A 141,939-nucleotide genomic window follows, 5' to 3' on the forward strand; every position below is an offset into this window, starting at 1 on the left:
AAAGCATGGGAGCAGCATCCCAAATAGCACCCAGACCCGGCGCATGGCCCTGGCTGGACCTGGATCTAAGATGGGAATTAGAGAAAGTGGAGACATAACCTAAATCAGGGCGTTTAGAGGCAAAGAACCCTCAGTCTTTGGGATGTGTTTGAGCTCCTGGTTGTTTCCCTTGTAATACCAAACTATTCAAACCTTCATTTTCCTATGGAGGGTGCATGTTGCGTCGGGTTTATTGTGTTTCTCCCTTGGCCATGCAGGATCATCAGCCTTTTCCCAGGAAGCTTTCCCACCCCCCTCAGCAGTTGGGTTGGGTTGTTTGGGACTTTATTTTCCTTCTTCCTTTAAATCTCCCTTATTCAAATTGTCACAGCTTGAGCGGCTTGTGCCAGGAACACACTGTCATCCTGAAACTCATATCTTTAATTCCTTCCCTCTGGTGCTAATAACACCTTAAGATGATTAAGACTGAGGATAAAAAATCTTTGTGTCTTGTTTTCCTGCCATCGGTGATGCTGGTCGCTGGCTCTTGGTGCTTCATTCATCCCGGGGAGTAAAATTAGAGCCGTCACCCCCCTCCAACCGGGGTGTTTCTGCTTGGGTTTAGTTTCTGGCTCTTCGTTGCTGAGTATCGATGCCACCAGGCTCTGTGCTCTCCAAATGCTTTTCTTTTGCCATTTCTTCTGCTGCAAGCCCCCTCCTGCAGCATCCCTTGGCTGGGGGCCACCCTGCAGCATCCCCAGCCCCCATTTGGGAACGGCGCGGGCAGCATTCCCGCTGCTGGCCATTGCTGGGCACACAGCAGCGAGCAGCCGGGCTGCAGGGACACGGATTCCTGTCAACATGAGGTTATCTATTTGCTTTTAAAGATGTTTTCGGGCTGGGACATGCCCAGAGCGTGTTTCAGCTTCCCCGTACCATGGGGCATCGCTTACCCTGTGCGCGATGGTGCCAGCCCAGCTGATGCTTCCCTGCGGGGTGGTCACTGGCTGGCTTTGGCAGCAGCTTCAACAGCGTCTTGCTCATCCAGCAAACAAGGTACTGGATAAAACGCTGTACTGAGCACTCTGGGGTGCCCGTGAACCCTGCTGTGGAGCTTTGTCTTGGTGCTTGCGAGGGCAGGACTCTGTGCATGAAGCAGGTTGAGGAAAGCGCCTCTTGCTCTCAGCTTAGGTCCTGTGTGGTGCTGGGTTGGTGGGTGCTGTGTCTGACCAGCGGCTTGAGGTGGTGGGGTGTTGGGTTTGGTTTTTAGGGGGTGTTTGGATAGTGAGTGGAGCAAATGGGAGCTGCATCGCTCGCAGGGCCCCACGTGCTGCGGCTCTCACAGGCCTTTAGATTGGGTTTTCACATCCAGCCGTGCCTCAGTTTCTCCAGCCAGCAGGAAACTTCCCTTTCCCTTTCCCTTTCCCTTTCCCTTTCCCTTTCCCTTTCCCTTTCCCTTTCCCTTTCCCTTTCCCTTTCCCTTTCCCTTCCCCTTTCCCTTTCCCTTTTCCCTTTTCTCTTTTCTTTCCCTTTCCCTTTCCCTTTCCCTTTCCCTTTCCCTTTCCCTTTCCCTTTCCCTTTCCCTTTCCCTTTCCCCTTTTCCCTTTTCTCTTTTCCCTTTTCTCTTTTCTCTTTTCCCTTTCCCTTTCCCTTTCCCTTTTCTCTATTCCCTTTTCTCTTTTCTCTTTTCTTTCCCTTTCCCTTTCCCTTTCCCTTTCCCTTTCCCTTTCCCTTTCCCTTTCCCTTTCCCTTTCCCTTTCCCTTTCCCTTTCCCCTTTTCCCTTTTCTCTTTTCCCTTTCCCTTTCCCTTTCCCTTTTCTCTATTCCCTTTTCTCTTTTCTCTTTTCTCTTTTCTTTCCCTTTCCCTTTCCCTCTCCCTTTCCCTTTCCCTTTCCCTTTCCCTTTCCCTTCCCTTCCCGACACTGATGCACAGCACCCTTTTGTGTCATTATGGTCCCCACACTCCCAGCATCCCCCTGCTTCCCATGTTCCTAGCATTCCCATACTCCTGGCACCCCCATGCTCCCATATCCTCCCCATTCTCCCAGCATCCCTGTGCTCCCCATGCTCCCATCATCCCGGGCACACAGAGCCCCAGTGATGCCTCTTCACCTTTTTCTCCTCCCCACGGCAGGAGGAGCGGCCGAGCCGGACACGATGACCGCCGAGAGCACCGAGAGCAACGGGCCCATGCGGGAGCCGGAGCTGGGGGGCACGAGGTCCCCGGTGCCCCCAGTGCCCCCCGCCCCACCGCGGCGCCGGGGACACCGGCTGCGACGGCGCAAGTCCCCGACGGAGGTGCCGGTGAAGGGGCAGCTCCGAATGCGCTCGCCATCGGGAGCCTTCGTCATGGTGGGCATCTCCGTGGTCCTGGTGGGCATGACCATCGCCGTGGTGGGCTACTGGCCCCACCGTGGAGCTGGGGTCGCTGGTGCTGCCAACGTCACAGGGGACATGAGGAGGGAGGTGGCGGCCGCGCGCCACGTGCCCCACAGCGAGAAGCTCAAGTTGATCGGCCCCGTCATCATGGGCATCGGGCTCTTCATCTTCATCTGCGCCAACACCATGCTGTACGAGAACAGGGACATGGAGACCCGCAGGCTCATGCAGAAGGGCCTTTACTGCATGGTGACGGGTCTGCCTGAGGGGACCAGCCCTGAGGACGGGCACTGCCAGCGCGGGGACAACCAGCCTGTCCCCAAGGCCAACACTGAGTGCGTGGAGGGCTGCTACCACGTGGACCTCTCCAGCCAGCCCTGCCCCGGCCCCGGCGCCAAGTGGTCCAACTGCTATGGCTCCAACAGGCTCCAGACCACGGCCGAGTTCCTGCAGCACCCGGTGGCATCTCCCGCTGCCTCCCTGCTCAGCGTCCGCTCCGGTGCCTCCGCCGAGGCCAACCTCGGCCTCTCCTGCCGCGCCGGGGCCGAGTCCCTCCTCTCCTCGGCTGTCGGCGCCTTGGCGCTGCCCGTCATCAAGCTCAACAACTGCCTGTTGGATGCAGCAGCGCGAGGGGCTGGCGAGAGGCTGGAAGGGGGCCCTATTGAGCCCCACCGTGAAGCACCGCAGCTCTCCCAGCCTCCACTCGCTGGCGGCAGCAGCAGCATCACGCCCCATGGCCACGGCTGTGCTGGTGGTGGCCACATCGTGATCAACGTGGATGGTGACGTGGAGCCGGTGGTGGTGGAGCTCGGCCCCGATGCGCAGCTCCACACCCCGGGACACTCCAAGTCGCTGGACCTCGGGCAGCCCGGGGTGCTGCTGGTGGCCCCCATCAAGGACCGTAAGAACCGGAGCTGGCCCCGGCTGGACCACATCAGCCTGGTGGGTTACACCAAACTGGAGAGTACCAGCGAGTCCTCGGACCGGCTGCTGGAGCCCAGCGAGCCCCGGCCCAGCTCCTGGGCGGTGGGGATGGAGCAGGGAACGCGGGTCTGACACCCCCAGTCCCTCACCCTGGTGCCCAGCACCCACCAGCGACCCCAGACCCCATGTCCAGGAGGGGTTCAGGGGTGCTGTTCTGAAGCAGGTGCCAAGAGCGAGGTCTTGACCTGCTGCTGCTGCGGGAGGACTCGCCTGGGGTGGGATGTCCTCTCAATGTCTTCCCAGTGGATGCCCTTGGCCTTACAAGCTGTTCTCCTGGTGGCTTTTCCAGAGGAGCCCTTGCTTTGAGACCCGACACAAACTGCAGGATGGGGACGTCGGGTGGGTGAAGCCCCACCAGCCCCTGCAGCACTTTATTGCACTGGAGTGGGGGGATGTTTTGGGGAGGTTGTTCCCTTGCCCAGCCTCAACCCACTGGAAGGTTTGCTTGACCAGAGCACGTAAACCCAATGGGGCTATTAAATATTATCTCGATGCCATGTGGTCCCACCTCGTCTTGCCTGCAGGATGCTCGGGGTGGGCAGCGGGTCCCAAAGGGTGTCCAAGACCTGCTGCCCCCCCAGGCTCAGAGTGAGGATGTTCTATAACCAGCTGATGTGTATTTGCAGAATGAGGTGAGAAGCTCGAGGGTTGGAGGGGTTTTTAGCAGAGTAGGGATGCAGAAGGAGCCATGAGGAGGTGCAGGCGGCGGCGGTTCCCAAATCCCATCTACGGGTCAGGGATTGTTTGTGCTGTGTTCTGGGGGGGTGAAGGTTGTGGGTTGTGGGAGGAGGGATGTGATGGGCAGGAAGGGAAGGGTGAGTGTTTGGTGCTGGTTTTGCCAAGCCCTGTTGGATGCTGTCTTGTTATTTGGTGTCCTCTGGATGCAGAACAGGAGCTGCGTGGAATGAGGCCAGAGATCCAGTCTTGGCTCTCGGGTGGTGTGATCCCCACGGGGGGTAGCACAGAAACAAAACCCTCCAAAAAGGAAGTTAGAGCAGAAAAACTATAGGAAGTTATATTATAAAAGGAAGTTCTAGCAGTAGGAAAATGTGGATAAAATGCAAAATGAAGTGGAGGAGCAGGTCTGCTCCGTCGGGTGAGGCTGTGCTGCGGGATGCAGCTCGGATCCCATCCCCAGCCTGGAGCAGGGAAGCGCCGCTGCCTCTTTCCTTCCAAAGAAGCAGTTTTGCCTCTGGCATTTCTCTCCTGATCCTTTCCCAGGGTCTTTGCCATGTTTCTACCTGGGGAAGGTGCTGGCTGGTCCCTGCTGTGGTGCTCAGCCTGGTTGATTCCCACCAGCACGTGGCTGCGGTGTCCCTGCGATGTCCCATCGGATGGGGTGAACCCATCCAGGAGGGTCGTGGGGATGGGGACAGGGGGTGCAGAGGTGACAGGTCCCACCAGCCATGGCATGGCCACAAAGCAGCAATGATTCAAATATACAGGAACTGGAGGAACATCCTTCTTCACCTTTGTATTCTTAAGGCCGGACTGTCCCAGCTGTGCCACCAGCTCAGGCAAACACTGGGACAAACCTCGGCCCAATGCCAGGGTCAGACCTGGTCCTTCTTCCCAAAAAAAGCCTGTTGTTTAACATGAAACCCATCTCTGGCTCTGGTGGAGGCCCAAGAGCTGGGGGTGGTTGGGCACAGCCATGGTGAGAGCATCCCCATAGCGAGGTACCACTTGGGCAGGTGGCTGCATCTTTCCCAATCATCTTTTTCCCTCTTTGCCTGTTGATTTTCCCTTATCTCTACCAAAAAAAAAAAGGGTTTTTTTTGCAGCAGCTTTGCCTTGTTGAAGAATCCGGCCCCAGCATCTTGCCAGGCATCCAAAACCCACCCCCGATCCTGCCCTCCCCATTGATCAGACCAGAGCCTGCTGTGGTGCTAAAATGGCCAAAATATGTTTTATATCTGTATGGAATGGGTTTGGGTTTCTTTATTCCTGTCTCTGCTTCTCCTCTCTCTGGTCTGAAGTGAGCTCAGAGCCTCGGAGCTTGCAGACCTCAGAGCAGCTCCAGTGCCTAAAGGGGCTCCAGGAAACCTGGAGAGGGGCTTTGGACAAGGGCCTGGAGGGACAGGCCAAGGGGAATGGCTTTAACCTGCCAGAGGGGAGATTGAGATGAGCTCTGAGGCAGAAGCTCTTCCCTGTGAGGGTGCTGAGGCACTGGCACAGGGTGCCCAGAGAAGCTGTGGCTGCCCCATCCCTGGCAGTGTTCAAGGCCAGGTTGGACACAGGGGCTTGGAGCAACCTGCTCTAGTGGAAGGTGTCCCATTGGGCCGGGAAGCAGTGATGGGGCCGAGGCCGTGCTCTGGGAGTCAGCCTCATCCCTGAGGATTCGCTGGGAGCGACACCAGCCCCGAGCTCTTTATTTGGCTGCTTCATCTCAGAGTTCTTCAGGCACCGGCTCAAGGCAATGAGCAGCCACAAGAGCAGTGACGGGGGGGGGGGGGGTGAGCAGCGCCCGGGGCCATGCCAGGGGGTTGTTTTCATCTGAAAATAACTCTCCTTTGGGCTTAAGCAGCTGCAGCCGGAGCCAAGGCCGGGCCCTGGCAAGGGGCAGTGAGGAACCGGAGCCCTGAAGCCCGTGAGGAGCTGCACAGGGCTGAGGGCCTTTGGTGTCATTTTGCCCTTCGTTTTGTGGCTGAGGCTCAATCAGCTGCAACCCAATGATGGGCAATGAGAGGGGAACCTGCCTGTGGCATCTCCTGCCTGCACCATGTCTCCTGCCTGCACCATGTGCCTGTTCCAGCATCCTCCTGCCCAACTCAGCATCCTTCAGGATGGGATTCTTGAGCCTCATAGGGATCATTTCAAAGTGCAAAGCTGCTGGATTGCTGTATGTGGCAGGGTGAGAAGACCTGTGCTGTCTCCAGGGAGAGCATCATCTGCACATCCCTCACCTTCAGCTCTGCCCGTGGATGTGATTTCAGGAGTGTCTGTGGGATTTTACCAGTGCTGGTTTCAGTGGATGGATGCTGCAGATCTCTCACCCCCATGCTGTCCCTGTGATGTGCTGGGAATGGATTTGGGGATGAATGGATCTGGGATAAGAAGACAAATTAAAAATAAAGCAAAATAATCCAATGTGGATCCCTCTGTTGACGCTGCTTGGATGCAGAGCTGTGAAGTTCATCCATCTGGGAAGCACTGGAGGTCTCACTGTGGATTAACTATCCAGCCATTACCACCCATCGGCATATCCCCACCTCAGGAGGAGATTCCTACCAAGAGAAGGGGGATTTCACCCAAAACACCAGCAGAAGATAATAGTGGGGTTGTCCCAACCGTGACACATCCAGGACTGACCATGGGGCATCCCTTGGGCCACCATGGTCCAGGGTGGAGGCAGGAAAGGCAACGGGCCCTGTTAGTTGCAATTACCCCTCCACCACTGAGAGACCTTGAGGCTGGTCTGTGGCTATGGCAAAGCCATCATTTGGGCTAAAACCAGGCAAAATGTGGCAAATGAGTTGGGGGAAGCGCTGCCTGTGGTGGTTGTGTGTGGGGAGGGCACAGACCCCACCAGCGGCTCTAAGAGGGTCTCCCATGCCCAGCGCCACCCTGGGCAGTGCTGGTGGGGCTGCAGGGTCACTGCTGGGACATCGTCATCCCCAGGGCATGGTGCGGGGGGTGATAACAGCCCCTTGACCAGGGCACCTACATGGAGCTGGAGCCGAGGACTGTGCAGGGCTGGAGCTGGGGCAAAGAGGGAGGGATGGAGAGAGCAGCAGATCCCCAGCGCAAAGGATCCAGACCCAACCCTTGGAGCACAACAGCTCCAGCTACATCAGCCGCAGGTGAGGGCGATCACTCCCACCCCACACCTGATGTGCTCAGCCCCACAGCTCCCACCACACCCTTCCTCCTTCCCCTTTCTCCTTTCCCCTTTCCCCTTTTTTCTCCCTTTTTTCTCTCTTTTTTCTCCTTTTTTCCTCCTTTTTTTCTCCTTTTTTCCCTTTTGTTCCCCTTTTTCCCCCTTTTCTTCCCCTTTTTTTGCCTTTCTTTCCCCTTGTTCCCCCCTTTTTTTCCCCTTTTCCCTCCCCTTTTCCCTCCCCTTTTCCCCTTCTCTTCCCCTTTTCCCCTTCTCCCCTTTTCCCCCTTTTTTCCCTTTTCCCCTTCTCCTTCTCCTTCTCCTCCTTCTTTTCCTCCTCTTCCTCCTCCTCTCCCTGCAGCGAGGGAGGTCACAGCCATGAGTCCACTTGGCCGGTAAGTCCTTCCTTAAGACCTCAGGTCTGTGTGAGGGGAAGCAGACGTGCACTTGTGGTGCAGGCAGGGGATGAGGTGCTGGTGCATGATTTAGGGCTGCTATAAATCTCCTTGCTGGGGTGCTGGGGAGACGAAGTGTTGGTTTTTGTGTGCCCGTTGTCGTGTGTGATGAGTGATTCTGTGGCACTTTGTGTTTGAAGGCGAGGATCCCTATGCGGGGTGCTGGGGTGTGGATGTGCCCCCCGGTGCTGTAACACCTCTTTAGGGAGGTGTTTGGGTGCTGCTTTTGGAGGCTTCATTTAAAGAAGGGAAATAAGTGCCATGCAAAGTGCTTCTGTGCATTCATGAGCTGTCATTGAGCCAAAGACACTTCTCAGCAGCCAGTGGAGCCGGGATGGGGCTGGAGCTGGGCTGGGGTTTGGGGGTAGTTGCTTGATGTATGTTTTTGCTGTGTTTCTCTGGTCTCATGGGGTTGGGGGGTCCTGCACAGGCTTGTGGGCACCTCCAGCTCTGCACATTGCTCCTGTTGCAGAAATGGGGCAAGTGATGTGGGGCTGATCCCCCAGAGCTGGTTGTGGGTCCCCCATCAGTTGTTATCAGCATCCCTGCGATGTGCTGACCCAACAGCCCAGCGCTGGAGCCCAGATCTCCAGGGCTTTGGCTTAGAGCCTGTTGAGGACACTGCCTGTACTGAGAGGACACTGCGGGAAGGAGAGGATAATGTGGCATGTCTGGAGTGCAAGGGGTTAACTGCGGCTTGGGGCAGTTAAGGAAGGGCTGGGAATCTGGGCTTTGGGAGTCAGTTCCAGGGAAAACTCTCTTATCTGGAGAAGCTTGGTGGGATGTGCTGGGAGAAGCCTGTGCCTTGGAGTTCACTGCTATGGAGCAGAGCAGCTCTAGGAGTATCCCAGAGTCCCTGCATGCAGCTCCCTGGGAATCACTGGGTGCGGGTTTGCACCACACAACTGGAGCTGCTGCCTCGGATCCTCAGTTCCCTGGCACATCCCAAGGGCAGCCGGATGTATCCAGCTGCTGTGTCCCTCTCCATGGGGTGATGGAGGGGCCGGGCTCTGGCCGCTGCCCCGCTTGGGGGGTTTGGAGGGATGTGGTGATGGAGCGGGATGGAGGGATGGTGCTGCAGGATGGAGCTGACCCCGCTGCCTGCCCGGCTCCTGCAGCGGTTCCCTCCGGAGCCCTGGGAGCAGCCCTGACCCCGGGGCCTGGCACTGATCCGCCGGGAACACGATTGGCTGCCCTGACCCCGGCCCGGGAGGAACAACCTAAAAATAGCCCAGGCTGGAACGAGCTGGTGCTTGAATGGGAACGTTCTCCTTGTGCGGTGATGGAGGCTGCTCCTCCCGGTCGGGGTCCGGGATGGAGACCCCAGGAAGGACCAGGGATGGGTGATGAAGGGAAATGGCTCTTGTGGCTCCTTCCTAAGGGATGGGACTGCAAGATGGAGACTTTAATGTGGGATCCAGGGGCTGGAGCTGGCGTGAGGCCACCCAGGAGCCCAGGCTGGGCCCCCAGGGAGCTGTGGGCTGCTGCTGCCTTCTGCTGGTGGTGGGACAAGGGGTTTGCTTTGGGTTCTGTTGTGTTTATTTGCCTCTCTGGGCATTGCCATGGTGTTTGTTTACCCAATATTTTCCCTTCCTTGTAGCCAAGGCAAAACCCCTCCACACACAAACCCTCCTCCCTGGTCCCGCCTGGGATGTGGTCTGGACCCGCTCTAGTGGAAGGTGTCCCTGCCCATGGCAGGGGGTTGGGACTGGATGAGCTTTAAGGTCCCTTCCAAGCCAAACCATTCCATGATTGTCTTTGGCTGAGCAGGCTCTGACACCCCAAAGTGCAGCTGAGCAGATGAATTCAACTATTCCTTGGTTGGTTGCCCCGTAACACGATGTCTTTGGAGCTGCAGCTCCCGCCTGGCTGTGGCTCATCACCCCAATGTGTTAGCTGAAGGCTCTGGGCCCTCCCCAAGCCCCAGCTCCCCAGGACAGGGTTATTTAAGCATCACTTGCTGTGACCCTAATTGGGTTGGACAAGGCGAGGAGCCCGGAGCTGCCACAGCCCATGCTGGCTGCAGGGAATAACGTGATGTTCCACTCGGCCTCCTTGTTGGAAGTGATTCAAGTTGCTGTGACATGTGACGGAACAGCAGCTCCAGTGGTGGCCGGTCCCCGATGATCCCAGGCTGATCTCTGTGGCTCTTTGGGTTCAGATTGAAGACTTGGAGCTGCTTGGAAGCAAAGTAGCCAAGGACAAGGTGCAGCTTGACTTCATGTTGCTTTTAGCATGTGAATATAGACATGGGACAGCATGGGGTTGTGTAGCCCTTCCCCTTCTGTCTGTTGGAGAAACTGAGGCACAGGGGTGGTACCACAGCCAGCCCAGGGCTGCCTCTGCCATAGGGATGCTCTTCCCACCCAGTTCCCCATCTCCAGCTGTCCTAACGGGGCCAACTGGCTTTTGTTCTCTATAGGGCCGGTGGCCAAAATGCCCCATCAGCTTTCTGCTGAGTATCCCTGTCCCTCCCAAAGCTGCTGCGGCCACAAGAATGAGGTGGAACAAACAGAGAAGAGGATGGGTTGGACACCATCTCCCTGCCTCCAGCTCAAACTCATCAGCTTAAAGGGAGGTTTGACATCGAGTGATGATGCTTTAGGGAAACCTTGGACTCTGGGGCTCCTGTTTGGCTCTTTCTGGGGGTCTTGGTCCCACATGTGGTCCCCCCGGAGCTGATTAAGGGTCTGAAAGCACCGGGAGTGCAGGAAAACACAGCACAGGGCTGGGGGAGCTCTGGGTATCGCTGCACACAGCAGCAGATGTGGTTCAGAGGCAAATTGCCACGAAGCCAGGCTGGGAGAGAGACCTGGAGGAGGGGGAGGAGAAGGGAAAAAGGCTTCGGGGTCAGAGGACAGTTTTGTTTGAAAATTTATTGGAAAATGCAGTACAAGAAGCAATACTGAACACTTGGGTCGCTCTAAACGCTACAGCAACTTTCCCTTTGATTCCCTATGGGAGTCCAAAAGAACAGCTCCAGCACTAGTGCATCTATAAAGATTTGCCCATTGAAAAGTTCCTATTTGTAGAAAGAAGTGTAAACAGCTAGCCTAGACAATCCACCATCGCCTTGAAGAGTGTTACAAAGCTCCTTCATCTGCTCAACTAAGTTCTTCCGTTCCTTTACAAGTTTCCTCTCTAAGGCTGGGACACGACCACCTCTGAAGGGAATGGTACAATCAGGAAAATCAGCAAACCACAGTTTATTAAAAGCAGAAATCAGTCAGTATTTGCTAACACATCTGTGCTGGTCAGAGATTGCTGTTTGGCAACCAGAGCTGCCATTCCAGTTTAATGGAGGAGGGAGAACACGAGCTCCTTGCCTTCCTTGTCTATAAAAACATTCATTCATATATAAATAGCTTCCATATAATGTATATTATACAATCAAGACAGTCTCTGGGTGAATTTGTGGAGTGGGAAGAGCTGGGAACATTCATATAAATAGACCTTACTTAGCTGGTTTGTCCCTAGAAATGACACAGCACGCCAAGAGCCAAGGACTTGCCAATCCCATTGGAGGTGGAAGAGGTGTGGGCAGCACCGCTGAGGATGGAAGAAGCTGCTTCTGCTCTGAGCTCTTATCTTCTTCCCGGGCTGCTGCTGCTCCTGTCCAGCTCCTGGCTCGGGCGCTGCATGGAGGAGGCTGTGGTGGTTGGAGAGGGTCAGCAGGGCTGGACATCCCACTGGGCTCAGAGCAGGGTGATGGCAGAGGGCAGACGAGGCAATAACTTGGTTAAAATACTCAAGGAGAAACAAGAACTTAGAAGGGGGAAGTGTGAGAATGAACAGCCTGGAAACAGCCACCCGCAATCCAGGAGGAAAAAAGTTATTCTGGTCTATGAGTCCTTAAAAAAAGGGATGTACAAAGCCATGGTGAGCAAATCCTTTTGGAGAGGAACCACCTCTTGTGCCAGCACCCTAGAAATCCCTGCTCAGGGTGTTCTGTCCCACTCTTTATGCTCAGGACACCCGAAGTTGAACACCCCAGACCAAGCTTCAGCCTCACACCACATTTCCCTAACTTCTCGTGCCAGGCACGTGTCTTTAAGTGCTATGGACAAACGGGATTTATCCCACTGGCTTTGTCTGGCAAAGCTCAGCAATCCTCCTACTGACTCCTCAGTGTGTCTGCCTGCTCCTCAGGTAGCTGCTACAGGGTGAGAAGGAAGGGCTGAGAGGCAAAGGGACGTTCTCAGAGGGATGCTCAGCATGATGGGTGCTTAAGGCAAGTGCTACCCAACTACGTTGAGGGCAGCAGGGACACAGACCTGTTCAAGGATCTGCAGGATAAGGAAGGAAAGGGCTGTTCAGCCATAGATAGGAAGACTTCATCTCTACACTACAGCTGTGGAGCCCAGGATTTCCTAAATCCCAGTGTAGGATGCCTGGTTCCCAGCGGAAGGTGGAGTATCCCAGGAGGGAACCATGCACCCGGAGCAGCCCAGGAAGCAGCTACCAGCATGGGAATGCTGGAGGCTGAGGGTGACCCACACCAGCAAAACTGCAAGGAAGCAAAATCCTGGAGCTCCAGCATCTTCAGCACAGTCTCCAATCAACACCGAGAGCTGCATTCAAGTTGTACCTGACTCTGAGTAGCTACACCAGGCCCAGGGGAGTTGAAGGCTGTTTGCAGCCAACCAGCAAGTCCTCACAGCCTGAACTGAAGCACTCCTGAAACACATGATCCAAATTTAAAACAGCAGAGAGCTTGCTTTATTGCCATTTTCTTCCCATCCTCACCTGAGGAGCAGCAGCAGAGCACTCCATGCCCTCAGCTACCAATGTGCCACGCTAGAGAGAGAGATATATATATATTTAAAAATCACAACCTCAATGTGTACTAAAGTGTTCACAAGCATCTGGGCAGACTCTTTACAAAGCCTGGATTTAAGTTTAAAAGCTGCAAGGAGAAACCAGGGCATGATTAGAACATTTCCACAAAGCTCAGGACGCAGCAGCAGGAGCTCAGTCCCCAGTGCCACGGAGGGAAGTGCATCCAGCCCCCAAAATGATGTTTTCTGGTCATCACCATGCCCCAGCGGTCTTTAAGCTCAGCCTAAAGCTGATACTAACCCTGGTATGTCATTCCAGCAAGGTGGTCACGAAGCCATACAAAGTCCAGACCCTTAAGCCAGCGTGGAAGAGGAGGTGGAAGCACTTTCTACATGGTTTGGCTCTATCCTGACCAGCAAACACCTGATACCTCCTAAGATTCCTTGTTCAGCCTCTCCAACTACAGCTTGCAGGCCTAAGAAGGATTGTCTAAAGGGTTTTAAATGAAATGACAGTAGGATACATGCCCTGGTATGTGGGTAATGTGTTTAGCTTTAAACAGCACTGTGAGGGGAGGCAGAAAACCCAACCCATGACTTACAAAATACCCAAGTTAAAAATCCTGAACACAAACAAGTGAAAAACTATGACACTGAAAAACCCCCCGTTGCTGTGAATGCTGCCTAAGCCTACCTTAATAGCATTCCGAGTCCAAACACCTTAAACACACACTTCTAAAGGGCTTTTTAATTTAATGGCATCTAGAAAACACAAACAGGTAGGTAGCACTCGGCAGAGACACACAGGAGGAAGGCGAGATGCTATCACAGTCCTCTTAAAGCTCTAAAATTCACAGTATAAGATACTTGAAGCAACTTCCAGTAGTCCTTAAAATCTAGTCAACTATGGAGATGTGTGCATAGGCTACACCACAAAACCCTACTGTGTTCACACATCGGGGGCCTGAAACCCAACGGGGAGGAACCTCCTCTGCATGTGGCTGTGGAGCCTCAAGCTCCCCTCGAGCTAAGAAAGAGAAAGAATAAATCAAGAGGCAATCAGAAACGCTGCACAAAAGTCTGACTTCTCTTCAACTGACTCTCCCAGCAGAAAGAGCCATGGCTTTATGAAGGCGTGTATGGATCCCGCACTGGGAATCTGCATGGATGTGGCTTATCTCCTTTATCCCTGACGAGGTGGAGGGACTAGGACTTAAACCAGAGACCCTTTGAGCCCTGTGAGGTGTGCCTGGGTTGGTATTGGAAGAGGCTCTGAGTGAGAGGGAATGCAAAATTGAAAACCTGTAAAAAAGATTCAGTCCAGTTAGAAATATGGCAATATACTTTTGTCACTATATATATATATAAAAAAAACCCCAAACCCTATATCCAAGGGGATCCAGTGGAGTCTGGAAAATCCCAAGTAAAATGTCAAAGCGCAACTCCTAATAAATGATATGAATGTCTCTGAGTGTCAAGTCTTGTAAATCCGAGGTCTTTGTGCTCCAGGTAGGTTCTTGGTAGTTTTGCTGGGTTTCTTTTTTCCTGGTGTTGGGTCTGGCAGGAACGCTTCCTGGAAAGAGTGAAACATGGGAAATCAGAGCCACCAACTGTGTCCTGGGAACGAGAGGGCCCTGTTCCCTGAATTGGGTAGAGAACTGAAAGCAGGAGGTGAGTCACCATCACTGGCAGATTCAGAACCACCACCAGGCTCCTGGCACAAACTACACCCTGCTCCCATGCCTGAAGGACTGTAGTTTAAGAGCTGCGAGTCCAGGAACCCTTAGGAAACCTGTGCTGGTTTTATTTAGGTTTGGAGAGTTAAAAAGCTCAACCACAACTGTCTGTTAAACCACGATCTCTGCTCTCAGCTCATTTGTTCTTGCTCCACCTCCCAAATCTCTGCAAGTCCCATCTTTGTTGGGATGAGGCAGGACACAAGCACTGACTGGGGCAACACAAACATCACCAGTGTGCAGCAGGATGGGCCTTACAGCACTGATGCACAGGCAGAGCTCCTGGATCTTTCCCAAAATCATCAAAACTGCAGAGAAGGGAACTTTCCAGGCCAGCCAGGAGCTTGGGGTCCATGATATAGGCAGGGGTCTATGTGAAACCTATAGCTCAGCACGCTGCTGGTGCACTGAAGGTGTTTGGTAAGGCAAAGCAGCCTCATCACAGGAGCCATGCAGCTTGTTTTAGACAATTCTGGCTCACTTCCACAGCAGGATTAGTCTGTGCCTGCTTCATCAGCCTTAAATGATTTCACAGAACAGCCTGAGCAGGACTCATCAGCTAACAATAATAACTGATTTTAAACTTTGACCATATTTAGCCAAACCTCGCTTGCACGCATCACTCACTGTCTGTGGTCTCCATACTTACACAGCCTTGCTACTCCTCTGCGATCTCCGTCTCCTGGTGCACAACCACTTTGGTCACTGACATGTCTGGGTGCTGCTCCTTTGCTGCTTTGATGGCCTGTGCTAGGACCTGAAAGAGACCACATTTCAGAGCATGCCACCAACAGTCCTCAGGGGCAGAAGAGACTATTTCTAACTCTGGGGAGAGAAAAAGAAAAGTGCCTCCACTTCAGCTGCACAGTTTGTTGGTGGCATTAAAAGACCTCTGAAAGGAAAAGCTGTTTTCCAAGAACACACCACATCTCTCCACTGCCCCATGGTAGAAGATGGCTGAGAGCAATTAAGCAAACCCTGTTTATTCAGCCAGCAAGCGTGATGAGCGCATTTCAGGCACCTTCTCACACATCTCTTGGAATTAATAAACTAGCTCTTGTTGTACAGATGTTCTCCTGCCTCATGATACTTGCCACTAAAATCAAATTCAAAGTATAATCCTCTGATGACAAAATCATCACTTCCAACACACGCTTCAGGCCAATGAGCCTGACTCATCAGAAAGGTTTCATATAAAGCTGATGAGATTTAACGCAGGTGCTGAAGTGCTATGAAATGACTTCTGGCACTACACAGCAGCAATAATGCTTCAAAGGTATCAGCAAATTCATGCAGATCTCAAGGAAAAACTGTATTTCACCTTTTTTGTGGACTTTTTTTGTCCAAAATTGCATTTGTCCAGAACAATTCTGGAATCAAAACTTGGCTGCCAACAGCAGCTTTGGAACAGAATTGAGCTTTGCTGGCCCAGCTCTACTGCTGCAAACTGTCAGGAAGGGATTTAGTACTGAAATCCATTTTGAAGCTTTATTTCTACCCCAGTAAAATTCCCCTCGGTTGTTTCCTGGTGAAGCTGTCTTCAGCAAGGCAGCCTGAGTGTCTTATTCGTGCCAGATCTCAGAAGCTCTTCTGGACCACATCCAAACTCCTACCTGGTCATGGTCTACATCTGCATCTCCTGTGATGACAATCCTCTTTTCAATCCGCGTCTCCGAAATGCCACCTTTTACAGTCTAGTACAAAAGGGAAAACTGCTGTTAGTCTAGGAAGCAAAAGGAACTGGAGTGCACGGGGGCTGCCTGCCTAAAGACAGGGTGCAAAAATAGCATTTCCAAACCCTGCCGTCATACCACGGCACCAGCACCATGGGGGAAACTGCCACTGCTCGAAGGAAAACTGTCAAAGAGTCATTTTCTTCTAAGTGAGGCAGGGAAGAGCTTTGGCTGACGGTAGAGTTCTTCCTTGTGGTCCCACAGGAAGCTGACACAGAGCCCGTGTCCACAGTCTGCACTGCAACTAGTGCATTGCCTACAGTCTTAATTGGGCACAGGCAAACCTGGGACCTTTGTGCTTTGTTTTTGGTATTAATCCCGTTTTGTGAAAGGATCTTTCAAAACTTTTATTTTTCTATCATTCAACTCTGCCCATCTCTCTGTCATGTTGTTGTTTTAGTTGGTGGTGGGGTTACACTGTGTTCCTGTGCTGTTACCTTTGTGATCTGCGTGGTGGTGGTGCTGCTGGTGGTCTCCGAAGTGATGGTCTGAGCAGTCAGCAGGATGCCAGGGTCTAAATCTCCATTGCCACCATCTGTCTGTGGGACAGAAGAACAGGCCGTCAGTCTCTGTGGGCTACACGGGCTGCAGCAGGGGCTCCACATCAACAGAGCAATGCAATCTGAGGACAGAAACTCCTCTCCATCGTGGACCACAGGACAGAGCGAGCCGAGCTGCACAAGGACCATGCAGGTCTCTGAAGGCTCAGCACAGCCCCTGGGCTTTAAGGCTGGAAAAGCACAGACCCACAGAATCACCCAGAGGACCTCTGACAGTGAAAGTCCAGATAATTGTTGAACTGGGCACATCTATAGCTGGTCACTTGGTTCCCATCCGGCACGACTCGACCTGTCAAGGTCTGCTGAAAAACCTAAGGCTCATCCTTGCCAACTCATCCTGGCTGTGTCCCCACTACGGAACGCTGGGCAGCATCCCCAGGATGGCAGTGGGACGATATCTGGAATTACCACAAGGTGGGACCATTTCCCACAGACTGGAAGGAATCTCACGGCACATCACAAGCCGGAATTCTCCCTGGAGACTCGCTTTTCCTTTTCATTTCCTTGTTAGAAATGGTTAAGAGCAGTAACAGAGCAAAACTCCTCTATTCCCCTAGTGACTCGCTGAGAAACAGGGTGATGCTCACCAGCAGCCAGTGCAGGCATGTCTGAACACCCCTTGTGCTCCTGCAACAGGGAGGATGCTGAGCAGCCACGGGATTCCTTGGGAGTCCCAAATTATAAAGCATGGTCCATGGAATACCTGCACCTGAACCTACATCCCACAGTCACTACGTTCCAACAGCAGAACATGGGCTGGTTCTAACAAGACAAAGCGTATCTTGCAGAATAAAGACCATCTCAGAGGTAAATCTACACCCCAAAGACACCAGAGGCTGAAGATAAATTCTGTTCAGGAACATCCTGAAAAACTAATTACTCTTCAGGGGTAGTAAAACCACTGCTGCTCTAGAAACACCACATGCACCTGGAAATGGTGTCCACAGCACTGCTTAACATCTGTGCTGTGATTCAGATGCTTGGAGAAAGGCAGGTGCTGCTGCCTCATTCCCAGGATTTGGAAACAAAAGGCTCACTTGAGTTTAATTATAGAATTATACAATCACAGAATCAACCAGGTTGGAAAAGACCTTCAAGATCATCAAGTCCAACCGTTCCCCAGCACTGCCAAGGCCACCACTAACCCATGGCACTGAGGCCTCATCTACACAGTGTGAACACTTGCAGGGCCGGTGACTCCAGCACTGCCCTGGGCAGCCTGTTCCAATGCCTGAGCACCCTTTGGGGAAGGAATTGTTCCTCAGCTCCATCTAAACCTGCCCTGGCGCAGCTCGAGGCCGTTTCCTCTTGTCCCATCCCTTGTTCCTTGGGAGCAGAGACCAGCCCCCTCCTGGCTCCATCCTCCTGTCAGGCAGTTGCAGAGAGCGATAAGGTTCCCCCTGAGCCTTCTCTTCTCCAGACTAAACCCCCCCAGGTCCCTCAGCCGTTCCTCATCACCCTTGTGCTCCAGGCCCTGCACCAGCTCCGGTGCCCTTCTCTGGCCCCGCTCCAGCACCTCAATGTCTCTCTTGGAGCGAGGGGCCCAGAACTGATACAGGATTCGAGGTGCAGCCTCACCAGTGCCCAGCGCAGGGGGACAATCCCTGCCCTGGCCCTGCTGCCACACTGGTGCTGAGCCAGGCCAGGATGCTGGGGGCTTCTCGGCTGCTGGGGCACACTGGAATTAAGCCCCTGGAAAATGAATCAGAACACACCTTACCTGTGCAGCTTCGTAGGTGATGGTCTTGGTCTCTGTGTGGACGATGGGGACTTCTTTTGTGGGAATTTCGCTTTTGGCAGCGCTGGACACGTCGGAGATGGTGACAGTCTGTGTCTTCACTAGCGGTGGCTGTGAGACAGGGTTAAAAACATCTCCATGAAGACCCAGTTAAGCATTTCCACACCGTGACAGTGCTCCTGGCAAATGTTCTGACACTGATCTGATAAAAGCACTGTGGGAAGCAAGGTGAGCCTGGAAATCTTTGGGTTTAAGTCTCTAGGACAACACACTGCTCAGAGGGCAGAGATCGTGTGTGAGGATTAAACACAGAAACCCTCCAGACCTTCTCCAACACCCTCAGGTCAGCCCAAGCAAGGCATGAAGGGTTTAACCAGTGTGTCACAACACCACAAAGAAACTGTCTCCACTGATGACCCTCATCTACTGATGACAATGTCAACATTAACACAACCCTTGGGCAAATAAGAGACTTGCTCGCAGCTGAGAAGCTTCATCCTGACTGCAAGTGAAACACTGTATTAGCAAAATTCCTCATCAGATCCTAGGTCTTGAACTTTTATTAAATCAATGTCAGACAACACAGAAACGGGATGTCTCGAAAGAGAAATGGGGGGGGGGGAAGAGAAATCAGTTGTTCCACCACCTGATAATCATCCAGAAGACGACAGGGTTAGTTCAGACCCACAGTGTTTTCCCAGAGGGCTCCATTTCTGCTCACCATTCCCAAACCTGACAGATGCCCCTGTGGTTGTTAGCAGGGGAAGTGGGCACCTATTTAACCAGAAGCAATTCATACCAACACTGAAGCAGGCAAAAACACCTCCCGTGGTGGGGAGCAGGAAGGGGACATCAAAGCCCAAGTTCATGATGTAAAAGTGTGTTTGACAGTGCCTCAAATTTGCTCTGCTGTGCTAAGGCTCAGCCTCTGCTACAGCAGGAGATGGCAAAAACCTGAAGGAACTAAAATTACATGCCTTTGGAGCCTAAATATTTCCCTTTTTGGGGATGGAACAGGATGCTTTGAGCAAAGAAAGGCAAAGGGCGTTGCGCCACGACAATTTCATGTGAAGACAAATTGAGAGGGGCTTGTGTGCGCTGGCTCTGGGAGGTTAACCGGCTGATTAGCTCCAAGCACGAGGCCAAGCCAACACAATTCCTCTCTGGATCCATGGCATCTGCTTGCTGCAGTGTTTGGGTCCCACTCCAAAGGGGGTGCAGGGGAGCAGGCGCTGGGCTCACTACCTGGAAGCAGCGAATGACTGCGGGCAGCCCGGTATTAGCATCCGAGTTGTGACACTCGCCATTTAGCTCTCTAAAGGCAAATCTGTCTTCACCTTCCTCTGCCACCTCCTCCTCTCCTGCCCAGGGCTGCTGGGGGGGTGCAGGGCTGGTGGGGGGCTCCAGCTCTGAGAGCTCCGAGTCCTTCTCCACATCCGCACAAAGCCCCTTTGCACATCTCAGGTCCTCCTCGCTTGCAGGGAGGCTGGGAGCCACCTCCTCCTCCTCGCTGCTTAGGGAGGAAGCACCAAAGTCCTGGCTGGGAGAAGGCTCTGAGGCGGGTGGCACCGGGGTCTCACTACAAGCTACCGACCGCTTTGAGCCCTCCCATGCCACGCCAGTGTTAACACTGCTCCTCTCTGGCACTGCAGCCACATCCTCTCTGGAGACAAAGTCACTCATTGTCTAAAAGGAAATGAATACACAAAAAAAGGCCAGGGAGAGAAAGAGAAAGAGCGTTAGGGAGAACAGGAGGTCATGAAGCATAAAGGCAAAACATCAGTTTCTTATATATCACATCTCCAGTAAGGCATGCAACAGCAGTGGGTTTGGACACTGGAAAGCCTGAAGGCCTTTGTGCTATGCGGTGTATCCATGGCATTTACTGACACGGTTTCCTGGTACATGAATAATCCACTTTCCTGAAGTTTCAGGAATTAATGACTCTGCACCTACAGGAAGAACCACTGCTGAACACTTCTTACCCAGTTTGGAAACAGGAATGATTTCAGTGTAGCAAGTGGAGACTTGTGCACATCCAAAACCCACACATGCCACAACCATACTACACCAAAACCAGACCCCAGTTCTGCTTTTAACTCCCTGAAATACTTCATGTTGTGTTTTAAGTTAAAAGGAGGAGGTTAGAAGAATAAGCCCGGAGTAACTGTGGAGGATAATGTGCCTGTGCCCTCTGGTGATGCAGTCTGGTCATCTGAAGGAATCTGTATGATTTCCTCAAGACAAACCAGTTCAAGTCACTCAGCACAAACACTTTCAGCTGAGGACTAAAGAAATGTGGCTGTAAGCTGGAAAGCCAGACGTTCACCCTGATGTGTACTGACCCATGGCCACCTCGCCACCGTTTACAGCCCAACAACCTGCACTTTACTATTTATTTGGCACTACTGACACCATTGTAACATACTTTATGCCAAAAGCAGCTGGCACACGGGCTCCTTTGCAGCAGCTAAACCTCCTGGAAGGCCAACATAACTGGCATTTGTGATGGAGAGCAGGCACGTAATGAAGCAAGTCAGCTCTCCCAGAAGCAAGGAGCGTGTCCAGAGCACCTGAGATGTTTGGGAAGAGCGTGCCAAGGCAGTTTAATGAAGGCTGGTGCTCTCCTGCTCTCTGTTCAGCTTGTTAGCAAGGTCTCAACTAGGTCTTCTCACATCTCTAGCCAGGAGGGAAGCAACAGTGGCAGAGGAAAAGAGTTAAAACATGAACACGACAGAAAGGTTTAGCAAAAACTGGCTGTTTGCCCCAATACACAAGTGATAAATATTTCACATTTCAGATTTCAGAGAGCAGCAGCATTTCAGTCACCTGCAGGGAGTGATGGCTACAGCCCTGCCCTGGGCTAGAAACTGTGCTTCTCTCATTACTGACACGGAAAGTTGCCTTCAAAGAAGGCAGAATAAGCAATTATGAGCACCTACAATATTACACGTCTTGAAGTTGTCACATCATGCAGCATCAGGGAATAAGGAGTTAAAAACCCACTTAGGATACTGCTTAATCAATGCCATTAATATTTCTTTTTGATTATTAACCTCAGCGTTGATTTCTGGTAACTCTGTATAGAAATAACCACATCTCTGTTCATCCAGAAAACAGTGATTCAATTTTCACCAAAGCATGGCAAGTCCATTTTGTCAACCGGGATTCTAATTCTGGTGGTGGGATAAAGAGGAACAGAGGCTGTTGCCTCACTTTGTACTAAGAGTCGTCTCTGGGCAACCAAAACCCTGTAATTTGTGCTTAAAATGGGAGGTCTGAAGCCTGTGGGTTACCCAGTACAATGTATTTTCTGTATACCAGAGGCTTTCACCCTGATTGACCTCATCTAATGGCCCAGTTCAACAGTGTGTTAAAGAATAGGAGCTGCTTTGGAGAGGAACAAATAGATGCTTATTTTAGTATCATTTCAAGAAATTACTCTTTCCACCATCCCTCCTGGGTATTTTTCAGTTCCCTGCTGCTTTATATTGCAGAGAGATTACCTGTAAGATTTCTATCCATTAGGATTTCCAGCCTCTTGGGCTTCTCTTAAGTTCTTGGGATATTGCTTAGGAAAATGCATTTAATAGGAGCATAGGGAGAGCAATGAGCACTGTGATGGTCAGGTCAGACTGCACACATAGGGAAGTGTTATTTCTGATCAAAACCACTTCCATATGTGCTCTGCCAAAGGTATACCCAGATCCCATCCTCATTTTGCTTAATACAAGATAGTACACTGCAGTATTTCACAAAACAGGAGTGGAGGTGATTGGCTTTGAACACTCATGTCTTAATCTTCTTTTAAAACCTGAATTTATAGACTGATTTTTCCTTAGGCTAACTCTTGCAAAATCACCATGGGGTCTTGAGAAGACACAGAACATCTTCTGGGGTTTAATGGGAACTGCCTTTAGGAGCAAGATGTCCTCATGTGACAGCCGGGGCACGACTCCACCAAGAGGAAGAATCACGGATAGAACAAAGCAGATTAGGCAGCTACACAAAGGCAGATCTAGTTAAGAGACAAACATTGGTATAGTCAGAACAACTTCCCAGAGGAAAAATAATGTGCATTTTAGAAGTATCTTGTGTGGTAAAAGCATAAAGGAAGGGAAAAGCTTAAATGAAGCCTAGAGCATACATATATAGAGTGGGATCAGTAGAGCAAAGTGCAGCAATAAACATGCAGGCTGTGAAGCCAGGATGAAATCCTGATAAGATCAACTGATCAGAAGCACTTTTTTGCTTGCTTTGCTATTCCACCAGCAAGAAGAAGGACTCATTGGAAGGTGTTTGTTTCCATATGAAGTTATCTATTGACACGCATTTCTTCTTTTAAAGAATACAACTGTGTTTGGTCCTGTATTTAAAATAGGCCTGAACGTAGGCTAGAAATGTTATATTTTAATACAAAATACAAAATAACACACACCCCCCCCCCAGGAATTTGAACATCCGTTCCAACTTCTGATCTTATCATGATTTATTTTCCTTTGCAAACGCAAAAGCATTCCTATTTGGAGGGCTCAGCTTTGCAGAGTTCCAAGCTCTCCTTGAGACCCTCAGAGTTCCTGGGCTGCAAAACTTCCCACTTCCAGAGCTCCAAACCCAAACCAGCGACGCCTCCATCCAGCACAAGCCATACACAGGGTCAAGAAAATACAGGACAGGATGTGATGCCCCCTGATGAAACACATGGAACCGGACAGGAATGCAGCTGAAACATCCCCCTGCTAAATGCAAACCTTTGTGCACCTGATGCTGCCAAATGCTGAGGATACAGCTTAAGCATTGCAGTGTAATAAGTGACACACAATAATTCAGACTGGGGATAAATTAATAACAGGCTTAATGGCTTGGCTGGTACCAGTGAGCAAAAAAGGATTTGTTTTTCTTAAAAAGTGATTTGGTATCAATTTCTTTCCCTTGGTATTTTGTCTGGTTTGGATCAGGATCTATTCCCATGAACCAGCTGTGCTGCCAGATGAATGCCTGTTTTCTGCAGCTCATGCAGGCATGATGCTGCCTCTCCCCCTGAAATATCCCCTTCTCCTCATCCCAAACCAGACTCCTACCCTGCAGGAAACTTAAGGAGTGCTAAAACAATGTCAAGCTGCCAGTCACCAAGGATTTGTGCTAAAACCTGATTAAAAATGACATTACAGTGCACTCTCCCTACAACTACCATATGAAATGGTAGAAATAGTGACATGGGTGAGCGGTGGCCCTGGCAGTGCTGGAGTGAAGGTTGGGCTTGATGTTCTTAAAGGTCTTTTCCAAGCTGGTTGATCCTATGATTCTATGAAATTCCAGCTGGTTAGTACCTCCCAGTCCCCTTCTTTTCCAGTCATCAACATTGCCACGTGTTATTAGGTTATCCCCAAAACGTACCACAGAAGCTAACAGGCTCGGCATGACCGTCTACAGATGCACACGTAGATGATGTCCACACTCACCAGTGAGAACTCCCAGCTCAACTGAGGCTGTCAAAGCACTTGGGTAAAAAGTATTATAAAGCAGAAAACAAGAGAGCCTTAATTTTACAGTACGTGCCATGCCTTATAGAACTGCTTTGCCTTAAAGATAGAAGTTCAAGAGTTTAGAAACCATTCAACAACCCCTGGCCTTTGAAAATGATGGCCTTACCTATGGATTCACATGTGTGGATGGTGTTTTAATTGCCATTGATCTGATCCCAACAGCCTGACCAGGCTAGTCAGGCAACAGAAGGATAAACCAGAATTTGGCCAAAGTTAAGAGTAAGAAACTAGAAAATACTCAGCGTGTTACAAGCTTACAAAGATTAACTTGCTGCCATGAACAAGAATCCCAGGATACTACATGATACACAGCAGCGACCTGCAATGCACTGCATCAACTACTTGGCAACATGGAACAACCTCAAGATCGATACTTAAATCATTAAAATAAGGTTGATGAGCAATAGGATTCCTCTCCCCATCCACCCTGATCCCCTTTCCATTCTGTCTGTGGGGCAGGTATCCTCGGATGAAAAGCTTCTTATTCCAGATTCCCTCTGCAGAGGAAGAACTGCTAATGGCATTGCAAAACCACCTCTGGCTTGGTGTAGCAGCAGGTAAAAGGAGTGGGGACACCATCAGGGTTCACAACTGACACCACTCTTGTGCTGCTGCATTGCATAACTAAGGTTACAGCTCCACTCCGGTGCCAGGCTCATTGTGTTTGGGTTGGAAGGAGCTTAAAGCTCATCCAATTCCAACCCCTGCCACGGGCAGGGACACCTTCCACTAGAGCAGGTTGCTCCAAGCCCCTGTGTCCAACCTGGCCTTGAACACTGCCAGGGATGGGGCAGCCACAGCTTCTCTGGGCACCCTGTGCCAGCGCCTCAGCACCCTCACAGGGAAGAGCTTCTGCCTCAGAGCTCATCTCAATCTCCCCTCTGGCAGGTTAAAGCCATTCCCCTTGTGCTGTCCCTCCAGGCCCTTGTCCAAAGCCCCTCTCCAGGTTTCCTGAAGCCCCTTTAGGCACTGGAGCTGCTTTAAGGTAACACAGTGCTACAGTCAGATTATTCTGGCCAGTTTGAGAGCACGCACTGCTTACAGCTGCAGCCTGGTGTGTCCCCTCTCCCACAACAGAGAGCATCCAGCAGCCCCAGCACCCTGAAAGCCACCAGTAATGACTTGAGGTCTTACAGCTGCTGGTTTGGGAAAGCAATACTGAGGGGTTGTCCAAGGAAGTCGTTAGTGCAGGTTGTATATAGCAGTTTTGTTAATAAGCAATGGAAAGAAGAATCTGATTTGCAATAACATTTATTAAGGATAAATGTACATATTTACAAAGAAAAAATCTGAGAAAAAATACAAAACCGAAGAAGTGTTCCAAAAGAGCATTTTAGGTAAAAAAGAAAGTGTTTTTAGTCCCCACAAACCGATCCAACACGACCACGGACCACCACTAGAAGATCCCAAAGTGACACAACCCGAGGCTGGTCCCTTCTCTCCAGCTTCACAAACCAAGATAGAAGCAAACAGGGACACAAGAGAACCCACCACTGCTGGGTTCTCCAGTGCCAGCCACTAGTAAGTACAGACCAAAGAGTTCCTAAATGAGTCTTTAAGCCTTCTTTGGGCTAATTTTTTCCGGGGAGCATCCTCCCTCATTCTGTGGGTCAGAACAGGCGCCATCAACTCATGACCAGGAAAAAAGAAAACCCAATAAACCAGTGGAATAATTCTCAGAGTGACAAATTACTGACCTTTATGTGAAGTAAAAGATACCTGCCCATAACCTTCTCGAGGAGCCCCACAACCTTCTCGAGGAGCCCCATAACCTTCTCGAGGTTGGGCAAGGCCAGCCCAACCTCCTTCCTGAAAACACAAACTACTCCCTTGCTGCCACACTGAGGAAATCCCCCTCTCCTCATTATTCCAGGATAGGAGGCACATACTGAATACCTGCTCTTTATCATCACTAGTTTCTGCAGAAACCGCAAGGGAGGAGAGCTGGTCTTAGCTTAACTCCACACCCCAACCTGAGCTGCCCATAGAGAGTCCTCAGCTCATCTTCTGTTGACCCACCAGGCAAAGCAGCATCGTGCAGGACATGCAGCCAATACCCTCCTTTATCTGTTCACTTTTAGCAACAGCAAAGGAAAAAGGGATGTTGTTTTATGCACACCTCGAGTATCACCAATGATCATCACCTGCATCGCGAGACCTAACTCAGCCTCAGAGCTGAACCCGAGTTTCAAGCCATCAGCTCTGGCACACTTGCTGCTTCAAAATACTAACATCCACCTCTTCCTAAAGCATGAAAGCACAAGATACTCTGTGTTTTATGTGGTATTTGGAAGAGATGATATCAGGGTAGGAAGGTTCAGAAAGTGAGCACGGAGCCAACACCAACTTTATGATGGAAAACGATGAAGCCTCGACAGCCACTAACTGGATCCACATGTGAGCACCAAAGAGCCTCACTGCAGCCGAGTGACCACACCACAGAACACTGGGAAGCTTCATCAACATCAGAACTGCTGGAAAAGTCTGACCAACATCAGAACACTGGAGTCTTACCGTAGCTACATTACTGGCATGCCACAGTCACTGAAACATCATTTTCTGCAGCAGGTCACATGGAAAATCAGGATTTCTTATGCGAACCTGGATGAGGTTACATGCTGTGGACACTTCCAGCTTCCCTTGGAAGGGATAATTCAGTTCTGCATCACCCACAGATGGACACTGCACTGGCCACATCCGAACGCTGCCCCAGGGTCAGTGATGGTGTCAGGGCAGGCGGCCGGGGACTGCGGGGGCTTTGCAGCAGGTTTGTTCCTGAGGCAAAAGGGAGCTAAGAACACGTGTTGGTTCTTTTACCAACACCCTGAGAGCTCTGCCCTTAAACAAAACTACAGCAAATCACCTCGTCTGTACAACACAGGCATCCTGAAATCCCTTCTTTCAGCACCACATCCTGCGCAGGCATCCAGGGAAAGGGGTGAAACCAGGAATGAACCAGCACAGCACTGACATGTATGAGATACACAATGAAAGAAAGCAGAGGAGTGACAAGCAAAGGGGCTGGAGCACAACGGGCACATCACTGTGGTGTCAACCAGATGAGGTTTCTGCTCCTGACAAGCTGTGGGTTCTCTCTGTCAGAAGAGATAATATCCACCCAGATGAATGTCGATAACTGGCCTCTAAACTGCCATAGAAATATAAAGCATTTGTTCAGTTTCTTTATACTCTGCAGTGATAATTGTTCTATAAATCCCAAAAATGTTCCTGAGCATTCTCAGAGTGTAAAGTTTCAAAGGTTTTTTGCTGATGACAACCAGCCTTATCTCAAGATTTAAATAAGAAAAAGAGAAAGAGAGACCATCTTAATAAAGAAGTTGAAGAATTGAGTTTAAGCAACAGAGCGCATCTCTCACCACTCCGGGATAACATACCCTGAGCATTCTGTTTAAATATTGCTCTGGGCAAAGATATTTAGACTTCAGGTCCTGGGAGAGCTACAGAAATCATGGCTTTGCAAAAGCCACGGGTATGGCTTCAAAGTACTTGTCATCGGATCAGAACGACAGCATGCAGCAACCTAACAGTGCTCAAAGCAGCCTCACGGCAGCTAACCCGAGCAATGGCTTTGAAAAGGAGCAGGAGTGTGTTTAAGCTGCCCTTCTCCAAGAAATACGGACAGAAAACAGACAGAGAGAGATCCAACCAACTCCTGTCCCTTCCCTCTCCACGCCAGGTTGGGGAGAAGGAACACTCCCTGGTTTTCATCATGTCTGTTCCAATTTGGGGAAGGAGGCTGAGGCAGGGAATTCCAGCCAGAAGCATCCCCCTTGGCTTCTTCCAACCTGCATCTTCTGCACCTCAGCATCTTTCCCCTCCTCTCCCACCTTTCTCAAGACAGTCACACCGAGCTTGCCGGAGCCCAAGAGCACTCTAAGGATGCAGCACCATCCATCCACTGCCTGCAGAACGACCCAGTGACTCCTACACTTCCCACTGCTGAAAGAGGAAGACTCTGTATTATAAAGGCAGTGTATTAAAAAGAGAATAGTTTCCAAGGAAAAATCAGCATCCTCACAAAACAAAGTCCTAAAGGCACAAACCGGTGAACTCATCGGAGCAGGTTACAAGAGTAATTGGGAGGATTCCTGTGAGAGATTACAACAAAGGGGTGCACGAGCAACCTAAAGTTTCTGAGACAGCATTTAGAGAGCCTCAACCTGTATGTAAGAGAAGAGAGAGGCGGCTCACGTGGTTCGTGATGCACCACGGTCCTCCAGACCAGACAGCACATGCTGTATTTGCCTTATGTCTTTTTCCTGCAAGCATATCTGCCAGCTTCTTAAATAACACTGTTCACATGGATACAGATCTAGAAAGGGTTAGAAATACATGTATTTATATATATTCACACATTTTAGTCCCTGTAGTAAACATCTACTCTTTTCTCTTCAGTGCTGCTGGAGCAGCTGCCAACACTGATGGCACTGGTGGCTGTTCTCAGAAGTAATTGTGTCTACAACAACCCTCCGGAGTAGGCAAGAGAAAGCAGATTACTACAAAAGGAGAAGCACTTGGCTCAGCTCAGTCCCATAATTACTATATACAGAAAAGAAACCCCTTAGACACAAAGTCCCATCTTCCCTCCAGCTCGCAAAGCAGTGCTGCTCAGCCCAGCTCAACTCATCTTGGAGCCTACGCAGCTCAACCAGGGTAAAGCATCATCCAGACGTTTACATTTGTAGGCAATAAACAAGCAGCATGCAACGGTTTCGTTAAGAGAAGTCAAAACAATCAATGGCTGTAACATTAGAAGTGTGTCCTGATGTGGTTAAAGTCATGCTAACAGAGGAGACGTACCTAAGAGCAGGTTACTCCACTCCTGTGACCTAAGCAAACATGCGGCAGTTAGTTCACACAAATGAAATAAAACACATCTGGAGTGCACCGAGACCACCAGCTTCAGAAAAATGAGTTATCTCTTTACAATAAATATTTCCTTGCAATGGGTTTTTTCCTATAACATGATATATTTCCTTGGAAATGAGAATAGGAGGATGAGGGGGGAGCTGTGGTGCTTTGCAAAAGGCTTCCCCCACCAGGAAAATGAGAAGCTGCCTGTCCCTGTCTCTAAGTTAACACTAACAGCAGCATTGAGAATCAACACTTCTTATTTAAACACCAGTCTTAGTTGCCTAGGAAAGGAGTGGTTATGGATTAGATTCAGCAGATTGCTGTAAAGCTGCTTTTGGACCAGTATCAAACATCCTTCTTGTGAACATCTTACATTGAAACCTTAAAAGCAAGTTTTCAGCAATGCCTACATGGAATCTACAGGGGCTGAAGCAGCAAACGTCTCCTGGCACGTATTTACACTCCCTGTCTGGCCTCTTACAGCAATGGGGAGCACATTGTACAACTGTACAGCAGGAAACTTCCCAATGGACCTGGCAATCCATGACCACTCCTGCCAGGTCCCGGATCACAGCTACAAACGACACACAGCGGGATTAACACAACGCTCCTGGGGTGTCCCCTTCCCGGGACAGTGAACTACAGAGAGCAAAGACCAGGACAAGGAAGATGCAGCAGAGGCTATGGCCAAGAAATTCAGGAGCTTTGGTCTTGAGGTTTCAACACGAGCCTGTTGCCACTCAGACAAAGAGCAGCCACCAAACAGTCAGTGCTATGACCAGGAGAAAGGACATCATAAAGGGAATACGCGGAGAAGGAAAAATGCTAGAGTACAGCTGACACTTTTTGAGTGCTTTCTGCTCTTCAGGGATTGGAATAGAAACCTTTGGAAGAGTTTCTTCACTTGCTTGCCGGGCAAAGGCTGTCTCAGTAGGTATCTCCTGCTTTTTTAGTTTGTCTTCATCCTGTACTAACAGAGGACGTTCCCGTGTCTGCTTTCGTGGTAGAAGATCAAGAGAGACAGAGAGAGATGAACAAAAATGACAGATGGAAAGTGCCCAAAAGGATACTTGGAGGTGTGCAAAGCATTAGGACAGCCTTCTCAAAGTAAAAATGAACTGCCCTGGACAGCAGAGCCGCTGGTGGCTTGGGTTGCACCAGCCTCAGAGCTACAAAGCCTAGTCCTCTCCGCAGAGCTCATGAACATCTGGATCAGGATCATGCATGTTTTGTCACGAACATCTGGACCATGATCATGATTTACACCTGCCCTCCCAGAAAAGCGTGTGCTTGAAACCAACTGAAGTGTTTTGGAATTGAAATGGTTGAGAAAAAACCTGTGAGGCGTTAGAAATAGAAGTGGTGGAGCACAAAACGTGGTCTCTGACAGCCACCTATTCTACAGGGCCCTTAAAAACCAGCCTTTGTTCAATGTCACTGAGCATCCAGACTGCAGTGCAGGTACAAAAAAAGCTTTGCCAAACTTCTAGTGAGAGTATCAAAACACCAATCCGTTTGAAAACCCTACTGCAACAAGTGGAAAAGTGTTCAGCTTAGAAACGCCGAGCGAGGAGCTGCAGGATGGCAGTGGGAGCCCTGCAACCTCCTTCCAGTTTGCTCTCTTGCACTTCAGTTTCTAAAGAATGTAAAAGCCCAGGCTGAGTAAATCATCACAGCATCAAGCAAGGGCTCTAGTGCTTCCATTGAAGACAGGAAAGATTGTGGGAAACGCAGCTTTTTAGGAACTCTCCATCCCTTTAGTTTGCCAGAGCTGGTCAGACCCAAGCGCACCTAGGAGAGGAAGAACTTGGCTCTAAGCTCTCTGAGCTGAGCCAACCTCCTTTGATCAGGGCGGTATTTGGGGACTGGTTCTTTGCACACCCCTAAGTGATGAGTATTAGGGAGAAAGTAGCTGGGAGACTGGGCAGCAAAAGAAAATATAAAATGCAAGAGTAACATGATCATTAAAACAAAAGAAGAACAGAAAGAAAGACAACATAAAAAGAACAGGGTACAGTTAAACTTTCATCATTGCTTTGCTCGCCGAGTACACGGTTATATCTTTCATGCAGCTTGTTTTTCCAACCAGCCATGCACCAAAAGAAGCAGAATTGAAAGCTGCAAAAGCTGCAGCAGTGCAAAAGTCCTCTCGGTGTGAGTTATGAAACTACTTCATGTAGCCAAAAGAAAGAAAGTGTTATCCAGCAGCTGCTGTTGAGTTTTTGCTTTGGTGCCATCGCAATAGCAAAAGTCTGGTTCAGAAGCACATATCAGAACAGCAGCTTTACCTCAAGCCCACCAACCTGTCTCTCAGAAGATAGGACAGTGACTTTCTTGACCTGGACACACAAAGCGTGTTAAGATTCAGTTGTTGTACAATAAAACATCTAGGAACAGCAGAAAAGCAGCCCCTGGCAGAATAACCCTTGGTCACTATTGCAGGGGGAAGGTACCACCACGACCAGGAGAAACAGGATTGCTTTGCATCATCATTTCCCATCCTTAAACATGTGCAGGGGAAGGAAAACCCCCACCCCAGCAGCTGCCTGGTGAAGATGCATTTCTGGATGCTCACAGCAGAACGTGTCCACCTCCACCTCAGAGCAAGCCCACTTCAGAGAGGATCAGATTAAGAGGGCAGTTCCAGAAATGCAAATCCAAGGCTGTCACTGATACTTGCATTGCTGTGGACCTCAGATGGGGAAGGCCCACACCATCCAGTTATCGTGAAGAGCAGCCCCCCAGGACCTCACAGTGTGGTCACCTTGGAAGAAATTCTTCATAATATCCAAGAACATCATTCTTGAAGTGCAGTTGTGGAGCTTGAGAGCCCCTGCTCTGTCCCACCTGCACATCCCTACACCAAACAGCAGCTCTGCAGCACTCTGCTGCCCATGTTCCTGCAGAATTCACCCTGATGCTCAACAACCAAAGAGGAAAATCCATCCATGCGCTAAACTGGGTAATTCCAAGGGTAATGATCAACCCTGAGTAGTTCCTTTTGGGGGGGGAGGTTGTTCTGCTAGCAGGGGGCAAAAAGCCCTGTAATTATCATGGCTTTTCTCTGTGCTTTGAGGAGCCTGTAGTAAATTGGCCATTAAAACCTTGTCTCTCCATCCACTGCAAGACTATTTCTGTGTAGAAAGTATCTCCCTTGCAATGGTTTGAAGATTAAACACCAGCTCATCTGCAGTGCTGTGGGCAGGAAGGGGAAAAGCTGGGCTTAAACCAGGAAAGCCCACGACTGCCACACAGCCAGGGTGCAGTTCTTCAGTTGTAGTGAAAAATCACATCTACTATTTAAGAGACTGATTACCACGGGTGCTAACTAGAGTTTTACTCACAAGCTGAGCTAGATAACACCAATATTAAACAGAGAATCTGTCTGTCCTCCAAGAAACCAGCTGCACACAGATCTCTGCTGCTCCAACTTGGTTTCTTTGAAAAATTACCTTTTTTAAGGGAATTAGCAGAGAAACTGAATGTGTGCAGCTACTACAGGCCCTGCTCCTGCAAGCAGAAAGATTTCCATCACGTATGAACAGCCCCGCTGTAGCCACCTGAGGAGTCTTCTTGAAGCCTCTGCAGCAGATCAGCACCTGCAGATCCTAATGCAAGACTAAACCCAATGATATACGGGATTATAACTGGAGAATAGAGTGAGTTTGGAAAATGGGATAGCATCCCAGTGCTTCCCCACTGGCTTATCTGCAGCATTATGTCTGAAGTAATAATTCTCTTTAGTTTGGGTTCTGGGGGGGGTGGGTGGGTATACATTTTGGGGAGATGCATTCCCTGACACCAGGAATAAGCCGGTCCCCAAAACAGCCCTGGGGCAACACTAGCATCATGGATGACAACAGTAGGAAAAGCAGGATCAAAACCAGGTGAAGAATTCCTATGTTCTTTCCTACCAAAAAAATCCCATTTTTATGATCCTAATACTACAGCATCAATTGTCTCAGAGACCATCAGACATGTTGAAAGTCAGGATTAACCATTAGAACTCAACATAACCAAAACCTAAGGGGAGCTGAGGCTGAACCCTGCAAAGCTGTCCCCTGGAACACGGCAGAGCCCCGAGACCCGCGCGCCGCGGCGGTACTCACTCCATCCGCTCCCGTGGGAATCTGCCCGTTGACGTTGAGGGTTCGGAACGGGGAGTGAGTGGACAAACGTTTGTCCCATTCACTCGGCCGAGGCTCCGGGACGGACTCCATAAAGTTCTTCTTCAACTCACTGATGTTGGCGTGATGCTTCTTTATTTCTTCTTGGGTCTTATCTAGATCCTATTAGTGAGAGGACAGGATAGATGAAGAGACACGGAGGTGACACCAGCGCTCGCCTAAGCTGCCGCTTAGCAAAGCTGCGCTCAGCAGAGGTACTGCCGACTTCCAGCAGTTGTGCTCACACTGCAAACACACAAAGAGAGCATCCTCCCTCCTCCTTCCTTTTGTATTAACTGGGATAAACTCAATCCTGGAGCAGGGGCTCCTCCAGGAGTAGGATGTGCCATCAGTTCAACTCAAGCTACACCAAACCCGATGGCAGTTAAGGTGTAACCTCGTGGGTTTTCCCCATATGGGATTGGTTTTAAGTCGTAAGACTATGTTTGGGTTATTTAATTTAATGCCTTTAAATTAGGTGGGTTTGCTTCCTTTTCCCTCTGCTAGCCTGAATATTCACAGCTATAAATACAATTGATGCTTAAACAAAACATTTTCCCAATTTTCCTTATTCCCTTCATACCTATTTCTCTTCCATCCTACCAGGAATTACCTTTGGATCCAGAATACCCTCATTACCTTTCCACCCCCCTCTCATCTCATCCCTCCAGGAGCTACCATAGGAGGTTTTAGACTTGTGACATGAAGATGAGATGATGGCCCTTTGCAAATCAATCTGAGAATCTACTTTATGCTGCATCAATTGAGAAACTCCTCCTAAAACTCTTCACCTGGAAAAAGCCAGCTTTCTGCTCTGTGATGCCAGTTTACAGCATAAATGCATAGGCTTTAAGGCAAGTCAGCTCTCTTCCACTTGTTTAAAAACAGCTTTTTCCTTGCAAGCAAACCAGAGGTTGTTGAAAGCGAAGCTTTCGCAGAAAATAGGCAGAAGCCAAACAACAACTTTTCTGGACAGTGCTGAAAAGCAGCTTAGAAAGGGAGAAATTAAGGTCAGTAAAAGCATCACTGGGGAATTTCATTACTTTTCTGCTTTCAGTTGTTACTCAGCCCATGGAGTTTAGAAGATGGGAGAGTAAATGCATCCCTCAAGGAGGGTTTCCCCACCAAATACCTGCAGCTTGCCCAGGACTCACTGCCCTCCCTCCGCAGGGCTATGGCCCCAAATGCCACATGGACATTTGCTCTTTTTGGTGTGGTTCTGGGGGATAAAAAACCAGCCTGGGCATCCATCCTGGCTCAAAGCACAGGGCAAGTGCCTGCTGGTTAGCAAAAATGAAAAGAAAAGGCAGAAATAACACTGCTGAGGACTCCAGGGTAAAGCCCTGCCCAGGTCCAAGAGCCCTACAGCCAACCCTGCTTTAGAGAAGAAGGACCACCTTGGCCATCCACCACTGCACAAGAGGTGGTCCTGGGAGGGTTTGCTGAGGAGCTGAAGCCATGAGGAGCTACGTGGAGCCACAAGGGGTCTTGAAAGCATCTTGAGGAACGAGCTCGGGAAGCGTTACTGCTTTCCCTCCCGTTCTGTAAGAACATGGGCTATCGAGCAATGAGCTTTCAATAAAAACAAGTGGCAGCTTTGGGAGGATAACGTCTGCTGGAAAAACATCTCCTCTGCCCAATGCATGGAGTAAAAAGAACCCAAGGAATAAAGGGGCGAGCTGCTGGGGTCAGCCCTTGTCTAGGGAGGGCTGGAGCACCTGCACCAGAACCGATGGGAAGGGCAGTGGAGAGGGAACAGGCTGGATGCCAGCACCAAGTATTGCAGTGACAGGAAAAAGGGGTTTGGTAGGAATGAAAAAGCTCTGAGGCTGGGAAGAGGGAGCTGTTTGAGTTGGGTGGAAGAAAGTGACAGGCACAGCATTGAGAACGTTCCAGTGCCCATTGTGCTGCAGCCCCTTTGCTCGTGGCCAAAAATTCTTCAGTTGCAGCAGTCAAAAAACAAAAGAAAAACTATAAAAAACCCCCAAAATCCCACCCAAAAGCTGCAAAACTTTCCAAATTGGGGTTAGGAGAAGGCATTAGTACACTTCTCTTTCAGGAGATACCAACGGGGAAACCCTACTAGCTGGTGGTGCTGCAAGTTGGAGTAGAAACATGTAACATGGAAACAGAGTATCAGAAGCCACAAAACATCTCCCATAACACGGTGTATTAAAGAAAAGAAAATATATGATTGGCCTGGTCTGTTCTGGGACCGTGCTTGGGTGAAACCAAAGGTGAAGGGCTCCCAAAGAGAAGGGAAGAGCTGTCTGAGGAGGGATGAGGGCTCCCAAAGTGAAGAGCTGTGCATGGAAGGACAAAACAGCATCTCGCCTGCTCACAGGGTACTCACAGGTACACTGAGCCCCTGTGTCAGCTCCAAGGGGATGTGATGCTGATGCAGGATGGGGCCCAAAGGAGTGTTGAGATGCCACAAGGCAAGGTAGTGCTGGGAGAAGGGTTGCAATGCCAGCAGCAATGCCCAAAGGGAGGACTCGCTCCGGTCTGAAGTGACATGAACATCACGATGGCCTGAACACCACAGAGGTGACAAATTCCCCTCCAGCTTATCCTGAGGTTTGTATTTTCACAGATTGTCTTTTCCCCCTGGAAAATCATTTATTCCAAGCAAGGAGAAACTTGTCCATGAGCCACCCACCCCAGGATTGATGCCACTGTGAGCACCCAGCGGGTCCAAGAGCAGACCTGAGCGCGCAGCTCTGCCAATCATATATTTTGGGTAAGTATGAGAGAATGAAAGTCAGAAGAGGTAGAAGGCAGAACGCCTGCACAGCGGCAGGTTTACTGTCACCATGCAAAAGCATCTTTCAAAACAACCCCAAAAGGTCTTTCATGCAAGAGCATGCAAAAAGAAAGGCAGCAGCAGAAGAGGAAGAAACAGTTCAGCGCAGATGCAGGTCTAGGCAAACGCAACTGAAAAAAGCTTCAAGTTCATACAAACCTCCAACATTAAATTGCTATGCCTGATATAAATGTTTTCACCATCTAGCCTCTTTGATCTCTTCTGTGAAAATGAAAGAAAAGGGGGAAACAAAACAAACAAACAAAAAGCACAACAAATTAAAACGTTGTTCTGGCGGGATCGCTAAATCGGCAACTTAAAACGTGAACTGAAGGTGGGGAGCGCAGCGCGGAGCGTGGGGGCACCTCCACCAGCAACGGGGGGGCCTGCTCATGGACAATGGGGACATGGAATGAGTCTGTTAAAGAGACAGCTCCCAGGGGTCTCTTGGCTTTCGCCTTCGTTTGTAGTGCTCACCACAAAGGGACAGGTCCCAGGTTTGCTGGGGGAGCCTCACACGCAGTCACAACTCCACAGCCCTCAGAGCGCTGAATGCCCACCCCGGTGTACGAGGAGGCTGTACTACCTGGTGTAACCTTTACATGGCCTCAATGTGTAAAGCAACTACGCCTTAACCACCTTTCCCATCTTGGGTATGTCCCTTATTACTTAACCAATATAAAAAAGAGCATTACACCTTTTTTATTGCAGTTCCTGGAATGCACGCTTACAGTTTCTTTGGTTTCTACTTGAATTTGTTACAGAGAAGGTAAATTTTATCAATCAACCCAAGAGTGCTTCTCTTGAACGTTCAACATGCATCATTTTAGCAATCAGACTGTCAATGGGACAAAAAGCTATTGATTTTAAAATCAAATATTTGATTCAAGCTTGGACACAGGGGCTTGGAGCAACCTGCTCTAGTGGAAGGTGTCCCTGCCCGTGGCAGGGGGTTGGAACTGGAGGAGCTTTAAGGTTCCTTCCAACCCAACCCATTCCATGATTCCATGATAGTTGCAGTTTAATAAAACAACAACTAAACCCCACCCCAAAGCTCACGAAGAAAGTGGAGCACTGTCTTTTTAAACAGGTTACGGATGCATGAATGAGATGGCAAATTTGTTTGGTGAGAGGGTAGAACTGCTAACCTTCCTCATTCTTATCAGCTCTTCCTCCTTCTCTGCAGGCTGCTGCTGGTGGGCAGTGATAAAGAAGGAAAGAGAAAAAAAAAAGAGTTGTTGGTTCATTTAACTATGTTGAACCTCACTGTTTAACCTCAAAAAACATACGTGAGCAACCTAACTGAGTTCTTAGCACAAACCTGGGGCTGGTCACCATTCGTGGTGGGTACTGTGACCTCAGTGTGTGTTTTCCTCACCTACATTTGAGAAATAAATCGGTAAAAACATTCCTTGTTAGTTGACTTGTTTCAAGAGCCCCTTTAGTTTCAAACCACAGCTGCATGAAGTTGGTTTTGAAACTGGTGAACATGCAAAAACCACCATGCAGCTCTCCAGAAAGAGTTAATGACACCACAGCTCTGTTAGTTACCAGCACATCTACAGCAATTCCTATTTGCATTGGAAACCAGTGCTTCCCAAGAAGGGCTTCCCACTTGCATGACAGCTTTGCCAGGCAATGTTTTCCAATTTCATTTGCAGCTGGATCTCCCAGTGGAATCCACACCAAAAGCAACATGCTCGAGTCAACACAGAGCTTCTCAAAACCAGAGCGTTATTTGTTACGCACAGGTTATTATGTTCACAGAGTCACTCAGAAAAGACTATGGACAAAATCAAGCCTAATGTCACAAATTCAGCTCTTTCTGGGCCATAAGGAGAGAGCCAAGTGTCTTAACACTTTAAGGGAAGTGTTTTAGGGAAGCTGGATTGCCAAATACTCTGCAGGCAAAAGCAGAGTAACATCGGTGGGTGTTAAAAGTGATGCAGCTACTTTGAGAAACGGGGTAAGTTTGGCACGTTCAAATCCACAATTTCCTCCCACATCTCCATTTCAAGAAAAAATAAACCCAGTGTTTGAGTATTTAGGGGAAAAACCCTCTAATAAGTGAGGTGGGATGAATAAAAGAAAATATACTTGCTCTGTTTCATACAGGGAGGTGAGCAGCAGCATAGGAATAGCACTGCAGGACGTGCCACGAGGCACACTCGCAGTGCCAGCCTGGAGATCCCTTCAGCATTTCCATTGAAGAATCACTGGTCACACAGGCCATGCCATTTTTGGAAGCAACTGTCCTTTCTACACCTCCATCTCCTTAATTAATAGTGATTAATCACCTTAATCAACAGTGATTCCCCCTGGAGTACATGATGCAAGACCCACTGTGGGACGGGTTATAGCAAACTGTGGCTCCAGTAGTGCTAAATATGGGAATATTGTATCCCAAGGTGTCCACCTCTGCTGCAACCCTGGAAGGTCTCAGTCAATCAGATTAGTGGAATATCAAGGATACTGTAATAGGAACAATAATTTGGCATATTCTTTTGACTTTGGAGAACACCACACATGGATCAACCCCAGCAGAGGACTCGGACAGTTGTAGAAAGATCAAATAGTGTTTAAATAAATGTACTTTAAACAATAAACCCCGCCAAGGCCTCAAGAGTGCCATTCACAAGGGAAGTTTTAGTTCAGTTTGCAGGAAAGAATTAACAGCTCTCCCAGAGAAAGCCTATCAATGTGAAAAACATTTGCACTCAGACACTGGGCTGCGACCAGATCCATATCAGCCATTTCACTGGAATTGCCTCCTGCTGTCATACCAGGAATCAGAGAGAACTTGGCGAGGGGTGAGCCCTAAACTCAAGTCCCAGGTACTTGCATGCAATTCTTGCCAGCTTTTTTTAAAGCCACTTGCATTTAGTTTGCCTGCAACCACCAAAACCCAGCTGCCCTGGACCTCCTCCTTCCTGGCACCCTTAGGGTCAGGGCTGGGATTTCTCTGGGATCCAGATCCCTGTCCCTCATTCCCACTCAATGCCTGGGTGAGGGATAAACCCCTCACCAGTGGGGACGGGAAGGTGGGCAGAGCTGCTGCTCTGGGGTGGCTTCTAGAGCCAATGCTCCATCCCAGCGCTAGTGCAGCCTCTTCTAAGCAGGCTCTGGTGTGACCTACCTTTGATGCATCAGCTGGCTCTGGCTTGGCTTTCTCTGCTGGGATTTCTTCACGTCTCACATCAGGTTTTGCTGTTTCTTTCTCTACTTTATAGGCAGCAGCCACGTCCTTCACGTCGGGCTTCGCTGGGACTGGCTCTGCAGCGTGGCTCTGAGCGATGGCCGGGGCAGAGGTGGGACGGGGACTCCTCTCAGGGGTTATCACAGCTGCTGCTGAGGACGTGGAGAGACAGACAGGGATGAAGTTCAGACCAGGAAACGATTCCAACATGAAGGCAAAGTCTTTCCAAATTACAGTGCTGATGTTTAAAAAGAAAGGGAGGAGGAGGAGGAAGAAGGAAAAAGAAATCAAGATGTTGAGCAAAGCAGCTTGTGCATTTAGTATGGCAAAAGTTGAGATCATTTTCCTTATGGTTTAAATCAAATCAAATCCCACAGCAGATGGTTTCCAAAAAGCAAGCTTGCACTCTGCAGAGAAGCCACACCAGAAAGGTGAATCTATTTGTGACACTGTGCCATCGGTTTCTGGGTCCTTCACACACCACTGACACAGAAATCCACCCCAGTGCAACCATGAAAATGGAACCACTTCGAGCTGTGGTGAGTTCTTGACTCATTGGCATCTCCTCGAGCAGGAAGGGATGGTTTCTGGAAGGGCAACACAGGCTTTCCCCCATCTTCCCAATCTTTTCAGCAATTCAAAGGGAAAAAACAATCAAGGATTGCTCTGTAAAACTTCACAGCAGCTTCCAGGTGGGTTTCAAAGCAGGCTGGGGCTGCGTGTCCGAGATGGATATCTCCTGCTGCAGCCCAGAGCGAGAAGATATCCATCATCTCCAGATCAGTGACAGTGCAGAAATGGAGAGCATGCTGCCAAAACTCATCTTCCCACAGGATGAGAGTCTTCAATACAAGCACTTGGTACACACAAAATCAACTGCCTTCTCCTTTCCTTCCATTCCTGATTTCCCAGTTAGTTCCCAACCCCTGAAAAGTCCAACACCTCCAAAATACTCAAGCCTGTGTGACCAAGCAAGCCCCAACTACTTCACTGTGCATACCTATAGATACAATAAGCCTATTTAGTTCTCCTGATTTTGGTTTTCATGGCCATTCCACTAAAAATACACCTTAGTCACCTGCATTCATTTCATAGAACCACGGAGTGGTTTGGGTTGGGAAAAAAAACCCCAAACCACTGCTGCCATCTCCGTTTTCTCCCCTGCTTTTCAGCACAGCAGCTCATTTCTGTGAGCCAGACACTGTGTTATCCTTTCAGAAGCACAACTGGTGCTGTGTCCTGGTGTATTTATGCCATGGAAGCGGTGACAGCCGCTGGGGAGGTTGTATGGAGGGTCGCTGAGGCGGCAGGGACAGTTGGGACAACGAGGATGCTGGGTGTGCAAAGCCATCACGGTGGTACCTGACTCCTTTGGGACCAGCTCTAGTTCTCTCATCACCAGCATTTTTTCTTCTTCCTCCTCTTCAATTGGGCTTATCTCAACATTGCCAAGAGCACGCTTGGCTAAAAGAGTTATGGATGTGTTAGAAAGCCACCTCAAAGGTGAAGCAGCAAAGGCAATGCTGCCACCAGTAAATCCACACAGCCACCTCTCCTGCTTCTCTCACAGTGCTCGGAAGCATGAAGACACACAGGAAAGACACCCACAGGTACCAAGCTTTTCATTTGCCATCCGGTGATGAGTTCTGTGCTGTCCACAACTGTGTTACTGTAGTTACATTTTGGCTATTTTGACACATAACAATTCAAACATACTGCTCCAAAACACGAGATATAAAATATCAACCATCATCATCCTGGCCAAGAAAATGGTCCCTACTGGGAACAAAAGTGTCAAGAGGAGGAAGAAGAGCTGGAGGTGAACGCGAGGCAGGGGCAGCTGCAGTAGGAGAAGCCTGGATGTGCTCAGGTCTGACACTGGCTGATGCCTGCTCTGCTGCAGCCCGTCCCATGGAATAGCCTCCAGGCGAAGCACAGGGGCTGGGTTTGTGGTTTTCATAATCAAATGAAGAGGTAAAGTTCCCAGTTAGTCCCTCCATGGCTTCAGTCTCCTCTTCCTACAATGACTAATCAACTCTGTTTAATTACGATGAGGGTGGATCTGTCTGCAGCAGTAAAGCTGCTCTGAAACCCCATCCTGAGCAGGGAAGAAGCAGGTTCCCTAGCAAAGAAATAAAGCAGAGTGTAGGTGACATCCAGCATCCTGGAGCACACAACCTGATGTTCAGGCACTTCACGTTCCTATAGCTCAGAGGAATGAACCTTCCCAGAAGGGACAGTAACAGAGGAATGTTAAGAAGCCACTGCACACTCAACTCAGCACACAGGCACACAGCCAAGCCAGGGCACAGCACCTCGGGCACACCCCGATAAAGCAGCACTCATGTATTACAGCACACTTGCAAAGCTGGGTGTGATTTTAATGGCAATGAACACCACCACAAACAAGGTAACCTCCATCCTACAGCACTGCATCACATCAACCCAGCAGGTCACAGCACGGGCAGCACCGTGCTGCTGAATGCCACTGCGGCTGTACCTGACCACGTCCGCAACGGCTCTGGTGACTTTGGCTTGGCCACAGGAACCTTAACCACCTCTACCTTGTCCTCCTTCTCCTCTTCCTCTGCAATGGGTTTCATTTGGAAAGTTTCAAGCACATGTTTGGCTAGAAAGAGGTTTGCATGTGTTAGCGGAGCAGTTGGAGAACTGCACAGGCACACGACAGGCACCACCAACAGCGGAAAGAGCAAGAGGAGATCCTGCTCCAAGGCAGCAGCAGAGAACAGCAAAGAGGTTTCTTAACCAGGCAACTCAGTAGTTATTTTCCACCACACAATTGCTATCAATCCTTCTAGTGCTGGCAGACACAGGCCCAAGATCTTGGATGAGAGGGGAAAAGAACAACACTTTGTTGTAAGCTTTGCAGGCTTCCTGCCCAGGCAGAGGTATGTGGGGACACGCAATGGCTCTTGAGTGTTGTGCTAGGATGGGCTCTGCCTGCAGAGTGCTGCAGTGGGGAGATGCAGGTGCTGGTTGGTGACAGAGAATCATAAAATCCCAGACTGGTTTGTGTGGAAGGGACCTTAAAGCTCCTCCAGTCCCAACCCCCTGCCACGGGCAGGGACACCTTCCACTAGAGCAGGTTGCTCCAAGCCCCTGTGTCCAGCCTGGCCTTGAACACTGCCAGGGATGGGGCAGCCACAGCTTCTCTGGGCACCCTGTGCCAGCGCCTCAGCACCCTCACAGGGAAGAGCTTCTGCCTCAGAGCTCATCTCAATCTCCCCTCTGGCAGGTTAAAGCCATTCCCCTTGGCCTGTCCCTACAGGCCCTTGGCCAAAGCCCCTCTCCAGGTTTCCTGGAGCCCCTTTAGGCACTGGAGCTGCTCTAAGGTCTCCCCTTCAGGAGCCTTCTCTTCTCCAGGCTGCCCCAGCCCAGCTCTTTCAGCCTGGCTCCAGAGAAGAGCTGCTCCAGCCCTCGCAGCAGCTCCGAGGCCTCCTCTGGCCTCACTCTAACACACCCAGGCTCCTCTAGATAAAAACCTATACAAAAACTAGCAGCTTTAACTAAATGTACTTGAGTGATCAACTTCAAATCTAAACATTAGGAACACAGAGCCATCTTCCCATGTGCAGAATTATCTCCAGCCCTCATGCACCACAGGCTTTTGCTATTTAAGTGATGAAGACTGCGAGTATTTGACAACACCGCTGCTGTGATACACTTATTAGTAGTCAAATATGCTGTTGTACCTACATGCCTCTTCAGAGCATTAATATTTATCAACAGTACTTATCTTAAGAGAAATATAAGCTCCAGGTAGCAAAATGGGTGGCATTTCTCAAACCCCAAAGAAAACCCATTAAAAAATGGCAAGCTGGTCCCGGGATGAAGGATTTCAGAAGCTTTACAAGAAGTTTCAAGATCAAACTTTCAAGTTTTCTAATCCACATTTACAAAACCACCCAAATTTAACAAGGAGACAGTCCTCAAGTGCCAGCACGTCCTCAACTTTTCCCCACCTCCCCATAGAATTATAGTCTAATGAGGTGCAAGGCAGAGATTTCATGAGTCTCCAGAGCCGGGGCTCTGCTGGGCTGTCTGTCCTCTGACTGCAAAACTCTTCTTGCAAAGGAATGGAAAAAGAAAGCCACCAGGTTTGGTGAAACTTTGAGTTGTCAGGAACAAGCATGTAAAGGATAGGAAAGGTGCTGCAGAGAGTTGTAGCCACCACCACCACAGCTATACCTGGCTTCTCTCGGATCTGATCCACAGGTTTTGGTTCAGGAACCTCAACCACCACCACCTCCTCCTGCTTCTCTTCCTCTATGGCTCTGAACTCAACTTTTTGAGTCGCACGTTTAGCTGAAGAAATGGGGCACATGTTAAGGACTGCCCACACAGCAGATGCAAACAGGCTGCAGACTTCAACGGGGACACAAGCGTGACATTCACAGGCTGCTATTTGCCAAGCTCTGACATTCGGGGGGGGGACTGCTGCATGGATTCCTCTATGCATCTGGGGTTGTAAAGGTCTACAGGGCATGGCCAAGGGGCAACCAACACTGCTGGTCCTTTTGCCTCCGTGCACCATGCTTGGGTAACCTCACACCCCCAGACTGCAACAAGCTGGCATCTTGCTTTGCTGAGGTACGGAGCTCAAACCAAGCAGCCCTCCCCTCCCGGCCCCAAGGCATGAAGCCCAGGCTTGGGTGTCACTGAGCCCTGTAAACCCATGTCAGGAGCAGGGGCAGCCTGGCTGGTGCTGGCCACAGCGTGCTGGGGCAGCCCTGCTCCCTCCCAGGCTGCAGCACGACCTCAGGGCTCAAAGCAATGCTGTTCCTGCTCTGGCAGGTGCCCTTGGGGCAAAGGGATGCTCCCCTTTTCCTGGATCCTAATTTTACAAGCACCCCATGATCCAGATCAAGGGGAGCAAACTTAGGAACTCCCCTTCTGTGCCTCACCTCCACTGGCCTGTTGCTATCTGGCTATTTTAAAAACATCAGGGATGAGCCCACCTTACTGATAGGCCACAAGCTTCAACATGGGCATCGTTTAACAGTGAAAAAGTTTCAAACAGTTGTGGCAAGAAAAACTGTGTAATTTGAGCAGCTGAACAAATCCTAGAACAGCTCAATTCCTGATTTGCTAAAAGGAAAACGCATTGAGATGGAATGAGGAAATATCTTTACAAGCAGAACTTTGCCATGAGCCTTCAGCACCCACCTACATCCTTTTTGTCAGCCAGTTCTCACTGGTACTACTATCAGTTTGCGTTTTACACCCAGGTCTTGTAGTAAAGCGAGAAGTTACGCTTTGGGTTTTCTTTAAAGCGGGGAATTTGGGTGGTATTTCAGGAGTGTTTCAGCACCCTACTGAATCCAGGCATGGAGGGGGAAGAGCAGCACACTCACCTCCATCCAGGCTCCTGGACGCTCGCTTACTTGCCGTGCGCTCGAACTGGGGCGCGGGGCGGTCGATGAGGGCACTCGCCTGCCTCGTCTGCGCCTGCGTCCGCCCGCTGTAGCGGAACTTGGAGCCCAGCGCCAGGAACCTGCTCTTTGGGATGGCCTCGGTGGAAGTCAGCCTGAAACCCAAGCACACGGGTTAGAAACCAAACCTGCAGGTGCAGGAAGCAGCAGGTGAAGAGAAGTTCAAATACAAATTAGTTTCCTGCATACACCTGACTAACAAAACAACGAGCGGTGGCAATAACCCCGCATCTACATAAGATGGAAGACCTTTGCCTTATCACAGATTCATAGAATGGCTTGGGCTGGAAGGGACCTTAAGAACATCCAGTTCTAGCCCTTGCCACGGGCAGGGACACCTTCCACTTGAGCAGGTTGCTCCAAGCCCTTGTGTCCAACCTGGCCTTGAACACTGCCAGGGATGGGGCAGCCACAGCTTCTCTGGGCACCCTGTGCCAGCGCCTCAGCACCCTCACAGGGAAGAGCTTCTGCCTCAGAGCTCATCTCAATCTCCCCTCTGGCAGGTTAAAGCCATTCCCCTTGTGCTGTCCCTCCAGGCCCTTGTCCAAAGCCCCTCTCCAGGTTTCTTGTAACCCCTTTAGGTACTGGGAGCTGCTCTAAGATCTCCCTGGAGCCACCTCTTCTCCAGGCAGCCCAGGACACAGTTATTCTTACACATTTTATGAAGTGGAAGCTGCCTAGAAATCCATTGCAATGTATGTATTTAATGTCTCTGCAAGCACTGAACTCTGAAGGAATGCTCATTTTCAGTAGCTAATCTAAAGCATTAGCTGGTGAAGGTGAACCCACCACTCCGAAAACCCACCTGAAAAACGTGTGATGTTCAACACAGACTTTCCACAGCTTCTTCGCTGCCCGGTAACTTGGGAGCTTGAACCCGATTGTACTTTCATACTGTTCTTGCTGCAGAAAATATCAATATTAGCACGAAATAAACATGGCAGGAGTCCAGTCCCCAGCCCATCACACCATTGTGCTGCAGCACAAACTGCTGGTCTAGCCCAAGAGCAGCTGAACTCACTCCACAACGTGCGGGAGGAGCTCAGGTGTGACAGAAGAGCACAAGCTTGGCCTCAAGCCTCAGCATCTCTCCTGATGCACAGGGATTTGCAGAGCCATGTGCTGTGGGTTTTGCAGTCATTTAGACTCATTTAACCCCTGTTACACTGCCCAGCTGCAGGATGGGGTTGAACAATGACCTCCCTGCAAGGCTGGGTCATGGCAGCTGAAGCAGGAGGAGGAAGAAGAGAAGGAAAGAGGCAGAAATCCCATTGCAGCCTCTTTCTCCACCGTGTTTCCAGCGACCAGGCTGTTCCAATGATCTCCTCATTGATAAGAGGCAGCACCAGGGCAGCCTCCCCCTGCCTGCTGCAGGCTAAGTGCAAAGTATGGCTCTGTATTTGTAATTATCCTTTTAGTTTTAAACGAAATGAGACAAAGAGCCTCTGTCTCGCCCCGTTTCCAAGGAAGGAGTTAGTCCTCTCCCGATCTCAACTATGAACTTCCCACCGCTTTCCTCGGGATGCTGGGAATACCACGCGGGGCCAGGAGGTGGTGCTGGATGACACGTTGTTTAAACTGTCGCCCGCTGGCTTAGAGCTTCAGCGAGGTCAGTGGGTTCTACCCGAACTTAACACCGAGCCAAGATCAGAAACCCGATAGAGCCCGAAAATGCGCATTCAGAGGAAGGCTCCCTCCCTCCCCCGCGGTGGTTCAGTGCAGCACACACGCTGGGGGTAACCACAAGGCATTTAAAGAAGACCCGAGCACCAGGAAGTGAGAACTTGCCTCCCCTGGGCGAATCTTGATGAAGAAGCTGCTGCGCTTGTAGGAAATCTTCAGGACTTTGGGCCACGGGAAGCGGTTGATTCTCAGTTTGTCTTTGTAAACAAGAAGGCCACTGGAACAGACTCCCAGAGTGATGTCCACTCCTTCCAAGTCCTGGGGAAGCAGATGAAGTTTAAGCGGTGTCAGGGTTACAAGTTTCAGGCCAATATCTGCCTTTAAGTGACCCCTTTGGTCTTCTGAATCCACTTCCCACCACCCCGACCTCAGCTTCCAGCTCCCTTGCTCTTCCTTCACATTTCTCCTTCCAACCTCCTCCCTTCTGCTCTCTCCTGATGCTGTTTGCTCAAAGGGTTCATCTTGAACCTGTCCTGCATTTCCCTGAGCACAGTGGCTCACGTTGCAGAGCCAGAGCTGTATATTCTAAGGTCCTCAGAGCAAGGACCTGTCTACACCAGGAGCTTTGTAAAGCTTCCTGTAATAGCTAAGTAATAAGCAATCAGGAAGCATCACTTCAAGAGGGCTTGAGGCACTTGTGTTGTGTGTCAGTGTTTCCCTACTTCCTCTGGCTTTCAAAAGGAGCCTCCTGAAACAGGCAAACTTGCTCCTGCAAGGGGAGGATAAGTCTAGTTACAGACTCCACAGGCAGGTGCACACATGCTCATTCTCACCTTGGCTTGGTGAAGGTCGACTCCGTACATAGACAGCTTTTTTGCATTCTCAAGGAACTCCAGGTCTGCTTGGGCTGGAGTCATGGATCTGGGGAAAGAATGAAAGAAAGGGCTTGGTACTCCCCTACCTGTGGCTTTTAGCAGGGGACAGATCAGACTTCATAAAACCATCCATTCGTTGCATCTTCTTTTGCTGTCAATACAAACTTGGGCCCAGCTGTAGATGTATAAATATAGGGATTTATGTCTAGATTTAGGCCAGGTTGGACACAGGGGCTTGGAGCAACCTGCTCTAGTGGAAGGTGTCCCTGCCCGTGGCAGGGGGTTGGAACTGGAGGAGCTTTAAGGTCCCTTCAACACAAACCAGGCTGGGATTCTGTGATGAATTATTGAACTACTGTGAGTGCACAAATTTCTGCTTTGAGCCACCCTCTTAAACCAGATGCACTTTATTCCTGTGGGGCTGCACAGACACTGGACAAGAAAGGGAGGAAGTGCAGTAAGGGGCACAAAACTTGATCCAGTGGAAGAAAAGACCGCAGGCAAAGGGTGATGGGTACGATGGGTACCATCCTCCCAGCCCTCCTGCATCCAGAGCTCCCAAACCCAGCTATTGTTCTCCAAACCCACGGCCAGGACAGCTGAGACCCCTCGGCAGCGATTCCTATGGGGCAGAGCAGATGAATGAGCAGTTTCTGGGAGCAGATGGTGCCCTGTCGCCAGGAAAAGCAACACAACTTCACTTAACAGCAGCATCCTGCTAATGGAGGATTAGCAATGTTCTTGAAGTGCCCTTGTCAATAAGTTTCTGGGGTGCAAGGTACATCCAGCAGCAAAGCTGGGAGAGAATTCAGCTGCATCCACTTCATTTTGTTCCCTGCTTTGATGTCTCCCTTACTGAGCACTCACATACATCTTGTGTGTGACATAAAGAGAGGTTTTAGTGCTGGGAGACAGGGCAGACAAAGACAAATGTGAGGACAATCCTCTAGGAAAGACGTGGAGCAGTTGCCTGACACGTGCCTTGTGCTTTGCAGATAAAGCAGCAAGAGATGGAGCATGCTTTAGCAGAGTTTCCCCACTGAAAACCCTCTGACAGTTTAATGTCTATAGAAAACAGACCAGAAATTACACAGGGTACATGTTGCTTCCCCCTACACACTCTAGCAGATTAAATATAACTCCATCCTATACCTTCAAGTATCCTCCTAATGAAGCCATGAATAATTCAGCAATGAGATCTGCCACTTCTAGCACAGCTAATGGCCTTTGACTCCAAGTCATGAAGCTTGTCAGCAGCCCAGGACTTATTTTCCCTCATTTCCTCTCCTCTCAGTGCAAATGGAGGGGAATCAATTGAAAGTATTGATCTGTGGGGTTGAGCAAGGTGTTAATTGTAGCTTTGGTCACAGCTGGAGGCACACGTCCACCCTTCCCTACAGCACCTGGGTTATTAGTTCCCATCTGCCTGTGAGCAGGTCTCATCTTTGCTCTGTTCTTGTTACTAGTGCATCAACCAGCAGCTTTTCACAGGTCAAGAGGCTGCTGGTCGAAGGCCTCGATATCACCAAGTGGTTTTATGGGCTTTTTTTCCCCCCTAAAACCCAAATGTGTCTCTGGGAGGGTGCAGAAGCTGCTGCCCGGCGACTCTGCACAGCAGCCCTGTGCGCTTCTGCAACCCAAGCACTTGAGAGCATCTATGAAAATCAGCTCAAAATAAGATGAGGAAGAGGTTTGGTTATTGTCACCTTTTAATCTGGTATCAGGGGGACTCCCAGGAGACCTTCAACCCTCCCTGAACACGACACATCTGCCCGGGTCATGGCCATGAAGGCAAACACTCTGAGGACAAGCTTAACCACAGGTTTCTGCCTCCTGCATCACCTGGAATACTTCCATATTACAGAAGTTTTACTCATTAAATGTGGCAGCAGAAAACCTCAAACACGCTGTAGGCTACAGAGTAGACACACAAAGAGATGAGGTCTGCTCCAACCAAACTGCAACCCCAAAACCTACAAAAATCCCAAAGCACATATTAAAAATAAAAGACAAAGGGAAGGTAAAACCAACCAAACTGTATTTTCACATGAAATAAAACCATCTTTCATGGCTTACACTGTTGAAGAAGAGCACCTTACCTGTAGGTTTTATGAAGCTCCACAACCTTCTCCTCGAGCTCTTTTGTCTGGTTTGGGGCCAGTTTGAACTCAGTGATGTAATCTGGGCCGTGCAGGTCGGGATCGTAGTCTCCCAGCTCAGACTGGACCGTGTAGGAACCCAGCAGAGCCAGAGTGGCAAAGGAACAGGGCAGCCGCCCCGTGAGGATGTCTTGTCTGAGCTGAAGACACAAGTAATACCTGGGGGGGAAAGCAAAATACCATGTACAGAGAACAGGGAAACTTGAGGATCAAACAGAGTCCAACCTGGCCTTGAACACTGCCAGGGATGGGGCAGCCACAGCTTCTCTGGGAAAAGTCTGTGCCAGCGCCTCAGCACCCTCACAGGGAAGAGCTTCTGCCTCAGAGCTCATCTCAATCTCCCCTCTGGCAGGTTAAAGCCATTCCCCTTGGCCTGTCCCTACAGGCCCTTGTCCAAAGCCCCTCTCCAGGTTTCCTGGAGCCCCTTTAGGCACTGGAGCTGCTCTAAGGTCTCCCCTTCAGGAGCCTTCTCTTCTCCAGGCTGCCCCAGCCCAGCTCTCTCAGCCTGGCTCCAGAGCAGAGCTGCTCCAGCCCTCGCAGCAGCTCCGGGGCCTCCTCTGGCCTCGCTCCAGCAGCTCCACGTCCCTCTTGTGCTGTTGCCCCAAAGCTGGATCAGGACTGCAGGGGGGGTCTCACAGAGCGCAGCAGAGGGGCAGGATCCCCTCCCTGAGCTGCTGCTCACACTCTGGGGGTGCAGCCCAACATACAAGCAAAACCTTGGTTTTCAATAAAAATTGACTTTTCTATACAAACCCCTGCATGCCAGGACTATAAATGATGCTGCTTTATACATGTGGACCTCAGCGGAGAGCAGGAGCATCCCACACATCCACTCAAAACAAACCAACCCCTCCAAACTAAGAAGACAACGGATCTCCTTGCTGAAGGATGGGAAAGCACCCAAATGTTAACACTTTCTACCCAATATTCAGTGCTTTGTTGAGGGCACTTACCTGGTTATGTCCTCTGTCAGCTGCGCAGGGTCCGGGGGGTAAAACTTGACATTGAAGGTAAAATCCGAGGGGCCTCCTGCCATTACAAAGAAGAGCTTGAGAAGAATAAACACCCCACAACACCTTCGTGACAGTCAGGTTAAACTCAGCACAACACAAGAATCAATCTCTGGATGAAACCAACACCAAGACAGGAAGAGCTTTACAAGTCTAGACCTAAATGTTTTAATACAGCAAATCTTGTACAAGCACTAACTGGAGCAAGGATCCCCATAATCCCTCCTAGAAGTGGCATTATAAGTGGTATGGACAGTCCAGGTGACTGGAAATCCTCTCATTTTCTGGAAAAGAAACCCATTTACCCACTGAAAATAGCCCTGACCCATGAAGCACTCAGAGTAATTCCCCCAGTTACAACTCCCCCCTTTAACACTTGCCAACGTGATGTCTCTGTCAGCAAGAGGAGACATCCCTGTGCTTGACGTGCTCAGAGACTGATCCCAATCTCAACCAGGGAAGAGGGGGGATGTAGCACTCATGTATTTAGAGCTTATGCAACGCCACAACAGGGATTAAACACAAGGCATGTTATTTTCATCACACACAGCTCTAACCAAGTTATTCCAAGAAGACATCTTAGGTAGCAGAGGTTACCTAAACCAGCAGACGTTGGTGTACACATATGCATACATACATTCAACATATACTGAACGTATGTATTTGCCATTTAACCCATCTCAGGGGACCAGATTCCACAGGGAACTGGTTGCTCATTACACTTACTAACTGAATCCTACCTGCCCAGCACAGCCAGAGCAGCTCTTGCCCTTTGGGTGCTATCAACTCAAAGAGAAGTTGATGGGAGCAGGAGCTTTCCCTGCTCCACAGCCCTGCAGCACTTCCCCCCTCATCTGTACTTAAGGACACGCTTTGTTCTGCACCCCCCCAAAAGCACACATCTAACAGTATTGTGCTGTCGTAAACCAGTATTCTACTTCCATAAAGCAGTATTTCACTTTCCTAAAACAACATTTTACTTTCATAAACCAGTATTTTACTTCCAAAGGAGTCAGGTTTGCTCCTGAGAGAACACAAAAGCCTTTGTAATTTATTTAACTGTGACACTACCCTCATCTTGAACCAATTCAGTGCTAGCAGACCTTAAAATACAGCTTTGGAGAGCATCTGGTGTTTGCCCTGATACTACTCAAGCTATTTATCATTCCAGTGCTCCTATTTGGACCCCAAAACAGTCTCAGAGTCCATCAAACCTTACTACAGACACAGCTTTCCTCAGGCTCTCCCAAGCTCCTTTGAGATGTGCACTGTTGCCACTGGCACCTCTTTTCCCATCCTCCAAGAAGGAGCAGATCTCCTGTTCCAGCATCCCATGGCAGCAAGGACACTGTGGGTTTGCATAGGGGGAACACACCCCAAGCTGTTTTTTCCCAAGGAAATGACATCTTTTCCTAAATCTAGAGCATCACTAAGTACTTAGGAAGGAGGGAAAGGATGCACACATTGCTTGAACATGTGCTGATCCCTGCCAGACACCCTCACTTGAATTATCACCCCTCTTTAAGCCCCCGGGATGGCCCCCAAAGCCACACTTGTTTAGGGAAGAAGGGAGGAACCACACACATCCACACGATCCATTCCATCTACTTACCATGAACCTGCTTCTTTATTTCTTTGGCAGGATCCAGCCATGTCTGCAAGAGGATAAAAACATTCCCAGTTTAACAGAGGTTCCAGAGACACCACAGAAACCTGAAAATCCCTAAAAATACAGCAATGGGACACAAAGACAGCCATGGAAACTGGAGATGGGGTGATTCTCACAGCTTAACCTCCAGTCTGTGGTCTTGGTGGGTGCATTTCCCACCTTTCATCGACCAAGTACTCATAGGGGGAGGCAAGAGGAACAGGAGAAAATAAATAGAGCAGCATCTCATAGAATGGTTTGGGTTGGAAAGGACCTGCCAACCCCCTGCCATGGGCAGGGACACCTCACCCTAGACCATGTCACCCAAGGCTCTGTCCAACCTGGCCTTGAACACTGCCAGGGATGGGGCAGCCACAGCTTCTCTGGGCACCCTGTGCCAGCGCCTCAGCACCCTCACAGGGAAGAACTTCTGCCTTGTATCTAACCTGAACTTCCCCTGTTTCAGTTTGAACCCATCACCCCTTGTCCTATCGCTCCAGTCCCTGATGAACAGTCCCTCTCTGCATCCTTGTAGCCCCCTTCAGACACTGGAAGCTGCTCTGAGGTCTCCACGCAGCTTCTCTTCTCCAGGCTGAACAGCCCCAATGTTCTCAGCCTGTCTCCATACGGGAGCTGCTCCAGCCCCTGATCATCCTCGTGGCCTCCTCTGGGCTTGCTCCAACAGCTCCATGTCCTTATGCTGAGGACCCCAGCCCTGCACACAGTGCTGCAAGTGGGGTCCCACAGAGCAGAGCAGACGGGCAGGATCCCCCCCCTTGACCTGCTGCTCACGCTCCTGTTGATGCAGCCCAGGACACGGTTGGTTACAAGCACCCAGCAGCAGGTCGCAGCCACACACGAGGGGCACTTCCACAATATTGTGTTGGGGTTTTTCTCCAGAACCTTTCAAAATAGGCAAAGGGGATGTTTGCATTCATTTTAGGCAGCCTCTCCCCACACTTACCCCTTCAGAACAAGGATTGCCGAGACCTTGTATCATTAGCCATGGTTTTTAACTGAAATACAAGTGAAAACAGCCAATTGCTGGGCAAGGCTGGATTCTCTTCCAGGAATGTGACATAAACTCAGTCCCTTTTAAGTATGACTCAAGTTTCTAGTAATTATCTCAGCTACAAACTTTAGAAATACATCCTTTTTCCTCCCATCTCTGTCATTTGGAGCTTTGGAGGATGGTGGTGCCTACCCTGCAGGAGGTCAGGGCCTGCCTGCACAAGGAGAGAGCACGGTGCTAACAGCCCTCCTGGAGAGGCTACATTAAACCACTCTCTTCATTTTCACAAGCCCTGAGCAGGATTTGGACATCCAGGTCTCCCGAGGTGAAGGAATTAACTCACTGAATCCCCCAAGCTAATCTGTTTTGAGCAGAAGGACGTGTAACTTCACGGCAGGGACACTGCAATACTTATATTTAATCTTATCTTTTTACGTGCTTGCCCCTCTAACCTACAAAAATGGGGATAGAAAATCCATTTCAAAGGCAGAGATGCCACTTGCTGTGTTTTAAGGGCCACTGTTTTAGGCAGACCATCTCCGTGTCCAGGACTGCTCGTCACTGCCCAGGGTGCAGTCGTGCATCCCCAGCACTCATCCTGCCCGAGCCAGCAGACAATGGAGGGCACAGCAATTAGCAGCACTTTCATCCACGCTGAGAAATGAAGGGTTGGAAACAATCCTCCCTTTCAGAGCAGGAAGAGCATCAAGCTCCTTTGGTGCTGAGCAGCTGCTCTATCCGCTGTCCCACTCTCCTGTTCCCACTGGCACCCTCTGCTAGTCCCATGGGAGAAAATTCCCATCCCCAGAAAGGTTTATTCCATGAAAATCCAAGTGGAAATGCTGCATTCAACCTTTCCCTGTCCAGGAATACACACAAGCATCTCTGGTCTGCTCCACACAGCCGTGGGGACAGAAGTTCATCTGTTGGTTTCATATTAAGATCATTTTATAATCTTTTATAAGATTATAGCCTAGTGGAAGGTGTCCCTGCCCATGGCAGGGGGTTGGAACTGGAGGAGCTTTAAGGTCCCTTCCAACATAAACCACTCTTGGATTCTATGATCACTTCTACCTGTGAATCAGTAACTCACTGCCAGGTCTTATTTGAAGTTAAGGCAGGAGAGAGATGGAGCTTCAGGTTTCAAATGGTGCTTTCCCCCATCAGAGCAAACCAGATTTCCAGCAAGCAGCTTCCTCTGCCCTGGAGCTAAACCCACTCCCAGCAGCTTCACCTCCTCAGCTCCTGGGTGAGGGGGAGCCAGTGCACAGCACAAGTGGGAGAAGTTGAGCTGCTCCAACTCTTTCTCTCTCAATTGGGTCTAAAAGTGCACCTCTGCCTCCCCCTGCAAGCACATCAAACTGCCAGAGGGCAAAAGTCCAGGTTATACACATGGAAGGAAATTTGACGTACAAGAAAACAGTCAGACACCAGAGACAGTAAAACCAAACCCAAGACAGAGCTCTGCCTGCCTCAAATAGTGATAGGGTGTTATTCTGCCTCTTTATTAACAATTCACACTTATATTTATGAAGTCTTTAATGCTAAATGTCTGTCAGCCACAGTAACCTGGCCCAGAAGTGATTCTGCAGGTGAAGCATGGGTACAGTCAGATCATGGACAACCTATCTGGTCTAAAGGACATAAAAGGGTCCCTTGATTTCAGTTCAGTACACTGTTGGCTTCTGGAAACAGAGCTTGAGTAATTGCTTGAGTTAAAGCATAACCAAGGGTTTAAAAGATAAGACACTGCTTGAGTCTAACCAAACAAAGCCCTTACACTGAAACCATATGAGTAAGAGTTCTGGTATGGAGTCACACACGGTGCTTTGCAGGGCAAAGCCTTGACTCCAATCTGCTCTGGGTGGCTCTGACCAAACCTTACCCATGCTGACAGCAGTGCCAGGGCAGCCTGGCTCCTGGGCTGCAGCTTTACAAAGCAACAGCATCATTCTGCAGTTAACTCATAGATAAGGAATGTTCTCCAGGTGCCAATCCAGGCTCACGCCACTTTTGAACTCAAATCCACGCTCCTCTAGCCATTCATTCACAATTTCTACCTCTGGGATAACCCTTTTTGAGGGGGACACCAAAAGGAGCTTTAAGAAGAGCTTAAGTTCCTCTCCCAGGGGACAGGATCCTGCGAAGGAGCTGAACGCACCCGGGCACACAGCACCATGCACCAGCAGCTGCTTACCCTGGAGGTTGGTGTGTCCCATATGGCCAAACCAAAGTAGTCTTCTTCCAGGAGATTGAGGTGGTCACAGACTTCCTTAAGGAGATCCTGCCCCTTGGCATGTTTCTGCAAACAGAGAGAAGACATTCTGTAGGAGGTGCTGGTTTCTTCATGGGTGAGGGGAGAGAGGGAATGTCACCAAACCACACTGTGCACTCTCAAGAAAGGAAAAGAGTCCTGAGTAGCTCAAAATCAGATCTCCTGGTGGCTTCTGAGCCAGGACCCCTTATAGGAAAGAGCATCAGGCATAAAAACTGACACCAGAGAAGCAATGAGAACTGCAGTGGGTCTCTGCTACCACCAGCTCCATGTCCCAAAGCTGAGCTTCTCAACACAACCCAAAAACACCAAGGATTTGTATGGTTTTACCCTTCCCAGGTACATCTACTGCACTGATACCCCCGAGGTCCAGGCTATCAACGAGATGTTGATCAAAAGATGATCAACGTGGGGTATGAAACCGCTGCTACATCCCACTGCTGGAGTCTCCCGTTTTGGGGGCAACCTGATGTATGAGGTTCAGAGAAGAAAACAGCAGCTCAGAACCAAAGACCATCATTTCCATAGCCTTTTCATCAAGCCCATCTGCTGCTGCTGACACTCAAGCTTCTCCACTTCTGCCTTATGCACCGCACGCTGCTCACACACAGGTTCTTGCCTCCAGAAATAAACTCCGAGCATTCCGAGCTCCTCTTTTCTTCTTTCCAAACCCTGCAGAAAGGAGCTGGCCCTCGGAACAGACACGTTTTTAGTCCAAAAGCATGAAGGGAAGCACCCCTGAGGCACAAAGCTACAGGAACCAGGAGCAGCTCATTCTGTTGAAGGTTTTGCTGGGAAGAAAGTGCAGTTCCAGTGACGCAAAACGAGATTTACTAACGCTCCACTTGTGCCCACAGCTCTCCTGTTAGTCCTGTTTGCACAGCAACTGATCCAAGACCACAGCCTTGTTTTACTGCAGTCCTGTAAGGTCCTTAGTGCGTATGTTGTGACTCCATAGGTAACACAGTGCATGTGTTAGCCTGCGTATTTCCCAAGGAACTGGCACTTAAAGACATGTAGGAATTAAAACCCTTCCAGAGCTGTCAACTGGAAAGGATGCCTGAAAGCACTTATTGCTATGGGGAGCCCCCCCTGCAGTCCTGATCCAGCTCTGGGGCAACAGCACAAGAGGGACGTGGAGCTGCTGGAGCGAGGCCAGAGGAGGCCCCGGAGCTGCTGCGAGGGCTGGAGCAGCTCTGCTCTGGAGCCAGGCTGAGAGAGCTGCGCTGGGGCAGCCTGGAGAAGAGAAGGCTCCTGAAGGGGAGACCTTAGAGCAGCTCCAGTGCCTAAAGGGGCTCCAGGAAACCTGGAGAGGGGCTTTGGACAAGGGCCTGTAGGGACAGGACAAGGGGAATGGCTTTAACCTGCCAGAGGGGAGATTGAGACGAGCTCTGAGGCAGAAGTTCCTCCCTGTGAGGGTGCTGAGGCGCTGGCACAGGGTGCCCAGAGAAGCTGTGGCTGCCCCATCCCTGGCAGTGTTCAAGGCCAGGTTGGACACAGGGGCTTGGAGCAACCTGCTCTAGTGGAAGGTGTCCCTGCCCGTGGCAGGGGTTGGAACTGGATGAGCTTTAAGGTCCCTTCCAACCCAAACCAGTCTGGGATTCTATGGTTCTTGGATACAGGCATTTGTGCTGGTCTTTGCCTACACTGTTCCAATTCCTCCCTGATTAAGTCTTAGTAAATTCTCAAAATACTGGAGTAGGATTCTGTTTGTGTTAAAGCTGAGGGTACTTGTCAAGGCAACAGTGTCCCACCGAGAGCAGCTCCTCTTAATCCCCACCACGACTCTCTCAACCTACAGAAAGAGACTTAAACCTCCTGCTCGAATCAGGACCAACCACCCCACCACCATCCCTGCCGCCTGCCAGGATGAACAGGCAGCAAACACACACACAAAGCCCCAGCGAGCTGCCACCAGCGCTTCAGGGAACACTTTCCTGCCAGGGGCTGCACACACAATTCCTGCCAATGGGAAGGGGATCGGGACAGCAACGCTCCGAGTGGATCCCAGGCAGCACCAGCAGCGGCGCCGCTACACAAAGGGCCAGCACTGACCTACTTGCCCAGGACCAGCCAAGGTAACATCCCTGTGCCCACATCCCCTCTCCTGGCCCATTGAGCCAGCAGGATTGGGGAAAAACAAGCTGATGGAGTGTGCCTGAATGGGAAGAACTGGATTATTAATATTCCAGACAAGTACTTTAATACTGAAATGGGGATTTCTGCTGGCTTTTTATTGCCCTGGCAGCAAGACAGCCCTGGGAGAGAACGCACAAAATAAAGCAGAAGAAAAGCTCTCAGCTGAAGGGGTTTGCAGTGCTGTAAGTCACCATAATCACTTTAAATTGTTTACTGTTGTAAACAACTTAGACAACAACATAATCACTTCAAATTGTTTTATTCAAGTGCAGGCTAAACACTGCATGTTGTTCTGCACATCCAAGCTCCTGGAGCTATGTCAGCCAGCAGCCTGATAAGCAAAGGTACCTTGGGTGAACAGGAAAGCATAAATCCAGCTGCCAACCCATTTCATTCAAAGGAAAGGGGCACAAGGTATTCGGATAAGCCCAACCTAACATAAAAACCTAAACTCTAGCCTGGGATACAAATGAAAGATGAAGAGCAAATTAAGATAATGTGTCCCCCCCACACCTTTACACAGCAAGGCACCCTGGAAATGGTAGAATAATGAAAGCAGGATTCCTGGGCACTAGAGAGTTTTACAACACTAATAAGTTGTTCCAGCTCACAGCAAGATTGTTCTGCAGTAAAACCTGTCATGTAATTCACTGGCAGCAAATTAGGCTCCTATTAAATCATGGTTGTGGTGATTTTTCTAGGGGAGAAGAAGGGAGAGGGAAAAGAGGAGAAGCAGAAACAAGCCCCTACAGTACTTACATCCATGGCACACTCAAAAAGGGTGTCATCCAGCAAGACGACTTTGCAGTACATGTTTCTGTGTCTTTTTACTGCTTTCTGGGCAGCTTTCAAATCCTTGTCTGCTTTGGGCTCCGGAGTCTCTTGCTTGGGCTCTGGCTTGGCGCTCTCTTCCTTTCCTTCACCTCCTTCCTTGCCCCCGAGGTCTCTGGGGTCCAGCTCCTGGTCGTCCCTCCTCTCCTCCTGTGCAGGCTGAAACCCCACATCACCCAAGTTGCAAATGAGAAGCGTCAAACAAAAAGAACATCACATGAAATAAGCATTGCAAAGGTGCACTGCAGGGCTGGGATCTCACCCCACCATGAGTTATCTGACTTCAGTGTGTGAGCTGGGACCTGGAGCAGCAGCTTGGCTGGGCAAGGGAATGCTATTCATTTTTAAAGCTTTTCAAGTCATTCTCAAGTCTTCACTTAAGAAAGGATGTAATAAAACAGAAAAAGGGGATGATTAGAGGAATCGAGGCAGATTACATCATGCAAATCTTAACAGCAGCACCTTTTGGCTAGTTCTTCCCTGTGAGGGTGCTGAGGCGCTGGCACAGGGTGCCCAGAGAAGCTGTGGCTGCCCCATCCCTGGCAGTGTTCAAGGCCAGGTTGGACACAGGGGCTTGGAGCAACCTGCTCTAGTGGAAGGTGTCCCTGCCCGTGGCAGGGGTTGGACCTGGATGAGCCTTAAGGTCCCTTCAACCCAAACCAGTCTGGGATTCTATGATCTGAGCTGACTGAGCAGCTCTTTGCTACCAAAAAGGGAAGGCAGCCTTCGTGCCACCCTCCCTTTGCCTAACAAAGCACATTGTGAGTCAGTTTAATTCACGAAAATAGCAGCAAGAGCTGCAGTTTGGGGGCAGGAGGAGGAAGGAAGCTGCTTGGGGTTTTTCACTGCCATTTCAGCAGGTTAAATGAGTTCACAGCAGCTCTGACAAGTGCTGGAAGTGACTCGTTGCAGCAGGAGCACGCAGCCGTGGCCGAGCAAGAGCAGAACCGTGTCTTTTCAGCCCATCGCATCTCATGAAATCAAACCCAGGCACAACTGTACTGAGGTATTTAAAACCTAAATAATGGCCACAAGCTGCTGACTTCTGTCCCAGCAGGGCTGGGACAATCGGGAGCAGGGAATCAGTCAAAGCCACTGTAATGCCCCTGGGTCAGCATTTATCAAACAGGCAGCACCTCTCCAAATGCTGTCACAGCACAAATATCTGCCGAGTGTCACGGTTCAAACAGCCCCTGACGTTGAGCTGAAATAAGAGCTAAAAGAAAAAGCACAAATGCTTCGCCTGAAGCGAACAGCCCGTGGTGAAGGAAGGCTGTGGTGCACGCTCCCATGCGGAAAATCCAAGTTAAAGAGAGAAAGAAATCAGGGATTTCCTCTTAAAACACAATTCTGGGCTGATATTGCCTGAAAATCTCCAGCTCCTGCCCCTTGTGCTAATGCCACCCAACTCAGAGGTACAAAACATGAGCAGAGCCCGTGGTTCTCCCAGCCTCAGAGATTTGGGCAAAGAAAGAGAAAGGTGTTACTTGCTACTTCCCCTCCAGCTTTGTCATGTTAAGGAGGTGGATTTACAACTACTCCTGCAGTTGGCAGTGCTCTAACTTGTCAAGTACTGCTCCAAAAGTTTGCAGGTACGGTTGGATGTGGCTCTGGGCAACCTGGTCTAGTGAAACGATGTCCCTGCTCACTGCAGGGGGTTGGATGAGATGAGCTTGGAAGGTCCCTTCCAACCCAAACTGTTCCATGATTCTGTGTAACACCTCTCTGGAGCCTGTTCAGAACTTAAGGGTAAATAATCCACATTTCACCACCAACGGGCCAGGACTCTCACAGAGGTTGGTTGGGTGTGAGGAGAAGGGGCACCCACCTTTCTCCAACTCCAGGCAACCACTAGTAACAGCAGAGCTGAAACTCCCTATGGAGTAAGAGAGGACGTGCAACACCTCCAGCTCAATACCAGCTGCACTTGGTGAGTGTCTCTGGGTGGCTCTGCCTCAGGTTCTACCATGCTTTAAAGACTTCACATAGAATGAGCCTGGCTGTAAAGAGCAGCCACCAGACAGCTCGGAGGAGCTGGGCTCAGCCCACGTGCTCTGCGGAAATCCCTATGTGATGCATAAGCAGAAAATATTGGTATTTGGCAGGCTCAGCACCAGCCTGGATTGAGCAGATGACCAAGTCATCATCCACACCGTGCTTGTAGTCCTTGAAGCTGCAGAAATCCTTTCCTAAATCCATGTCCTCTTGCAATCACCCCTCATGCCACGGACCTGCCTCTCCTCTGCACCACCAAGGACATCCCAATGAGCAAGCTCTGTCATGAATTATGAACTTGAACCCTAGTTCTGATGGGACTTCCCACCCCTCAGCAGAGTGGAGGCGGCACGGGGCATTTTGAGTTATGCTGTGAAGTGTGAGCACAATTTCAGGAGCAGGACAGGCTGACACAGGAATGCAAGAGCGGGAAGCACACGATGCAATGCGGACAAGAGCCTTTCTAGCATCTCATGAGCTTTTCTCATCAAGCTTTCCATCCTAGGACACAAAGTTTTTACAGCTTTGGCTAAAAAGACACATTTTGCAGCACAGGAGGGAGCACACCACACAGAGCAGGGTATTTACCTGTGTTTCTGCACTGCTTAAGGAATGGAGATCTAGCGATGGATCGGTTTTGAGCTCAGGCTCAGGAGCTGCAATTGGGGCTTTCACCAGGATGTCTTCATCAGGGCTGGCTCCTAATCCTGGGTCTTTCTGGTCACCTCCTGCCTCTTTAGGAGCATCACTGTCTTTGTCCTCTTCGGACACCTGAGACTTGGGTCTCCTGAGCAAGGATGAGAAGAGGCGGGAGAGGCCCCGGCCCTCGGAGGAGCGGCGCTCCTTCTTGCTCTGCTCCTCGGGTGCTGGTGTGTCGCTGTTGGAGGCCTTCTGCTTCAGCCCCACCACAGGCTGTCCCCCCGACGTCTGCCGAGCCCCTTCCTCTAGGGCAGCCTCTTGCTTTTGTGTTTCAGCAGCTCCTTCCTCCTCCTTGGCTTGCTGCTGCTCCGAGCTGTCGGCCTCCGCCGCTAGGCTCTTCTCTGTTGTCATGATGATGCTGTAAGAGAGGTGCAAAGGTCTCAGTCAAGAGCTTTCTGGTATTAGGTCTGCATTAAGCTGTTCAAGGCAAGCCACAAGCACAGACACACCGTGTTCACCAGTCACACCACCCTGTCCTGCCAACTGCAGCCTACAAAGTCATTAAGAGCAAAACCACTCTTTCTGCTAAGGTTTGCTTTGATAGAAACATCTCTATTGACGTCTGACCACGCATCTTCCACCACAACTGACTCCAAACTGTCACATATCCTGGCACCAGGTCTGCTGCCTGATGAGAGCAGATGATTAAAAACGGGAACAAGATGAGGGGAAGGGAGGAGATGGCTGAAGGTCTTGCTCCACAGGGCTGTTCTGAGGTCCCCTCTTCCTCCACGTCCCCGTTCCCCTCCGGCAGCACTGACTGTGAGCAGAGCAGATGAGGACATGCACATGACCAGGCAACCTTCCTCCTACCACGCCATGCCAAAACCCCAGACGGCCCATGATGGCTTGTGGTGTCACAGTGTCCTTCACCCCTGCAGCTGGAAGGAGAAATGTGCTGCTGGAGAGAAAACTCACACAGTCAAAGGGAGCCCAAAACTGTGTGGCCATGAATTGTAAGAGCTGCTCACTTCTGAATGTGCCTGAAAGAGGCCACAGATCCTCACCATGAACTACAAATGGGGATACCTAAATGTGATGAACCACACTGCTGCTCTGCCTGCACAGTGCTCATCAGTGCTGATCAACTCCATTGACCTGCACAGGACAGGTCCAGCGGAGCTGAGCAGGCTTCAGGATTCACAAGGTCTTCCAGTGCCTAAAGGGGCTCCAGGAAACCTGGAGAGGGGCTTTGGACAAGGGCCTGAAGGGACAGGCCAAGGGGAATGGCTTTAACCTGCCAGAGGGGAGATTGAGATGAGCTCTGAGGCAGAAGCTCTTCCCTGTGAGGGTGCTGAGGCGCTGGCACAGGGTGCCCAGAGAAGCTGTGGCTGCCCCACCCCTGGCAGTGTTCAAGGCCAGGTTGGACACAGGGGTTTGGAGCAACCTGCTCTAGTGGAAGGTGTCCCTGCCCGTGGCAGGGGTTGGAGCTGGATGAGCTTTAAGGTCCCTTCCAACACAAACCAGGCTGGGAATCTATGATACGATTCTATGCTGCCTGCCTTGCACACTGGAACGATGCAAAATGAAAAGGCTCCAAAGCATCTCCATAACAGGGAGCAGATTTCCTCAGAGCTGTTCAGCTGATGCAATGTTTATTTCAACTTTAGCCTGGGCTGTTGACACAGAAAGATGGAAATCACATGGGAAGAATATTTCGGGTATAAAGAGGACCTAAAATAATCACACTTTAGAGAGGACAGGACTAACCTTCGCGTGTTGCATCACATGCATCTACAGCAATAAAGTGCCACTGCCCACACAGAACAAAGAGCACCTAATCCAACACATGCCTTTGAATCCTCCAGCCCAAGCCCCACCAAACAATTGCTCCAAACATGCTGAAAAGGAGCATTCCAAGGTGTCACCCTGCTCCATATCACTGCATTCAGCCCTGATTTAACTCCTCCCCATTGCCAAACCACCCGAGTGCCTGAAAGAGAAAAGCCCTCTGAGCTTTCCAAAGTGCTCCTCCCTCGTGTTTAAGGCAAAAGCTTAATGTTGCTCCTAAGGCTGTGGTTAAAACAAAGCAGCACGAGAGACCTTCACTCCATTTGTTTCTCCAGCAATACACATTTCCTAATTTATGAGGTTTGGATCTTGCTTTTTCTCTTGTTTGCAAGGAGAGCTATTGGAAAAGCAGGAATGGTAACCCATGGGCTCAGTGCTCCCAGCGGGGTGATCCGGAGCTGGGTCACATTTGGGACAGGCTGTCTGAACTCTCTGGAACCTCTTCACTTGGACTGAGCCCCACCAGCCAGCTCTGGGGACCAGTGCAGGGCCCATTTAGCCTGCTCTCCTCTCCTGCAGAAACCACATCTGGAGCATCACACCCTCCTCGGAATGCTCCAAATCCAGCCCTCCAAAACCTCCTAGAGCTGCTACCAGGCAGCGCAAGGAATGACAAACCCCCATCACCCCCAGCCCGTGACGCAGGACACAGTCCCCATGGCCAGCTCCCAGGACAAAGCTCCTGAGAGCAAGCTGGATGCATTCGTGGTCCCACCACGAACACACAACAGCAGCAAACTCCCTTCTGCACCAGCTGCCACAGCAGCCTGCTTTGCACTGCTTTGCACTGCTTTGTAGCTGCTTTGTAGCTGCTTCCCACTGTTTGTTTTGAATCAATACGTTTGTAGGAACCGTTATCAGAACACGCGTTGCTCTGCTAAAGGCAGAACGGAGGCTGCTGAGATGATGGCTGCAGGGAGGGCACAGCTGAAGAGCAGCTCTTATCAGCCGCAGCAAACAGGAGGGACAGTCCACATCCACAAACACACACTTCCTCTGGACGTAGTTTTCTCTCGTTAAATCCCAACAATTCCAGAACAAGGGATGTTTACTTGTGTAGGTTCCAAAGCTGCAGCCACGGACCTTTCCCAACACAGCTGATGGGTCCCACCAGTGATGAGCAAACATCTTCATGTCATTCCTCTATCCCCCAGGAACAACGTCAGGGCTGGGGCTGCAGAGATGGGCACACAGGAGCCCTTCCCTTCCCAATAAACACCTCATAGCACCAGTTACCTGCCAGCACCAATAACTCCCTGGGAGCAGCAAACCTCTTGCTGCAAGACCCGAGCGTGCTTCTCCGATGCAGCTGGTGCCCTCCCTTTGAAATGGTTTCCCCCAAGTTCCAAACCAAACCCAGAACTGTGCAGACAATGAACATAACCAAGAGGATGGATCATCTAAAACCAAACAGCACCTTTGCTGCACTGAGATGTTTGTTAAGAGTGAGCAGCAGGTCAAGGAAGGGGATCCTGCCCCTTTATTCTGCTCTCCTGAGACCCCACTTGCAGCACTGTGTGCAGTGCTGGTGTCCCCAACATAAGGACATGGAGCTGCTGGAGCAAGTCCAGAGAAGGCCACAAGGATGCTCAGGGGCTGGAGCACCTCCTGTATGGAGACAGGCTGAGAACATTGGGGCTGTTCAGCCTGGAGAAGAGAAGCTGCGTGGAGACCTCAGAGCAGCTTCCAGGGTCTGAAGGGGGCTACAAGGATGCTGGGGAGGGACCTTCATCAGGGACTGTAGCAATAGGACAAGGGGTGATGGGTTTAAACTGAAACAGGGGAAGATATAAGGTTAGATATAAGGAAGAAGGTTAGATATAAGGAAGATATAACCTGAAACACGCTAGATATAAGGAAGAAGTTCTTCCCTGTGAGGGTGCTGAGGCGCTGGCACAGGGTGCCCAGAGAAGCTGTGGCTGCCCCATCCCTGGCAGTGTTCAAGGCCAGGTTGGACACAGGGGCTTGGAGCAACCTGCTCTAGTGGAAGGTGTCCCTGCCCGTGGCAGGGGTTGGAGCTGGATGAGCTTTAAGGTCCCTTCAACCCAAACTGTGATTCTAAGCAGTGTTGTTTCCAACCCAGCCCACAGCAGAACCAACACAAGGAGCACGGTTCCTGCTCCATTGCTCAACACTTTACTTGGAGAAGACACTGCCACAGCCACCCCACAAGCAGGTTTGAATTTAAACCCCATTTTCTTCCACCCCTATTCCCCAGGGCAGCTCTGCAGAGCCTGCGGGGGCCTCGGGAGCTCCCTGGATGCTGGAGGAGGATGCTCTGCTCTTGTGGGAGCACCCAAGCAGTGCTGCTCACCTCCCGCTCTGTGCTGCCGTGTAGGAAATGCTGGATTTGGGGGTTCTGTCTGGCAGAGGATGAGGGTTTGATGCCAGACAGCCTGAAAAAGGCAGCTCTTCACAAGTCGGGTGTAGAGAAGGCGTTTCACGCCACGGCAATAACCAAACCACAGCAAAACTTCGCGCTGATCCCACACGGAGATCTCAGGGTAGGAATCCCATTGGAAAAGAGCTCAAGCACGTGTTTATATTTAATCATTACCAAGTTTAAGAACATCCTACTCCGGATAAGAAGAATTTAGCAACAGGAAGCAAGCTGAAGGTAACTAAACACACCCAGAGCAGCCTGTGGGGAGAAGACAAACGGGCTTCATCCCACCTCCCCTGCGCCAGAGCAGCCCCCAGAAGAGGAGCTGGACCTGCTGGTGCCCCACAGCACCACCAGGAAGGTCAGTGCTTTGGTGGGGAGGAGGGAGCCCCACATCTCTTCTTAAAAGGCAACTCTGAACACCCAACGTCAAAGCAAACTGCTACAGGGGCATCTTGTGAACCTGCTGTCCCCTGCACACCCTCCAGCCACCCAAATATCCTGAGACACTGCTCTTAACGACAGCAATTCAGCCCTGCTTCAGTCCAAGGGCAGGGCTGTGCAGAGCACACAATATCTCATACCTCTGCCTCAAAATCCTTTCAACGATACAGACTTGAGGCTTAAAAGAAGTGCAAGGGCTCAATGTTCCTCCTGTTCCTAATACCCATAGTTCAATTGCAGAATCATGGAATGGTTTGGGTTGGAAGGGACCTTAAAGCTCCTCCAGCTCCAACCCGCTGCCACGGGCAGGGACACCTTCCACTAGAGCAGGTTGCTCCAAGCCCCTGTGTCCAACCTGGCCTTGAGAAGTCAAATCATTCCCCTCTTCCAGCCTGCACAAGTTTATCTACAACCCAGGTTTTCGAGCAGCTCATCAGATCCCTGGAGCTGTCAAGAAAGCCATCAAGCCTGGAGGATGCCAAATTACTCACTGTGCAAGTGCTCCTGGAAGGTTGTCATTAAGTGATGGTGTGTTAGTTCTCTGGAAATAAGGATGCTGCTCATTTGGGTTGTTTCATGACAAGTTACAGAGGCTCAAAGAAACACTAATATTTAGATACGTGTCTATCACTGTCTCCTACCTGTTAGCACGCTCCAAGTCTCTCTTATTAAGGCACACAAATAACTGGAGTCATAGGAAAATCTTCCTTATCCCTGTTTCCAAGCCTGGAAAAACAACGTATGGCTCATGCCATAACTTAATTCTCAGTGGTTTAGGCTTTCAGAGAGAGAAGAAAAAGGACTTTCCAGTGGGCAGGTTCATTTCTCGGAAGCACAACCCATTGCACAGCAATGCCCAGCGCCAGATAATGGTGATCACGCTGCTGGAACAAACTGTCTTGACCTTCCTACCCAAAACTGTGGCTTCACTGCTGCTCCAACCAGGGCTGGGGACAATGAGAAGAGAGGAATTCTGCTAAAACCAGGCAAAAATCAAACAGTTCCAGCAAGCGTGGGGGTATTTTTAACAAAACCGCGTTCCTTCCCATTTCATAACGGTGTGAAAGTGCAGAATTCCGCAGGGAAACTCTGCAACAGGGAGCACAGGCTGACAGTTCAGTCTGCTCAAGACGTGGTGTGTGTGCAACAAACCTGCGTGTGCGGGTGGGAGAGGAGGAAACCGCAGCTGCCAGCAGCAGGACTCACCCTGCGTATGTTCCAGTTACGTGTCCTACCCGTGTGAGTAACTACAAATACTCAGCAGAGAGCTGTTTGTTTGGGCTGGTTTTACACCCAGTAAGAAATCCAAATGCAATAAGCCTCTCTATAAGGAACATAAACAGCTTTCAAATGCTGTAAAGCACCAGAACCTTTCAAGATGTACTTTAGCATCTTTTCTAAGAGGAATAATAAGCGCTGGAGTTCTATAACCCCTGTTAGAATTAACACGCATCATCTTTTTGTGCTGGCTCTTCGGGTCCTGAACAAAAGGGATGCTGTTGCTCAGCCCCCAATGCTGGAGGCTAACAGGAGCCTTCAGGGGGAAAATAAACCCTCCAGCACAACACAGATGGCACGTTACAACCGCCCGGATTTACTTCTCATAGCCCTCGTGATGTGCTGCGTGTCGGCAGCACCGTGCCCCTCGCTCATCTCTTGCTATCGTGGAGCTTTGCTATTGAAATGAGGGCAAGAAATAGTAGCTCACCATCTGCTGAAAGCAAATCATTTATGGCAAATTGAAGACTGGGCTTAGAAAATGACCGGACTAAATGGAGCAGTAAGTGCATTACAACCGAAGGGAGGCAGGGAGCTCCTCCCTTCTATCCTCAGAAATCCTCTTGGATGCTACAGAATTCCTAATGCAGGCTTTGCTCAGTGGGAAAGTGCTGAAATTTAAATTAAAGCATGTGCTTGTCACTGGAGCCTTGTCCACAGCAATGGCTTTGGAAAGGCTGCCCATGAGGGACCTGTTAAGAAAACTCACTTAAACTTGGAGCTGCTGGGCCCAGAACAGCCCCATGGGGCAGACACACACACACCAGGCTGCCAGCACACAAAGCTGCTCATAGACAATCCTTCCTCATGTTGCAACGCAGGAGCAGATCAGTAGTTTGCTGAGAAGACCAAGAAAACTGTTGGTTTAATACAAGTGTTGCTTCCTTCTCCTTGGTGAGCAGCAGAAGCAATTCTTGGGGCTCTCCTTCAACAGAGACGCGAGCAGGAACAACATGGTTTTGCCTCCAATGCACCGCTCTGCCAAACCTTTCCCTCTGCACCACCAAGCCTCCAAACAACCCAACCACACCAAATCCCCATGGATGAAACAGCAGCTCGGCCTCCCAGGCAGCAGTGACACCAAAACCCTCCTCTGCAGAAGGAGGGAGGGAGGGAGGGAGGGACCGCAGGCGCCATCCCCACCCGCGGGCACTGGGGAGCTCTCCGTGCAGTCAGCAGAGAGCAGAGAGCATCCCGGGGCTCCCTGCCACGGAGACAGGGAGCAGGGGCAGCCCGGCACCACGGAACAGGCAGGCACCAGCAACCTGTGCAAACAGGAGCAGGGGGGACGGTGCAGCCCGTGTGCTTGTGGGGGGACCGTGAGCGAGCAGCTCCATCAGAAGAGAACAACGCCATGGACATCATCCCAGCAGGTCATTCCATCACAGCCACTCCTGACTCGCACTGAAGGAATACTCAGGGTGCACTGGTGACAATGACAGCAAAACAGAGGTGATAACGCCAGCCCCATGCCTCTCCCTCCAGCAGCACGCCACTTCTAGAGCAACAGTTCAACAGAAAGCAGCAATAGATCCCCATCAACTCAATAGGATTTTCTGCCATGCATTATTCATAAGGCTTTTTTTTCTATCCCTGCCTGAACACAGATGTGTTTACTCACACTGTGCCTCATTTACACTCAAGGTTTCCCATAACAGGGCTCGTTTTCCTTCCTTCCAGTTTTTCAAGCACGAGGGGTAAAGTGCTTTTTGCTTCTGTCATTTTCCTTTTGATTGTTTCCCAACCAAAGCTATAATTAGAACCCCAGAGGGACCTGCACGCTCCTTTGTTGAAGAGCTGCCTGTGAGATAAATACCCTCCCCGAGCACAAACACACACAGAGGCACCTGCCAAGTACATCCCGCTGCAGCTCCGAGAGTCAGGAAGATGCTGGATGCTGAAAGCTCTGACCAGGCTCCATCGCCTGCTGCTGCTCTGCAATGGCTCCAGTTCACTGGTGTGGGCTCCTCACAGAACCAGCAGGGCTGGGAGGGAGCTCTGGAGATCATCGTGTCCAACCCCTGCCAAGGCAGGGCCACCCAGAGCAGGTCACACAGGAACGTGTTGTCCATGGTTGGGTTTCAATGTCTCCAGAGAGGGAGACTCCACAACCCCCCTGGGCAGCCTGTGCCAGGGCTCTGCCACCCTCAATGGAAAGAAGCTCTTCCTCATGTCGAGGTGAAACTTGTTGTGTGTTAGTTTATGGCCATTGATCCTTGTCCTGTCGCTGGGCACCACTGGAAAGAGCCTGGCACCATCCTCCTGGCACCATCCTCCTGGCACCCACCTTTGAGACACTGCTCTGCATTGATGGGATCCCCTCTCAGGCTGCTCTTCTCTGACCAACCAGACCCAGCTCCTGCAATCTCTCCTCATGAGAGAGATGCTCCAGACCCCTGCTCTCCGCTGGACCCACTCCAGCAACAACTTCTCTATCTTGTACTGAGAAGCCCAGAACGGGACACAAGGAGCCCAAACCTGGACATCTCTTCCTCTGCTGTGTGCTGGGACATGGCTCTGAACTGTTTGGTTTGTAGTTTTAGGGCTTCAATCCAATTTGCATTCACCCTGTGCCCCAAATCCATCAGTCACACCCTGGTACAACACCCAGATTCATTAAAAATAACCTCTTGCACCAGTTATTTTTACCTTATTAGATGCACAATAAATGTACAGCATTTAAACTAAAGGAACCACTGACAAGCAGGGCTGGCACAGCCTGTGCCACGTTAGGCTCGCTCTAACCAAGCCCAGGTTAAAGCTGGCTGAAAGCATCCTTAACCCAGCCTTTAGGCTGAGCTTACTGCTTCGAGATTGCCACTGAAAGTTGAGGGATATTTAAACAAATCAGTACGCACCCTAAGGTGATTCCAAGACCTTTTGTCTGGCCATTGCTTCTCCTCCTATGGATATCTCTATGATATCCAAAAATCATAGAATCCCAGACTGGTTTGGGTTGGAAAGGACCTTAAAGCTCCTCCAGCTCCAACCCCTGCCACGGGCAGGGACACCTTCCACTAGAGCAGGTTGCTCCAAGCCCCTGTGTCCAACCTGGCCTTGAACACTGCCAGGGATGGGGCAGCCACAGCTTCTCTGGGCACCCTGTGCCAGCACCTCAGCACCCTCACAGGGAAGAGCTTCTGCCTCAGAGCTCATCTCAATCTCCCCTCTGGCAGGTTAAAGCCATTCCCCTTGGCCTGTCCCTACATCCCTTGTCCAAAGTCACCCTGGGGTGACAGGACTGTGACCTCCCTGAGGCTGCACCCCAGGCAGGGCATGAAAACCCTCCCATCCCCACCAGGAACAGAAACCAAAGGGAGGGAGTGGGAAGCAGCGATGCACTATCTCCTGCACTCAGCAGTCAATCATGCACACATCATGGAGCTCAGCCCCATCACCTCCCCAGAGCTGCTCCTTTCGGTTCCGGATGCGGCCACAGCAAACCCAAGCCCAGCCTCGGCCCCGCAGCCGTTGCCACCAATCTGTGTGTTTGTTTTTTCCAGCCAGCAGTGAAATGAGGCAGCTTTAGTTTTTAATCCCCTTAATTAGGGGTGTGCAGCCATCTTCATTCCTTAATTACACCCATTGACACATCTGATGCAACACATTTACAAACACCCATTTGCACTGAGATGGCTTTGAATCAAACTCGCCTCTTTCCCACACTGCCAGCGGGGAGAAGGCACATCCCGGCATTCCGGATGCTTCAATAGGACACACTCACAGCTTGGAAATGGGATTTTCATTAAATAATCACCTGTTTCTATGAGGATTTAAGCAAGCGGTGACTACAGCACTGAGAAACCACCCGCGGTCTGCTTGAAGCAGCAGCTACTAGATGTTTGCAACTGAAAAGTTACTATTTCAGGCAATACTCTCAACATGGACCAGAGGAGGCCCCGGAGCTGCTGCGAGGGCTGGAGCAGCTCTGCTCTGGAGCCAGGCTGAGAGAGCTGGGCTGGGGCAGCCTGGAGAAGAGAAGGCTCCTTAAGGGGAGACCTTAGAGCAGCTCCAGTGCCTAAAGGGGCTCCAGGAAACCTGGAGAGGGGCTTTGGACAAGGGCCTGCAGGGACAGGACAAGGGGAATGGATTTAACCTGCCAGAGGGGAGATTGAGATGAGCTCTGAGGCAGAAGCTCTTCCCTGTGAGGGTGCTGAGGCGCTGGCACAGACTTTTCCCAGAGAAGCTGTGGCTGCCCCATCCCTGGCAGTGTTCAAGGCCAGGTTGGACACAGGGGCTTGGAGCAACCTGCTCTAGTGGAAGGTGTCCCTGCCCGTGGCAGGGGGTTGGAGCTGGGTGAGCTTTAAGGCCCCTTCCAACCCAAACCGCTCTGGGATTCCATGCTTTCAGTACCTAACCCAGTTCCTTTCGTACATCCCCACTCTGCGGGTCGGTTCAAGGCAGACAACATCACACCACCTCAGTAGCTCAGCTGTTAGGAATCCCTTTGATCCTTTGGGAGAGCAAATACCCAGCGAGCACTTTATTACCACCACTTCTGCTGCTGAACCAAACTAATTACGCTGACACCTTCTGCCTGCCCATGCAGCCATTACAGCTTATCCCGGGGGGGGCTGCTCACTCTTCCTTTGAATTACTACATGGGCCCCCCAGCCTAATGCTCTAATCGCTCCCCAGGACACAGCAGCTGAGCTCCACGTGCAGCCTGGCCTCTCAGTAACAGCAAAGAGCAACCAGGATATTAAATATCATCTGGGGGGGAGGAGAACATAGATTTAAATAATGGGAAGGATGATTCTGTGGCATTGTGAGGGGTTTTAGCACTGCTGGAGACCCAAAGTGCCCTCGCTGGTCCCTGCATCACCCTGTGTTCAGCTCCTGCCCCAACCCTCCTGCTCAGGGTCGCTGTGATCATCTCCGTGCAGGAAATGTGCACAAATGTTGCTTTCTTCAAGCTACAGAAAGGAAAAGGAAGCAGCGTTCACCCTCGGTACCTGCGGGAGGGGAGCACAAGCACTCTCTGCACCACATCACAGGGGCTGTTTGCTCCTACTTTCGGTGCTGCCTTCCCTTCTGCACGGGTGGGTTGGTATGGGAAGGGTGTTGCAGGTTTTGGTTTCACTGAACACACACCAGCAGTGCCACGTTTGAGCAGCTCTCAAGAGGTATTTTGTACGTCTTCAGCTCCCACCTTTGCCACCCAGCACACCAGGAGGACAGAATTAGTGCTGAGCCTCATGCTGGTGCTCCTGGACAGGCCCTGTATTTCTGAATAACATACCTCAGCACCTTCCTCTCCAGCCACACTTAGTTCTGCTGATCCAACAGATCCAACTCTGCAGCCCTTTCAGCCTTCTCCCTTTCATTTTGCATTAACATCCGCACCGGGAGAAGCTCAATATCCCTGCGGGCATCAAGGAGAGCCTGGCCATGAAGACAGGCAGGCAGAGAGCAGAGCCATGTGCTGGGCAAGCAGAGGCATCACTGTGCCATTGGAACCAGCTTTCTCCAGTCCCAGCAGTGCAAGTACCCACCAGCACCACTGCGACCAGCTGAGAAGACAACAGCAAACAGCTCCTGTCTTTTTAAGCACTGCACTGTTTTAAGATGAACGAAGAGCCGCGCAAGACAAAATACTTCCTGTCATAGGGATGAAGTGGATGCAGAAAGCAGCTGCTTTAAGTATTTCCCTGTTAAAACAAAAGGTAGCTGAGGCTGGCACTGTGTTCTGGATAAGCTACTGGTCTTGTGTACACAATTTACCATCCCATTGATACTTCTTTTACAAGCCAGGTCTCAGAATAATCCTTCCTCTGTTCAGAGTGTGCGCAGTGTGTGCACACACGCACCCAACAATACGAGGGCTGTATGAATAAGTGCATGTTGGTTTGGAGAAGCTTTGCTTATTTTTCTCTTTTTTATATTTAAATCCCAGTCGTGCAATTGCTTCATGCACAGCTAAAGCCTCATTGAGCCCAACACTGCTTCATCCACAGCTGAAAGCTCTGCAGGCTCCTGGGGACTCAGCATGGCTCGGGTATTTATCAAGCATCAAACACACTAGAAAATTAAGAATAAACCTTATTACCCTCAGTATTTTGGACTCAGAACCTACTGGTCTTGCCCAGCACCCAGTACTGAAGGCCAAATGGAGAGACCCAGCTAAAATGCTGCTGCAGAAAGGCTGCAAGTCCCCCCCGTCGCAATACCAGACAAGTGAGCTCCTCTTTTCACCGTGCTGCTGACAGCAGGAGCCGCACAACAATATTGCTGAAATCCACATTCAGGCAGCACAAGGGAATGAAATGCCACACAAATCCTCTTTCCTGCAAGCTCTGTTGATATCATTGTTCGGGATAAAACAGCCATGAGAAGACCCTTCAAACGAGGCCAGGGTGAAAGAGTGGAGAGAGCACAAAGCAGCCGTGAGCTCACCCCAGCTCCCGACCAGGCGGCTCGTGCCAGACCAGCTCTTAACTCCTCCAACAAATATCTTCTTAAACCCACCTCCTTTGCACTTCCTTCAGCTTCTCTGTGTAGACACCCAAGCTGAAGGTAAATGGGCGCCTGTTCCTCCATAAGATGAACATAATGAACATGCAAACAAGGTCTGACCAGAGTTCAGATCGATCCGAGACACTTCCTCACTGGTGTAAGCTGTTAGGAGGACAGTACTGAAAAGGAGAGTAAAGCCACGCCAGGTCTAGAAAGCAGGTTGGATTTTGCAGCCCTTACAGCAGCAAGAAGTGTGGTTTAAGAGTAAAAAGCAAAGACACACACACACAGCAGCCTGACCCTGTGCCAGCTCTCCAAACTAACCAAGATGCAAAAACTCTTTAGAAGTGAATGACAACGCCACACCTAGAACATTTCATTATCTTATTCCTTATTTAACAGCTTTAAACTAGAAAAAGGGAGACTGAGATGAGCTCTTGGGCAGAAGCTCTTCCCTGTGAGGGTGCTGAGGCGCTGGCACAGACTTTTCCCAGAGAAGCTGTGGCTGCCCCATCCCTGGCAGTGTTCAAGGCCAGGTTGGACACAGGGGCTTGGAGCAACCTGCTCTAGTGGAAGGTGTCCCTGCCTGTGCAGGGGGTTGGAACTGGGTGAGCTTTAAGGCCCCCTCCAACACAAACCAGGCTGGGATTCTACGATTCCCAAGTGAGGGAGAGGCTTAAAAAATACCTGCCTTACTCGGTGGTGTCTCCTCTCCAGAACACGGGAAGGAGGGGAGGATCCTGCCCCTGCATGCTTCGGTTTCACTGGGTTTGCTTTGAAGCACGCCTGCGTTCCGCACGGACCCTGCTCGCTGCACCACTCATTGCCATGGGGATTTGCCACTTCCCAGGCGTTTCACCTGCTGACATGAGGACTTCAAACCTGTTTGTTTGATTTAACCATGCTCCTGCTCTTAAGCTGCCATCCAATTACTGCTCCCAATTACCCAGTGCTCAAGAGCCAACGTTAATTACAGAGCTCCCTGCACAGGAGGCTGCTGCCGGTGGTGCTGGAGGCTCCGCTTCCAAACCACCCACAGCCAGGACCAGCCATTCCTCTGGGACAAGAAACAGAGATGCTGAGCCTCAGTGGTGGACTGAGAGCCCTGTGCTAGAAGAGCAGGTTTGGTGGAACAGCAAAGGAGCAGAAGCTCATTGTAGCCTCAATGCCCACATCTCAGCAGCCTCCACCAGCCTCTTGGATTCCTGTGCAACCACAGCATTAAATGTCTGTTTTCTTCTGTAACACTCTACAAAACACAGCATCAGTTGAGGAGTGGGGATGTTAACCTGGAAAACTCAGGGATGTGGGGCACACATCACCATCAGCAGCCAATGCTGGGTGAATTCATACAGGATGCAAGTGCCTCTGGCAAACTGCTCAAAGAAAGGAGGATGGAGATCCCAAAATCCACAGACTAAGGGAGAAATGCCGGAAAACCATCTCCCTCCAAGCACGGGTCACTTGAAACCATAAACTGGGGCCTACTCAGGAATTAACACTGGACCTGGGAGGTAAGACCCAAAACAACTCCCTGGTGCAGAGCCCAGGCACAAGGAAACACACTGCAAGCCTTAGGAGTTATGGAATGGTTTGGGTTGTAAGGGACCTTAAAGCTCATCCAGTTCCAACCCCCTGCCATGGGCAGGGACACCTTCCACCAGAGCAGGTTGCTCCAAGCCCCTGTGTCCAACCTGGCCTTGAACACTGCCAGGGATGGGGCAGCCACAGCTTCTCTGGGCACCCTGTGCCAGCGCCTCAGCACCCTCACAGGGAAGAGCTTCTGCCTCAGAGCTCATCTCAATCTCCCCTCGGGCAGGTTAAAGCCATTCCCCTTGGCCTGTCCCTACAGGCCCTTGGCCAAAGCCCCTCTCCAGGTTTCCTGGAGCCCCTTTAGGCACTGGAGCTGCCCTAAGGTCTCCCCTTAAGGAGCCTTCTCTTCTCCAGGCTGAACCTCTGGACTTGCTCAAACAGATGGGCCCCGGAGCTGCTGCGAGGGCTGGAGCAGCTCTGCTCTGGGGCCAGGCTGAGAGAGCTGGGCTGGGGCAGCCTGGAGAAGAGCAGGACACCTCTGCATCTTGCAAAGCCTTCATGGACACATCGGCTTCTGCAGACAGCAGCATAAGAAGTTATTTTGCAACTCGCATTGCTCAGATTTAATAATCACCCCGGTGCAAGAGACCCTTCTGTCAGATTTGAAGAAAGAGCCCATAAACTTTGGTCTCTTTTCCTTTCTACACATAGATCTGTATTGCACAACGGATTGATGCAGTGCCACTTGTGTCAGACTGCTGCATGCCAGAAGGAAACATTGCTTTACCAGAATTATCCACCCTTTTTTTAATTGAATAGGAGATTCTTTTCCCAAAACCTGTGTTTCTCTGTGCAGTGCACTTCCAAAATGTTTCATGAACAGCACCGCAAAACTCATTCTTGGCAGCAGCAGGGGAGGGTGGTGCTAGATTTTTACATAAAGAATCAAAATACAGAGGTAAATAGCTCTTCTCTGTCTTCATTTCTGCTTCCAGCCCTTGCCAAACACAAGCTTTTGGGGAAAAAAACCTCCCATTGGAGGCTTGCTCAGGAGCAGGGAACACCATGGAGGCACGAACTGCTCACATCAGGGGTGCACCTGCACAGGGACCACTCACGTGCATCTGGGATCGCTTCAGTCAAGTACATTGGGGCAGCAGAATTTGCCTTTCTAATGTCACAACATGTTTAATATTAAGAGTGGCAATTAAATCAATTAGTGGTCACCCAGTGAGCTGCTGGTTTACAAAAGGAGTTCGTTTTAAGCAGCAATGAAGAAGCAAGTCTTCCCTGGGAGGGTGCTGAGGCGCTGGCACAGGGTGCCCAGAGAAGCTGTGGCTGCCCCATCCCTGGCAGTGTTCAAGGCCAGGTTGGACACAGGGGCTTGGAGCAACCTGCTCTGGTGGAAGGTGTCCCTGCCCGTGGCAGGGGGTGGAATTAGATGATTCTTGAGGTCCTTTCCAACCCAAGCCATTTTATCATTCTACGTATGATCGCTGCAATCCGACAAAGCCGCAAGGGGCCACAGCAGGTACCACGCCAACCTGTCACTTGCATGACAAACTATCAAATTAAAATCAAATCTCTGCACTGCTCCAAGCTGAATTTTTTCGAATTTGCATTAAATAAAATTAGAACTCCTTGTCTGGAGCAGCAAAGACAGATCTTTCTTTAAAAAACAGCAACAAACCTCAAGCGTTATTTCCCAAAGCACCATTAAGAGCTCATAGCTGCCAATATCAAGAGGTCTGGATCTTCTTGTGTCTTGGAGACAACCCTCAATTTTAAGCTTGTGCAAAGCCTGAGGATCTCCCAGGTTGCTTTCCTGAAGCTTGCCCCATCCTGAGCTCTAGTGACTCATTCCCAAACATCTCTGACGTGCTGCATCCATGAAACACCTCGTGAGTAGGCAAAAGCACAGCAAATGGGTGGGAAAGCACTGCCTGGAGATTAACTCAGAGAGCAGATGAAACGTGCACGTTCCCTGGTTGCTATTTCCTCCAGAGAGGAGGCACTGAGCAACTGCTGGGCTTGGCTCATGTAGGGATGTCGAGATGATGCTCAACTTCAGGGGGTGCAGTTGGCTGCATTTCTGCACCGCTTTCATCCCTCCCAAATGCTGCTGCTCCTGAGGATGTTTTCCAGCTGAAGGAACACAGGGAGGCTTGTGCTTTTCTCCACTTGTTTTCTGTTTTAAAGAAACGTCTCGATGCATTTTCTCAGGGAGTGTTTCTACTGAAGTGGATCGGGGCATTCAACAGAGGGGAATAACAAGCAGAGCCTCAAAGGACACAGGAACAACTCACACACAAAGCTCATACCTCAGAGACACACGCTGCAACTCAGCCTGTATCCTCTCCAACCCACTAGATTATGATAAGATTTAGTAGAACAAGTGTTTTTAGGCAAAAAAACAAATGTTCTTCACCTATCCTGAGATGTTTTTCTAGCGGTAAAGCCGAAGTGCTGCAAAAGTTATAATTAATCAAGCTTTAGTTTCAGTATAACTAATCACTACTTGGGGTTTTGCCAGTCAGGAGTTTCAGGAGGTTAAACTGTTTCCAAAATGAGCACAGTCTATCCACAGTTTTTCAGCTGATTTTATAGCTCATGCATCAAAAGGGGAGAGTTCTTTGTTTCCTTACAACTCTGTTTTCAATCCCGAAGACCCAGGCAGGAGGTGTGCTGCACCACACAGAGCTGAGGGCTGCTTGCATCTGTTCCTGCTACCTGAGTGATTTACAACCGTGTGCAATGAGAAAGAGTTAATGTGCAACCACTTCCACCAGCAGCTTGAGCCCGAGAACAAAGCGAACCCCGGATCAGCTCGGTGCAAACCTCACAAGCCGCGGAACCTGGGAGTGATGGATCTGCAGGGTGCTGGCAGGCTCCCTGCACCGGCTCTGCTGCTCACTTCACCTGTGCCTGCAATGAACCTCATCCCTGGTACAGATGCAGCTGTGCAGGAACCTCAATAAAGGGGAGAATAAGGTTTAAGCCCACTGTATTTCATAGAATCAGAGTGGTTTGGGTTGGAAGGGACCTTAAAGCTCACCCAGTTCCAACCCCCTGCCATGGGCAGGGACACCCTCCACGAGAGCAGGTTGCTCCAAGCTCCCTAGGGCACAGAAAAGGCAGAGAATCCCCTCCCTGACCTGCTGCTCACGCTCTGGGGGTGCAGCCCAGCACACCAGGGGGTTCTGGGCTCAAGCACACACTGAAGCCAGGTCATGGGGAGCTTCTCATCAACCAACACCCCCCAAGTCCTTCTCAGGGCTGCTCCATCCATTCACCAGCCTGCCTGCATTAGTAGGTCACCCGCCTTTTCTGCAATTAGCACTGCATGGGTCAAACCCAGCCTGAACCCCCTCCCCTGGTGTAATAACCAGACAATGCTCATGCTGGAGAGTTCAGTTCAATTCTAGAAAGAAATAAAGCTGCAGGAAAAGCATCACAGCAAAATACCCAATATCTCAGTGTAATTGCAAGCCTCCTTGCTTTGCCAGAGTCATCTCTCAAGTTCATTATCCAGTCCCATTCCTGCCTCTGGAGGCACTAATAGAGTCAGCTTTCCCGAGCTCTCCCTCTCTATTCATCATGTGATGGGAGCTCTTTCTTTAATAAGCTACATCTTTACAAAAGGAATATCACCATTTGTCATCATCAGGTCAGATGAAGAGAGTCAATCCTCATTTTTAAGTAAGCCAAGAGCAGCAGCTGCACAACACGAGGCTGGTGACACTGGTCACATCACTGCTGGTTCCTCACCAGCACCCAAACACCCTTCAGACAGGTGTTTGCTGGTGGGGATCAAGTGCACCTCGATGCAACCAAGAAGAGGAATATTTTCTTCATCAGTGCCCTAAAACTGAAGGGATGGGAGGCAGCAGCTACCCAAAGCATTTCACTTCAGAAGCAATATAAAATAGGAACCAAAAGACTTGCTCCATGGTGCAAGCAGCAGGAAAAGGTCATTCCTGGAGCTCCGAGACAAACACGCTCAGGCACTGCTAGTCCCTTGGGTTCTCATTACTAACAAGCGGGTGCAGCATCCCAAACCATGCTGCAGAGAGGGGCAGGGATGGGCACAATATGACCTCAGCAGCCAACTCCAGCTTTATTCCACCCTTTCCTGGCGGAGGGAAGGGAAGTGTAGAGACAGGCAGGAGCAAACAAACCAGATACTGCTGCCCACAAACAAAGGAAATGGGGTTGTTTTGCAGACAGCATCTAGGTAGGCAGGAGGGGAAATAACAGAAGCAGCAGTTACAACAACAACAAACCTCAACGAGAAGTCTAAAGAAACTATTTCCTCTAATGAAACAGGCTGCAAACGGTATCAGGCGCTGCTGAGGTCAGAGGAACTCGGCACGTGGCCATTGCCCCGTGCTGCCGGCAGCACACCCTTCCCATGCTGATGCCATCAACTCCTGCCTTCAGCACGGACAAACCCCCTTCTCCAGGCTCCATCCTGCTCCCATCCTCTCCAGTATTCCATGATTTTCCAGCAAACTCCTGAAGGTTGAAGCCAACTGATCTGTGTAATGAACATGGCAAAGCTGTATGGCTGCAAGAGCTCTTTCCCATCGTGTTCAAACACTCCAGGGGTCCCTCAGCTCGTGCCTAACAAATGATGGGCACGTCAAGGTGATGCCACCAGGATATGTATGATATATTCTGTATTTCATAAAATCCCAGACTGGTTTGGGTTGGAAGGGACTTAAAGCTCATCCAGTTCCAACCCCCTGCCACGGGCAGGGACACCTTCCACCAGAGCAGGTTGCTCCAAGCCCCTGTGTCCAACCTGGTCTTGTGTGTTGGCAAAGCAGAACTGGAAAACTACCTGCACATAGAATCCGGTATTTAAAGCACAGAGCAGCAGGTTTTGTCTGGGGATTCAAGAGGACTTTTGGTCAGACTGCAAAATGCCACCTTGAGCTACCTCTACTAATGTGCATCTTCCCACAAAGCCCAGGGCATCCTGCTCTCCTCTGGCCCTCATGTTGAGAGAAGAAATGAACGGTATTTGGTTGTAGAGCACTTTTATCATTTGCTTCAGCAACTGGAAGGTCCCTGGAAGTGTTCACACCCCGTGTAGCCGAGGCCTCAGCACCATGGGTTAGTGGTGGCCTTGGCAGTGCTGGGGAATGGTTGGACTTGGTGATCTTAAAGGTCTTTTCCAACCTAGTTGATTCTATTCTATGGTTCTACAGCTACAGCAGCCGAAGCTGGACCGGAAAGATTTTTACCCCTCCATGAACCAGCCCAGAGACAAACAACTCTTGGAGCTCCCCAGACTAGTCACCAGCTGCATGTTTCTCATCCTGTGAGTGCTTGGCTTGAGGCCCTGCAGGCAGCTCACACAGGCAGAACCTGGCCTTCAATAGAAAGTGTTTCACCCCGCTCTGCATCTACGGGATCAAACCAAACCACCCCTCGATGCTTCCACCATTCCCTGGCCCGGAGCATCCAGCCCCATCTTCACGAACAAATGGCAAAGACCGGCTTTTGATTCATGTGAACCCAGCTGGGAATTACTAATCCTGTCTTTGGAGCAAGAGTTTGAATAGTGGGAAATAAATACAGCCTGAGGCTCTGTACACAATGGGACAGGCGTGTTCCCACTTAGCAGCAGCTTTCTCTTACATTTAGCGATACACAAAGCCCTGAGGGGGGAAAGCCCATTTGCAATCCCACACCAGGACCACGCTGCTCTGTGCTCCCCCTGAAAGGCAGAGGAGATGCTGCAGAAGCAGGAGCAGCACACACCATCTCCTACCTCCAAGCCTTTGACTCCACGATTCTACTCTAAAGCCACGTGAGTGGTTTCGTTATTTATTTAACTAGAAGCTTTTAATTATCTCTCTCACACAGGCGCATTATATGGGGTGGGGAAGGGGGGGGGGATAATCAGCCTCCAACAGGTGACTCGTGACTTCAGAGGAATTGTGTTTTGCAGAGCAACAGCTAACTAGCCCCAATCTTCTCCTGCTGCTCCCAAACCCTGCTTCCACCCGCAGGGCTCCATCCACGGGGGGGTTTTGCTGCTGTCACAACTCAGGTTGACCTGATGGCTGTAGGAAGGGCCTTGGTTTGGGCAGAGCAAAGGCTCCTTCCCATGTCTGGGTGCAGGTCTCCTCAGGTGGCCATGGAGAATGTTATTTCATGGTGTGAACCTGCCACGGGCTGACACCCCACAGCACTCACCACAGGACAGAATGGACCCCTCTCCAAAGCTACACATGAGGGAGTGAAGCACACACACACACCACCATGGTCATGGCCACACGAGCAGCCAGCCGCAGAGCTCTGCCACCACCAAAACCACCACAAGCAGAAACACTCCTGGAGCTGCTGGTTTTCCTGCCCCTTCCAGGCTCTGCACCAAGATCAGGGAGATCCAAAATACTCAGTCCCCTCCCAAAGCACCAGAGTTCAAGTGCTGTGCAACTTAATGAATTATAAATTACAAACCACTGCTGCAGACATTTGCTCTGAGCACAGCAGCTACAGCTGGTGTGGGAATTTCAGAGAATCCCAGACTGCTTTGGGTTGGAAAGGACCTTAAAGCTCGTCCAGTTCCAACCCCCTGCCACGGGCAGGGACACCTTCCACTGGAGCAGGTTGCTCCAAGCCCCTGTGTCCAACCTGGCCTTGAGCACTTCCAACTGTTATAAAAAGCCCATCTTAGGAACACAACGAGGTCTGGAGGAATGTGCCCTGAATAGTACGACTGCTCCCAACACACACCCCAGGCCCACACAGTTTTCCTCCCTATAGAACTGTTTTATTAGAGGAAAAAAAAGAGATTTAGTCCATCTAAGCAGACAAATTAAAAGTATTTGCTTTTAATACATAATGTCAGGAGCATTAGACAAGCAAGACTTCACATCAACAGAAAACAGCGTAAACAACCGACTGAGTGTAAAGAAACTAATAATATTAATCTGGATTAAGCACAAGCCACGACGATTCCCACCTAATCCATCCAACGGACAAAGATAAATCCCTGCTCTGCCGCATCCTACAGTCCTTTGCAACTTAAGGAACCACAGTACTCATCAAAACAGGGCAGCAGATGAGAAGTATATGGTGAAATCTCGATGTCTTGCTGCCTGCTTAAGCTACACAGGATCTCAGCAAAAGCCAAGCTCCGAGAAAGCAGAACCACTGCAGAAGATCCCCGAGCCCAGAGTGTAACTGCCACTCGAGATGCAAAGCGTCACGTCGAGCTCCCCCGGAGAGATGCACGACAGCAACAAAACAGAGCTCTGAGCCCAAACAATCTGAGTGTCTGTCATTCCTTAACGCTCCAGAAAAGTTGCATGGGGCTGAAGCGTGGTTCGGAAGAGGCCAATAGATCTGCAGTGGAGTTTAAAGGCATAAAATAAGGTTTATAATAGGAAATTATTTGCATTTGTAGGGCTGCTGCAGGCCCCTCAAAGACTACTGAATCAAAGCAACACTGATTCATCCCAGCTTATTCCCATGAATGCAAAAGCAGCTTCAGCAAGTGGAGCAAAGCCGGGCACTATCCCAGCGCAGCACACAAAGAGCCCAGCTCAAGCTCCCCATCCACAGACCCACACATGCCTCCACTGCAGTGGGGTGGGAAGCACTCCTGCTCTGATTGGGATTCCCTACTGCAGGTGACCCCCTGGCCTGGACACTGAGAGAGAGCCCAGAGCTCCCACCACGGACACAGCATCCCTGAGCAGCATCAACTCCTCAGGCTTATTCCAATAAATAGATGCAATGTCACAGTAAGAGGATGAGGATTAACCTGCTCTGCAGCAGAATGGGTCCCTCAAAGAAGGAGGCTCTCCTCAAACACCCCTCATTAGAGAGCACAAGGAAAGGTGTTGGATGAGAACTCCTGGCCAGGTGCTGTGGATACGCAGCCAACTGAACTGCCACCAAGGATGAAGAGCTGGAGCTTTACTTGCTGAACCCAAAAATCCAGGATTCCTTCGAGATGCTAAATAACTCCTGCTGCAAACCCAGGACGGATCCACTGCCCTCCATCAGCAACACTTCTGTACATACAACTCATTCCAGCGTTTTACATGTCATGTTCCCAACACTATCATCCACCCATCAACATATCAAAGCACACGGAGCATCCCAACACCCCATGGCTGGAAGCCTGCAAGCTACCTCGGAACGGCAGCACTTTGATCACTAGTGAATGAATTAGTAGCCGTGGTGGCTTACTACAGAAGCCACGTACATACCAGCTATCCCCCATCAATCCAGTATGTGCTCAGCAAGCAGCAAATGGGCCCTCAGACCAGGTCTGTTTTACCACTTTCGGAAAATGAAATGCTGTCCAGTGCAAACAGTGTGTGTGCTCCCGCAGAGCGCTCGGGCAGTTGGCAACACATCACCACAGACAGGAGCTGCACATTTGGAGGATCATTGTCTAAAGCATTTTGAGGCTCTAAGAACATAAGGTGGTTTGGAAGAGGGTGAGGAGAGTCCTTCCTGCCCCTGCCCAGAGCAGGAGTGCCCTGGAGAGAGGTGCTACCTTCCCATCAAATGCTTTTGCTTCCACTAACAATCTGGTTTCAATGGCAATGTGAGCTCAGATGGAAACACAGGTAATTCCTGTGCTTCTCACCTAAGCTGATAGAGGAAATAATTAATGTGTTTGTGTTAAGGAAAAAAAATCATCATTTGCTCCACTTCTCAAGGCTCTAAGTGAGTTTCAGAGGGAAGGAGCACTATGTTTATCCTGGTATTTACCTTCTGCAGCAGATTATGTTTGTCCATGGGAATCCTAGAAAATCCTCCCCTTCTTTATTAAGGCCATGTCAGCAGAGAGACACAAAGAACCCCACTGGCTTTGAAATCACACCCAGTGCTCCAAATTGCCACAGAAACAGAACTGAAGACACCAGAGGTTGGCACCATGATGTCAAAAACTAGACATCAAGCAGCACCGACACACACCACAAGCAGGACAGCCCCGTTACCTGCCACCAAACCCCTACAGGAAAAACCTTCAAGGAATTAAAAATACAGTTGTGCCAGCATTAAAAACTAAAGCCAAACTACCATTGCACCTCCACAAAGCAACATTCCAGGCGAAGGGAGCAGGGACACACGACTCGGCTAACTGTGAAAGGAACTGCACTCCAGCACATTGCCATGATGAACAGCCAGGTCGGAGCTCCACCGTATCTCCCACCACCACACAGCCCTACCCTCCTCCCCTCAGAGCTTCCAGGGATTGTTTTTACATTTAATTGTGAAATGAGAATGAACTAATCCGAAGGACCATCCCTCCAGATCTACCTCACTCGGACAAACCAAACCTGGCATGTCTGGAAAGCCTTCAAACCCTAAATACAAAGAGCAAGGCGAGGAGAAAACTGGTTGCTCAGAAATAAGATTGTGCTTTGCTTCTCTGTATTATACCAGTATCTTCATTAAATAACACCACACAAAATTCAACTACAATCAAATTATCATTTCCAGCACAACACCTGCCCCAGAATTGGGACAGTCTCTAAGAAATTTTCTCTGGATATACAAATCTTAACTGAATATTTATACACCCACAGTCCCTGCCCAAAACCAGCCCCCCCCCAACCACACAAAGGGGGAGCAAGTTCCTTTTCCCCAAGAAACACTTTAAGCCAGGACGCTCCGGAAAGGTGGCACTCCAGATGTGGGCAAGGTGGTATTTTAACTCATTCCAGCCCCTTTGGGGTCATTGTCATTGTGAACGTTGCCTCGCTGGAGATAAGAATAAAAGTACTCCTTGGTGGAAAACCCTTGCAGACGAAGCGCACTGCTCCCCAGCGGGCTGAGGTGATTTCTTGAGGTGAAATTCAGAGGGAAGTGGGATGCACGGCTGGGAAAAAGCCAGACCACGGCACCCATGTTCACCCCATGGGTGGACAAGCAGAGCTCCACCGGTGTGCAGAGCCCAGAGCTCTTCCCCACCATGTCTCCTTCCTCCTCCTCCTGCACAATGGACTCTGGGCAGAGCTGCAGACAGTGGCTTGGCCAGCAGCAGCCCTGGCAAGGGGGGACCCTGGGTGCCAGCTCCCCTGTTCTGGGTCCCACTGTCCCGCTGTGTCCCTGTTCCTCACCTCCTGCAGAACCTGCCTCCAGCTGAGCCTCAGCCTCTCGGCTTCGTTCTCCATGACACACGCACCCCACAGAGAGCTCTGTGCGCAGAGACACCATGCACACACACTGCACACACACTGTGCATGCATGGAGACCACAGCAGCACGCACCGTGCACCCCACATACACCCCACACATACTGTGTGTGTGCAGAGCACGCATGCACATTCAAATCCACACAATGTACCCTTTACATGCACAGTGCACACAGATCATGCATGCACACACACACACTCACCATGCAAGCACAAATACACTGTGCACACATGAACATGCTCACCGTGTGCACGGATACACCATGCACATATGAACACGCTCTCCATGTGCACACACAGATACACCGTGCACATATGAACACGCTCACTGTGCGCACAGAAACACCATGCACATATGAACATGCTCTCTGTGTGCACAGATATACCAGGCACATATGAACATGCTCCCTGTGTGCACAGATACACCAGGCACATATAAACATGCTCTCTGTGTGCACACACAGATACACCATGCACATACGAACACGCTCACAGTGCACACAGATACACCGGGCACATATGAACACACTCTCTGCGCGCACACACAGACTGTGCACATATGAACATGCTCTCCATGTGTGCACACAGATACACCATGCACATATGAACACGCTCATCGTGTGTGCACACAGATACACCGTGCACACATGAACACGCTCTCCGTGTGCACACACGGACACACCATGCACACATGAGCACACTCATCGTGTGCACACACAGATACACCGTGCACACATGAACATGCCCACCATGTGCACACACAGATACACCGTGCACACATGAACATGCCCACCATGTGAACACACAGATACACTGTGCACAAGTGAGCACGCTCACTGTGTCACACAGACACACCGTGCACACATGAACACGCTCTCCATGTGTGCGCACACAGACACACCATGCACCCATGAACACGCTCTCCGTGTCACACAGACATACCGTGCACACACACCGCTCACAAAACCACAGAGTCATTTACACGGCAGCACGGACCGCGGGCGCGCACCGATAACGCCGTTTCACACACACACACACACACCCCCCCCCGCACGCACGGACACACCGTGCAAAAGCCATACGCGCACCGATAACGCCGTGTGCGCACACACATGCACGCGCACACGGCGCGCACGCACACGCGGCCGCGCGCACTCACCGGGCCGCAGCAGAGCCCCCCGGTGCGGCACCCCGGGGTCCTGCCGCCGCACTCTGGCCCGTTCCGCTCCGGCTCCGGCTCCGGCCCAGGCCCAGCCCGCTCCGCGCCGCCCGTGTGGAGCCACCGCCGCCGCCCGCCGCCGCCGCTCTGCCCCTCTCCCGGCCAGCCCCGCCTCCCACAACACTGTAGTAAGTTCCCATTGGCAGAGAGCAAGGGGCGGGGCGCCAGCGCCGCCTCGCTATTGGTGGAAGGGAAACCGCGGTCGGTGACGGGGGGGGGAGCGGGAGCGCGCGCCCCCTCACCGCTTCCCGCCACCCCCCCCCCCCCCCGCCCGTTCCCTTCCCTCAGGGGCCGCCCGCGGGCGCCGAGCCCCGGCCCTGAGACCCCGCGGCCGGGAAAGGGGAAGGAAGGAGGAAGCGACGGGGTGACCGGCAGCACTGCCCGGCCATAAAGCGATGCGGGGGAGGCGAGAGGAAAAGGGCCGCGATCGTTTGTCGCCGGGCGGAACCGGTACGAGAGGCGCAGGAGGGGCGCAGGCTGCCGGTACCGCCGAGCAGCGGCGGTTCTCGCCTCCCGCCATGACCTAGATATTAAATACAGCTCGCTGTCTCCCAGAGAAAGTTGTGCCCGGCTCCTAAGGGAGGAACTGCGGGGGGTGGCGATGGTGTCTATTTTATTTAAACATAACGCCATAGGAACCGAAGAGGTTCCTCAGCCGATGCGTGGGACCAAGCCCATAAAGCAACAAGGGAGATGGAGAGCCCCTGGTGAGCAATAAAACCCCTCAGCCTCGCTGGTGAATGTACAGGAATAGGAGCACCCTACAGGAGAACCAGCACCGAGTGCGTTTTCCTCACCTACAGCCAAATTATGAGCTGTTTTTACCCACCAGAGCTGCCCAGCTCTTGCTGCCATGTACACCACAGTGAAACGCTCCCCATGTTCCCATCGGAGCCTCCCCGGGGCTCCAGGGAGGCTGCTGCCAGCCCGACCAGCGCTGAAGCACCAAATCCCCCTTCACACAAGCCCACAAGACACAAGGAACTGCGGCATCTCTGTCATCCAAAGAGAATTAAGCTCTCGGGCACATTATTCTGCCTGTACCACGAGCGGCTGCCCCAGCATCCTACCTCTTCATCGGGGCTGATGCACACCCTGGCTGGGACACTTTCACCTCATGCTGAAGCCCTCGCTAGTGCACACCAAGCGAGGACCACTCACACACTAAGGACATGTGCTAAATGGGAGCCAAACCCCATTTTCTAGACAAATTAACACGCTTCTCACAGCTATTTCTTCTCCTCTCTATGTCTATGACACAGCTCTGCCAAAACACGCAGAACGGGGCAGCTCCCCCCTTGTCTCAGTGTTGAGATGTCTTCCAAAAAGCTCCTTAATGATACGGAATAGCGCTATTTTTGCCTTAAATCTGGACTATCTGGTGCTTTCCTTGGACTCGGATGGGCACGTCTGATTCAAAGACACAGGCTGGGAAAGCTCTGGTGGCCCCAAGTCGTTGCTAACACCAGGGACAGACAGTTCCCCTGAAGCTCTGACTTTGCTCCCCACAGCATTAAATCAACACATTATAATAGCCCTGGCTGTGCGTGCAAGAGGCTGAGACACTTGGTGCTGACCCACCACCACAACCACTGCCTTTGCTACCGCTCACCCTGCAAACACACTGTGTCAGAAGAGAAACACGAGTGCAGAGGGCTTTAAGGAGAAAACCACAATTTTGGGTCGCGAGGGGTTGGCAACAGCATCTTGCAGTTAAGAAAAGCAAGCAAACAAAACCACGCTGCTTCATCACAACATGCAGAGTGGAGATTACATGGAGGAGAGACCAGGGCAACACAAACTTCGCATCCAAGCGGTGACTTAACACCACGCAGCACGTCATCCCCCATGCTCAGCTCACCAGATGATCCCCAACTCCATCTGCCGCCATCTGAGCGCAGAGAGCAGCAGCTCCCGTGTTTGGAGCTGTCATGTCCCAGGTGAGGCATTTATCCACAGGGAGCCCTAGTGCAAGCTGCCACACACACTGTGCATGAGGGCAAAATATGCTGTTACCTCTTCAGACCCGAAACAAATGGCCAAGAGCTCGAATGGCAGAAGAACTTCAGAGCAGGAGAGTCATCAGATACAAAAAGAAGCACATGCCACAAAAAGAATGCCTTGAAAATGTTCTCCTGGGGCAGGGGGATTTGAACCAAGGCCAAAGCAATGCTTTTGTAGGGAGCGGAAGAGAGGAAAAAAAACCACCCCAAAAAATGACTCTTGTGCATATGGAAACGCCACCATCAACACCACACTTCTGCTGCAAATCAGCAGCTGAGCTTCCAACCTTTTCCTTCCTCCCCAGCCCCAAACTGACCTCTGAAATCCCATAGGAAGTAATGGAAATGTCTTAAATTCTTCACTATAAGAACAGTTTGCCCCGTGCCAAGCCCGGATTGCAAATATTTAAAGAACTCTCCCAGTTCTAGCTGGGTTTAAGTCGCTTTATACGAGTCAATTAGAGACTGAGAATTACTTTAATAAGTCAGGATTTCTTGGTATTCGGCTGCTGGATATAGGAATAAGGAGAGGAATTATATTCATTTTAGGCATGTGTTTGTGGTCTCCAGGGCAGAAGCTGTTCCCTGCAAGCTGACACTCTACTTGGACCCCGATGGGCTCAGCCAGTGCAAATCAGCTGGGTCACAACAGAATACGATGCCAAGCCCTACCCTGCGCCTGTTCAACATGCAAGCAGCTCAGAAGTACACGCTGTAGCATCTTAAGAGCATCTAGACAGTAGGTTAAATCCAGCTCAAGTACGTTCTTCATTAAAGAAATCCTTGGTAAGGCGATCCAGCGCTCCGCAGGCCCCCGTGGGATGCACTACTGGTAGGATCTGTGGTAAACCAGGACTCCCAGTTTACATCAGTGCTGGTGAACACTGTGCCTGGAGCATTCCTGGTCCTACAATAAATGCCACAGAGCCTCCTCACCCCGAGGAGCTCCTCTCCGTGAGGAATTCCCAATCCAAACAAAGGAATTGTGCATTGCACTGGCCCTAGCTCTCCTTCCCCCCAAAGCAAGCAGGATTTAAGGTGAGGAGAAAGACTCGGGGTTATGCCAAGATGTAGGAAAACAAAGAAATTCAGCTGGCCAACAGAACCGTTTCTCCAGCAGCGCTCTCACTAAGCTGCCTGTGCCTACATTACACGTGTGTGTACGTTCTACACTCAGTTTAAGCACCACGTTCACGCAGTTTTTAGCAAGCAAAGGTCTGCAGAGCAGCAGCAGCCATTTCGGAAGAGCAAACAAGGTGGGAGGAGAGCAGGTGGCTCCGTTTCACCAGCTACTGGCCCTCTGCCCTTGGCTCCTCTTCCAAGACCTACTCTCACCATCAGCAGTGCTCTGGCTGAGAGCAAAAGGCCGGGACGAGGTCTAAAGGAAATCTCCCTTTGCCTTCACGAGCTTCCTTTTACTATAACCCGGTGATGCGGAACAAAGATACTGCAGGTAAATGATTTACCTGGGAGGAAGGGGTGCTTCAGCTCACGCTGGGGTTCTCCCATGCTCACCCCTCCGTTGAGCACACAAAGCTGCAGGCACAGCGGGATCCACCGCCAGGAAAAGCCTCTGACAGGAGGAATTGCAAACTCAAAACATTTTCATGAAGAACTAGAACACGCTGCACCGCTTCCCTACAACATGTGGGCACACGGTGAAGGCAACCTGGGACATCTACACACACCTGGCTCCATACCAAGTATTTAACCAAAGATTAAATCTAGTCCAGCCCATCACAGCCCTCTCCAAAACCAACAATCGATTCATTGTTGCGTGAGTTATTAAAGGGCCAAGCAACAATCTCCGTAATTAAAGAGACTATGTGATTTTGCTACTGTAATCCCACTTGGCATCATAGAATCATGGGATGGTTTGGGTTGAAGGGAGCTTACAGCTCATCCAGTTCCAACCCCTGCCACGGGCAGGGACACCTTCCACTAGAGCAGGTTGCTCCAAGCCCCTGTGTCCAACCTGGCCTTGAACACTGCCAGGGATGGGGCAGCCACAGCTTCTCTGGGAAAAGTCTGTGCCAGCGCCTCAGCACCCTCACAGGGAAGAGCTTCTGCCTCAGAGCTCATCTCAGTCTCCCCTCTGGCAGGTTAAAGCCATTCTCCTTGGCCTGTCCCTCCAGGCCCTTGTCCAAAGCCCCTCTCCAGGTTTCCTGGAGCCCCTTTAGGCACTAGAGCTGCTCTAAGGTGTCCCCTTCAGGAGCCTTCTCTTCTCCAGGCTGCCCCAGCCCAGCTCTCTCAGCCTGGCTCCAGAGCAGAGCTGCTCCAGCCCTCGCAGCAGCTCCGGGGCCTCCTCTGGCCTCGCTCCAACAGCTCCACGTCCCTCTCGTGCTGTTGCCCCAAAGCTGGACACAGGACTGCAGGAGGGGTCTCTCCAGAGCACAGTAGTTAGTCTCAAGTTTTCCTAAATCCAAGCAGCTTCTCCTCTCCTTTTCAGCGTGGTTTCCTACTGGAGAGTTTTCCTTTGTTGGTTGTTTTAACATGGCCCTTTGAAGGCCAGTGTTGCCAAACTAAAACTTCATAGTCTTCCCCGTGGGCAGCAGAATCCAGTTTTGGAGCCACTACATCTTTTTGTCCTGGGCTGGCTCATGCAGATGCCTTCTGGGAACATGGGGAAGGCAGAGGGGACAGCCAGACAACTAAGCCTGTACACCAGGGAATTCCCATCCCACCCAGAATCTGCTTCATTGATGGAAAAACCTCCCACTGTGGGTTTCATTGGTTTGCGTGAGGTTGATGTTCACTTCAGTCTGTGTCTTGCAGCAGATACCACGAGCTCCAAAAGGAGGAATAAACTAGATGAAGAGAAGCATCAGCTCTCTCCAGGCTGCGTGCCAGTGCAGGGAAGAACAGCTCCCTGGAAAGTCAGCTTTGTTCCAGGGCTTAGAGACAGCGCGTGAAGCACACTGCTGCCAAGATGCACCATTTAAAGATTAGAGGAGGTCAGCTTCAGATTGCAGGATCGAGTTTTCCTACTGAATGTTTCTACATTGAGAGAGAAATATTTTTCCCCTTAAGTATGGGTAGGAAACATTAAACACATGAGCGGCTGCACTTAAAGGACCTAGAAAGTGCTTTAAAAAGCCTGGAGAATAGATTACAGGCGATGCCCTGAAGACAAGTAGCACAGGCTCAGGAAAAGGCAGAATCAATGTGGCACGAGCCTGAGCTCCAGAAACAGCCCAAGAAAAGGACTGATCTATGGCAAGAGCCGTGACAAGCACACTGACCTCCGAGCTCTCCCTCATTTCAAGCATTTACAGGTTTTCCATTCCGTAGGGATTGAGAGTAAGTCTTAGCGAAGACACAACTAAAACTAGAGGAGCAGGCTCGACTCCCTGCCCCTTGCTAATAAATTCCAGGAGACACTGCTGGAAACCTCTCTGTTTGGGCAGCAGGAGGAAGTTCAAGCCCTTATGCCAGCCTCCTAAACCAAACCTGAACAGCAAGCTTGGCTTGGGCTGCATCTGTCACTTCAGCAGGGGACAAGCTCAGCTCCGCAGCCGTTGTTGAAATAAACCCAAACCCAACAGCTAGTGCCACCTAGGGACCGGTCCTAAGGCAGGGAGGGAGCAGAGCCGCACCGCAAACAAAGGGTGTCAGTGGCTGATTTACTTCTTGAATGGACGAGAAGTCAAAGTGCAGCGAGCAGAGGCTCTGGTCTATTTAAACAACACCGGAGAGGTGGGTTTTGAACTGCAGCTTCTCCCCAGAAAGGGACCAGTTGAGTGAAGCTTTCCCAGGGGCTGCTCGAGCACAGCTCTGGCTCCGTACTGTCACACTCTCCATTTGGGTGAAGAGCATCCGTCAGCTTCAAAATCATAAAATCACAGAATCCCAGACTGGTTTGGGCTGAAGGGACCTTAAAGCTCCTCCAGTTCCAAGCCCCTGCCATGGGCAGGGACACCTTCCACTAGAGCAGGTTGCTCCAAGCCCCTGTGTCCAACCTGGCCTTGAACACTGCCAGGGATGGGGCAGCCACAGCTTCTCTGGGCACCCTGTGCCAGCGCCTCAGCACCCTCACAGGGAAGAGCTTCTGCCTTACATCTCACCTGAACTTCCCCTGTTTTAGTTTAAACCCATCACATGTTGTCCTAATAAAATACTCTGGTTCAGGGAAGTTTCAAGGAGTTCCAGGTTTATTTAGGACTGATGCGTACCTAGCACGAAGTTAGAGCTGGGTACATGGCAGAGAGCCCTCAGGTCTGTCCTAACTCATCACCTGTAATCCAAAGGCTGGGGAGCAAGTTCACCCCAGCTAAGTGAACCCAGCACTAAACTGACAGCAGCTCATGAGTGCAGGCTAGACCTGGCAAGACCTAACATTTGTTTAATAAAGACGTTAGTTATGGAGAGCAAATACAACTTCTAAACAGAGCACAGGCTATCTTAGTCCTTCCATAATTAAGAGTTGAAGCTCAGCACCACCTTGTTCCATGCTGCTTCCCCCATCTGCTACCTCCTTGGACCTTGCAGGGTTTGTCTTAAGCTACTGCCTGGATCAGATTCGTCATCACGAGGCCTTTCTGCCGATGATCCCTCCAGCTAATACAGCCCCAGTCTGCCACAAGGCGCTTCTGCAGGTGCACAGTGATTAATTGCTGCACATTTCCATAACCCATATTAAAAAGGAAGACTTCCCAGCTTGGTTGAAAGGCAGTATATTAACCTCTGGAACTGGCAGTCATGGATACCAGCTTCAAAAAGATTAACATCCATAGGACAAAATCCCAGAGGACAGCACCACATTGCTACCAGTTTTCCTGGAGCTTTACGAAACAAGGCATTTTTGAGGCTTTGTTTAAGGTCTTAGCTTTCCACGCTCATTTTATAAAGAAAACCCAAAGCAGTTCAGATTTACAGGCAGAATCCAAGCACTAGGGAGGGGGAGAGGGGGAAAATCAGAAGTTGTAGAGGAAAACTGTAGGTATGGATGGAGAGACAGGGAGGAGAGGGCAGGAATGCTTCAGCTGCACTGCTGCCATCATCAGTTAATTGCCAAGAGTCACCCTCACTCAAAAAGGTTTGTTACTGAATGAAAGAATATAACTGATAGTTCAGTGTGTTCTGCAGGTCCACTGAGGCTGCACGTCAACATGATGCACATGGCAAATCCTCTGAGCAACAGCTCTGAGATGTGCACCAGGCAGCTCCTACCACAGCCTGCATCAGAAAGAAGCTAATCGTCATTAAGCTGCCATCTTTTATTTCTAATTATTTGTCTCCACAGCAGGGTTCCTCCAAGCAGCAAGCGAAAGGGAAGCAAGTCTCAAAGGAAGAACTGTTTTGAAGAGGGCCTGCAGCTGCCACCACATGAATGGCTCTCCAAGAACTGTAGCAACTGCTACCAACTGCCCGCAGAGCTGGGAGGAAAGCATCTCTGCTGAGGCTGTTTTTCAATGTCGGTTTTTAGGTCAACTAAAACAGCTTTTCTTATGCAACAAGAGATGTAGAAAGCTCACTTGCCTTTGAGTCTTTGCTTTCATTTAATTAGATGGTAATTCAGAAGGCAGCACTGTTATTTTAAACCCCACAATAAGAACTATTTCACTGCCTTACAAAGCGCTGAAGTGAAACCACTGAGCTGAGCCAGCCCTAGAACTTGACACCACATTGGATCCTGAAGGTCTCTTCTCAAGGGGTGGGACAAGCCAAAGAGATACCCTGGGCCCCGTTCCCAAAGAATCATAGAATTGTTTAGGTTGGAAAAGACCTTTAAGATCACAGAGTCCAACCATTAACCCAGCACTGACAAGGCCACCACTAACTCATGGCACTAAGCACCACATCTACACACCTTTTAAACACCTCCAGGGCCGGTGACTCCAGCACTGCCCTGGGCAGCCTGTTCCAATGCCTGAGCACCCTCTGGGGAAGGAATTGTTCCCAATCTCCATCTAAACCTCCCCTGGTGCAGCTTGAGGCCGTTTCCTCTTGTCCCATCCCTTGTTACTTGGGAGCAGAGCCCAGCCCCCTCCTGGCTCCATCCTCCTGTCAGGCAGTTGCAGAGAGCAATCAGGTCCCCCCTGAGCCTTCTCTTCTCCAGACTAAACCCCCCCAGGTCCCTCAGCCGTTCCTCATCACACTTGTGCTCCAGGCCCTGCACCAGCTCCGGTGCCCTTCTCTGGCCCCGCTCCAGCACCTCAATGTCTCTCTTGCAGTGAGGGGCCCAGAACTGACACAGGATTTGAGGTGCAGCCTCACCAGTGCCCAGCGCAGGGGGACAATCACTGCCCTGGCCCTGCTGCCACACTGGTGCTGAGCCAGGCCAGGACGCTGGTGGCTTCTTGGCTGCCTGGGCACAAGCTGCTCCTGTTCAGCCGGCTGTCGACCAACAGGAGAGGTTCAAAGCCAAAAATCTCACTGAAAGGTGGAAAAGCAGGAGACCTTCTTAGCTCCTCCTCTTTGAGCTATATGTAAACAGGAATTAAGGGAGACCTGAGTTCACAACACAATTTCAACAGCCCCATGGAGCAATGCCCTTCTCAAGGTGACCCATGAATTAAGGGATAGAAACAAACAGTTTCATGTACGGGTAAACTTCAAGATCACAACACGTGGCTCTCAGCATCACCAGAGCCAAGGCACAGCCAGACCCAGCCCAGCAGCAGCCCATTTCTAGACACACCACACTTACTTTCTGGACAGGCTTCAAATAATGACAACACACATGAATCTCAGCTTGAAGGTGAAGAGCACAACCCAAACATCACAGGCTCCTCTTGCACCTTCAGCATTTTCCTTCACAGTTTCTGCCCTGAGCTTCCCTCCATGGAAGCTGCTGGTGTGTTCCTTTTAGGACTGATGCCCAACACTTACCAGGCCAGGAGAGGAGATTCACTTACTACAGCTCATATGCATTTTATGTTTACCTAAGAGATAAGCCAGGCTTAGAGATGGAAAGGCAACCTGAGCCTGCTGTATTCTCTGCTGGGTGAAGGTCAGGGCCGTCCCTGATCCAGTGAAACTGTACCACACAACCTTTATCTTTGCCATCACTAACAAAGCACCACTCAGCTTTCTTGTTTGCTGATCAAGATTAATACCAAGTATTAAGCAAGCAGCAAATTTCATTGCATATCAGGGTCAAAACCCCAAAAGCCTCTCTTAAGCAGGACCACTGAAACGCAGCTCTCTACCATCTGTCCAGCACATGAAAGACAACAGACCGCTCACACAGACAGAAGTCATGGTAAGACTGCTCTGGGGAAAGCAAGCCAGGGGTTGTCCAGGTTTCCAGCATTCCCCAAGGAGGAAATCCACCCTTGAGCAGCGACGTGTCACACAGTGACAACCAGATGGGTGCCTGTGTCCTGAAAGTCGGCTCAAGCATGAAGGAGGAAGAGCATCAGCCAGTGACCTGGTCCAGGACAGTCCCAGTGACTGTACTGGCCAAGACTCCAACAGCCACACGAGTGAGCACTTGTGGAGCTCTGGAGTACTGGGAGCTACTATCTGGAGTAAAATCCCAGCCAGCACGCTGCCAGCCTGCATGTCTTGCAGCTACACCTTCTGTGTGGAGGAGGTTTATTCTGCATCCAAATGACTGTCGGGTGTTTGGTGGGGTTGAAGCTCAGCACCTCTGCTCAAGGCAGGTTCTCTAGTTAATTAAGGATCCTTCTTCTGGAGATGTGGTAGCAAAGAACAGCTCATTCAGAACAGGAGGCGGCTGCTCAGCTTCCAAATACAGTGCTCTGCTTATTTCTGTGTGAGAACAACAGGTTTATGCTTGGATTTGATCCATCCCTCCCCTGTGAGGATGTACACATTATTATGTGTAATAATAATGAGTTTAAGGATAAAGCAATCTGCTCCCAGCGCCTTCCTCTGCTTTCCCTTCAAGTCTTTCATCAGGGACTGGCATGTTGGTACATCAATGCTCGGTCACAGAGTGGAGCTGCTCTAAATGCACTTAGTCCTTTCTGTTACTGGGAGAGGAGAGGATATTACTGGGGAAGGGTGATGGTCAGGAAAGGGGAAAGCTGAGCAGGACTTCCGAACTTTGATAGTGACCTCAATACAAAGGCACTGCTGCACCCAGAGAACCAGCTTTACGAAGCAGACCCTCTCCTCTCCTCCACCCTGAGCACACACACTGTATGTTGAGAGGCTTTAACACACAAACCACACCTCGCAGCCAGGCTCAGGGGCAGGCACCAAACCTCAGCAGGGAAACCACAAGAATCCACCCCACCAGGATGATTTCCCCTCGTGCGGAGCAGCATCTCTGTGAATACAAGCTGGAAACATCAGTGCCTGGCATAGCCCTCCAAGCTCAACACACATTTCCCCTCCTCTGCTGCCAGAAGAGCCTCGAGCTCCTCTCTGTGCCCTTGCAAAGCCCAGCACATCTGCAAAGAGGAATCCAGCCCAGGGCTGTGCTCCAGCCTTCAGAGGGTCCCTTACACAACCACGGCACTGATTTACCATCAACTGCTGTCGGGAGGCATCTGGGCAGGAACAGGGAGCACTGCTTCAACTACCAAAACCATTCTCACTTCTACTTGCTCACCTGCAGGCACATAGTGAGTTTTTAGCATCAGGTCAGTGCTCTACACCCAGGCTGGAACGAAAAACTACTGCTGAGGCTTCTTCAGGTTACAAACTCAGCCTAGGAACTGCTGTATTAACTGCTTCTCAGTATCCAAAACCTTCACACACACACAGAGGATAAATCCTGCCGCTTGACAACAATCAGTGCTCCAGACTTTCAGACAGAATAAATAGGTCAGTTCATTATTTAAGTCCAAGTGATTCATTTCAGCTATTTCCTCCCACTGATCTAACAGAGCAGGTACTTACCCAGAGATGAGGCAGCCGGGCAAACCACAGAGGCGAGGCATCAGAATCCATCCCGGAGATAGAAGAGAAAGGAGAAGAGACATAGGTTAATAAACAGTCCCAGTTAAACACGAAAAACCCCACACACCCTCCAGAAACCCCCCTGGAGCCCCAGAGCCCAGTGCTCACGGTTGTACCGTACACGAGCGCTGGAAGTGAACTTCAGTGTCTGACTCTCCCCAGCACAGAAGGTGGAACCAGACGTTCACGTCGAGCCACTTCTTAGAAACGTAAACACCGATTGGGGCAGGAGAAAGGAAAAACAAGGAGGAAAAGGAAAAACACCCGAGCCTGACGTTACCGACTGCTGATAACGCAGCACGCAGTGACGCAGGCGGCCCGAGCTGCCGGCCCCAGCCCGGGCATGGGCACCACGGAGCCCCGGGCTGCAGGAGCAGCGAGCACAGGGTGAGGCTGCAGCCCCGGGGTCCTGCGTCGGTCCAGCTCCTCCAGCCTTACATAAATTGTGGTGCAAACTTCAGCGCTGGATGGACACAGCCCAACGCCTCCACCACCACCACCGGGCTCCAACAACTGAGCCCTCTAGTGGGCTTGGAAACCTCAACAGAACACCCAGGGGCTTAATTTAATTAACACTCTGCCAGAGGCCTCTAAACCCTAATCCTCTCCACAAAAGGATCATTAACTAAATGGAGAGATTCAAGAGAGCAGCGGTGCTCTGAGCCGCAGCAAGGCAGCAACACGTCGGGGCCAAAACCCTGCCAGATCCTCAGCCCACACCACAACCCCACCGAGGGTCCGGGGGGATACAACTCGATAGGAGGGCACAGACAGGGCATGTCTAGCAGGGTGCCTGCTTCCCCTACAGCCCCACCAGAGAGACGGGCACAAGCCTGTGGCTGCACCACGATGCTGACACCCAGTGCTGTCATCTCCATTGAGACCGAAACCCCAAACTGCTGAACCAGGAGAGGATTTGATTTGAACGGCTGAGGGACCTGGGGGGGTTTAGTCTGGAGAAGAGAAGGCTCAGGGGGGACCTGATCGCTCTCTGCAACTGCCTGACAGGAGGATGGAGCCAGGAGGGGGCTGGGCTCTGCTCCCAAGGAACAAGGGATGGGACAAGAGGAAACGGCCTCGAGCTGCACCAGGGGAGGTTTAGATGGAGCTGAGGAACAATTCCTTCCCCAGAGGGTGCTCAGGCATTGGAACAGGCTGCCCAGGGCAGTGCTGGAGTCACCGTCCCTGCAAGTGTTCACACCCCGTGTAGCCGAGGCCCTCAGTGCCATGGGTTAGTGGTGGCCTTGGCAGTGCTGGGGAACGGTTGGACCTGATGATCTTAAAGGTCTTTTCCAACCTGGTTGATTCTGTGATTTAGCTGCAGCACTGGTTGTTTTTTAAGTGTTATTACCCACTGATGTCAAGAGCCTGGCAAGGAGCTGAAGAGCAGCTCTCCTTTCAAGAGGCAGCCTCAGTGCTTCAAGTGAAGGCTGGGAAAACACCTCCACCCCACAGAGGAGCTGCAAGGAGCACATCCATTAGACTACTCATTAGCGTGGCAAACAGGAGCAGGAGAGAGCTTAATTACAGGGCAGGGATCATTCCCTCTGGGTTTGGGTGTCAGCAGTGGCCTCGGTGGGGCAGAGCTGCCCCACGGGACAGGCGTTCCTCGACAGAGCCCACAGCAAGAGCTGCCTTTGCTGTGCCACGTGTCTGTGGTCAGCAGGATCCTGGTTGGGGCTCTGAGATGAGCTGCAGAGCCTCGGGCTCGCCAATGTGCGAACCCAAAACAAGGAAGACTTCAGGCACTGCTTGCTGCAAAGCTTCTCCATCAGCAGCAGCCTGCACCCGCCTCTCCAGAGGTACTGCTGCAGCCAAGCTATAGGTACTGATGCCCTGACTTGGGTGCTGCATGCGAGCACCCCAGCCTCAGCAGCAGCTTCTAAAGCTCAAATCTGAGCTCCAGCCATGGCATTCACCAGGGCAGACGCTGCAGGAGCTGCTGATGGCAAAGGCTCATGCCTCAAAGGCTGCCACAAGCAGGGGCAGGGCTTGCAGGGTGGCCAGGAGATGTTTTACACACTACCTCCCTCTCCGAAACCAAGGCAGCCTTCCTCAGAGGGATCCCAGCCCTCCAAGGTGCCAGCCAAGCCCATCGCAGCCCCCCTGTGTTTGGGTTTGGATGCTGGAAAGCACTCACGGAGGCCTCCCTTTTCCGTAAGTGCCTTTTTATTCCTGCGCCCTCCCTGGGGCTTTTTGGGACATGCCTCCAGGACAGAGCTGACACGTCCATCCATCGCCTGAAGATGCAGGAACAACTGTTCCCAGAGCTAATGAGGCTGTCCTGCTTTGACCCGGGGCAGTTTCCAGCACACACGGAATCAGCGGCGCTCTCCGTGTTCACCCCCTGGAATAAATCTCAAGAGCTCCCTCTCCCCAGCGCGGGCAGGAACACAGATGGTCACAGAGATTAAAGCATACAGAGAATTAACCACCCCGTGCAAATGAGCCGCTTCACCCAGCCCAGCGCTGCCCGGAGGTTCGAGGTTCGGCGCTCAGATGGGATCATCGCAGGGTGCTGAGCTCTGATAACAGCCTCCTATCGGCCAGAGCAGGAGGCCAGAAAGCTGAGGCCTTTGAAGGCTGTTTGTAAGGGAGGCGAGGTGCCAAGTGCCAGCGCCAGGCTGCTGCTGCCACCACGTTCTACTGCTACAGAGGACCTGCCCCTGGGTCGGGGCAACCCCAGGCGCAGCTACAGGTTGGGTGGAGAAGTGATTCAGAGCAGCCTGAGGAGAAGGACCTGGGGGTGTTGGTCAATGAGAAGCTCCCTAAGACGCAGCAGCGTGTGCTTGAGCCCAGAACCCCACCACGTCCTGGGCTGCACCAAAAGGAGCGTGAGCAGCAGGTCGAAGGAGAGGATCCTGCCCCTCTGCTCTGCTCTGGTGAGACCCCACTTGCAGCACTTTGTGCAGTTCTGGTGGCCTCAACATAAGGACATGGAGCTGTTGGAGCAAGTCCAGAAGAGGCCACAAGGACATCAGGGGCTGGAGCAGCTCCCGTATGGAGACAGGCTGAGAACATTGGGGCTGTTCAGCCTGGAGAAGAGAAGCTGCTGGAGACCTCAGAGCAGCTTCCAGGGTCTGAAGGGGGCTACAGGGATGCTGGAGAGGGACCTTCATCAGGGACTGTAGCAATAGGACAAGGGGTGATGGGTTCAAACTGAAACAGGGGAAGTTCAGGTTAGAGATTAGGCAGAAGCTCTTCCCTGTGAGGGTGCTGAGGCGCTGGCACAGGGTGCCCAGAGAAGCTGTGGCTGCCCCATCCCTGGCAGTGTTCAAGGCCAGGTTGGACACAGGGGCTTGGAGCAACCTGCTCTAGTGGAAGGTGTCCCTGCCCGTGGCAGGGGTTGGAGCTGGAGGAGCTTTAAGGTCCCTTCCAACCTAAACCAGCCTGGGAATCTATGAAATAAAACCAGCAGCACCAGGAAAAAGCCTGGTCAGCAGCAGGGATCAATCCTGCGCTCGGACAGCTTGTTGTATTCCCACTGAAATGGAGCTCGGATGGATCAAGCACTGCTGCAACCCCAACATGAGCTGCCTACAACTCCAAACGCTGCCCCAGCACCTCTCACAAAGCACTGAGCACCCAGGGGCTGGCAGCAGCAGCGAGGGAAACCTACACCAGCCCCTGCTGCCTTTCCTAGAAGGCTGACTATTGGCACCCACTGAGGCACGGGATCTGTCAGCACAGGACACCGGGAAGGATCTGACCATTGTGTGGGTCCAAGAGACTTTACTGAGAAAGGCAAGGCTTTCTCCAGACTGCCTCCCCGGGAGGAGCTGCACCCCGAGCCCAGGAGCACGTCAGCATCACCAACAATAGGTTTAAACCTTATTTGTACTCAAAACCAGGGGGAAAAACTTGGAAGGAATGGAATTCCTGCTCAGCACCATCCCAGCTGCCAGCCGGTGTTTGTAAGGGATGGGTTTCAAGCGATGTGATGACACTGATGACCACGTTTGCTATTAAAAGCCTCCACTCTGCACCCGAGGAAATCCCTGAGCAGCGCTGATCCCATCTGCCAGCCCATGGTGAGGCTCCTCACAGCCACAGATCGGCCGTGACTGATCCTGACCATATGGGAGAGGTTTCACCTCCACGTTAGACACAGGCACCTCCAGCACAGCATCAACACAGAGAAAACCACCCTACAGCCCAACCAGCATCTGCCCTCCGCTGCTCCGCGCTCAGCACCCGAGTTCATGCAGATGCAGGGAGGAGACTCGGAGCTCTTCTGTCTGATACAGACCCTCAATGCAGAGACAAAGCTCCCCTCGAGTTTGGAAGTGCCCACAAACCCATCTCCAAGGGATTCTGGGGAGTAGATATAAAAATACAAGCCCCTAAAGGAGCCCTAAACCACTGCTGCAATCAGGGGACAGCACCCAAGCAGGGATCAGCTCACAGAGGTCACGTACAGCATGATAAATGCTGTAATGCATCAGCTGTATTAATGCCCTGGCTACAGCGATGCTGCAAGGCATCAATCCGCCCCAGCTCCCACCCATGCTGAGCAGAGCTCAGCACCAACACCGGATTCTCCAGGCCGTGAGCAAGCTCGGAGCTTCCCTACGTCTCCCATCCCATCGCTGCGATGCACAGGCTTGTTGTCTGCAACACTACGGGGCTGGTTTAACACCGCTGCACTCAGAGCTGGGTCACTCTGAAGGCTTCCAGCACACGTCAAGCCCCACATTCCCTTGCCCAAACCCAGCTCAGGTCAAGCATGGCCAGATGTAATTACCTACATGAAAGGAATTAAAAGCCGCCTCTAATAAGGGGATGTATTTGTGCCACCAGACCAGGGTTCCTCCTCCTCCTCTGTTGCTGCTCACTAGGGTTCCAAAACTTGCCTCACATTAAGTGGACCAGCAAGAACTCAGCCTCATTCCTTGCTTCCAAACCTGGCCTTCCCAGGAGCTGCAGGAAAAGGCAGGTTTCTTAATTACCTATTTACGAACAGGAGCAGAGAGCATTTTAACAGCATTTAATTGAACAGCACCCAGGATGTCAGTGGCTTTGTGTTGGCAAAAGGCTTTGGGATGAGCAAATGGAAAAGCAAGGGCAAGTCCTACACCCCAAAACACTTCCTAGGGGCCAGGCCATCTGCAGGCTGGCTCCCAACAGCCTCAGCATCCTCCCGGCAGCGTTTTCCCTGCTGCCCCCGAGCCACCAGGCTGCAGGAAGCAGCAGAAGTCACCTCCAGCCTTAGGAGCACAGCAAAATAAGACAACCCAAGCTCCCTCCCAGCCTCTCCTCCTCAGACCTGCAAGTGAGGAGCAGTTTTAGAGCCTTCCCCAAGCAGCAGGGTCCGATCTGCACGAGGCTCAGACAACACAAAGCCAGTTTGACCTGTGCTTTCTGTCCCTGAGCGCTCAGGCTGGGAGCCCAGATGGTTTCTCAGGGGGCATCAGGAGGGGACTGGAGACAAACCATGCTAATTGGATAGACAAAGAGTCCTCCCCAGCCCTACAAAGCTGCGAGCAGCTGCTCCAAACCTCTTGTGAGCCACAACAAATAGTTTCATCCAAGGAGCAGGCGTGGATTAAACGCCACAAACCTCCTTTTCTTTCCCCTGCGCAAAGCGCGTTTTCCCCCACCACGGTCCCAAAACAACCTCCAGCCCCGCGGATCAAACCAGGAAATTCAGCAAACTGAGCACAAACAATAGCTGGAGGATTTTCCAGACCTTCCAGCCTGTTTGGCAAGCCCCAGATTATGTAAAGCGCCGCTCTGCTGTTGTTGGGGAACCCGCCGGCACCGAGTGCCCGTACCCAGCACCACAAATCCCCTCCCAAGCACCTTCCATTGCAGCTATTACCAACTGCCTTTCATTTTACACCTAATTCTTATGTGATTAATCATCTTCCCAGGGTCTGGGGTTGTTTTCCATCCTGCCCAGGTGCTGGATACTGAACTGGCTGCCCTGGAAGAAGAGTCTCCTTTGTGTGTACAGGGTGATCTGCCCAGCGGTGATCTATCCCTTCCATCACTTTAATCCTTGGCTTTTCCCCCAGCTGGGATATGCTGGAGGGCTGAACTAGTTATTGCTGCACACGCATCCTTCAGGAAAACAATACAAGAGGCTGGACTCACTCCACACTCAGCACCCAGCTGGATAAACCCCGTTGGCACCCCAGAGGCAGGCGGGATGGGAGCCTCATCCCTGGTACCCATCTCCACACATGATCTGTGTCCCCTGGCGATGGTCTCACACATGGTCCCGCTGTATTTGCCTAATTAAGACCTAATGAAGAGGGGAGATCCATTGTGGGCCTGGCAGGGGAGCAGATGTGCCCCTGAACCCGGGCACTGCTGTCTCCAGGGTGAATCAGCAGGAAAGGCTCAGGCCGGGATCTCAGCCCTGCAAATCCAAGACCCCGCTGCTCCGCCAGAGCCAGGGAAGGGAAAATGCTCTGTTCATCAGCAGCCTCTAGTGGGGAGAAGCACACAGACGGGGTGGCTGCTTCGGATGCACCCCACCAGCCCTTGACATGCAGCCCCAGTGAGCCCACCATGGCTGTCCCCACCAGCTCAGCCGGGAATGGGCTGGCATGGCCCTGATGGTCACAGCGTAGGGGACCCCGAGAGCCCCATGAACTCCAAGAGCCATGGCCCAAGAGAACCATAAACCCCCAGAGCCATGAAGCCCCAGGTCTGACCCACGATGGCCCCAGTGGAGCATCCAGTGCGTGAGACCGCTCAGAGGGGCCGTGCCCATGCACTGGCTGTGGTCCCACGCCCGGGCTGTGCATGGAGAGTGGCTGCAGCCTCTCTGCAGGAAACCTGACCCAGAGCATCGCACTAACCACCCGGTGAAGAAAGATGCCTAAAAGGGACCACCGACACATCCTATCCTTCCCGAGCAGCTCACAGAGGGAGAGCTCCAGGTTGATGCCGGGTGAGTCTCTCCCTCCCCACCCAAACCACACCTCAGGCACCCCCACACCTCCAACATGCAGCACCCAGAACAGCCAAGAGCCACTTTTGACCCCAAACCTCCAGCCCCCACGGCCTTGAGCCTCTTCCCTGGCTGGCAACACGCAGAGAGGTAAAACACTGCTCAGAAAGGACGGAATCCGCGCTCCGGGCAGGATCATCTGCAGCCTGTTCTGCTCCCCGGGGAGCAGCTGCCGTGGAGCTCAGGAAAAGCTTCGCTCTGTATTAAATCAGTGGCACATCCCCAGAGGAGAGCCGATGCTTTTCCTTACCCTGGGAGCGACCCTCCCCAGCGCGCGGTGCGGAGCAATGCGGCTGCCGGCGACTCCAGGCTGCAGGAGGAGGTTGAGCCTCAGAGCAGCACCGCGGCGCATGAGAAGGCACTTTCTCTCCTCGGCAGCGATTCAAACCCTCTCGAGAAGGCCTCGAGTTTCTCTGAGGCACGAAGCGAAGGGACAGAGGAGGAAGCCGCCGCCCGCAGAGCGGCTCCAGCCCCACGACGGGTGAACTTTGCGCTGCCGCTGAGTCGCCGTTACCATCACGACACGCATGAGGCATGTGCCCCGTTTTGGGTGAGAAACAGGAGGAGCTGCCAGCGCCACCATGAGCTGGGGGAGACCCACATCCCCACGTCTACACCCGCCCCGGGGCTCGGGGAGGAGCTGCACACCCTGTGTGGGGACACACAAACTGCCCCATGAGTCCCAGCTGCCTCCTTTCAGACACGGGCACGGTGCTGCTGCATCACCCAGGGGCTCACTCAGCATGAGCAGGGAGGAAGGATTAAACCGAACAGGGAACCTCAGCCCCGTGTCACCCGGAGCCCTGCGCGGGGCCAGTTACTCCCACACTAACAGGTTACTCCAGCAGAAAGAGAATGAGGAGGGGAGCGCACACGCTGCCACCAGCAGCCCTGACCCCAGCTCTGCCGGAGCCACATCCCTGCCTCTCCTAAAGCCTTGGGAAGGGAGCAGCAGACGGATGGAGAGCGTTGTGGGGTGCACGCTGCACCCGCACCCCAAGGCAGCTCCTAACCCATGGGGCAGCAGAGATTCCCTCACATCACTTCCCCATCCCTGGCCATTTGCTCCGGCTCAGCTGGTCCCACTGCTGGCTGGTGTCCAAGCATGTATGATGGTGCTGGGGGGCTGCTGGGGCCCCCCACACCAAACCCCAGCCCTTTTGCACAGCCTGACCTCGCATCGCCCACTGCCAGCCCCTGCCCACCAGCACTCCCCGACCCTATGGTTCAGCCCCACAGCGGGCCCAGCCCCACAAACCAGAGCACATGTTGACTTTTCCCACGCGGGAACCTCGGTGTAAGTCAATCCCTGGGTGAGGAGGCGGCTGCCGGCAGCGCCGGGCCAAGGCACCACCCTCCATTGCAACACAGCCCTAAAGACAGCCCTGGCCACGGGCAGCGCTCGGACCTGCGGCACTGCCGAGCCCCCCGGGACACGGGGAAGGGCAGAACCCCCGGCACGGAGCAGGTTCACCGGCCCCTCGTGGCGCTACGGCTGCAGGAGGGTGGAATTCAGGAAGGGAAGAGATTGGAGGAACCAAGGAACCGCCGAGTCCTGCCCAACGCTCCTCTGGTTGCAACATCAGCGCAACTCACCCCGGTGGAAAAGGGGATGTGGGGAGAGAAATCCCCCGCTCCTGACCCGCGCGGAGGAGAAGTCGATGGAGAGGTTTTAATGCTGCCCCATCGAGCGCGGCATCGATCTGGGCTGGGATGGGGAGGAGGAGGAGGCCCCCGGCACCTTGGGAGCTGTCCCGGTGGGTGCAGACGGGTCTTGGAGAGAGGGGAAGGAGAGCGGGAGCCCCGAGGTGGAGCAGGAGTGACCCCAGCGAGCACCAAATCAGAGCCGGACCCAGACACCGACTGCTTGGGGGGGGGGAACCGGCTCCCTGAGGCTGTGACAGAGGGAACAACGCTATGGGGGGAGCAGAACCCCAGCCATGGGTCAGCATCCGCCTGCGCCCCATCTGCCTCCCGAGCCTGAAACCACTGTGGGCCTCCCCCCCGAGCACGCCCAGCCCTGCCCACCCCATCTCCTCCTGCTCAGCCCCACTCCTGAGCCCTGATACAGCCTCAGGACACCCCAGTCCCCCACACCCAGCCTGACCCCACAGGGCCCCTCCCACCCCAGAGCACCCCACATCTGCTTCCTGACACCATAGGGCCTCTCCCAGCCCCACACCCCCCCTATTGCCCCTATAACCCCTCCTGCTCCACAACTCACCCATTGTGGGTCCCGCACACCCAGCCTGACCCCCCCAAACCCCAGAGCACCCTAAAGCACCTCCCATGTAGCTTGACCTCTGCAGGCCCCCCTGCACCCCCCATCCCCGTGTCACCCCCATCCCCACACCCCACATCTCACCTGACCCCACCACAGATCCCTCACCCTACAGCACTCCATGTCCCCTCGTAACCCCCCCCCCATAACCAGCCTGATCCCCAGACCCTCATGTGCCCCCAGAGCACCCCAAGTCCCCTTTGGGGACTGACCCACTACAGCCCCTCTGGGGAGTCCCAAATCCCCCAACTCCATAACTGCCTCAACCTTCCTAGAGACACCCCAAAGTACCCCAGCTCCCCGATGCCTCCCCCACCCCATAACCAGCCTGACCCCCATGTGCCCGCAGAGCACCCCAAGTCCTCCTTGGGGACCAGACTGACCCCCTACAGGCTCCTCTAGGGACCCCCAAACCCCCCACAGTCCCCCAACTCCATAACCCCCCTGACCACCAACAGTCCCCCCAAGGTGCCCCGACTCCCCTATGCCCCCCCCCCGCCCCATAACCAGCCCGACCCCGCACGGACCCTCCCCTGTGCCCCCCAAGTGCCCCACATAGCGCTCACCGGGGCCGGGGTCCCGGCTCCGCTCCGCACCGCGCTGCTCCACCTGCCCCGCAGGCCCCGCCCCCGCTGACGTCAGCGCGCGTCCCGCCCCCCTCTCCGCGCCCATTGGCTGCCGCCACCGCCCTTCAGAGGGGCGGGGCCGGCGGCGCGGCAACGGGCGGGGCGGGCAGGTGGCGGCGTGACGTCACGGCGGGCGAAGGGGCGGGGCCAGGGGAGTTCCCAGCAGCCAGCACCGTGACGTCAGCACCCCATATAAGGACAAAGCGGCCCCCCCCCCCCCGAACCGCGGCTTTTCGAGCCCGTTTTCACCCTGTTTTGGGGCTCCCCCGGCGCTGGCGGAGCCCAGCGAAAGGGCAGCGGGGGCCGGGGTCGGGCTGGCGCTGACCCTGCTCCCCACCGGGGTCCCTGAACAGCACCTGAGCTATCGGGGACATGCGAGATGAGGGGCAGCGGGGATCCCCGCCATGGCAGCACCATCTGGGGGTGGCCCTGCGCTGACAGTGGGTGCCCAGGGCTGGGCTGGGTGCCCTGGTGTGACCCCAGCACCCACCCAGCACCCTGGGGCAGGCCGAGACCCCCGACCTTGGGGACAGGGTGTCCCACGGGGATGGCGCTGGTGACACCGGTGGGGTCTGACCCTGGGTCTCCTCCCCGCAGCGGGATGGAGCCTGCGCTGCCCCCCCCGCAGCTCGTCCCCACCATCACCCACCTCTCCCCACGGAGCTCTGAGCCCCCCCCCGAGGAGGAAGGTTTGGGGGGAGGAAGAGCCGGGGGGTGGCAGCGCAGGAGCCCCTGGCTGATGTGATGAATCCATAAGCTGTTAAGCCATCGCAAAGCCCTCGCACTCCGGCTCCCTTATCACCAACTCCTGCTCACATCTGCTCCCGGGTTATTTTTAACTGGGAATTAAGGACTTCTGGGTCCTTAAGCAGGGAGAGGGGACGGGACCACTTGCTCCCCCCACCATGGTCTGTGGGCTGCAGAGGTGCCTGTGGGACACTAACACCAGCCCCACAGCTGTTTACAAGGGGGAATGGGAGCAGAAGGTCCCATGTGGAGGCACTGGAGGGGAATCCAGGCAGGAACATCAATGCCAGGGATATCAAAAATAAAGAGAGATTTATTAGCAGTGAGTAAAGTGCAATCTCGGCGTCATTTTCCACTTAGGAGCCGTGTAAATGGTGGGAGATAAGATCAAGGCAGAGCTGGAGGAGAGGCCCGGAGCAAAGATGTACTAAAAGGCTACAAAACCTGTACAAATGCTTAAAACGCAATGAAAGAAGAGCAGATAAATTATTTACAGCTCCAACTGATTACAAGAGGCTGAAGGCTCATGAGCATCCACAGGCTGAGAGCAGGAAAAGGGGCGGAGATGAGATGTGGGCCCTGAGCTGGTGCCCAGAGAGGTACCAGCAGTGGGTATGGACGATGGGACCATCCTCCAGCACTAGGCTCTGCACAGGGGGGGAGATGTGGGGTTAAAGCCTCAGTGCTGCAGCGTGGCCACTGCTCCCACAGGGATCATCCCGATTTCCCCTCCAGAGACACCCAGCACATGCCACTACCTCAGGCATTCCAAAGGGATCTGCTCCATTTAGCAAGAGGGGTATTGTTCTTGCCCCGGCCTTCGGCTCCCCGGGGGACTGGCGCTGTGTTCCCCCATCCCTGGCAGTGTTCAAGGCCAGGTTGGACACAGGGGCTTGGAGCAACCTGCTCTAGTGGAAGGTGTCCCTGCCCATGGCAGGGGGTTGGAACTGGATGAGCTTTAAGGTCCCTTCCAACCCAAACCACTCCGGGATCCTATGACTTTGGACCCCCCAGCAAAGACCCTGGAGCCGAAACACAGCTGTAGATGCGTGACCCTTTCAGACCTGGCTCACCCGTTCCATGCCAGAACTGCTCCTTGGGTCTGAAACAGACCTCAGGGATCACTGTCCCACCAGTGTGCAGCTACAGCCTGGCTGGATCGTTTCTTCTACCCAGAAACCCCTTCCTGAGCTCTGAGCTTCCACAGGAGGCCCTGAGCCATGCTCTGGACACTACACAGCTCGCTGCTGCCTTGCCTGTGCTGTCACCCTTGCCAGCACCCCAGGACAGGAGGAATTAAACAGGGCACAAAGGACAGTGCAGCCAGAGAATGGTTACCCAGGGAGTGATCCAGCCTCTTTAGGAGCAAAGTGACTTGGAGCAAGGCTGCTGATGGGAAAGCACATGGGAGGGGGGAAGGTGGGCACAAGGGAAGAGCTTTTGCCAACCTGTTGGATCCAATTAGCCAAAAGTAGCTCAGCAGGAGCCCAGCACGGGGCCAGGACCATGTCCTCACTGAGCATCAGAGCCCGTCTGCTGGACAAGCTGCAGAGCTCAGCTGAACCCAGGCCTCCGGGGCTTGCCCTGGCCCATGCTCTGGGTTTGGCAGGCTGGAGCCGCGGGGAACTGCTCCCACTGCGCTCTCAGCTGGAGACAGGCTGGAGCCACGCGGCTCTGATCCATTCTCCCATCCAGCCGGCGGGAGCGTGGATCAAGTCGGCAGCTCAAGCCTGTTTCTGGTTCCTTCCCTGACCTGGGTGGCAGCACGGGTGAAGGTCAGGAGCCCGGAGCAGATGGGGCTGTTCTCCCAACGCTTGGACCACTGGTGGTGATCCCAAAGAGTACACACAGCCCCTCACAGAGGGGGAAGAGGCTGCGCTGTCCTGGGACGCAGCCACAAAAGCGCTTGCAGAGCCCTCTTGACACCTCAGCCTGCGGGTCTGGCATGGGGAGGACTACTGCCTGTCGGTCTTGACGTGGTCTCCGATCATCCTCCTGTGATAGGTGGCCAGGAAGATGTCGTTGTCTCGGGGGCAGTCGTAGTGGCAGGAGCACATCTTGATGAACATCATCTTGCGCTGGAAGAAGTCCCCCTCGGGGCAGTGGAACTCCACCTCCACCGTGCTGGTGACGTACGGGGTGCAGCAGCGCCCGTCCGTGCAGCTCCCACAGAACCTGGGCCGGTAGGAACGGGAGCTGGTGCAGCCCGAGAACTCAAAGTGGAGGCTCTGGCGTGGCTTTGGGGTCCGCACACACTTCTTCCCCTTCTACAGAGAGAGCAGACGGGTTAACAAGGACATGACAGTCAGATGAATCACAGAATGGTTAGGGTTGGAAAGGACCTTAAGATCATCTAGTTCCAACCCCCCTGCCATGGGCAGGGAAACCTCGCACTAAACCATGTCACCCAAGACTCCATCCAATCTGGCCTTGAACACTGCCAAGGATGGAGCATTCCCAGCTTCCTTGGGCAACCTGTATGAAGGGTCCACCTAGGCCTGTGCCCCATCACCGCTGGGCGATAGGGAGTGGGAGCACAGAGCCTCATGCCCCACAAGCACCCACCTAGGTGGCCCTTGGCATTCCCGTCCCCAAGCCCAGTACCTTGGTTTTGTCCACAGGGAAGTCGCAGGGCCGGACCATGCAGAGCCGGGTCTCCTTCTCCAGGCGGCACTGGGGGTTGTTGTTGGTCACCCGCGCAGAGATGCCCATGCCACAGCTCTTGGAGCAGGCGCTCCACTCCGTGGTCTGCACCAAGCAGTTCTCCTGCAGGTTATTCAGCTCTGGCTTGTGTGCTGGATCCTCCCTGAAAACTGAGCCGCAAGGCAAGGATCAGCGCTTGGGACAACGTGTGGGATGCTCCCAACCTGATGTAACTCTTCAGGAACAGCAGCAAAGGGTTGATCCACCCCATGGGCTACTCTGATGAAGGATGCAGCTAAATGTGAGGATATTTCCTACCACAGCCCGGCTGCAGCCAGTGCTGCTGCACTATCAGAGGGTGCGTGAACCTCCCCACAGCACCACTGAGGTCTCACCTTGACACATCTGGAGCCGAGCACTTGCTACCCACACATAGTCCCAAAGCAGACACAAGTTAGGGCTGCGATCCTAAGGCAGTTTGGATCCATCTCCCCACAGACAGCCCCCGGCCCTGCCCCATGAGCCCACCGCTCACCCGCCATGGCCGTGTCCAAGCGGTTCTCCTCGCTGCCCTCCGCACAGACCCACTCCTCGCAGCACTTGTCGCGGAGCTTGACCCGCCGCGGGTTGGGGCACTCGGGGGACGGCAGCCGCAGGTCGTCGGAGCAGAGCGGGATGCAGCCGATGGCCCCGTCCATGCAGATGCACTGCAGCTTGCACGTGGGCTGGAAGCTCTCCCCGTTGTGGTAGATCTTGCCCAGCAGGTCACAAGTTGCACCCTCGTGAGCTGTGGGAAGGAGGAAAGGAGAAGATGAGCAGATGCCAGGGCAGGTTTAGATGGAGCTGAGGAACAATTCCTTCCCCAGAGGGTGCTCAGGCATTGGAACAGGCTGCCCAGGGCAGTGCTGGAGTCACCGGCCCTGCAAGTGTTCACACACCGTGTAGCCGAGGCCCTCAGTGCCATGGGTTAGTGGTGGCCTTGGCAGTGCTGGGGAATGGTTGGACCTGATGAGCTTAAAGGTCTTTTCCAACCTGGTTGATTCTGTGATTCTATGTCTAAAGGTACCTACAGAAGGGAAGTAACGCTCTGGTTTATGACCTTTTTGGCTCCTCTGTGATGCGTGAGTCTCTTCTTTCTAGTCACAACTTCTTTGATTTCCCTCTGTTCTGATCTCCAGCTCTTTCACCTCCAGCCCTCCTACGAGCCGCTCACTCCTTCCCAATACAACTTCAATGAGTAAAACAAGGACCCACCACAACTTCTGACACCAGGAGCCACCTCCAGCCCATGGGCACGAGCAGCGTTCACAACTTTTTACATCCAGAGGAGCTCAAATTCTTCCAGTGGAAGTTTTCCAGCCAAAAACTCATATCTGATTGAGAGTTTTGCAGGCCCAGATCAATGTCAGGAATGTTTTCCAAAAGAAACAAGTGAAGTGTTTCAATTGGCTACCAAAGATTTCCTTTATGCTCTTACAAGAGCTCACCCAAAATACCCGTTGGACGGTATCCACAGAGGGAAGCATTTTGTTTGGGCGATTATCTTAGATACTATAAAGATTGAGATGAAACCTTCTGATATCATGGAAGTGGGAAGTTTTGATGTATTTCAATAACTCATGAAAAGTTTTGAGAGGGTTTTTTATATTTCTTTCTTTTTTTGTCTTTTCAGCCTGAAATGTTGAAATCTCAGAGTGGTTCATGCCATAGAAATCCTGCTTTTGGCCACTTCTCCTCAGCTGCCGATGCATGCAATCCTGACCCTTACAAAACAAACCTCTATTGGGAAGTTCCCAACACGAAGGATTCTTGGCAGCTTGCAGAGGCTTACCAGGAAACCTGATCTATTTTCCCCTTAGTCCTGCTCGCCCGTGGAATATTGTCTCAGGCAGAAAGTGTTTGGAGCAAACAAGGAGCAAGAGCCTCTTTCCATCCCACCTAGTCCTTGAGGGGACACAAATCCTTCCAGGCTGCTAACGCTGTGGTTCTAACCAGAGCTGGACCTCAACTTGCAACTCTTTTCAATGCCATTGGGATAAAAATACTCCTGAGCTCCTACTTAGAAGTCTCAAAGCCTCACTTTTTCCATGGAAATGGCAGCCATCCACTTTCCCTCTCCACAACCATTCATGCTTATTTTTAAACCCTCTCTGTGTGTTTTCTATCCCACTCCCTTCCCAGTGAACTGGTTGTGCTGTTCCCTCGGCCCCACTCCTCCCAGCCCAGGAACAGCCTGCTCAGGGCTCTGTTATGTTTTCAAACCTCAACCCTTCTGTCATGCTCTTCCTTACACTCCAATGACCTCACTTTCCCCTCAACCTGATCCAATTAAAGCACCAAAATGGATTGCACCAGTGGAATGGGACAGCTCTTGATTTACCAGCCCCGCTGGGCACCTCCCGTCCCGCCAAGGAGACTTTTGCCCTTTTCTGCAGGGAATATGGCAGAGTTCCCATTGCTGAGTTCTGCCAGCTCCCTGCACCCATCCGAACTCCCTGAGGCTCTCCTACTCTAGACTTACTACAGGATCATCTTTATCTTCCTGATGCTCCAAGGTCTGTACAGGAAGGGAAGAATTCATTTGTGATACATGAAATGCTACGTGCTGAGATAGCATTAAACAAATAGACAGCAGTTTTCACCCTGATGGCTCCCTTCTTGTCTCTTCTGGTATGAGCTTTGAGCTCATCCCCAACCTAGAAGCTCTTCCAATGACACCTGAACACCTCTCTTTCTGCTCCCATCACATCTGTCTGATTTCTATACCTGTAAGTACTCTCTTCTCTGTTCAGAGACATTGATCTCTCCCTCTATTTGATTCATCATTCACAGAATCCCAGAGTGGTTTGGGCTGAAAGGGGCCTTAAAGCTCATCCAGCTCCAACCCCCTGCCACGGGCAGGGACACCTTCCACTAGAGCAGGTTGCTCCAAGCCCCTGTGTCCAACCTGGCCTTGAACACTGCCAGGGATGGGGCAGCCACAGCTCCACCACAAAAATACCACCCGAGCACATTATGGCCCAAACCCTCCATCCAATTTAGGGAGATATCCTGGTCTGTGTCTATCTGGGATTTTTGCCATGAAAATCTTCATTTCTCATTCAAAGGCAGGAGGGACAGTTGTGGTCTTCAAGTCCAATTTTCTCACAGGAGGGATCTGGGGCTCTCTTCCCCAAATGTTTGTTTCAAACCCTGTGTCACAGAGAACACGAATCACTTCTATTGGAAAGATGTTCAGTCTTCAGGTGAAGTCTGAGGTGGAGCCTCCTCCACGCTCCTGAGTAAGTTGTTCCAGTGATTTAACTACCTTTACTTTACAGACACCTCATTTCCAGTCTTAACCAGGCAGTCAACAGTTCACACCCACTGAAGGTTATTCCACCTACGTTCATCCTCCTCAGCTTCAATCTTCAGCTCTCAGTTTTACCCATGCCTACACGTGGCACAAGGAAGCTCACGTGGCTTCTAAAGATCACAGTTACTGGGAGAGGAAAACTAAACAACTTACCAAAACTTCTCATAGGAATGGAGAAAACCCCTTCTACAAGTTAAATTCATTATTTAGTGTCAAAACCCAAACGTAGGTGACTTCAGAGGTGCCCCAGGAAGTGGCTGATCCCTTCCCTAAGTGCTCATGTTGACTTTCCAGGCAGAGAAGTCTCGGTTTTAAACAGAGTGGGAGGCTCAGGAGATCATCGGGGTTTTTTTCCTGTACACCAAAATAATTTCTGCATACTTTAAAAACAGCTACGGAACAAAACAAACACAAATCAACCAGATTTTTCTTTGCTGGCTGAAGAGAGGCACCAGCAGAGAGCAGGATGGACACAGGACACAGCAACCTGCTCTAGTGGAAGGTATCCCTGCCCGTGGCAGGGGGTTGGAACTGGATGAGCTTTAAGGTCCCTTCCAACACAAACCATTCCATGATTCTATGATGTGTATTTACCTGGCTCAGTAAGTCTTATTTCTACATACACACTCTTTCTGTTCAGCTATTCCCACCCACATGGCTCTTGCATTTAAGCAGTTGAGAGCAAAATGCCAACCCCCAGTGCAAGGTGGGGATATTTGTCTAGAAACAACACCTCCCAGTCCAAGTCCAGACTGGCGGCATTTACCCACAGGCACTACGGGACTAGAAGATGTCTCCTACCAACTTCAGAGGAACAAAGGAGCATCCCACACCCCACTTAGGCCTTTGGAAACATGGAACAGGAGGAAGTAGGCTCTGTGTGTGTTGGTATCAGGGAATCTGTTGGCTGCCAGGGCTGGCGCAGCTCTCGTAGGGTGCTGCTGGATGAAGCTCCAAGTGCTGCAGGGAATTCTGACGCTGCCAGGGGGTTCCTGGGGGGTCTGGAAGCGCCACACGTGCACAGTGACACACAGCTCTCACCTAAGCAGATCCCGCTGCCTCTGTGGATCTTGGAGAAGTCGCAGTAGAGTCCCTTGTGATGGTCACAGGGTTTCTGCAGGGAGCAGAGCTCGCCGAGCTGCCTGGCACACACCTTGCAGCAACCACAGGCATCCAACACGTGGCTGGTGCCAGCGGGGCACTGCACAGGCTGGGAGGGACACTGGCATGGGTATGTGCAGGCCTGCGGTTCTACCTGGAGGGCAAACAAGGCATGGAGAGAATGAGTCTTCCACAAGGGAGCCAGGCAGGGAAATGAAAAACATGATCCTGCTTCAAGCACAGACACCCCAGCGAGAAGTGGGGAGAACCTCACCCTCCTCCTGCTGCAGAGGATGTGCTGCAGCTCCCAAGGCTGAGCTTTTCCTCACCCCCAACTCATTGAAGCTCAAGGGAAAATAAACCCCAGAAGGCAGCTCTGGGAAGCCATGGCCAAAACAAACAGGACAAGCAGGAGCTTGGATCCCCGCCGCAACTCAGCCCCCCGCTTCCCTGGAAGCAAGGAAATAGGAGTTATTGTCAGTAAGCAATTCCCAGCTCTTACATAGCGCTGCTCAGGAGAAGGCATCAAAGACTGGAGCAGCGTCATTAGGCCCATCTGAAGGTGGAGAATTGAGGTGTGTGGTGAAAGGACTTGCCCAAAGTCCTTCTGGCAGCACCAAAAACCAATCCTAAAGCTCCAAGTCCTGTTTTGTCCCCTGGATCTCATCCTTCCTTGGGTATTCCCAGAGGTGTGCTCCCTTCTCTCTCCTTTGCAGAGGACACAACCATCCTCGGGACCTTGTGGATCTGCTGCTGCCCCATTTGGGAGGTTTTGGGAGTGCTGGTCACCTCCTGACACCCACCCTGGGCTTTATGGCCCATGAGATGCCAAACAGAGCTCAGGCTCTGGCTGAAGAGGGTGAACTTCTCCCAGGATGCTTCAAACACTCCAGTAACTCCCTCTGTGGCATCTTTGTCCTGAGCCAGCCTGGATCAGACACAGCCTCAGTGCTGGATGTGCCAAGATGTAAAACCACGACTGTGAAGGGTGCAGAGCATGTGGTTTCTAAAGAAAGACCTTCCCAAAACATCCGGGTGCCAGCCCTGGCTTTGTTTTCTGTTCAGCTTCTGCCCACTAACATTCTCCAGGTAGTTATCCAGAGGGATGCAAGAGCACTACTCCAGCTCGCAGTGCTCTGATGCTGCACCCAACCTGGGGGCAGATACACCCCTTGCACGTAGATGATGCCAGCAAAACCCTTTGGGATCCTGCCTTGCTGTGAGCAGGGTGAAGAGGGAAGCACCCAACAGGGCAGAACCTCACAGCTCCATCAGCAAGAGCCAGGCAGGGAGAGGGGCTTTTCCAGGCAGCTGGAATGAGCCTGAGGGCAGCCAGGGGGGAAACCAGGAACCAAGGTCAAAAAAATGTGTTGCTACAGCTCTGTTTGCACTCGTTATATCCCATCCAGCCCCTGCTTGTGAAACAGCTTCCTTGGATATTGTGTTTGTCACTAATAACAGTAGGAAAACTTTTCCAGCTGTTTTGACTGTTGCTCCAAGCAGCTGCTCTGCCTTTAGCTCACGTGGCGTCAGGAGATGCCAACTGCTTTGTACTGCAGCAACAAGCAGCACGGTGCAGCGCGGGATGGGGACCAGCCAAAACCTTAACTCAAATCATAGAGTCATAGAACCACAGACTGGTTTGGGTTGAAGGGACCTTAAAGCTCATCCAGTTCCAACCCCCTGCCACGGGCAGGGACACCTTCCACTAGAGCAGGTTGCTCCAAGCCCCTGTGTCCAACCTGGCCTTGAACACTGCCAGGGATGATCCTGCCAGAGTCTCACCCTGCTCAGCGGGAATCAGCAGGAACTCCAAGCACAAAGGCTGTTGGAAGCCAGCCCCTCCTTGCCTGTATCCCAGCTGGTCCCAGAGCTGCTTGCTGGGAGCTGGCACATCACTGGGATCATCTCCCGACCACTGAGGGCATTAAAAGCCACTAAAAATACAGCAATGCTTTCCTACTGTAGGCAACCACTGCAGCTTCCAAAAGGATGTGCTATTTGACCACGGATGAGAGGGAGGGAAGGACGTCCCTCACACAAGACCTATATTGAGATGCAATCCATGCACTTGAAAAAAACTAATGACAAGCAGCATTTTCCAATGCAGTGTCAGCCACAGCCCATATAAAGAGTCCCTCTCAAAATAGCTCTGCTACTGAAAACCAGACCAAAACAGCCTCTCTCAAGGATAACAGGGAATGCAATGGAGTCAAACCCAGCCAGGTTTTGTGTCTCAGCTTCATTAATCATTGATGGTGCTGTTTATTTCCTTTAATAACTCACCCACAGGAACTTGACCACCAGGTTTTACCTCCTGTTCACTTCCTCCTTATATTACAGCTGCTTGAACAGCATCTGGACCCAGATCTCCAACATACTGGAGACCTGCTGGATGACTGCACCCAACCTGCCAGCAGAAACACGCTTAAAAGGCCCAATTCACCCATATCCACATGGCTCCCTTCAGCATTCCCAGACTTCCCAGTGCAGACATGCCTCTTCCTCACCCAGTCCACTGGCCCCAGGGTGTGCTGCAGCTCTTGGTTTTATTACTGAGCAAAGTCAGCTCGTCCTGTTTATAACTCAACTCCTGCTCTGGGCCCAAGAGAGGAGAGAATGAGCTGAGATGTGTCCTGGCTCACGGGGAGCATTGAAGAGGTGGCTGCAGAGGGAACTCCTGGAGCTGGGGACAGTCAATGCTAAACCAGCTTCCCAGTGTTCCCCGTTATTGAGTTGGTTTCCACAGCAATTTCAAATAGGCTAAATAAAGATGTGGAGCTGCTGGAGCGAACCCAGAGGAGGCCACGGAGCTGCTGCGAGGGCTGGAGCAGCTCTGCTCTGGAGCCAGGCTGAGAGAGCTGGGCTGGGGCAGCCTGGAGAAGAGAAGGCTCCTGAAGGGGAGACCTTAGAGCAGCTCCAGTGCCTAAAGGGGCTCCAGGAAACCTGGAGAGGGGCTTTGGACAAGGGCCTGTAGGGACAGGCCAACGGGAATGGCTTTAACCTGCCAGAGGGGAGATTGAGATGAGCTCTGAGGCAGAAGCTCTTCCCTGTGAGGGTGCTGAGGCGCTGGCACAGGGTGCCCAGAGAAGCTGTGGCTGCCCCATCCCTGGCAGTGTTCAAGGCCAGGTTGGACACAGGGGCTTGGAGCAACCTGCTCTAGTGGAAGGTGTCCCTGCCCGTGGCAGGGGTTGGGACTGGATGAGCCTTAAGGTCCCTTCCAACACAAACCAGTCTGGGATTCCATGATTCTATGATTCCATGCAATAATGGATTATTTTCCATTTGCATGGAGCAAAATGCAAACCCTGTGTTATTTTCAAGGATGGCTTCTAGGAGTCATTCAATACAGTGTGAAAACTGCCCAAACTGTCCCAAAGAACTACAAGAACTTGCATCCAGGGCTTCACTACAGACCTGTACGTGACACAAAGACCAACACTTCCACACGACATGCCACCGACCCAGCACAGAGGGATTCAGCTCAGAAAACATTTCATTTTCTCCGCTTTACAGAAGGGTCTGCCCCCGAAACTACATTTGTACCTTCACTGAGCAGGATCCTACCTTCAAACTCACTATAGCCTTGACCCTGTTTCTGTTGAGGTTAGCAGCACGTTTCTGTGAGCCGCAGAACAAGGCTCACGGAACAAGTGTTAGAGATCAAGGTGATGGGATTAATAAATGCTAACGCCTGGAATATCAGCTCTCCCAGCTCCTGGCTTTGCTGGCAGCTCTCCTATCAATTCCCCACTTGTGGATCTGCCACTCCCAGGAGCCCTGAGCAGCGGCCAAGCCACAGTGGGAGTGCAAACCATCTGCCTAGAGGATTCCCTTGCCTGTGCTCTGTGCATGTTCTCCTCCACCGGCTCCCAGGTCCCATCTGCTCAGCAGACAAGCCACAACAAGCTTCCTCCCAACTGCCAGCACCAAACCCAGTTACCTGGGGAGGGGAAAGAAGTGAGAATGTTCTTCCTGCTTCATACTCACATAAAGCCTCTTCCCCCTTCGCCCTCAGGAAGGTATAAGTGGGGGGACATGAGCTCACATCATTTGGCGTCAATTCTATGCCATTGTCAGGACCTCTCTGTCCTGACAACGTCCACATGAGACCAGGGAACTGCTGAGAAGGCCAAATCAAAGAGGATTTGGGCTCGTGACTACATTTGAAGGGCTGGGAAAGGAGAGACCTGAAGCAGAACTGGCTGTGCACAAAGTGCTCTAGGAGCCAGGGGTGAATGCTGCAAGGTACAAGTAATACAATGAACACATCACTGATTCTCTCTCACACTGCAAGACTGGCAGTAGATGAAGCAGCCAAAACACAGCTCTGCTCCAAACACTGAAAACCAGCTCTCCCTCCATCACAGGCTCTCAAGTCACCTTCCTGAGGCTGCTGCACAACACCCTGTTAGGAGAGACAAGAACCACTGCCCTCATTGCACAGACGTGCCCAAGCTGAGCCTGGCAGAGCTAAACAAAACTCCAACAACCCTGGTCCTGCTCTCCCCTCTGAGCAGCACAGAGCCAGGAGGAACAGCTCATTCCCTTGCTTGAGCCATGGAACATCCTGCTCAGAGCTCAAAGACAGGCAAAAGCTCCATTTTCACCAGGTCAGTGTGAGGAACACACAGACCATCCCCACCTGCAGGAGTTACCTTGGCTGGTGGTAGCATTGGGTGCCCAGGACACCTTTCCTGGCAGGAAAGGGGCTGGCACATGGAAAGTGCTGCCAGGAGCAATGCACCAACCAGGCATTTATTGCATGTATCAGCACAAGAACCCGTGCAAGGCACTGTGCCCCTGTGAACCCATTTCCTCACCCATACAAAGGCACTCACTGCAACTGAGATCCATTCATGGCTGCAGCAATGTCCCTGCTCTTGCTGGCACTGTAACAGCACAGAGAAGTCCTAAGCAGAATCAGCTGCTCTGCCAAGCACTTGTAGTAACAGAAAACCAGGCACAAATCCTGCTCTGGAGAGTCTGCATCCCCTTGGGATGCCTGGTTTTGGGAGCACACGGGTGGGTTCGGTGGCAGCTGGGGAAGGACAGTGATGGTAAGGAGCTGGGATACGAGGCTTGTATTCCCTGCAGTGGCATAAACTCAGTGACTTCACTCTCTCCGTTCTCCCCCTTGTAAACCAGGGCTGGCTTCCAGCAGACACGAGTGGAGTGAGACAAACTCCATCCCCATCTGCCAAGAGCTTTGAGATCCAGGGCTGTGATTCAGATCTGCTCTCAGAACCCTGCAAAGGCAGGTGGCAGCCTAAAGCATTCACATGCATCAAAGCAAGAAGGTGCAATGCCCAGCAAAGGAGCCGCTGCCGTGCAGTACATACCCAGCCAGGAGCAAGGAGGAGGAGGCACAGGGTCCAGGTCACTGTCCCCAAGCTGCCGGACATGCCGAGCGGAGGAACGGATCCAGGCTGCCGGCAGACTCGCTCCTTCTCCTCCGAGTTCCTCCTCTCCTTTTGGAGCAAGGAGCACACCAGCTCCTCTTTAAATAGGCTCCTGGAGGGGGCGTGCCCCGCGCTTGAGTGACAATCTGAGAAGCAGGAGACTTGGGTGCAAGGGAAACGGTCCGAATTCCCGGGAATACCAGCGGATCCCTGCGGCGCGGGCGCTGCCTCCAGCTCGGTCACTCTCGGCGTGGGTAAAGCCAAGCCCAACACAAGCAGAGTTATTCTTCTTTCCTTTCTCCTCTTTTTAATTCCAAAAGTATGAAGCTTTCCTGACACAACCCCCCCTCCGCACCTACACCCGCTCCTTTTCGGCTGCAAGAACTAAGGGCTTCAATAAGCAGAGCTTTGTGGTGCTCGGGGCTGTGAGGTGCAATTAGGTCCCATCACTGCCCGTGCATCACCCGCACCGGCTCTGCCAGCTCCAAGAAATGGAAGTTTCATACTTAAAGACTGCTGTGTGAGCTCCAAGGCAATGAAAAGCTGTGGGGTGAAGGTAATAGATAAAGGACAGCAGTTCCCTCTAAGTGCTTTATTTCCACCTCGGGACTGATGCAGGATATCACGTATTTTTATCCTGGGGCATGATCCTTTCTGTTTGTTGCTGCAATACAGAACCAGGCTTCTGCACAGCCTGCACAAAAGGACTTCTAGTATATGAAAGAGTTGGTTTGTGTATTAAAGAGTTGTTTTGTTTATTCCCAAACAGCAAGCAGGAATGCTGCCATGGAAGGATGAGGATCAGGAGTGCAGCAGAGGGCACTCTTAGTCCTCGCTGGCCGGGGTGTGACAGCAGGTTGGGACAGGAATCCTCTGTGCTACACATGAAGATGGAGCCTTGGAGTCAGGGCTTGGAGCAACTTGGTCTAGTGGCAGGGGGTTGGAATCGGATGAGCTTTAAGGTCCCCTCCAACCCAAACCAGGCTGTGATTCCATGATATCTGTACTTACTTTGGTCCAGCGTAAAGCAAGAGGCAGGACCACATGCAGAAAGCACAGTGCTGTGCAGCCCCTGCCCCATCTCAGCAGAGTGTGCTGGGAAATAGGACAGAAGACGGAATAAAATATAGGGAATGAGTAGTGGGTCATTTAAATTCAGCCCCCTTCCTGCCTGCTTCCAAGGGCAGAGCTTCTTAGCTGGGCTTCAAGCCCTGCATTTAACTCAGGTCCTTTCAGAACCCTGTGCGACACCAGAGCAGCCTCCACTGCTGAAAACAGACAGCTCTTAACAATTAGCACTTGGAAGGCCCTCGAGATTGGAGAGCATTAGCACAGTGCAAACCACCTCAGATGTGCCTCCTTCCCCTCTTCCGTAAGACAAGGGATTTCACAATCATTTCCTACCTCTACAAATGTCACAACAAAGGATTATGTCTGCATACAAAAGACTGAATGTACTGGAAGTGCTGTAAACACCCAGTGCCCCAGAGCAGCTCGGAGCTAAGGCAGTCTAGCTGGATATACATTCCTTCCCCTTTTGGAAGGCTTGGCACCTTCAGCTATGCTGATACCTAAAATTAGCAGCTCGCAGTTTGCAGGGTATTCTCCCACTGCTTGTAAATAAGACAGGGATAAAGTGCAGCTACACACCTCTGGTCTCAACAAGACAACAAGAATCTAAACCACAGCTGAATTCAAGCCATATCATTAAATCCCAGCCTGGTTTGTGTTGGAAGGGACCTTAAAGTTCCTCCAGTTCCAACCCCTGCCACGGGCAGGGACACCTTCCACTAGAGCAGGTTGCTCCAAGCCCCTGTGTCCAACCTGGCCTTGAACACTGCCAGGGATGGGGCAGCCACAGCTTCTCTGGGCACCCTGTGCCAGCGCCTCAAGGAGAAGCATTCACTGGAGATCCTTGCACCCATGGTCACTGGGACAACCAAAACTACCCTTGGTGCTACCAGCTGAACTGTTCACCCCACCGGACATGCCACTTGCCAAGAATCAAGAGAAGAACATGAAGGTTGAGTGACTCAGAATGATCAAAGGGAGGAAACACCCAACTTAACACCGATTTGTATCTCTTCCTTTTGCCTGAGTTGCCTCAAGTGAAGGGATGAAGATGTCAACCCTGCTTAAAATCTCCCCCAAGCAAAGAATAGTGGGTGTTTAATTCACCTTGTTCTGTTCCTCTGGGCTCCCTCTCCATGCCAACCAGCAGCTTTCCTGAATTTATAGTAATTAAGAAGAGGAGACATTCAGATAATTGCTAAAAGTCCTGTAAGGCAAAGAATGAAATGAAGACAAGCACACACGCACGGGTTGGCTCAGGGGCTTTTTGCCTGCACACTGCCTGCAGAAGCCAAAGTAAAAAGCCAGTGCTCGCAGGATGGGAAGGGGAATGATGCTCACCCAGTCCTCCATGACCTCAGAGCTGTCCCTGCCTCAAAGCTGTTTAGGTGGCCACAGGACACACTGGTGGCTCTCAGGACTGCTGCTCCCTGTTGCAGGGGATCAGAGGCAATTGCTCTCTTTGGCACTCTTCTAACGTGATGAGCCTTGCTGGAATGCTGTCAAACAGCAGCGATGGTGAGGTGTATCCAGGTACATGGGCTGAAACACAGGGCTTTCCCTCCCTTGTTCATTGCCCAGCTATAAGGTCTGCTTGATGCATCCAGCTTAAACTGGTTGCCACATCAGGGGCCATGAAGGAGCCCTGTCCCCTGCTTTTTGCCACCCTCTGTAGCTTGAGGATGAGCTGCAGTTCTGCACATTGGCCGGGCACTGTCACCCAGCTGCTCCCTTGGTGACACATGAAGTGATGCTTTGATTTCTCCTTCCAGGGTATAAAAGAACAAAACCCATCAACATCTCTCAAGGCTGTTGGACTTTGATAGATCAATGTCTATCAAGGCAAGGTTGGGAAGGATTCTGCAGCTTCATGTGCCTCGAGGCAGGACAGGAGAGCATCCTCAGACTGCTTTTGGATCAAATGAACAGCTGAGAAGGTCTCCTCCAGCCCTGTGCTCCAGTTCCAGTTCAGTGATAACTCAGCATCTGGCTAGTGGGACATCTGGGGTCAGATTCATGCCATCTAATCCTTTGGCACTTAATTCAGGCATCTACATTAAAAGCCTAATCTCTCTACTCTCTCTTTACGATCAGTGAAGAAGGACCAAAGCTCCTGAACTGCTTCCAATGATCCCTGTCTCTGTTGCTCCATAAGCATCAGTATCACAATGTAGTTGCTGTAAACTGTCAAGAGAAAGTGTCCTATAAAGGCAGCACCAGAGCTCAGCAAAGGCTAAACACTACACCATATCCGACTGCCATCTGGGTGGGAAAGGCAGGAAAAACCACCCCTTCCCACTCCAGCACAGTCCTGGGATGAGATCCTGCCTGCACGGAAACACCCAGTGGCTTCAGCAGAGCCAGGATTCCCCTCTCTGCCTCCCTTGGCAGCTACTGCAGCCCCAAGGGCAGGCTGCTGTGCCCATAGCGTGAGGGGTGTCAAGCAGGGGACAGATTCCATCCCTGGCTGCAGAGCTCACTGATGAAGTCTGCAGTTATTTTAGGGCTGGGAGGAACACTCCATTGTACTTGAGGATTTATTGCGAAATGGAAGCCTGTCAAGGGACACAGAACATGGGATGGGTGGGGAGCCTGCCCATGTCCTGGTAAAGGATGTAAATACATAACCCCAGTCTTGGCATCACGAGTTGGGAAAGAGCCGCTGCTCGGGCACAGAGCCGGGCAGCAGCAGCACACGTTCTCCTCTGCAACACAGAACATGCCCCCCCGGAGCCAGTTCAGCAGCTTAGCAAAGGAAGAGCACCCAGAGGGGCTCCCAGCAGTGACACAAAACCCCGTTTCTCAAAGCACAGGATTCTCATTTCAGTCGAGGCGAAGAGCACGAAAGTCAACACGTCTGAGAACATCCGTGCAACAAGAAGTGTTCCCAAAGCAGAGTGCTGCTGGTGTGGAGCTCTTTGCGACAAACAGTGATGATCACTTGACAGTCTTCTCCCTCCCTTTTGCCCTGTTTCTGTTGCTGTCAGAAGCCCAGCCCAGAGCACATCCAGCTCTCAGGCCAGATGGGACCTCTGTAATTCTCTAACCTGACTCCTTGCCTGACCAGTTCTGCGCTGTGCGTCCCGGCTGGGTGCATCCAGCTCTGACCGTGGCAGAGGCAGAACTCCATGCACAGAGCAGCCCTGGGGCTCCTCTGAGCCTGACCCAACACCCATCCCTGCTACAGCCCCAGCCTGACCCTGGGCAGCTACAGCCCCTTCAAAGCACAGTGGGAAAGGGGCTGTTCCCTGACAGGACCATGCCTGGAGGCAGCATGGGCTGCGCAGACCTGTCCGTGTGCACCAGGCATGCTCATGCAGGTGCTGCGGGATCCCTGGGCTCAGCATCCATGTTCCAGGTCCATGCAGAATATGGGACCTTGAGGGCAATGCAGACGATGCTTCAGGACATCACTCTGTGCCTCAAGGTTTGTCAAGGAGCAATAAACAAGTACCTGTGCCCTGCAGACCAGCACAGTCTCCATGTGGTCGTGTAATAGCAGGAGATCTCCTGAGACCTGGAATAACAGCAAAACCAGGATACAGACGTGAGTCACCATCACGGCCAGGAGCACTCGTGCCAAGGCATTGGCTTGCACTCAACTGCAGGAGGAACAGGCCCTGGGAGGAAACAGGCAGCTGCACCCACCTCTGAAGTGGATGCTTCCTTGGCTTTTTCCACATCTTAACTTACTGCATGCTTAATGATCCTGAAGGAAAACTGCAGGGAGGGAGGGCATGATTAAGGTGACTCAGGCAGGCTTATTCAAGGAGGCCTCCTGATCTACCGGACTCCTTTGGTGCACAGCTCTGATCTAGCTGGAGAGCACTCTTGTCTTTCATGGGATTCGGTCCTCATGACACCTGCACAGATGAGGTACCACAGGATGTGCTCAAGGTAACACAGGTTGTGAAAGAGAAGGGACTGATGGGAGGTGCTTCTAGTTATGGGCTACTGCTTTACTCACTGGGTTCTGCACTGCCTGAATAAGCACCCACTCTGCCGTAATCATAGAACCACAGACTGGTTTGTGTTGGGAAGGATCTTAAAGCTCATCCAGTTCCAACCCCTGCCACGGGCAGGGACACCTTCCACTAGAGCAGGTTGCTCCAAGCCCCTGTGTCCAACCTGGCCTTGAACACTGCCAGGGATGGGGCAGCCACAGCTTCTCTGGGAAAAGTCTGTGCCAGCGCCTCAGCACCCTCACAGGGAAGAGCTTCTGCCTCAGAGCTCATCTCAATCTCCCCTCTGGCAGCTTAAAGCCATTCCCACCTTCGCTCCTGTCCTACAATCCCATGCTCAGCCCCTCAGTCAAAACAGCTCTGCTGAAACCAATAAGGTCTCCCTGGTTTATACCAGCTGCACATCTCCCACAGACTCAACAGGCAGCAACAGGTCCCTGAGCTCCGCCAGGCTGGTAGGACCTGGAGGGGTGGGTGCCTACCTGGACTTGTGCGTATCTCTCATTAGGGATTTGGGATGCCAGCAGGAGCCTGCCCACACCTTTCCCATTCAGGTTTTGGTGAAATTCCAGCTCATTACATGGAACCAGTGACTCATTTATGTTGGAAGGACCCTCAGGTCATCGGGTCCTCCTGCAGCTGAGCCCAGTGCAGAGGATAGGGAAGAGGGGTGGACTTCAGAGACCAAGCATGACGTGCAGGTCAGCAGGGTCTGCAAGTTCAGCCTGTTCCTGGCTGGCACACACCAATCTCAGCACGGGAATCTGAGCAGCTTTCTAGCCCCTGGGGCTGTAATTGTGAACCAGCCTTAACAAAGGGCTCGCACCTCTAGAGAGGCAGGGACTTGCCTCAGCTGAAGGGATGTTCACCTTGCAGTGTGACGCAGACACCTCCACAATGAGCTGTACAGCTCACTGCTGGTGAAGGACCAGGGTCTTCCTCCAAAGGTCTGCATAAACTGATGAGAAATTATTTGGGAAATGTGAAGTGTGAGACTTTCATTTACATGTTCTGAATCCTTCGTGTCTGGCCCTGGCACACACCTATGAGTGATCTTTCGCATTTGGGGGTTTTCATTTGTTTCCTTACTAATAGATTTTTTAGAAGTTTCACATCAGGAATGTTGAAGAAAAGCCAAGTCCAAGCTCCATCAACAGCCTCGTTGTCAGAATGGTAGGGCTTTAACGCAACGTTTAGAAGGAAATAGTCTGTATTTGAGGCATCATTGCCTTCAGACAGGCTGAACCCACCCAAGCTGAGCAAGATGAAACAACCTGTGTGGGGTCTCTAGAGGGGCTTTCCCATGAGTGGGATCAGTGCCTTGCTCCTGGGCTCCCCCGTCTGCATGCTGGGTGCTGTGAGCTGCATCTCTCCTCCCTTAGTCCCTCATCCTGAGCAATTGCCAGAGCTGTCTTCCCCAGAAACATATGTGATATTAAAACCCCCCATCATACGTTTCCAGGTGACAGTTTTATCAACTAACAATGGAACATTATTCATTCTGCCTACAACCACTGCATTTGTCACACCATTTCCTGTACAGGTACAACAGCATTTCTGCTACAAACCTGCTGAAACCACTTCAAGTTCAGAGCGTTTCTCTTCAGGATGGCTTTTGCCATGGATCTTTGAAATACCCCATTGCTGATAGAGCAATCACCAAGACAGGCTGGGAAAGCTTCTACAGTTTGGGCTATTTCATCCCAGAGATGAGTAAATTTGACAAAGCCTCAGTCTCTTGTTGCTGTTTGAAGGGAGTGATTTGAACCCGTCATTTTCTTCTCTCCAGTTGAAGTTGTTTCACGCTCAGAAGCATGATGTCACCTGGCACGGAGATGGGGCTGGAAGCACACTTTAGATGAATAATATCCACTTGTTTTTTCCCAATCTGATCCCTGCAATACAGCCATGAGTCAGGTAAAAGAAAAGCTGGAGCTGGTTCCCTTTCTTTGCCAGCCAAATAGCCCCAAATCATCTTTACTCCAATGCCTCTTTAGGCAGTCATTTCACAATGTTCTCCCTTGTGCGTTAGACTGGAAATGAATGACCTGCCTGGCAGAGACAGGCCGATCTGTCAGGGCAAGAGGCTCGGTCAGAAAGCAGTTACTGGGGATTCTCAATTCTGATTCCAAGGTGTCCTGACCTCAGGAAAGGGGATGGGTGAAATGGAACCTGTGGAGCCTGGCTGTGCTACAAGGAGGTAAGGAAAGAGCAGCTTCTTTCCTTACTGCTGCCAGGGCAGCTCTTGGTCACTTGGCACTCAACACCTTCAAACCCCACAGCAATGCTCTTGATTCTGGCATTGACTGCTGGAGCTCTGTGTGTCCCTGATGCTCCGAGTGGGGAAATCACAACCAGAGCTGCATGGACTCACCAGTGTCATCGTCACCTTCCTGCTAGAACCCTGGAACTCGCTCTCTCCATGTGCGAGGCCCCTGGAGCAATGGAATTCCTCCTCTGCAATGTTCATCTCCCTCCAGAGGAAGCAGCGAGGGCCAGGACACAGCTCGAAGCCCTGTTCACTGTGCCCCAGCCCAGGAGGGCTGGCAGGGCCATGCGGATCCCTTCCTAGAACAAAGGAAACAAACAGAATGACTTGCAGCTTCTCAAGTTCTGCTCAAAATAACGTCAGCTTGGTCTGTGCTGCTGTCCTGCGAGAGGAGCTTGGAGCAACAGAAGGAATGAGACATTCCCATGCTCACGCGGGGACAGTTCTCTTTACCAGAGCACGCAGGGGAAGGAGCTCGTGATGCTGTTTTAAGCCTCAGATGTATTTGAAGGGGATCTCAGCTGTGCTGAGTCAGAGGGGAACCCCGTGAACTGCCTCCTGACAAGGATAGAAAACCCTTTCTCATCCTTCCCATGAGCTAAAATTAGAGTGGAAAGCAGGAATCTTGTGGCAGAAAAATCACCCACAACAAAAGGACCTCAGGAACAGAAGCATGAGGTTGATGTGATACTGCACCGATAGAAAGAAGGCAGAACTTTACCTCCAGCATTCCTGTGGCCACCGCACAGTCTTATGCTGGTCCCTGTTTTCATCAGGGAATGATTTCAGCTGCCAGTGGGGCTCAAGCAATGCTCACTGCAGGGTGAACTCTGGAGCTTATAGACACAGTGCTGCAGTTAGCCCTCCTCTGCTCATTTTGAGACTGACTTTATGGACAGCCATCCACAGCTCCAACAAAGTGTTATGAGGTACAAAAGAAAATCTAAAGCACTGGTGGTGTGATCAGCAAGGCTTTCATGTTCCAAAGGATTACTGACATGTTCTGCCTGGTCAGTGCAGCTCCTGGCCATGTGCTTGTCATAGAATCATGGAATGGTTGTGTTGGACCTTAAAGCTCATCCAGTTCCAACCCCGTGCCACGGGCAGGGACACCTTCCACTAGAGCAGGTTGCTCCAAGCCCCTGTGTCCAACCTGGCCTTGAACACTGCCAGGGATGGGGCAGCCACAGCTTCTCTGGGCACCCTGTGCCAGCGCCTCAGCACCCTCACAGGGAAGAGCTTCTGCCTCAGAGCTCATCTCAATCTCCCCTCTGGCAGGTTAAAGCCATTCCCCTTGGCCTGTCCCTACAGGCCCTTGTCCAGAGCCCCTCTCCGGGTTTCTTGTTGGCTCCCTTAAGGTAGGGGAGGCTTCTTCTGCAGGGACGGGGTAAAGCTGCAGGGTCTGCTTTCTCTCCCTGCACAGAGCTTTAGAGCTGCTCAATTAAAACAACCCTGGGACAAAAATAGAATGAGAGGTGCTGCTTTAAAAACAAAACAATTAAAGCCAATCCCTTCCCTTCCCTGGGGGCTCCTGTGGGAGGGGCAGCTTTTGAGCCAGAACTCTGCTGAGTTGGGTATTTCTGGCACTGGAAGCCACAGCAAGCGATGACCTCCCAGCGCTGGCTCTGGAGGAGAGGCTGCACCAAGCTCATGGCAGCAGATGAGACCGAGCTCGCAGGCACTGACACGTCTCCCCTCGAGGCCAGTTGTGCTGTAGCCTGTGGAAGAGCAGAGATGAGATTGCGAGTGTGGGAAAGAGCTGAGCAGGCACTGGCACACGCTGCACCAGCAGCCAGCCAAGCCTGGTGGGGGGCCACGCAGCGAACACCATTCTGAGCCTTAACACTGAGAAGGGAAAATGGGTTTGGTGCTGAGCTCAGGGATCCGAGTCCAACACCAGGTCACCAAAACCTGGTGCTAATGTGGGTCTGTGGAGTGGGGTGGTGGGAAGTCCTCCTCAGACAGGGTTGGGATCTCTGCCTGCTGTTTGTGTGGCTTCACTCGTCACAGGGACCCTTAGGTCTTCTTCTGAAGACCAGCTCTGTTGATGACAAGGCCAGGTTGGACACAGGGACTTGGAGCAACCTGCTCTAGTGGAAGGTGTCCCTGCCTGTGGCAGGGGGTTGGAACTGGATGAGCTTTAAAGTCCCTTCATCCCAAACCAGTCTGGGATGCTATGATTTTACAGGAAGTTATTCGCTCCATAAATACCCTGGGTTTGGCTGGGCCTGGAGTTCCTGCTGAGTTTAATGGACTGTGCTAAGCAAGAGGTGCGTGTGTGACCTGCGTGTGGATCTCTCCTCTCTGGATGCAGGGAATCTGTTCTGGGTTCTCCCTACCTGAGTGACAGCTCCTGAGCCAGGCAGCTCTGCAGCTCTCCTTAGGCTAAACTGGCATTTCAGAAGTGCTGGGGTATCCAGGGAGAGGAAGGAAGGCAAACCACTCCCTTACCAGTGAACGTGGGGTTTCTTCATGAGAGCTACATAAACCTGAGATCTGGGGAGAGCCAGAAACCACTCACTACAGGTAGGGCCTGGGAGGGCTCGCACCAGTTAACCCCAGTTGAGCATCGGACCCCCATTCTCTTTGGGCTTTTGGCATTCACACTACTAGGGTGCTCTAAGCATTCGTCTGCCTCTGGTGACCCCAAACTACCTCCCTTCAGCTCAGCACCAGGTCTCAAGTTCTATTGGCAGTTGGGGATGTTTTGATCAAGGCTCTGCTCTGCCTGAGGGCTCAGGGCCAATGGAGGAGCTGCTGTCAGCATTCCCAAAGCTCAGCCCCCTCCTCTGTTAGAGCATCCTGCTCCTGCCCCTTCCCGTTGCATACACCTGGAGCTGTGGTGGCCGCGGTGGGATGAATCCCGTTATACAGCCACAGGAACCGGCCCTCTGCAGCCTCCCGTCTCCCATGGCATTAATCCACACGCTCCCTGCGAGGGTTCCTTCTTTGTTTACAAACGAAAGAAGCCCAAACTGTTGCATTCCTGGGAATTTCCGCTCAGCTGTGGGTCACATTTGAAGATTCCTCGGGTTTTCTTTCCAAATAACAAATGTTTGTTTTTGCTGAAGAAGAAGGGAGTGATCCTGTTCCACTCGAATGGGTGTAAACCAGGAGTAATTCCACTCAACCCAAAGGGCCAGGAGCAGGGAAAACCCAGCATGGATAGCGTATCCTGCCCGTTTCTATGAGCACGTGAAAGCCAGATTTCTGAATTCCTTTTCTCCCCACTGCTTTTGCTCCCTTCCCACCCTTGCCCTGTCTCCCTGTCAGAAAGAATGTCCTGACTGGGATGTCAAAGAGCAGTTATCGCTAGATGTTTGGTTGGGGTTTTAATAAAGGGATGATGTTCTCCAGATGCTAAGGAACCAAGCGGGCTTCAGATGGTTGCCTCTGCTCTCATTTACACAGCTGTAAATCCTGAGTCACTCCACTTACCCCAGCAGAGCAATGCCAGATGCAAGCAGAGGAACCAAGATCAGCATCCAACCCTGTGCTACTAAAAGTGTATTTCTTAGAGAAAGGCTTTTACAGTGATTAATGACACTCGGACACACCAAAGAGGGGCCTTGGGACACATTTCTCTATGTCACAGCAAGTTTCACTTGAGCAACTGGGACATTTTTGAAAGCCCAAAACAAGAGACAGAATTATTTACTGGGCTCAACTGACCTACTCTGGGGTTGTTTTAGTGTTTCAGTGCTTACTGGGAACATGAATGGAAAGGTCCTGTTCACATCTTTGCCTTGACATTGCTTGAGCTAGAAGTCATTTGGGTTTAAGTCAACATGAGTCAGGCATCAGGCACAAAGAACGGTTCCCACAGCCCCCTTGACCACAACTGCTGCTGCTCTCTGTGGTGCCAAGAGGCCAGGCAGAGGCAGAGCAGCTTTTCTAGGTTGTACACAATCAGATGCAACTGCATTTGAGTTCAGTTTCAGTGGCCCAGTTGTCCCCCCAGTTAGAGTTTGGGGTCTGAGGAACACTGGAGGGAAAGTCTTGCACAACAGGCCTTGGGATCCTCCCAAAGGATGGCTGAGGAGCAGAGATTGCCATGTAAAATGTTCATCTTTGCTCACTCATCCAGCTTTCCCAACTGCAAGAGCAAACTTAAATAGAGGAGATTTAGGTTGGGTATAAGGAAGAAGCTCTTCCCTGTGAGGGTGCTGAGGCGCTGGCACAGGGTGCCCAGAGAAGCTGTGGCTGCCCCATCCCTGGCAGTGTTCAAGGCCAGGTTGGACACAGGGGCTTGGAGCAACCTGCTCTAGTGGAAGGTGTCCCTGCCCGTGGCAGGGGTTGGAACTGGATGAGCTTTAAGGTCCCTTCAACCCAAACTAGTTTGGGATTCTATGATTCCATGATCACTCACACACTTTTCCTGACTAACTTAGGTTGGACACACAGTTCAGTCTCCTGTTTATGTCACTCCTGAAGTGAACCATGGACATTTGTATTGTGTTGATACAACTTTATGGACAAAGTTCTTTGATTCTTCAAACAATTCCCAGATCCTGTTTACAAATTCTTTTATACTTCGGATCAGATGCATCAGCACGAGCCAGGACACCTTCCATCGTTCCGGCAGCGCAAAGCAGCCACGAGCCCAGTTCGGTCAGCCAGTTAAAGTGGATTTACTGGTGCTTTGGACTGGAAGCTGCTCAGCCAGGCAAAGGCCAGCAGTGAATCCTGTCTGTATGGGGCACGTTTCAGATGGATCCTTACAAGAAATGCACACTTTCCTCACAGGGATGCTTCTGGCACTTCCTGCTCTCTTCCTTCCCTAAACATCATGCATTTGTATTGCAAACAGCTGGGTTGGCACCAGTGACAAGGAGATATGGGGCTGTACTGGTCTTGTTCTGACAGTTACAGGTGCCAAAGATGGTCAGGAAAGGGCTTTTTCCTTTTCCTTTTGTACCTTTGAAGGTACAAAATGGATGTGGTGAGAAAACTGCACTTCAGACACATGCACAGCTTCTGGTATCAGTGTCTGGGCACGTTAACATCTTTCTCACATGGCTTAGTGTTTACTGGTGTCAGAGGTGGATCGGCCCAGAGCAGCTGTTTGGCTCATTAGCCCTCAGCCATGGAGGATGTTTGTCCTGGGAACAGGATTTATAACCTTCCTAGGCAAAGGAGAGCCAAGATATTTCAAAACACGCTTTGTACTGGAGGGATCTCTCTCCTCCCAAACATCCCACCACAAATAGTTCACTGGGATTACCAGGACAGAGGGAATCCAGTGGGAGAAGTGTATTCTAGAGTTTGGAAGCCAATCCTGCCTCTGGTTAGAACGACTTCCGTGAACTGACAGACCTGGCCAAAGCAAGTCAAGAGTCTGTTCCCATTCCTCTGAGAAGAGAGTTTGTGCAGGGGGAAGATGGAACAGACTGTTTGCTAATGCACTCTGTATGAAAAGAGGTTACAAGAAGGTTTCAGATAGAGCCAAGGTGATGTGCTCAGAGTAGAACCAGCTCCTCAGCTTCCACGTGGACCAAAAGCGGCAAAGACACAAATTCAGAGATGTTGCAGGATGTTGGAAGAAGCCCTAGGTCCAGGATCTAGAGTCCAGAGGAGGCCCCGGAGCTGCTGCGAGGGCTGGAGCAGCTCTGCTCTGGAGCCAGGCTGAGAGACCTGGGCTGGGGCAGCCTGGAGAAGAGAAGGCTCCTGAAGGGGAGACCTTAGAGCAGCTCCAGTGCCTAAAGGGGCTCCAGGAAACCTGGAGAGGGGCTTTGGGCAAGGGCCTGTAGGGACAGGCCAAGGGGAATGGCTTTAACCTGCCAGAGGGGAGATTGAGATGAGCTCTGAGGCAGAAGCTCTTCCCTGTGAGGGTGCTGAGGCGCTGGCACAGGGTGCCCAGAGAAGCTGTGGCTGCCCCATCCCTGGCAGTGTTCAAGGCCAGGTTGGACACAGGGGCTTGGAGCAACCTGCTCTAGTGGAAGGTGTCCCTGCCCGTGGCAGGGGTTGGAAATGGATGAGCTTTAAGGTCCCTTCCACACAAACGAGGCTGGGATTTCAAGATCTGCTCGAGAGCTGGATGTTCAATACAGGCATTGCCCAGGATCTATTCTCTACTGAATGGTGTGGACACTGCTATCACTTAGAGTCACTCAGAGTGAGGATGCTATAAGCATGCTGGGCTGCCAGCCCTGTTTATCAGCCCATTACAGGATCCAGTTCTCCTTTCACACACATTAGTGCAGGGCAAGGCTCAGACAGAAATCAGTGAGAGCATGCAAGATGATTCATGCAGGAGAAGTGACCATTGCTCTCTCTGCCTGCCTCCTGTGTGCTTTTACTCTGCTCCAAAGCTCTCTCTGGTACACTTAGCTCCTCACTGCTACCAGCAAAGACATTCGTTAAATGGCGAAGGAGAAAACAGCTCTGTGGGGTTTTGTTTCCTCTGACAAATAAAGAAAACTCAAAGGTCAGCTCATGCGCCTTCAGGGAACTCAAGAGCCCTGTTTCCCTCTTACCTGTTCACCAATTTAAAGTGGATCCACTCACATTCACAACTAAACCTTTCTACCTCAGAGGTTTTGTTCATTTACTCCTGGAACAGCCTGTTTTGGAGATCTGGGGATGTCTTGAGGTGCTGAAGATGAATTCCAAACATCTCCAACTCCCTGAACAAACACACACAGCATTTATGCAGTAATGCATCATTAGGGCGCAACGCTTTGTCCAGCACTCGACAGGAGAAGCCTGGCTGCATTTAGACATATTCCAGGAGTATTCTGCAGCTTTGAGCCTTATCACGCTGGGTGGGACCTCAGCTGATATCAACAGTTAAGCGGGGAACACAACCAGCAGATGGATGCAAAGCCTGACCTCTAAGGAACACTCCCCTGCTGCAGGCTTTGGTGCTGCCCGTTCATTAACAACAGGCTTCCCAGGTCACTCTTAGCAACTCCTGCAGCGAGATGCTGCAAGGTCAGGGCATGCTCCGGGGCTGTCAAGTTGACACAGAAGTTAAGAGTGAACTGAAGGTCAGCAGAGACGTCAGGAGAAAGGAAGCCTGGTTCTGGGTTGAGCTTGGTCCCAGGAGGGAGCTGCAGTTGCTCTCCCAGGCGTTATGAAATCAACACAAGGAGAGATTTAGCCTGATCATGAGAAAAGAATGTCCGTGCTCTCCCCTCCTCGACAGCGACACACCACCCCACACGCAGAGAGGAGGGCGAGCTCACAGCGCAGGCACCCAGGAAGGGAACTGGTGGGTCCAGCTTTGTTCCCGCTGGGCAGGGTCACAGGTTCTCACTCTGTGCTGGAAGCAACACCAGCTCCGTTTGGAGCTCGTGTTCTGCTGTGGCTGCTGTTCTGCGTGACAAACACAAAGCCTACGGTAAGTGAAAGGACATGTTGGGCTTGTTTTGAAAAGCATTAACATTTAGGGACAACCAGGAACTTGTACCACGTTGGGCTAAATCTGAACAACAGAGGATAATCAGAACAGGCTTCATAAACATATTTTCCTATTAAAGTTGTTTACAACGCATCTTACACTCCAGAATAAATCTGGGCTAAACAAAGTTGAACTCTTAGTATTCTCTGTCCTCCTTCCAGTGAAGAAGTCCTTCCAAGAGAGAACCAGCCCACCACCTACTGACCCCATAAGCCCCAGAACTCCGTATCAAAGAGTTAAGCATTAACTCCAGGGGAATACCGGCACAGACATTATGGAGGACAGTCTGCTTCTCATCCCGCGTGCCATTCCACTGCACCAGTGCTTCCAAACACCACTTCCCTGCTCGCTAGACAAAACACACCTTTCTCCAAGGGCAGCAGCACAGCTCTGCCAGCTACAGAGCTCTCCTGGCCAGTGCCGAGCACCAGCAGCTCCAGCAGGAAGCAGAAGATGAAATCATGAGTTTGCAGGAAGCGTTTGGCACGTTTCAACACTGGGGCTTCTCCTCCCTGTGTCTGAATGCTCGTACCAAAGGGGTTTGTGACAACACCTCCAGGAGCTGATGGAGCGAGTCCAGAGGAGGCCACGGAGCTGCTGCGAGGGCTGGAGCAACTCTGCTCTGGAGCCAGGCTGAGAGAGCTGGGCTGGGGCAGCCTGGAGAAGAGGAGGACGGGGCTTGGAGCAACCTGCTCTAGTGGAAGGTGTCCCTGCCCATGGCAGGGGTTGGACGTGGATGAGCTTTAAGGCCCCTTCCAACCCAAACCAGGCTGGGGTTCTATAAGTTCCCCAGTAACCACCAGAATGTCGTCACCTGTTGGACCATCCATCAGAGACACCCAACATTCCCTCTAGGATGCTGACCAGCTCATTTCCTACATGTTGTGTTACACAAAGAGGTGCACTTTAAGGAATTCAAATTAATGCACTAGTTTTTGAACACACAGAACTTACAGTCACACCCTGAAGCGCAGGAGCCTCACACTTGCCATCTCCATACAACCTTTTTTCCTGCAAACCTCAAGCCAGTCTGTGAGCTTGTTGACCATGGCAGAGCTTTTCTACCCAATGAACAGCAAAGCTTTCTACCCAGTGACCAAACACTGAAGACACAAACTGTCTCCTTGGACACAAACACCCAACCACACACATACATCTTGCTCACTCCTGCAGCCAAGACTCACTTTGAGGTCCTCCTGACTCAAAGCAGGGCAAAAGAGACCTTCTTTTGGTTTGGGCTTAGCCTCCAGTTGCACAAGTGTTGGTTTCAATAGAAGCAGGTCCTGTATTTCTGCCCCTTGTCACCTTCTTGCTGTCTCTAAGACTTGTTTCTGCAGCTGAAATGTGGGTTAAAGAACTGACTGCAATAAAAGTAACCTAACAAGAACAAAAACAAAAATGAGGGGCTTTTACTCCTTTTGCTTTTTGAATTGAGCTCATTCCCTAGCTGGGCCATCACACAGCCATGCAGAAGGTACAACAGGATAAGGGATGGGGACAGGGCAGGCACAGGAACCATCAGCCATAGCAAGGAGAAAGCGGCTGCGTTCTGCTGCTGAAACAAAGCCCTTGCCTGTGCTAAAAGCCTGCCCCAGTTTGGAGCTATTTGTTTTGCACCGGAGACTTGAGATCCTGTCCACTCCTCAGTGAGAGCCTTCTACAAAGTGAAATCCCTGCTTGGCTGCCCATTAGCTCCCACAGATCACTGCACTGCAATACCACCACATTCCTGGGTCCATCTCTGACTACTTGGAATAAACAGAACCAGAAAGTCTCAGCTGAAGAAATAACTTTGTTGACAGAAGCAGGAAAACATAAAACCTGTTCATGTAACCCTTGCTATTAATAATCTTTAAACACCCAGGCTGAACCCTGGGGAAGGCCCACAGGAAGGCGAGAGGCGAGCTCCAGGTCCTTGTGGTTCCTGAGAGTTTCCTGTGCTGTCAGCACATGTTTCCTCTGCTCCGGGGAGGGATGGAGTCCAAGGCAAAATCCTTTAACTCACCCACCTCAGCATTGTCCGAGGGGAGGGCTGGCTGGGCAGCTCTAATGCTGATGGATGGTGCTTTAGAAGCTGAACCGCTGCGAATCCCAAGCCAAATCAGATATGGGGCCTCAGGGATACCAGCGGTAACCCCAGTAAGGATGTGCAGCTATTACTCAAATGAATTCCGACTGCTGCTTTCCTAAGGAAGCTGTACCCAGCAGGATGAGGAGCAGCCCTGCACCCCCAGAGACCATCCATTGCACGTACTAACCCTGCTGCTCACTCCCCACCTGCCTCTTGGAGTGCTGCGATGGAGCCACAGCATTCGGAGCACGGACGCCTGTGGGATTACACCTTACTGGGAGCAGGGGGGAGCTGGTGAAACTGGCCAAGCTAAATGAGAGGATCCCAGTGGGAGGGAGCCCCGTGATCCCTGTGTTTTCATAGCCCAGCAAGAAAACACTCCCATTATGTTCTTCATCAGCAAACCTCTGGAAATCAGCCCCTTGTCAATTAGGTGCCCACACGTGGCTTTAGGAATCTGGGCAATGGGGTTGGTGAATGTAACGGGCAGGGGTTTTCAGCAGCATGTGAAGCACATGCTTGTGAAAATCCATCCTCTCGAGGTGCTGGGGAAATGCTCTTTTAATTACTGCAGGCAATTTGGGAGCTTGAATGATTTCCTTCGCCCCAGTTGATAGATGGGAAAGCCAAGGCACAAATGAGGCAGCATGTTTCCCAAGAAGGCTGCATAGCGTGCTAGTGCCCAAGCCAGAGCCTACTGCTTCTGACTCCCAGGTTCTTGCTCTAATTACCAGAAAATTCCTCTCCTCTATGGCACAGCCAACTGGTTCCAATAATAAATCCAAGCTGCTGCAAAGAGCAAGTCCATTTTTTCACTGCTTAACCCAAAAAAACATGGAATTTTCAAAACACAGGTTTGGCTTTTCACCAGAGGAAGGATTTGGTTTACATTATTCATCTGGTTTGAGGGTTTTTTTTCCTCTCTCCCTCTTCTGAAAAGCCAAACATTCAATCACTCTGTTCAATATAGAGTTCCTAGGCTAGGAGCACTGCAACTATCATTACCCTATAAATCTTCATTATTCTTACTATAAATACACTTCTGTATTTCTCATTCTGTTATTTTTATGACTAAATATGGCACCTTTAGCAAACCTCAAAATGCTTTCCAAAAATTGAGAACTTTGAATCAAATCCTGTAGCCCTTATTTCTGAGAAGCAGAGATTTATGCAAACTGTAACACTCCTTCGTACATGTCCAAAGCAGTAACATCAGCCTATGGCTCTTCAATATAACTTTTAATTCTGCCAGTCTATGGCAGTGAAGATAAAACCACCTTTACTTAGACACAGTCAGACCTTTATAATGGTACCTTATGTTACCTTACTATTCCCCTATGGAAATCATGGAATGGTTTGAGTTTGAAGGGACCTTAAAGCTCATCCAGTTCCAACCCCTGCCACAGGCAGGGACACCTTCCACTAGAGCAGGTTGCTCCAAGCCCCTGTGTCCAACCTGGCCTTGAACACTGCCAGGGATGGGGCAGCCACAGCTTCTCTGGGCACCCTGTGCCAGCGCCTCAGCACCCTCACAGGGAAGAGCTTCTGCCTCAGAGCTCATCTCAGTCTCCCCTCGGGCAGGTTAAAGCCATTCCCCTTGGCCTATCCCTCCAGGCCCTTGTCCAAAGCCCCTCTCCAGGTTTCCTGGAGCCCCTTTAGGCACTGGAGCTGCTCTAAGGTCTCCCCTTCAGGAGCCTTCTCTTCTCCAGGCTGCCCCAGCCCAGCTCTCTCAGCCTGGCTCCAGAGCAGAGCTGTTCCAGCCCTCGCAGCAGCTCCGGGGCCTCCTCTGGCCTCGCTCCAACAGGAATAAGCCAAATCAGGATAAAATACATATATTGTTAACCTGTGCCCACTCTAAGAATGTCAGAACAAAAGATTGTGAAGAAGCTTCATGATAACAGATACTTCTCCTTGCACGTACAGTAACCATGGCTGGGCTAAAAAGATACATGCACAAAGGAATGACATTTTTCTTAAAAGTAGAAGGATATTATTTCTAGCTTGGCTTTTTTATTTGCTTTCTTGATGAGGAAATGCAGATTCTGTGCAGGCTGAAGATTCTCAGATGAGTAGAAAGGAAGTGAAAATTATCACAGAGTTTCTGAGTGTAAAGAATGGTCTGGTGAACAGAGAAGCAAATGTTAATTAGATCCTTAAACTCTGTTTCTCATTCTGCGTTTGGCACAACAGAGGAATTCACATTGTGGAGAAAGGATGCTTTTGTGAAAGAACTAAATCCCACAGACTCTTCACACCTTGTCCAAGAACCAGGAACACACTATAAATAGAACAACAGGATGGTTAAAATGACTGAGTCCATCTCCTTTAATTCCTGCTCCCCCTGTGGAACTGTGTCTGATATATCAAAGACCAACTCACTGGTCAAACTTCTCCATGAAGGGCCATGGAGATGCGAGGCTGGAGCATCCCTGCCACCTACAGTTTATAGAGCATCAGAGCAACCTCACTGATGTTCTTCAGCCAAGACAAAACTTGCATCCCTGGCAGTGTTCAAGGCCAGGTTGGACACAGGGGCTTGGAGCAACCTGCTCTAGTGGAAGGTGTCCCTGCCCGTGGCAGGGGGTTGGCACTGGATGAGCTTTAAGCTCCCTTCCAACACAAACCACTCTGGGATTCTATGATTTTATAAAAAGCACAAGATGTGCACATTGCTCTCTGCCCTCTCCCTTCCCCAAAATACAACTTACACAGGAGATTTCTTTCCACTTCACAGATGCCTTTACAAGAAGCAGGAATTCACACAATCAAAACACATATAAAATAGGTTTATTCATGTTCTGGTGGATTCAAAGCGCAGTGGATGGCTCCTCATCCGCAAGCAGCCCATGATTCCTCCAGGCCAGTCCTGGTTGAAAGTGTCTCTCCTCTCACGCCATGAAAGCAGTAACCCTGTTTATTCAAAGGATGGTAAACCTACAAGATTTAACCTATTTCTTCTCCCTAATAAGAGATGTTCACTGAATTTTCACTGCATCCAACATCACAGCATCCTCTTCCCAGGGAGCAAGCTGCCTGCCAGCCCACCACACCAGTTAGGAACCCAGAGCTGCACACGCAGCACCAACACTTAGATGTGCCAAATCAAGGTACTGGAGATGGTTGTGTTTGTTTGAAGAGGGTTATTGCTGAGGCAAACTGCACAACTTTGGGATGGTCTGTAATCTGCTGAAGATGTTTGTTACAGGATTAACTGTAACCCTGATTTCTCGGTCAAGGCTCCAAATCATCTCACGTCAGCTCCTGAACATACTACTTCTGTAGTAGCTGTTTGTATGAACTGTCCATTCCTGCTGCTCAGCAAGACTAGTACAACGTTGTATGTGAACAGGACTAAGCATGGAAAAAAGAGTGTCTTTCTGAGTGATTCTGGTAATGTCTGCACAGCTGAAATGAAGAACAAAGCCAGACTGAGCTACATGCCATGCCAGGAAACTTCTACAGAAGAAAGGGATTTTTAAGTAAATACACACACATGCACACACACAAATCCTCACCTCTTGAAAACGTATCTGTGCTGGCACACAGGCCACCTCCCCCTGGCAGCAGTCAAATGGAAGAGTACTGCAAACACAGTGAGGTGCTGCATATTAAAGACCCCTGGGTGCATTCTGCTCTCAGTCCTCCTTTGAAACAGAAACTAACAAACCAGGATGAAGCCCAACCCTTGGTATCCATGTAAAAGCAAGGTAACTCTTAACTTCATAGGGCTGAACCTTCCTGCAGGACTTGGTACTTCACAGGAATCAAATCACAACATCACAACTTCCTATTTGTTTCCTCATCATTTTCCAGAATTCATTCTGCTTCAGAAGTTTCTTCAGATTTGCTTAAAATGGTTTTCTCTGCTCTGAAGCATCAGGACACTCCGAGAAAATATTCAAAACAGAGAAACTATTACAAAAAGGTCTTGCATTTTGACCTGGCAGTTTAAAGTAAAGTTCCCACCCAAAGGAAGCCATTATGAGTTTCTCTTCTCTTCCCTGCATGATCCAAAGGGAATACGTCACTGAGGACAAGCAACACATGAGAACACTCAGACCCTTGGAAAACAGCCACAAAGCAATGACTTCAAAAGATGTTTATTAGAAAAACTGGACATTACAAGAGGAGCGGGTAGGAAACAAGTTATACAAAGCACGTGTAGGTTCTAGTACACTGCAGAGAACAAGAGAGAAGACTTCAAATACACGCAACACACCCACCTGGAACTGCTAATGTGGGTAAGTCACTGCTTGGACCACTTGCCATGAGAGGCAGATGAATGAGTTCTTCTAGAGGACAGCTCATCCACGGGATGTTTGGCTGCAAAAGCACAGATGTAATGGCCATTAAAACAAGACTCATGTTCAAGAATTCCTACATCATTCTTCCAAGCTGTGCCATTAAGATACTGCATCTCCTAATATTTTATTTGCTTTAATTCAAGGTAATCTAGAATTCAAGTTTTATACTACATATTTTTCTTCATGAACAATAAACCTTTGTTGTCTACACGTGGTTCTACCTAGCAAAGCATATAGAAGACTATTTGCTTTGTTACCTAAGGAAGCAATCCAGACTTACCTGTCAAAACAAGATTCACAGGCAAGTCCTTCATAACCCAAGTCAGAGAATAGTTCTTAGCTAATGCTTTCATCAGGCGTCAGAACAGATGTGACCTAAACTTTACCAGAAACAGGAATTCCTGTCTTTAAAGCACAGCTGATAACAACCATCATACAGCAGAGAGCAACACTCAGCTGAACTCACAGCAAAGGAATGAGCACGAGCAACTCAATGGTTTCCAGCAACAAGCACTACACAGACACTAATTGTCAATGAAGGAAATTAAGTACCACCTCAGTGAACAGACTGGTGACTTTCATCTGGGTCTGCAACTCAAAGGACAAAAAGAAAAAACACTTCAGGAAGGGTTAAAAATCTAATTGTCAAATCTGTCTCTTTTCCTTTCCAATGCTAAAAACATAGAATCATAGAGTGGTGAGGGTTGGAAAGGTCCCATTTCTTGACATTTTGTTACGGTTTCAGCAGCCACCTGATCAATCCACCATCTGTCCATAAAACTTGAAGGATTATATGAGAAAAAACCAGAACAAATTAACTATTGAGGGCATGGTTCTCATATCCCCCACCTCCTAAAGGAAAAAAACCCAAACCCTTACCTTCTCTCCTGCAGCACAGCTCTTGGATAGGCTATAAATAAAGACAAACATTTCTATGAACACTGAAATTAATACACTGAAACAGAGAAAACCATGGCCAAGAGACACACAGCACACAAGCCTTCCCCAGGTACATTAGACCACCGCGACCTGATACGAGTACCTGCTGCCATCACTTCACATTGCAAATCCATGTGCCCACCACAGTGTCTATCCTTCCATCACCTAAAACCAGATGAGAGTAGA

General features: G+C 51.4%; 3 protein-coding genes across 39 annotated transcripts; 1 reads left to right on the top strand and 2 right to left on the bottom strand.

The window, feature by feature from the left end:
• The first annotated feature begins 2,124 nt into the window (after window positions 1–2,124).
• TMEM200B (transmembrane protein 200B) lies at window positions 2,125–3,839 on the top strand. Its single transcript, XM_030504326.1, has one exon. The coding sequence runs from the start codon at window positions 2,137–2,139 to the stop codon at window positions 3,412–3,414; it is 1,278 nt and encodes a 425-aa protein (XP_030360186.1). The 5' UTR covers window positions 2,125–2,136; the 3' UTR covers window positions 3,415–3,839.
• A 6,636-nt stretch (window positions 3,840–10,475) lies between these two features.
• EPB41 (erythrocyte membrane protein band 4.1) lies at window positions 10,476–106,446 on the bottom strand. 37 transcript variants are annotated; one of them, XM_030503721.1, is made up of 25 exons: window positions 106,428–106,446; window positions 60,354–60,805; window positions 57,699–57,929; window positions 54,723–54,827; window positions 51,478–51,520; window positions 49,809–49,884; window positions 48,796–49,014; window positions 46,655–46,742; window positions 45,987–46,139; window positions 45,004–45,101; window positions 44,121–44,293; window positions 42,955–43,071; window positions 41,246–41,374; window positions 38,686–38,897; window positions 36,871–36,927; window positions 36,698–36,742; window positions 35,709–35,771; window positions 32,690–32,869; window positions 30,884–30,919; window positions 19,405–19,845; window positions 18,142–18,270; window positions 16,299–16,400; window positions 15,742–15,822; window positions 14,778–14,885; window positions 10,476–13,965 (listed from the first exon to the last, which is right to left on the bottom strand). In XM_030503721.1, the coding sequence occupies exons 3-24, from the start codon at window positions 57,750–57,752 to the stop codon at window positions 14,787–14,789; spliced, it is 2,700 nt and encodes an 899-aa protein (XP_030359581.1). In that variant the 5' UTR covers window positions 57,753–57,929; window positions 60,354–60,805; window positions 106,428–106,446; the 3' UTR covers window positions 10,476–13,965; window positions 14,778–14,786. The 37 variants fall into 37 exon arrangements, with proteins under 37 accessions (XP_030359581.1, XP_030359556.1, XP_030359555.1 ...); XM_030503696.1 differs by lacking the exon at window positions 106,428–106,446 and adding an exon at window positions 85,683–85,844 and having other exon boundaries at window positions 38,686–38,894; window positions 60,354–60,822; XM_030503695.1 differs by lacking the exon at window positions 106,428–106,446 and adding an exon at window positions 85,683–85,844 and having other exon boundaries at window positions 36,698–36,739; window positions 60,354–60,822.
• Window positions 106,447–107,527: 1,081 nt separating this feature from the next.
• LOC115615522 (CCN family member 2-like) lies at window positions 107,528–119,803 on the bottom strand. The gene is made up of 5 exons (XM_030503729.1): window positions 119,676–119,803; window positions 114,274–114,487; window positions 110,413–110,664; window positions 109,839–110,047; window positions 107,528–109,501 (listed from the first exon to the last, which is right to left on the bottom strand). The coding sequence occupies exons 1-5, from the start codon at window positions 119,736–119,738 to the stop codon at window positions 109,190–109,192; spliced, it is 1,050 nt and encodes a 349-aa protein (XP_030359589.1). The 5' UTR covers window positions 119,739–119,803; the 3' UTR covers window positions 107,528–109,189.
• Between the last annotated feature and the right edge of the window lie 22,136 nt (window positions 119,804–141,939).

The sequence above is a fragment of the Strigops habroptila genome, chromosome 12 (genome assembly GCF_004027225.2).
Source record: "Strigops habroptila isolate Jane chromosome 12, bStrHab1.2.pri, whole genome shotgun sequence".
Lineage (NCBI taxonomy): Eukaryota > Metazoa > Chordata > Aves > Psittaciformes > Psittacidae > Strigops > Strigops habroptila.

Coding starts and splice junctions, on each gene's coding strand:
- TMEM200B (XM_030504326.1), top strand. CDS start 2,137: ATGACCGCCGAGAGCACCGAGAGCAACGGGCCCATGCGGGAGCCGGAG.
- EPB41 (XM_030503693.1), bottom strand. CDS start 60,815: ATGACAACAGAGAAGAGCCTAGCGGCGGAGGCCGACAGCTCGGAGCAG. Junction 36,928..38,685: donor AGCCAGCTGATGCATCAAAG/GTAGGTCACACC, acceptor TCTCAAATGTAG/GTGAGGAAAACACACACTGA. Junction 16,401..18,141: donor TCACCTACGAAGCTGCACAG/GTAAGGTGTGTT, acceptor TCTGTCCCACAG/ACAGATGGTGGCAATGGAGA.
- LOC115615522 (XM_030503729.1), bottom strand. CDS start 119,738: ATGTCCGGCAGCTTGGGGACAGTGACCTGGACCCTGTGCCTCCTCCTC. Junction 110,665..114,273: donor AGGCAGCGGGATCTGCTTAG/GTGAGAGCTGTG, acceptor TCCTTCCCACAG/CTCACGAGGGTGCAACTTGT. Junction 109,502..109,838: donor TCCCTGTGGACAAAACCAAG/GTACTGGGCTTG, acceptor CTCTCTCTGTAG/AAGGGGAAGAAGTGTGTGCG.